This window comes from Candoia aspera, chromosome 3, assembly GCF_035149785.1.
Source record: "Candoia aspera isolate rCanAsp1 chromosome 3, rCanAsp1.hap2, whole genome shotgun sequence".
NCBI lineage: Eukaryota > Metazoa > Chordata > Lepidosauria > Squamata > Boidae > Candoia > Candoia aspera.
The window spans coordinates 84,004,928-84,116,104 of NC_086155.1; the positions used below are offsets into that span (position 1 = coordinate 84,004,928).

Sequence of the window (111,177 nt, forward strand, 5' to 3'; positions counted from 1 at the left end):
GGTTGGAAAGAGCCTTGTGTTTAATTTTCCCTTAATCACACAGCCCATTGGACCACTGTGGGCCAATCACTGTCTCTCACCCCAAACCACCTTACAGGGAACTTGGGGACGTGTATATTAAACATGGATGTTATCTTTTCAGGGAAAAGGTAGATTACAGTGCAACACAATTGGTCCACAGTGCTTGGAAATTCTTGGCCTGGTTGCAATTGTCGTGCTCCAGGCAGTGATACAGGCAAATAAAGCTCTGGATTATTCATTTAGGTTTAATCTACATGAGAACTGTAGTAGAGAACTTTTCATCATCTGTCACTAGATCTAACTGAAAATGTCAAGATCTAAACCTGTCAGTTTCTATATGCCAAATATATGCCACACTATAAGCTATGGTTCCACTCCATCGGTCTTTTTTTACTGTTTGTGCTATTCATCCATCCATCCTTGAGGCAGCATAAAACTATACCAGTGTGACATTTCCAATCTCCTATTGACCTATCATTAAGTCACCTTTCAAGTGATGTGACTTAAGAGTGTCATACTTCATGTCATAATTGCATCATTTGGGCAATGATGGTTATAATATACATATCATTTTGAAGACACTGTGACTTGTAATACACTCTTGCGCTCTGTTCCCAGGCCCTCTGATTTCCCTCTAAAGGAACCCTAACAAATTTGACATACCTTCAGGCCATCCTCATATGTTGACAACATAAGAGGGAAAATATTGATTTAATATCACTACAGAACTATGGAGTTTGTCTGACATGGGCTGGGGATGAGACGAAGGGGACATTGCAGAAAAAAAGAGGTTGCAAGGGCATGTTCCTGCCACAAATATGCCAAGGGAGGATCAAAAGATTAATCCTTCACCATTGGCCATGCCAGGAAACCTCTGACTTGCAGGATTTATGATAATCACTGTAGATGTTAAAAGCATTAGAGCCCTGCCCCCAGAAGATAGCAGAGCCCAAGCAAATTTTTCACACTAATATTTGCTACTTCTAATTTTACTCTTTTGGGGATTATAGGGAGTGACAATAGGAAAGACTTGCCCACCAGGTGCCTTCCAGATGTATTAGAATACAACTCCCATCACCCCCCAAATCATGCTGATGGGGCAGCCACGTCAAACAAGGGCTGATCGGAATTGTAATTTGCCACATCTGGAAGGCACCAGGATTGGAAGAACCTGCAGTGGGATATAATAAATATTTTTGTTAAGGTATTCCATGTCATAGCTCACCCCATATGAAGCAGGAGTGAGTACCTCCCTATGGATTGTTGGTTGAGAATTAAGAACATTTGCTTCTTTCTAAAAATACTTTAGGGGCAGGATGCTAAAATAGGGTAGAAAATGTAGTGGTGAGCATCAGTGTGTCCACAGAGTCTTCCCTTGGTGCCCACTCAGCTCCCTGACCCATCTGATTTTTTTTAAAAAAAACAGCACCCTTTTAAATAAAGGAAATTAAATGAAAAGCAGAGTTCTCAGAAAACAAAAATGGTGAGTTGCCACAGGCTACTGTTTTGATTGGAAGTGTTGACTCTTGTCCGTAAAAGAAAAACACAAATGTAAACCTGGGTTTGAGATAATTTCCTGGAGGACAAGTGATGAGTGTCAGGAAGCAACAGGCAATCTCTCCAGTGGCAGCTATTTTCATTTTAAATTCTAAATGTGCCCACCAGCTCAAAAAGACTGCTTACCTTATTTTTCAAAAGTTGATAGAGAAATTACTCTGAATGAACTGTAAGAAAAAAGTATGTCACATATAATCCTATATGCTAAAATTTAGGAGTCAGAGGAGCAGCTTATAACTTAGCAAATCAAGGACATATTTTATATACAAAAAAAAAAGTAAAAACTCTTTGGGGTTCTCTATACCCCTGCTAACCATGGCTTGGAGATGCTTCACTTTTTTAAGAGGACAGGTCCTCATGACATAATCTTTGCCTCATCCCCAGCTCACTGTAGGGGTAGCTGAAGTTCATTTAGTTTTTAAATTGTGGGTTTTGTCTTCTCCTGACACAAGTCTTGATGTACAAATTATCTGGGACACCTCATTCCCAATCTTGGTGATTACACAGTCTGGGTGGCATCTGCTGAGCTTCTATTGGCTGGGTTGAGGCTGCTGCAGATACGCCTTTTCTCCTGGACACCAGTCATTGTCCTGCATGGCCTAGTTTCCACAGAACCATCTGCCTATGTAATACCAGACCTGTGCTTTGCAAAGTGCCATTCAGGAATCACGTGAGCTCCTTTATACACCGGTACACTGGCTTTCTGGAAGACCACTCTACCTGTTATTAAACAAGCATTCACTGATCTTTCAGAAGATCAGCAGAGCTATCTACATAAAGAAAGAAGGAGGCAACTGGTTATTTTACATTAGAATAGAAATGTACTGTATTGTTGGTTCTGTCCCAAATGAGTGCCTTAAAGATTTTTTGCAAAAATTCTTGATTAGGGATACTTGGGAGCTGGGCTGAAATTGAGAAGAGTTCTGCCATTTTTTTTTTCTAGCCCAAGTGAGAGGAAGACAGTAGACCTGTCTAGTAATCTTCTGGAAGACTGGCAAACCTCTTCTAAAAGTAGTCCAGCTGACCTTTTTGTGGGGGAGGACAACCCTCTCTTCTCCCTATCAACTTGTTAGATGAGATATTCTTAGACACAGGTTTACTGGTTTTCCAGAAGAAGTTGCCCTAGTGGCAGGTCACCAGTGCAGAACATCTAGCAACCTGTTACTTGGGCAACTTGAAGGGTGCTAAAACCTTCATCCTAGGTATCCCCCTGCATTTGCCCAAGCCCATTTTGCTTTATTTTAAGGAGAGCAATTGGGGGTGATTTTTCTCTCTGGATGCTAATGTTGGGTAGGAGAGGAAACATACAGTAGTTAGGGAAATTTACCAATCACTGTCCTTAAATTGTCCCACATTAAAGTTGTAAGAAGAACAATCACAAATATAATTACTAAGGCAGATTAAAATTCAGCTGTTGGAGCAGTCCAATTTATGCTGGCATACTTCTTTTTCTGATTCAAGGACTAGAGGAATGCACATTAAGGGAGCTATGAGGAAGGGCCCTTACACTCAATCTTTAATCTAGTCTTATAGAAGATTCTTGCCTGAGAACATGGAGAGGTACTGCTAGTCAAAGTGGCCATTACTGAATGTGACCAGATTTTCCCCAGTCCTGTCCAGCTGTATTGGGGCTTCAACTGTCAAAATTTCCTGCTAAGAAACATAGCTAAAAGATAGTAGTCTAGAGCAGTGTTTCTCAACCTTGGCAGCTTGAAGATGTGTGGACTTCAACTCCCAGAAGTCCCTAGCCAGCATGCTATGAGTTGATTTCAGTGAGCTGAAGTCCACACATTGTAAAGTTTCACTGCTTTCAGTTGAAAGTAGGGCTTCTGAGCATGCCAGATCTTGCTCAAAAGAGGTATTTTGGAACATGTGAGAGCACAATTGCAGCCTTTGTCTGTGATTTATTAAACCAGCTGCATCTGTTTCCAGGATTGTTCGGCTACACTGGATGTCTCCCTGCAGTAGCTACCCAATCCTTGGTATTTTAATGAGTTTCAGAGAGTGGCTGCGTTGTTGTCCCATATATTCTGAAGCATTTCCTCCAGAGCAAATCTGAAGCATTACACATCTCTGCCATATATCATCTCCCTTATTTGAGGTGGTACAGTATTCGTCTCAGTACCAACTGCTGGGGAACATGAGCAGTGTTTGTTCACTTATGTCCTGCTTGTAGGTTTCACAGAGGCATCTGGTTGTCCTCTGTGGAAACAGAAGGCTGGACCAAACTGACCTTTCTCTGATCCAGTGTGACTGTGTTTTTCATATTTGGTTATATATCACTTAAAATGGCTATGTATTGCTTAAACAAGCCATCTAATTTGAAACAAGGAATGTGTATGTTGTGTGTATGCATGCATGTGAAGAAATCATGCAGCAACTTTCCTAGTGCATTTATAGTTTTAACAAACCAAATAAAATCATGTACACAACCAAAACTAAAACTGTTATCAGAATTATAGAAATATCTGAGTCATTGTCCATTCAAAGGGAATAATGTCATCTCTTCAAATCAGTGAGTTAAAGCCAATCCTGAATATTATTGTAGATTGTTCAAGGATCCATCATTCTCAGAATGTTATTGGGGGAACTGAACAACACATAGAAACTTCCAGCTTGCCTTGCTAGTGAACCTTAGTAAAACCCAGTTCTTGTATGGCAGTGTACTGCCCTTTTGGCAATTTGATACAGCCTGCTTTGTGATCCTATCTAGATAGTGAAGTGGATGGTCTATGTGGATGAGCAGTTGACAGTGTAGATTGGTTAATGAATAGTCAATAGCATGATTTCCTGCCTTCCCTCCTTAAAATAGAGGCATCTCCCATATATCAGTATGACTTAGGTGGATGAATTTACCAGTGACAGTAGAAGCAGATAGGGATGTGAATATGCCTGTCCAACAAAGGGGAGGGGAAAGACGCACTAAAACTGTAGTGCTCTGGTGGTTTGAGAAAGCCTAGTGGGGTAAGGCCGCTTAAATCAGAAGAAGCCAGTCTTTTTTTTACCTGGGGGCTGCACTTTGGTGGGGGGGTGCCCTGCCTGGAAATTCATAGTAGAGTGACTACTGATGTCATGGAAGTAATAACTGCCAGAATATCCTTAAATCAAATGCCTTTTCATAGGATTGTGTGATAGTTGTGTGGCACAAATCATCCAGTAAAACAGACATAATCTTTTAGGGATTGTCAAGGGGTGCAATATGTGTACCCACACACCTTTTGTCCTTTGAATTTGGATCTCTGCACAGTCCTAGCAGTGAGTAGCTTCCTCTTGTTACTTTACTACCTCTGGATTCTTCTCTGAGAAGATCTGGGTTATAACTTAGTTGCTGCTAAATTCATGGGACAGTTTTAGACTAAAATAAGGGCACCCTGGACAGAGGTAAAATGGTTTGGCTTATACAAACGTATCAGTCAACAAATCAGTGGTTTAAAAACCTAAGTACCTTCCCAGGCCCTTGCATTTTTGCTGAGACCGATCTGGGATTTCTGCTTGTGGAGTCAGTTTGTTGAAGACAGAACAAGGCCATAATCTAGAGTTCTAAGAATAGGCAGAAACCCATGAGTTTATTGTGACAATGCTAGAAATAAGAGTGTTTGTGGATACAAAGAATTCTAGAACAATTAGATGTCAGAGAGAGAGGACTAAATGTTATTAGAAGGACTTAGAATAGCAGCTAGACATCACGTCTTTGGATAATGTTTATAGCCAATTACAAACCTAGTAGTATCCATGAGCCTCTGCTTCCCCCCGCCCCCCAATGCTGCTGTACTACAGTCCACAGCAGCCCCAGCCATTTGCAGTCAATAATGAAGACTGGTAGATGTTCTTCAGAAACACTCAAGAGTATATTTTAGGCCTATGACTTTTCAACTCTGCAATACGATGACTAGAATTTTGAAGAATGGATCACCTACCTTTACTGAAATCATGTGTCTGTTCAGTTCACCTTTCTTGGGAATAGTGCCCCCATTATGGAAGGTCTTTTCCAAGGGTTTACTTGACCCCAGTCTGGATGAATGCAAATTGTAACACTGAATTTTTCTGTAATATTTTCTTTGTGTTCTGTTCTGTGATTATTACAATTTTTTGGTAGTTTATTTGGTGAGACATTAAGAACATAGTTATGGACAGTCTAAAAATGTTACTAGGAAACATTCATAGTTTCTTTCACCAGAAGCTTACAAGCGGGGATGATAGATGGTCATTTTCCATTTATCTGGTCCCCAGAGGTAGACAGTTTCTGGACCTGTAGGTTTCATCTAAACTTTATCCCCAAGACCAACACACAGATTAGATATTTTTCTAATAGCATGTGACAGCTATGTGAATACAAACTCTAGGGATATTATTTGACAGTGCCTGTGTGTGTGCCTTTGAGTCAGTGTTGACTTCTGGCGACTGCTTGGACAAGTCCCTGCAGTCTTCTTGGCAAGATTTTCAGAAGTGGTTTGCCAGTGCCTGCTTCTTCCTAGGGCTGAGGGAGAGTGACTGGCCCAAGATCACCCAGCTGGCTTTGTGCCTAAGGCAGAATTAGAACTTGTGGTCTCCCAGTTTCTAGCTTGATGCCTTTCATCTCCCTTGGATTCAATAGTAATTAGTATACTGTATAAGAGTGCAAATTTAATAACTTCTTTTGACATATTCTCATATTATTTATTTAAGGTACTTTTATAAATACATTAACCAAAGTTCTCTGGTTATTAAAACACTCAAATCAAATCAAATCAAATCAATGTTCCTACCCTTTCTTTTAGATTCTTTTAGATTCTCCCTTTGTATATATAGTTTTAGTTTTTAATTTATATTTCTTTTATATCTTCTAGCTTTTTATTATTTTTTAGATTTTTATTTTTACTCTTGGTGTATCCTCTGTTTTTAATGACTCTACTCAATCCTCCATATGTTGTTCTATGATTGTAATAAAGATTTGATTTGATATTAAAACAATATTTCAAAAAACAAACAACTTAGTACATTTTTTCTAAAAGCATAAAAAACAAAAAGCAATAAAAATGAAAACAATAAACTGCAATTAATAGATCGATAATTATGAAAGATATAAAGAAATCCACTATTCCAGTGGACAGCAGGCATTTACAATCAAACTCAGTAATACTGAATTATTAATCTAGATAGTAGATTAATAGTAAGGTAATTAGGTATCTAGTAAGATACCTAATTCTGTGGAATATAATTCATGATTGGTTTGTCTTCCTAGTGAGTTTATTTTCATCCAGTAACAAACATAGTGGAAAAAAATATTACTTGTGTCAGATGTTTAACAGAATTGGCAACTTACAGAAGGACAGTCATTGAAAATTAAGTCTCTGTTATTTATACTTTGGGATGAACTGAATAATTCAGCTAATCGTTTGATTAGTGACTATCATAATCATTATCTGGCTGAATACCAAGTCAGAGATGTAAACTATATATGAATTTAATTAACAGTTTTGTTTTGCATCTTTTGGAACTTGTTCAGGGCAGAAAGCTACCTGCTAGAAATCTTTACAGATACATACATACAGGATTTGTAAGAGTTTCAGTGTGACTATATTATTCAAGGACTATAAAAAATAGGAAGGTAAGAGTAGCAAATGCTTTAATTTGCAGCTTAATTTCAGATATAGCACAGATTTCTAACACACACACATGCAAATACACACACACACACTAATCTAAAATTGTAATTCAAATCTAAGCATTTGTGTAACGCTTCAGCTTGCCTCGAATCTGATTTCATGTTACAAGGAACATGTTTGTCTTGGTAAGAGGAATATGCCAATACATTTGTGAAGCTTTGACCTATTCATACTGGCTTCTTAGCAAATCATAGAATGAAGTGGATGTATCATATGGTCGTTACTGAAGGAGTCACTGGAATAGGTACTTCTTCTGCTCTTTACTTCCACAAAATTGAACAGGTAAGAACAGCATTAGTGACAGAGAAACAAGGTACACTGTAATACGGTACACTAAAGTTACAGAGTGTAAGAACACATGCCCCTTTAATACGGATGCTTTTCTGTTCACACAGCATATAGCTACTCTGCTGGTTATTAAGAATCAAACCCTTACCTATCAGCTTGCAACTTAGGGCACAGTAATACATTGTGAAATAGATGGGGCTATATCAGAGAATAGCAGCTGTATCGTCCCTTCTCTTCTTCTATTCCAGCATGTGTGGTACGGTTGAACCAGAATTTTAACACTGGTCTCCACCTGCATTTCTGTGCCTGACATGGTTGGTGACCACTGGCGGTGGGATTATTGTGTTTGATATTGTGGTGTGGGAAGGAGCATCTCATACCAGACTGCTGTTCTTGGAGGCAGCCCTAGGCTTTGATCTGTACTAGCATCTGCTGGTTTTTATTTGCATGTGGTGCTGGACATACCTCCATCAGTTGCATGCTGCTGGCTGCAAACAAGTGCTGGTACACTGACAAGATCAAAACATTTCTGGCTGCCCTGCAAGAAAAGAAATAGTAAGCTAAAGAAATTAGGTCATGAGATACAGGAAAGGAGGAGGAGTAAAATAGTTAAATCTAGTTTCACCAGTTGGCCCATAGATATTGAAATCTGCCATCCAGCATGGCTTTAGTCAATCAAGCTTTCTTATGTTTTTTAGTAAGATAGAGAAGTATAGACTAGATATTAACAGTTGGACATACTGATCAGTTTGGGCATATGTGGGTCAGCATGTTAGAAGCACAGCTGAAGCCAAGTTCTGCCCTAGGTTTACCCTGGAATGGACCCAGTTCTATACAAGTTGGGAATTTTGGTATGGAAGCCACCTTGCAAGCCAACATACTGGGGACTGGAATACTTACCATATTCATTCCTGTCCTGATAGTCCTTTATTTCAGCAAAGATGCAACACATGAGACTCAGTCACAGGAATGTCATTGCTTCTTCCCTACAATTGTTTATTACAAAATGTGATTGTGGGAAATTTAGAGTAGAATTTTAGAGTAGAAAAGTTCAAGGTGAGCAAGCACTTAACTTCCCATGAACCCTTTCCCCTCTTGCCCACTGGTGCCTTTTGCTGAACAGAAAAACATGCAGTCTTTCCTCTGGTGGATGAAAAATAACGGGAGAGTGCCAAAAAGGAGAAGGAGAAGTGATTGGAGAAAATGGTTCAAAGAGAGAGTTATGCAGTTTCTCACACTTTGGTTAACTTCTGCTCCAGATTGTAACTTAAAACTGAAGCCAGATAGGATCATGTATAGTGTGACCCTGACTGGTTCATGCAGAGAAAACAACTTCAGCTTCCCACTCAAAGCACCTGGGCAATATGTCAGTTGCTGCAAGATCATTACACTTCACTGTTCAATGTGTTTTATGGCCAACTTTCAACCGAATTTCTCATGCCACTGACTGAAGAGCTTTGCTTGTGCAAAAACCTGCAGCTGGTACTACTAACGACAGACATACAGATCCTTTCTAGAGAAGCTCAGCTGCCCAAGCCCAGGTGCCGAGAGTCACAGCTGCCTATAGTTGGATTCCCACCGGGGGAGATAAAGCAGATGCAATCTACAAAGAAAAGTGAGCGATAGGGTGTGTTTGTGTGTAAATATACATGCATATGGCTCCGGTTTTACAAACTGCATTTTACTTTTGAAGACTGAGTACAATGTTCATTTCACAGTCCAGGGAAACGTCTTTTGTTGGAGAAGTGTAACTTAGATTCCTGTAGGCTGCTAAAAATAGTGTGCCAAGGAAAAACTGAAAGCTAGAAAAGCTCAAAAGGTTGTTTAAGAATTTCCTGGAGACCATCTATTTATGTGGACAAGGCTTCCAGACAAATCTATTTCTTCTCCTGCAATTTTCAGCTAACAAGGTTTCATTGTTTAGTAGACCAAAATACTGTTTAGTAGACTAAGTGTTTTGGCTTTTTAAACTGAAGCAATCAAAAGGTGCAGTTAAAAAAGATGAGTTGACATGCAGTGCAAGGCTCTGCATTTTTACTTATGGCTTGCTGAATTTAGTGAGGCTTATTGCAAAGAATCATATAATTTTAGATATTTACTTAGATTTTTTTAAATGACATAACTCTTAAGCTACAGGCCACTTGAAGCTTTTATGCAGCTTCCAGTTCCCTTACAACCTGCCTGAATGTGTGGGGCTAAAATTCTCAGATCCTGTTTGTTTGTAAAGGCAAAATGGGTGATTTAAGACAATTCAAGGCGTAAAGTACTATTTGCCCTTAAAACCTTGCAGAGCCTTATTTAAAAACCTGAAAAACATCATCCCCACCCACTCTGGTGATATCATATTACTGGCTGCCATTTGTGACTATCAGGCAGAGCAAAAGGATGTTATGCAAATCACAGAATGAAAAAAAGTATTTCTTCACAAATTGGCGATAATGCTGCTCAATACAGGGACCAGTGCTCCGTATCAAATCAAATCTTCATTATGGTCATAGACCGGCGTAAGGATGGTGGAGCACAGTAATAAAAAAAAACATAAAGCATACATAAAAAGGACACCTAGCTGGCTTCATACCTAAGGTGGGACTAGAACTCTCAGTCTCCCAGTTTCTAGCTTGGTGCCTGTAACCACTACACCAAAGGGGAGCATAAAAAAGGTTAATATATGGAAGACTATATCAAGTTACACAGCACTTCAATGTGGTGAACTAGGTGCTCATTAAACCTAATTTATAGTATAGGTTATCATCCAAATATTTTGAGCACTGCTGCAGGGCTCCATAAGATTTGTTCAAGTTCCACCTTGCTTGATCACCATATCCACTTGTTGTTTAGTTCAAGGGACAGAACATTTTGGGGGCTGATGGATACATTTGGAGTACTGTAACATGGATGAGTGCTCCCACCAGATGGCTGTCACAAGGGAGAAACTACCTGTTTCCAACATAGCTGCTATGGACATGGCTAATTAAAAGAACATAATTCACCATCAAGCAGAGCTGATGTTGCTTTCAACCGCCTTCTCTAGCACCCCAGGATGTTCTCTACTACCCCTTCAATTACTAGTGGGTTTTTTGCCATAGATATACTTTTGGGCCTTATGGGAAAGCTCTGCGGAAAGCTGGAGCTATTTAATTACATACAAATGGGACAGAAACCTCGAGAGGCACCAGAGGTGGTATCCCTAGGTGCATATTGTTTCCACCGGCCTTAATAACTAACAATTCAGTATTTCCAGAATCAGGAGAAGTTATTCAATTACATAGGAGACACAGTCTATGAATAATCAAAACTAAAAAGTTTCACCATTGTAGATAACCCTTCAGTGTTTGCAAGAAGCTACAATTGTTAAAGAGCAAGTAGGAAGACTTGTAGAAGTGTGGTTTCTTATTTTGTGCTAATTCCGTGCTGTGGAATCTTCTCCCCCCTGAAGTGAGGTTGGGCTTGTCACTGTTGCACTTCCGAAGGTCCCTCAAGACTTGGTTATGCCAGCAGGCCTGGGGACCCCAGGGGACGGGTGAATCAGTGAGGTGGCTCCATTATTTTTAACATCCTTTTATTTTTTGTTTTAGTTTGGTATTTTTTTTTATTTTTTAAATGTATTTATTGTTTTCAACTCTGATGTACACTGCCCAGAGTCGCTTGTTGTCATATGGATGGCTGTATAAATTGGCTAAATAAATTGGCTAAATCAATAAATAAATAGAGTTCAGCTGGGAAAGATTGTTCAGTGAAGCTTGTTCCCAGGTGAGCATGCAGAGTTTCAACCTTAATTTTAGAACTCATACCACAGAACTCAAGCATATAATTATAGACACAGCCTGAATTCCTCTAATGAATTGCTTTGTCAGTGTATGTAGGAAAGATCATTTCTGAAAGAGGAAACAAAGAGAGGAAGTTAATGAAGTAGCAACTGGGAAATCTGCATTGTTCCCCTTGGAATGAGCCTCTTAAATATCTTCTCCTGATCCTGGTGGGAGCAGCCTTTCTCAACCTGGTTGGGAGATGATGTAAGGTGACCAAGACATTTGGAGAGCTTCAGGTTAAGGCAAACTGACAATCAATCAGTGACTTTAGTCATTTACTCAGTGATTTAGTGTCTTCAGGGATATAAACCTAGTCCCCATTACTGTTACTTTGGCACAGTGATGATACTGAATGACTGGTAGACTGTGAATTGCTAGTGGGCCAATGACTTGTGTGGCACCAGTTACCATTTCTTCTATTGCCATACTATGGAGATTCTCTCAAATCTCTATTTTTCCTGGGATATTCTTTTCGTTACATGATCGTCACACTTTGCCTCGCTGTTCCAAGGCTAATCATCTTATCTTTCTCCTGTAATTGTATTTCTTGCATTAAGATTTTGGCTTTCCTCCAGGAGCTCAAGGTGTATACTATACTTCCTTTCCAGTTTTATTCTCACAACCACGTTGTGAGGCAGGGTGGGCTAGCTCAAAGTCTCCCAGTGAAATTTACGGGACTGGATCTGAACCTGGGTTTCACAATCCTAAATATAATCAACCTTAATAGTTTATATTATTATGAGAGCCTCGTGTGGCACAGAGTGGTAGGCGGCAGTATTGCGACCGAAAACTCTCCCCACGACCCGAGTTCAATGCCAGTGGAAGCTGGATTCTCTCTCAGGTAGCCGGCTCAGGTCGACTCAGCCTTCCCTTCTTCCGAGGTCGGTAAAATGAGCACCCGGCTTGCTGGGGAAGGTGACGACTGGGGAAGGCAATGGCAAACCACCCCGCTCTGTAGTCTGCCAAGAAAATGTCGCGAAAGCGGCATCCCCCCAAAGGGTCAGACATGACTTGGTGCTTGCACAGGGGACCTTTCACCTTTCACAATAGTTTATAACATCATCCAGTCTTGTGGTGGCAATACAACAGTAGTAATTGCTAAGTGGTATATCAATTCTATGACTTCTTTTTCTTTTGGTAATTTCTGATAAGCTTTCTTCTTTCTTTTTCCTCCACTAAGTCTTACTTTCATCAGTTGCTTTCTTTTTGCCTTGACCACATTTGTATTGGATTAGTATTGTTTCTTCATATACTAATAACTTTCCAGTTTAAGAGAATGGATTTTTTTTTAAACAGAAAATTGATTATTTTAAAGAAGAATTTTACTATATATTCTACCATATTCCACACTTATACTTGTCTTCTGGTTTCTTTCTTTCAAGTTTGTTCTTGTTATTCTTGTGCAACATTAGTTCACACATGTAAAGTACTTTATTCTGTATCCTTTCTTATTAAAATATTCTTTTTAACATCCGTACTTCCAGTTCTCTCCTTTCTAATTTGGTCAACCAAATTAGTCATTTGTCATTGTCATATTTTTACAAGCTTTTTGCAGCTATGAATTTATATTTTGCAATACTACTTTCAGAACTTTAACCATTGATACAAATTAGATATAAATTTATTTAGAGTTCTCTTGGTTTCTTCAAATAATCTTGATATGCTTTCAATTACATAATTCTTTTAGAGTATTTTTTTAATGGCTCAGCATTTTCATCTTTTTCCTTTCTGTGAGTTTCTCAGGTATGTTATTGTAGTCTTCCTCTTCTGTAGCAAATTCATTTGCATATTTGCTGAACTATTTTCAGAGTTTCGTTCCTTGAACGAGTGATCTGTTTGGTTAAAATTACTTTACTAAGGCTGGATTTTCCTCCCCTCTAGAATTTAACATTTTCATTCTTTTTTCCCATTTTTTTTTTTAAAAAAACCTCTATGTGCAAGCAATATTTAAAGAAAAATGATAATCCAGAATTTTATTAATTTACCCAAACTGCTTCATTCTATTGTTTTCTGCAGTTTTATCATCTTCCTTGTCAATGAGTCCTTAAAGCTTGTGTTTGGATATATTTCCTGCTTGCTTTTTCAGTTATATAATTCCTTTGTATTTGTCAGCCTCATTTATTCTCTTCACTAAGTTTTCTTTATTCAAGTGCCCCAATTCTCTTGTTTTATTTACGTGCTTCCTCCCATTAACTTTCTCTTGTACAACCTTGTCATCATCGTTATTCCTTTTCTGTATCCTATTTTTCTATCACTGAATCACCCTTTCACCACACATATGATTTTCTTCTGCCAGTGGCTGATCCGGGCGTGTTATATTTTAATTTTTGCTCATAATATTATAATCATGATTCTCTTCATATTCAGCTGCTAGTATATCTCATATTAAGATACAAATATTTTAATTGGGTAATTGAGAATAAAATCTGCTCATAATTCAAGGACTTTTCTGAGTGGTTTACAGGAGGCATGTATTGCACAATCCACCTTACCTCATCTGAAGATTTGTTTAAGGAGCCGAGGTATCTAGAAACTATTGTCTTGATCAGTCTTTGGTTTTGTACCACTGCTTCTTTCTGCTTAACACAGAAAACTGATTATAGAAGAAAAGCTAGAATAGCTACACAATGTTGCTGACAAATGGACAATATTTTGACCATTTTGACCAAGGTCATAGGCAGGGATTTCAAATAAGCCAATTACGAGGAGGAGGTGAAATAACTAGGGCAAATAATGCAGTTGAAAGGATCAAGATTAATTTATACTATTAATGGAATGCATTATTTATTATAGTTTCTCTTAATGATTTGGACAATGTTAACTAAGTTTAAAGCTTAATACAGATATATAGATTTGGACTAGAAAATGAAATATCTCTTAACAAGTTTCTAATGATGCATTGAAATACATTATTTTTATGATATTTCAGATTTGTTTATCCACCCATCTTTTGGTAACTATGCCTGATCTTCTTTGTGTCACTTATTTTTCAAAATATATAATAAAGAAATGGGAAAAAGGGCTCAATGTATAAGAAGCATGGCCAAGGGAAAACAATGGACATCAAAGCCAGCTGAGAAGTTGTATCCAACACTCTCCCATCTGCAATTATTATGTGTCAATACATAATAGACATCTATTGGTTGTATTTTTTGGTAGACATCTCACTGGTTCTATATTTTATATTTTTAATTTCCTATAAAAAGTTCTTTACCACAGAGCAAGCTTATTATGAATGACATTTTTAAGGAAGAGTTAAATATAACTGTTTAGCACTTGTTAAATCATGAAAAAAGTTTTATTATATAGTTACATATACACAAAGTTAAAATTTCAGTGAATAGCTTCATTTCAAACATAATTCAATGGGACATGAACCTGCAGATCATCTGATACACAGAAGTCTGAGAACTAGAATTAGTGTTTTTCTTATTTTTCCCATACATAGTTCCCAATTTTACTTCTGACACATAATTTCATTTTTCTTTTAAAATGCTAAGACATTCATGTAACATTTACACATCCCATACAAAATTCAATATACATTTTATGTAGTAGAGTTATATAAATATATACAAAATAGATATTATTTGTAGTTAACATATTTGATCAGATTCATTAGCAACATGTCAAACAAATGCACATAAATGTTGACAAAAGTTTTCATCCTCTAGAATGAAGTGTGACCATTAATTATATAAAATAGCACAAATAGAGGCTTTAGATTGGAAACTGTTAGTCTCCAGTACTTAAAAGTTATCTTAATTAAAAATAAGACACTCAAAATAATCAGATATTCCATATCTGATATTTCTAGCTTGCACACATCCATCTTGATTGCAAATTGTTTATGGAACGTATTTGTTCATAGAGCATTAAACTATTGCACAAGAACAGTTCCTCCTGAAGAGTAAAGATTTTCCATATTTATGAACAGCAGCTATGGTTCTTGAGAAGGCAACAATCATGAATGCATATCTTCTACCATGAGAAATGTACAAATAGTAATTAATACTGTAGAGTTGTCATCCATCCAATCCTTTCCCAGTCTACTTTATGGCAATAATGTCAGAGAAAAAGATTTGGCAAATGCAGACAGAGAGAGGTCGTGGCATCAGATAAGATGCAAGTGCCAGTCAATTTGAGTGCTTAATGCTAACTCACTTGATTATGGAATAAGCTCTTAGAGAATGAAAGCCAAAACTTTTCACAGTGATCACACCATAGTAGAATAAGACTCCATTCTTTTTTTATTTTTTTCCTTCTGAGTAATTGTGCTCAAGGGTTCAGTGTTTTCAGTATCACTGTCACTACTGTCTACCACTGTTGGATTCAGGTCCATTTGACCAGTTCTCTTGTGCAAATGAAAATGGATCCCAGGTTGTTGAATGTGATTAGATATAAAATCTTCATCTGAAGAATGCAGTGACTCATCATCTCCTATCAAATGGTTCACAATATGAATCCCATCAAAAGTGTTTGTGCCTGGGAAGGTTCTCTTGCTTTTTAGGCATCTGACCTGTTAAAAGAAAAAAGACATTTAAAAGAATTAGAGAACAGGTCCTTTATGCTCTTGAAATGAGAACACTTCCATTTGTGGACCAATCACTTCTCTTTTGAACTATGGCTGCAATTGCAAGATCAGGAGTAGAGTTTCAGTGTACTCAAGTCATTGCTCATCCAGTTTTAGAAGAAGTTGAAACAAATGAAAATATTATATGTATACAAACTGTCCTGAATTACTTTTGCCTAATGATAGGTTTCCCTTGACGTAAAGTCCAGTCAAATCCGACTCTAGGGGGCGGTGCTCATCTCCGTTTCTAAGCCTTGGAGCCGGTGTTGTCATAGACACTTCCGGGTCATGTGGCCAGCATGACGACTCGGAACGCTGTTACCTTCCCGCCGAAGCGGTACCTATTGATCTACTCACATTTGCATGTTTTCGAACTGCTAGGTGAGCAGGAGCTGGGATTAACAACGGGAGCTCACCCCGCCGCGCGGTTTCGAACCGCCGACCTTCCGATTGACAGCTCAGTGGTTTAACCCGCAGCGCCACCGCGTCCCTTTGCCTAATGATAGCTTTGAACAAAATATTCCAATTAAACATCTTTAATTAGACTTTTGGGGCATTGATCTTTCTGAAATTGTTTATTACTGAAGTTAATTTCAGTCTCATCATTCAAGTCACATGTGAATCATTTACAATATTAGGAAATATGAAAATCAGATTTGAGCTATACAGAAGAACTACAGAAAAGAGCACAAAGTTTTGTAGACCTAGGGTTGCATTTTGTCTTTGGTGCATCACAGGCTGATTCCCAAAAGCATCTGGTGGGTTCAGGACAAAAACCAATTGTGATTTCATTTATATTTAAATTAATTAAAAATGAATTAGTTACACTAAAGATTACCATTTAACAATAATTTTGGTGGCCTCTGTGGACCTCAGATTGTGTTCTACTTTGCACTGTTCTGCACATGATTCCCCCTCACACCTTTACCTAACTAAAACCTATTATTTATATTTCTTGAACAGCTGAGAACATGACAACATTCACTTAAAATTGATGTTAGAATATTGTAAGAACTTCTGTTGACATTTAGAATAAAAAATGTACTTTGTCTTTTCCAGTATGTAAAATTAAACTCTGCTTTTGAAAAATACCATTAAACGTCCAGACATGTCATTTAATGTAAAACTATTATTTAAGAAGCAGGTATAAAATATTTACAGCTTGCTGGTACTGAAGCTAATATTCCAAACAAAGTGCCTGATGATGACAAGAATAAGCTGTGTTCTACAGATTTCTAAGCCCATTTTGCTAGCTTGATTCTAACAAGTGTTTCAGTGCAAGTGTCCAGATACACTTTTCCTAAAGAACTACGCCAACACAACCACTAACTACATCTAAAATGAAAAGGATACATGCGCAATCCCTCATGTACAATGCCTTAAATAAGATGTTGAACCATAAATGTCGAGGAACCACTGAAAACATGCTTCAGATGTTAAGACCATAACATAAATCACAACGGTCTTTGTATGTACAAGTTAGAATCGCAGGATGCTCAGAATACAACATTTAGCAACATGTACCATTTTAAGATTTTTTGCCAAGTAACATAAATAGTAGGATGCCCCATTATAGTTAAAAATGTTTTTTTGCAAAAGCCAGGAGCCTCGCCCAAATTAGATACTCTACAAGCAAGACTGCAGCATTTTCAAATTCTCATTCTGCATATCAAAAGTTGGTAGAAGCAGCCAGAATTTAGGAACTGCAGTCTTCTAGACACTATAGGACTCAAATTTCATCAGCTCCAGAACCAATGGGAAGTTGCAATTCAGTAAGATCTGAAAAGCCATGTGTTACCTATCTCTACTTTAAGCACTGTCAAACTGGCTTGGAAACTAATTCCAAAAACATATTGTGATGCTTTTTAAAACATTAAAATGGAAATCATCCTTAGGTCATCCTTAGGTGACCTACAAATTATCTCAAGGTCATGCAATATTGAAAGGGAATTGAAAATAGTTTAAGAAAGGTTGTGACTTTTCCTTCTACAGATATTCTTCCTAAAGCCAAATTAAGCTGCATCTACAATATTTAGGCAGAGTAAATACTGATCATTCTGCATTCAACATATAGAACAGTAGTGAAGCTGAAAGGAACAGCAGTATCAGCCACACCTGACTTCGTTTCAGTTACTGCACTGCAGACTAGAAATTATCCTGAAACAAGAAATAAAGCAGGAAGTGTGTGACAGATTCTCAAGCTGACTGGATGCTGGGTGTTAACATGTCTTTAAGAAGTCCTACTGCTTTAGATCTTTTAAATGTTAACTGTGGCTTAACAGATGGACATGGAAGTCATCCTTTCCAGAATGGTACAGCACACTAGGAGTTCACCTTAAGGTAACAACGGGCAAGAAAAGAGATCCCAAAGTGGAATTGTTTTCTTTACCCACAGCTAAACAAACATACTTCATAGCTTTGCTTTCAGAAGGAGAAAAAGACAGAGAACCGGAACTAAGGAAGAACATTCTGATCCTTTCAGAAAGCTACTATTGGAAATAACGCTTGCTTTTGCAATGCTAGCATAAATCTGAGTTGGACTGCTAGCATAAATCTGAATTACCCATCTAAACTGATGGGTAGCTAGATTATAAGTGTAATGGAACATACACTTCTGTACGTTCGGAATAAAAGGAATGTTCCAGACTGTGTGAATAAGGAGCAGAAAGATTAGTCTAGTATCCTAGTTGAGCTTAATTCTGGGTGACTTCATAAACATGTCCATGTAGTTTTCCTGGCAACAGGATGGAACGGGTATGGACTGCTTCTACAATATATATATATATATTTAACTTCCCAATCTAGCCTCCAGCACTGGGATTCTGTGATGGTCTCCAATCTACATAGTAACCAGGTCTGATCCTACTTAGCTTTTTAGATCACCCAAAGTTCGCTAGATGCTGCCACCTAGCTGGACTGAGTATCCTGAAATTAAGTATCAGAAAGGTAGACCACTAAAACCACAGGATATTACTCCAACTACCTTTAGTTTAAACAACTGATTTCCCTACCGATATCTCCAGACACCTTGGAAAAGGTAGAATTAAAACGTGAACCAAAGGACCCACACTTAGATGCTCCTGCCACACTGAATCTGGGTATCTTCTTGAGAACACAACATAGCCATGTTTCAAAATACAGAAACTCATACTACTTGAACTTTTTCACAACATGCTCTTACCTGTGGTTGACTGTCACACCCAAACATAAGCAAGAAGAAAAAGACAGCAGAGAAAAAATTAGAAGTATTAAACCATTTTAATTTAAATTTTAAATGCAGCAAATGAAGTCAACCCTTTAAAACTCAAATGTTCTAAAAATTTTTGTTATGAAAGGCAGATGCTTTATTTTGTGGAAAAAATGCAGGGTAATTGGCAAAATTCACTGGTTCAAAGTTCTCTCTCATTTAAACAACACTATAAAGAATAATTGCCATATAGAAATTTCCAAGAATATATGCCGAAGAACTGTTACCTCTATTATTGGAACTGTACCTCAGTGATGGTGCTAAGAATTGTCACAGATCTGTAATTCTGTAGGTTTAGAATTTAACCCACTGTCTGAGATGTTTCCACAATTTAAACCATTCCTCTCCACCAGCTTCTCTTAGGTCCAAAACCAGAAAATATATACCTCTGGAATTATTTACAGCTTCCTTCAGAAAATGTTGCTCTAGGCAGATTGGCTACTTTTAAGCTAAAATTTAGTCAGCACAAATTCCAGTTACAGATCTATTGAACCATATATCTTTTGGTTCTCCCTTTGTGAAATATCAATACTTCTCTTCCATTGTTTCAAAGGGTTGAGGACAAATGATATAACTCAAAACATACTTTTATTCAGCTGCACTGTGAAAACTATGCAATATACAAGTTGTGTGTGTAATCTTTCTCTTTACCCACAATTTGCATGTGAAGCTTACTTACAGTTTGTTTCTTTTGGTAGCAATACAGTTATGAAGTGTACTATTATTACCAAGAGATAAGGCAGTAGCCCTACCTCAGTCTGCCTCAGAAGATATTATAAAATAAAAAATAAAAATAATCTGTTTATTTTGAAAATGAGGAGGAGCCTGTTAGCACCTTTTCAGACTAACGAACTTTATTAAAAGGCATAAGCTTTTGTGAACTGCAACTCACCTCATCAGATACTTCTGGCTTTTAATAAAAGTTGTTAATCTGAAAATGTGCTCCTTCTGATTTTTGGCTACCATAATTAGCCTAGCACACTCTCTTCCTATAATATCTACTCTGATTATTTCAGTAATCCTTGTCCAGGTGTCTATCAAAACAACCAAAATGTTGAAATGGGCCTAAAGCAAGCTGGACCAAATAGAACCATAAGTATAGTATCTTATGGTGAACCCTCTTTCTGTTGGTCCAGTGAGGTGGCAGATAACTAGGTTGAGATACCGTTGGTCCTCACTTACTGACTGCAATTGGGACCAGCAACTCTATCGCTAATTGAGATGGTCTTAAAGTGAAACAACATGTGACTGTGCCTGACTTACGTCAGTTCTGGCTGCGGTCATTAAGTGAATCGCCTGTGGTCATTAAGCATGTCATGTGGCCGTGACTTGCGACTTGCTGCCAGCTTCCCCATTGACTTTGCTTGTTGGAAGCCGACTGTGAAGGTTGCAAATGGTGATCATGTGACCACAGGATGCTGCAACTGTCGTAAATGTGCACCAATTGCCAAGTGCACAAATCGCAATCACGTGACTGCGGGGGTGCTGCAATGGCTGCAACTTCAAGGACTGGTAGTTAAAAGTCTCATTATTCAGTGCTGTCATAACTTTGAAAGGTTGCTGAACAAGCAGTCAGTAAGCAAGGACTACCTGTACCTTCCAATGCTGTGCATGTTTGGTTGAGAAAGGTTATATTATTAAAATTGCCCCAGCATATGGCACTATGCTATTTTGTTAAGAAAGTTTTCATGTGCAGGCAAAATGGCTGGAGAATGGCTTGTGTAACGGTCAATTTAATTTCTATTAGCCCTCTCCATATCTAGAAAGGAAAACCATTATACCCCATTACTTAAGAAGAACTAAGAAATATGTCCCGTATTGATGAATTCTCGCGGCATATGTCATACAAATGAGACCAGAAACAATTCACACATATATTTTAGGCAAAAGTTGCTATTAATAACTATGCAACCCTTCATAATTAGTATTATTTACCTGAAATAAAGAGTATGTTTCTTCCCAAATAATTCATCTTTAAAAGAGAATACTCAATTTAGATTTCCTGACAACAGGATAATATATGTAAGATGAGGGTAGGGGTGGATGGGATGGAGCATTCCATTAATTTTCTGGGGAGTGGAAATTGCATTCCTTTCAGCTAAGTGCTACAAACATCAAACCTGAATATCTGAAAAAGGTTCAAATGTCCACATATTGTTATGATGCAGTTTTGGTGCAGCTAAGCAAGTTATGGCATTTCATTTTTACAGAAATACAGAAGTAATCAGATTGAAAATTAAAGTTATGCATATCTTAATTTTGAGTATAGAGTTATATTCTAAACATCTGAATAATATTTCCTTTCTAAAAAGCCATGGGAGTAGGTTTTGCAGCTTTATCACTTATCTGGAGCTAAACAGCAAACCGGAAAAAAAGATTTTAACACTAAGATGCTGTATTGCTAACTTGACAAAGATTAAAACTTGTGACACATTGAGACCAAAAGATTTCAAGTAAGTCAGAACAGGAAACCAATAACTCGATCAGGCAGGGTCATGACTTTTTGATCACTGTGCTATTACCATATAATCAAAAGTTTTGAAATCATAATAGAAAGTATGTGATTGAAACAATAGCATGCAGTCAGAAGAACATGCTTTCAAACTCAGTTCTGTATGCCACTTTGCTTATTGCAGAATAGATCCCAGCCCCATGTTATTAAGCAGGTTTAAAAGACTTGTGCTGCTACTCATTTGTAGGATTCAAATGAGTCAGAAGTTAACTCCAACATAGGATTATAATCCTCAGAAGCCATCATTAATTTTTAAAGAGAATAAAGATAGATTGAGAAATAGCCTAAGTAAAGAGCTGTAAAATGAAAGATTGCTTAAGATGATCAATTACAGCTTCATTAAATTGGCTAGAAAAAGGAAATTATGTTCATATAGGATCTTGGAACATTCACTCTACTTGGGCTGAATTACAAAATCCCCTTTCATCTATTATTTCTAATCAGTGTTATTTTCTCTACCAAATCTGTTAAAATGTATATGTTGACATAATACATGTTTCATGAACTCATTCCTCTTCTCCTTACCTCAATTGTGCTCCAAGAAAAGTAGCTATCTGCATTTTACATTGCGTAACAACAACAACAACAACAAGATACATTTATTTAAATTCAATTTGTATGACCTCCGACTTGCCATGGAACTGGGGTGGATAATCGTCAGTTAAAACTACCACAAAATTACAAACAAAAATGAAAACGTATCACACTCTACTTGAAATAGCTTCCATTAGGTTAAGGCAACAGTTTCTGTTGTAACGCTGTGTATCATGATTGTGTCAGAGAGTGGGAAAGGGAAAGGAACTTATCCAGATGGATCTGAATTAAATTTTTAAAAAAGAATTTCTAAAGTTTTGCCAGTTAGCTTAAACACAGAGTAGTAAAATCTACAACATGTAAATATTAAATTCGTATGCTGCAGCTTTCAGCACTGTGTGCTTAAGGCAATTTGGAGGTAAATTAGAAAACAACATGGTTTTGGATTCAATTTCAGAGAAGTGCTTCAGAATGCACAAGACCACAAACTCAGTTCCTGTCTGTGATTTATTAAAGGAGCTACATGTTTCTAGGATCATGCTGTTACAAGAGAAGTCTCCCTGTAGCAGCCATGAAATCCTTAAAAAAAAAAAGATGTGGCTGTTATGAGTTGCAGACGGTGCTGTGCTCTCATTCCCTTGTGTCCTGAAATGTGTCTTCCAAACTGAATCTGAAGGCCTATACAGTAGCACAGGAAGTGAGACACTTTCACAAAAGGTGCTATTGAGACCCTCAGCGTCAATAGCTATCTGGCATGAACAACCCTGTTTTTCAAGCATACATACACCATTCAACATATCAGAGATACTATAGTTATTTTAAAACTGAGGGTCCATAAAGCTGCTATGTTAGATTGGGTATTTGCTAACCACATGACCTCACAAATGCTATCTTATCACATCACAGTTTCCTCAGACTGACCACAATCACTGAAAATCTAGACTCCACCGGCATAGATGCTCAGAATCTGTCACGTAATAGCAAAAACAGCAACTTTTAGCTGTCCAAAAACTTTGCTGTCCTGTGGGAGGACAAATCTGGTGGTGTGGTTTTGTCTTACTGCATTTGCAAGATACCGTACAAGGAAAGCACATGATTTATTGTTCTGAAAGTTTTTGCCACAAGTTGAAACACTCACATTTTAAATCTGAAAACATATTTCTCTTTGGTGTCAGAAGATCATGAAGCAGAAGAACTTTATGCAGTACTGTGTTTTATCATCGCTACAACTGTACGCATATATTTTAAAAGTTTTTATTTATGTGACCACCTATCTCAACCTCTGGTGGTAAACAGCCATTAAAAACTCAAAATAACAATATCACAATAAATACAAGTCAGCAGCCAGGTAAAAACCATCCCAACTATCAACACAATCATCCCACAGGCTTTGTCTCATATTTTGTCCCCCATGCCCAGTGGCATAACCAAGTCTTCAAAGATGTCTGAAAAGCCACCAGATTGGGGCTAATCTAATCTTCCATAGGCTGATGTTCCAAAGAGCAGGCACCACAAAAGAAAAGGATCTCTTTCTGGGTCCTGCCAGATGGCACTCTTTAACAGATGGGACCCATAACATGACTCTCCTGCTGGATTTGATGCGATGGGTAGGCATAATTATGGAGCAACAGGCCCTCAAATAACCCATCTCCATATTCTGAATTCATTTATCCATTCTTTCCTTCATTTTTAAAGGGGCAATCCAATTCATCTTTAGAGTTTAGGCACAAAGCTTTAATATGTTTTTCTTAGATTGTCAGTGTAGATGCACTTCGGTGTATTAAGAAAGCTATACTGTACTCATGAAAGCCTGATAATCATCATCACTCTGGTTCTGTGAAGAGGTAAGTCCAAGGGCATGCAAGTCTGAAAACATCTAGTGTTATAATGTATCTGATGAAAACTGATGAAATTGTATTATGGACCACAGCTTTTGATTTCAGGCCACAGTTTTCTTCTGGGCCATGTAGCTGAATTAATACTTTGAGGTCTTACATTTGAAAGTTTCACACTTACTAGTCTAAGAAGTTCCACAGGTGTTAATAGCAAATACTATTAATTCCCAAGTTTAATTTCATCTCCACTACTCTAATATCAGTATCAAGAATGGGCAACCCTTCAGTTTCATGTGGCCCTTGAGTCTCTGTTTTGCAATCCTTGGAGCATCTGAGTACAGTTCTAAATTCATTAGCAAACCAGGTTCTAAAATCATGATTTCTCAATGATTTCTTGCAAAGAAAGGCAAATAAATTTACATGCTTTAAAAAAAGAAAAGAAAAAACAAACCAATTAACACACCAAAGTGGAGGGGACCCCCACTCCAAATCCAGACTTATTTCTTCATTGTGACTGTATTGCATCATGGCCTCACTAAATGTGGTTCTTGGACATCAAAAACCACACAGAAATAATTCAAGAAGTATAGTTCCTAGCTGCTAACAACTTGCTCGGTTCTGGTCTGCAAGATGCTGCTCAGAGAATTTGTCAAGAAAAGTTAAGAGGTGTCATCACCTCTTTGATATGCACTTCTCTCTTTTGTTTAAATTAAATGAGTTTGTGAACTGCAGCTAACCCTTGGGTAGTGGTTCTTCCACTTTGAATAGGACTGCATTTCTGTGAATTCTGAAGTGCACAGCAAGATACATTTTTGCAACCTCGGATGAAAACATGAGGGCTGGAAATTCTAGGATTATAGTTCAACACACGTAGAAGGAATATTTATTTATTTATTATCCCGCCTTTATTATTTTTATAAATAACTGAAGGCAGCGAACATACCAAATACTCCTTCCTCCTCCTATTTTCCCCACAACAGCAACCCTGTGAGGTGAGTTGGGCTGAGAGGGAGTGACTGGCCCAAGGTCACCCAGCCGGCTTTCATGCCTAAGACGGGACTAGAACTCTCAGACTCCTGGTTTCTAGCGTGTTGCCTTAACCACTAGACCAAACTGCTAATATGATGTCTGAAGGAGTTGCGTAGAGAAGAGATTAACGTTTACAGGCCAGACTGCCAAGTATCCTAAAGAAAATGCTAACCTATTATCTTCCAAACAGAGAAATGCACCAGGCTCTATATCTGCACCCCCACTTTGTGGTGTTGTTTCCTTAAGTTTACCCCTCAAGAACGTCTACTTCATATAATAGACCATGTACCTTCTCCTCAAGGTAAATTTCCCTCAGAGAGATGTTTAGAGCCTGGGTCTGTGCAGTCACATGTACCAAGAATATGTCTGGGAATGCAAGTACACAAGTAGACTTCTGAGGAGGTTCTTAGAAAACAGGCAAGCTCAAACACAAAATCATATTAACAGCCAGGCTCTAAACCATTTCTTCAAAGATTACCAGTACTTTGGACTGAGTCTAAATAAAGGATGGAAGCTAATGGTGCAGCTGGTGCAATAACCGAGTCACATGAATCTCCTATTAACAACCTGGTTATTATTTTTCTGGATCAACTATGGTTTCTGGTAGTCATATGCCAAGTATGTTATTCAGTTGTAATGGAACTAAAGCGCATATAAACACATCTGGTTTTTGCAGTTTTAAGGAAGCAAATTTCACATATTCCCACTATTTAGCCCTACCCAGGAATCCCCTTTTTCTTATTTAGTTTGAATTATTTATCTAAGAGTAATTACTTAGCATTTATAATTGTCTAAAAGCAGGGCATTTGCTCTCCCATTTATGTCGATCTTTATTAAGCCCATTTTGTTTCAACAGAAACATGATCTGAACAAGAGATAGCAGATCTATCAGAATCTTTTACCAATTGCATTAGGTTGTTAGGAGAGAAATATCAGATGAGTGATAGCATAAGGTGCATGGAGATAGGAAGGAAGAATTTTTAGCTCTCATGTTGAAAAAAGGAAGTGAGATGGTTTCAGAGAAGACATCCCCTATCTGAACAATCTCTGCAGGTATTTATGGTCTGATATGATTGAAAGCCTTCCATTAAAGATATTCTAGATATCAGTCAAATGTACTTCAGTTAAACATTTCCTTCTTATCAGAAGGATAAGCTGTAACTCAGCAATTCTGCTCAAGGCTTGTATTGTGGCAGCTGCCAGGTAGAAGAATAATTCAAGTTTGGGGATGATAAAATTGTGCTGTATTGCTTGCAGATCGACAATCAAAAGGATAGTTAAAGTCACAATAAATTAAGAACTGTTTTTTTAAAAGAAAAATCTAGGCCTTACTGCTTGCAGACGTGAAATATAAAACGGCCACAATAGCCTCTGTGAAGAAGAGTAGTTGAAGGGTAAGTGTAACATACCAACAGATATGAATTTACTTCAAAAATATGGTATTACATCAATTTCATTTTTCTTTATAGAAAAATACCCTTTTTAAAAAAGGAGCTAACTATGCTTCAAATTGAGGGAACATGTGAAACAGAAGGCATAGATGAATTATGCAAAAAATACTGCAGAAAAAAATGGCTGTTCCTAACAGAGGAGATTATTAGCATTATAAACCAGATACAGTATTGCCATTAGACTCACTGTATAAAAGCTAGCTATTATTACTATTTAGAGAAATATCACCAGATAATAACAAAGCAGAGGATCTAAAAACAGTTCACAATGCAACAATCACAAACACCCTGCAAATCCAGGGTTTTTCTTCATTCTATAACTGGAAACCACTATTCCTTCCTTCTGCTTCCCAAGAAACTTTGTGGTTTGCCAATGTAGCCTGTGGGCAGTCTTATCAATTCTAATCTTATATACCACTCCTCTAATCTATACAACACATTTGTTCCTTGGAGTATCCAACAGGAAGCCAAAAAAACTGTTCAGGAATGCAGAGCATATGCAAATGGCACCAACTCTTAACTAAGGCAGTTGATAAACTGATGAATAGTACAAGTGAGAGAATATTAGTAATAAATACCTTTCTTAGTTTGGATTCGATCTTTTCAAGACCCAGCTGAATCAATTTATCTTCCTGAAGAGACCTGTTTTTCTATCAGAGTAAAAGTGGCAAAGCTGCAGGCTCATGTTAACATTCACGATAGACGATAGCATATACTTCAGTCAAAAGAAGACTGTCCAGATGTGGATACAGGTCATTAAACCAATCTTTTTAGAAAGGTGCTTTACAAGGGGTGCCAACTAATGAGATGCAGGCACTGTAGTTTATGTTATATACATAGTCTTGACATAGTGTGGCATCTACCGAATGCTGGAAAAACAAGCAAGAAGTTTGTTTGGACAGTTTCACTGATATGTGTTTCAGCTCTGCCTACTATTGTCATGTAATGCAGTCCCGAAAATCCTTCTTGAGCGATTCTGACTTTAACAGCTGGAATTTATATTTTCCGAAATGGACAATATATAAGCATTTGCTTGTTTCTTCCCAGCAAGTTTTGGCACAGTCTTTATTACTACCAACATTACTTTGCATCTGCTAAGACCCAATCTGCTATCTTAGTTGCATAACAATGACTTTAAGGTTAACAATATGTTTCTACACTCCCTTTCTTTACTACCCCCAATCAACTTGCTTGTTAAAGGTTTCTTGAGACTAAAAAGCTTACATTGATTTTTAGACTAATTTTTTTCTCATTATCATCAACATGGCTACTGTGGCTTTTCCTGAGAGACTGTGGCCTTGAGGAATGAGCAATTTTTTCCCCTCTAACATGAACCTGCTACACAGGGGCATGCATGTGGCACTAATATTGCCATATTTTAAATACAAAATTAAAATGCTCTTACCCATTACTCAAACAGATAATAAATAATTCCACAAAGTTTTTATTTTATTATTCAACTGAGTAATACATTAAAATTAGGGACTCTGGTTTTAGTGGTTTGATTTCTGGTTTGATTTATTACATAGGTTACAAAGTGGCACCGTTTTATTCAATAGTGATCTTACTAAATAGTAGTGAAAAAAATGTTTATTTTTCCTGATTATATATGTTACAGCAGATATTATGAGGAAGGCAAGAAAACCATTCAAAAGTGAGGAATGCCATAAAAAGTCAATGTTCTGGAATAAATAGTATTAAATTCTAAATGCCCATATATAGTGTTTTACTATTAAGTTTTGAATTTTCCATTAGGCACGATCTTCACCAGAAATGTAATGTTGTAATTTGGCTGCATTTGGTTCTACAGATAGTCCTCACTTAACAACGGTAGTTGGGACCGGAATTTCTGTTGCTAAGTGATGTGGTAAAGCGCAATGTCATATGACTGCACCACTTAGCAACTGAATTTCTGACACTTCTCGTTGCTGTCGTTATGGGAGGACATCATGTGGTTGCCATTTGTGACCTCCTGCTGGCTTCCCCATTGACTGTGCTTGTAGGAAGCCAACAAAGAAGGTCGCAAATGGCGATCATGTGACTAAGGGACGCTGTGATGTAATTGCGAGCCAGGCATCCAGATCGCGATCATGTGACTGTGGGGATAAGTACAAAGACTGGTCATAAGTACCACTTGTTCAGCACCATTGTAAGTTTGAACAGTCACTGAATGTGGGGACCACCTCTATACTATTATAAAAGGTAAAGGCAAAGGTTTCCCTTGACATTAAGTCCAGTCGTGTCAGACTCTAGGGGGCGGTGCTCATCTCCGTTTCAAAGCCGAAGAGCCAGCGTTTGTCCGTAGACACTTCCGCGGTCATGTGGCCGGCATGACTGAACGGAACGCCGTTACCTGCCTGCCAAAGCGGTACCTATTAATCTACTCACATTGGCATGTTTTCAAACTGGTAGGTTGGCAGGAGCTATACTATACGCCTTTTAAAACTGATTACTATCCAGATAGGTTGGGAAAGGCTGTCCAATATATACATATACAAACACAAACACACACACATACATACAAACATATACACACTAGTTTAAATTCTAAACAACTTCACATTGTTTAAAATGCAACAAGAAGTACCACACAGAGATTTTTCTTTTACATTTGAAAGCTGCAGGTGCACACACACAGACATACACTAGAGTAGCTTCTATTTATTTTCCATACTATTATAGTATCATCTATGAATGCCAACATGATTCCCATATCTACAAAAAATTGTAGTCATCTTGTGTATCTTTAAAGGAAGATGACCTTAAATTACGCCATGGATGTTTGGAAAAGCACGGTCAAAGTTGGGGAAGGAAGGAAATAATTTTTTGCCTTGTATTTATTACTCAGAAACTTATAAGCCTCATTCTACAGACAAGACTTCTACACTGATGAAATCTCGTTTTCATACTCCATTCAGCAAACTGTAATGACTTGTTGCGATGTTTCAGGAACATTGGAATAGGAACCATGCCACAAACAAAATATATTTACTTAATTCATACTGAATCTTAAAATCTGGTTTTCACTGAACTAAAATTTTGTGAAAAAACTTGGGAGGTTTACTACTTGAGAAATTAAAGCCATATGAAAGAAACTGTTATGTCAACCTGAAAGCTTCCCTCATAATACGTCTTGTGATATTTTTCCCAACCCTTTTCTGGGTTTTGTAATTTCCAAAGACAATCTACACATTTGCATCTCTTCACAAAAGTTAGGGCTGCTACACTCACAATATGCTAAATGATAAATAACGTGTTTTATAACATATACTTTTAAAACTTAAATTGTGCTATTCTAGATGCAACAGAAGGGGAAAAATGATTTCCAGATCGAATTGTTAGACCCACGCTATCATCCTGCCAAGCACTCGGAGGAGGAGAGGTAGGTCACAAACTGGATAAAAACAATACTTTTTGCCCAAATGTAACTTTCACAAACTATCCCATAGGATAGCATCTCATTATTACTGAATATCACAGAAGCAGAACTTTAATTGGAAAAATGGATGATTAATGCTGAAATCTAGGCATACATGCCAAACAGTAAGCTCTCCTAAACAGTGGAATTATTTCCAAGAACAAAGATACAGGACTAGTAAATTATTCAAATGTTTTCAAGCATAAATAACCAAAACAGACTGATATTAAAACAACAACCAAGACTAGCCCCTCTTTTATTTTGGAACTCTCTGTAAAGTCTCCAAAAGAAAACTAATAAAAGGTTTATGAGATATGTTCCAATATTCAGTCATTCTTAGAAATAATTCCTATTAAGAACCAAGTAGATGTAAAACTAAAGTCATTGTTCTAATCCCAAACTCATATAATAATGTGCCAGGACAAATGCTGCAGTGCATATTCCATTCAAAGTAAGGACATGTAAAGATATTGCAGATGTAGATTTATTTATTTATCAGATTTATTCCCTGCCCATCTCTCTCAGAGTGCGACTCTGGGCAGTTTACAAAAAATAGGAATTAAAACATTAATTAAAATACAATAAAACAGTAAAACAATAAAACAGTACAATAAAAACAATCTTCTTAATACATAAATAATATGTTCCAAGAGATGGCTGGTAAAAAGTTCTTAATTTAATTTCCAGGGAGTGTCTTTAGGGTGCCAACCACCCCCAGGGTTGGCTACCCTTCTTCACCCCCATGCAAGATGGCAGAGCCAGGTCTTTACTCCTGCCATGTTCACTGTTTCAATGTAGAGTATACATCGTAACGTTTCACATGCCATGGCGCTGACGCGCGTTTCTGTTTGGGAGGAAGCTGCTGTGAAACGTTGCACCAAGCTCTGTATCTGTATTCATTACAATGGAATGTGTTTGGGTTACGTTCTCTGCTCAAGGACTTTTCCCGCAGACCATCAGAAACCGTTAGGAGCACCTGGGATTGTGAACTTGGGAAGATTCTACGGGGGGAGGGATCTAATTTGCACCGAGGGATTTTAGTTTGTATTTGGTGCGCTTTTATCATTCTCAGCTTTCTTTGTGATCCTGCACACTATTCTTTAATAAATCGGATATCTTTGAATTCCTGCTCATGAGTCTGATAGTATTTTAGAATAGGCATTCATTACATAAAGCTGAGAATCACCAAAGTTGTACCGTTAGCTCCTACCAAGATTAGTTTCTTGCGAGGGAAAATAGTTAACGATGGCTGAATCCAAGCTCACAACCGGGGGACTTGAGGAGACGGCTAGCTTGATGCCCAAGTCGACGGTCAAGAACGGAGAACTGAGCCTCACACCAGAACCTTCAGATTTCCGGGATGAATCGAGTTCCAGTCCTGAGGTGGAGGAATCTGACGATGGGAGAGAACCAGAGCAACTGGCACCCAGTGAATCGCTTGCAGAGTTGATCACCTCGGATGAAGTGGGAGAACCCCAGCCAGGGATGTCCCAGGCGTCCTGGAAGTATCAGTTCCCGCTAACCCCAGACAAAGAATCTACTACGGTGTCCACAGAGAGAAAGCCGAACACGCGAGGGAGGGAGGACTCTCAAACCCCTGAGAGACTAAGAGTGGTGGAAGCCAAAATAGAATCAATAGAGTACATGTTAAGAAACCTGTCTCTATCACTGGAGGAGCAGGGGAGACGCGGAGGAGATCCCAGCTTCCCACAACCATCCCCCATCTGGGCTGCCGGCAGAGCGGGGCCGGAGATGGCTCCGGGACGAATCTCCACCCCACAGGGCTCGATCACCAGTGTCCCCACCCCAAAGTGGGAAAGCTAGTGTAACCTGGGGCCCAACCACTCAAGTAGCTGCCGATTCCGCTCCAACCGGAGTGGGGGTGAGAGACTTTTCTGTCAAGTTTGATGGGGATCCAACAAAGTTATCTTTCTTTTTAACTAATGTTAAAAGTTACATGAGGCAGTTTGGAGCATACTTCCCTTCCGAAGAGGCTAAGATAACTGCCATTGCCACTAAGTTGAAGGGTTGAGCAGCTGACTGGTATGTTCAATTAAGTGATGCTGACTCCCCTGGACTTATTTCGATGAATTCATGTGGGCATTAAAGCTGCATTTTGAGGATCCTCTGGCCAAGGCAAGAGCTAAGCAGGCGCTGAAGGATCTTACCCAGGCCCAAATGTCCGTAGCTGATTACGCCCTAGAGTTTAAGGCTCTAGCTGGGAAAATCCCTGACTGGTCTCAGCCAACCTTAATAGAACGGTTTAAAGAGGGACTCAACCAGGACGTCCTACGGTGGGCGTTGTGTAGAGACGACCCAGAGTCATTGTACGAATGGATCTGTCTGGCAGGCAAGGCAGAGCACGCTCAGCATACCTTCATGCACACTAGAAGATCTGAAAGACCGCCCGCCACGAGGGGACCCCAAAGGGCTGCAACTTCTGCCCGGCCAAGCTATAGAGCCTGGGATGAGGAGAGAGATAGGCGCTACGCGAGGGGTCAGTGTCTCCAATGCGGAAAGGAAGGGCATCGAGCAGCTGATTGCCCAAAAGCCAAGGCTGGAGATTGAGTGGGGAAGCCACCGGCCAAATCGCCCTCCCCCCTCGCGGCGGATGACAGAAGCCAAAGGTGCAGCCAACGCTGAGGAAGTATTCTACTTCTCTGGAGAGGCTGAAGACGACTCTAAGGGGCTGGCGGGAAACGCCAGCCACCTGCCATGAAGAGCGCCTGCGGGTAGGTGGAGGAGGATGGGCGCAAAGATGCTATGGTCAGTGCTGCTGTCCCACTTTAGCAGTAAAAGTGAAATTGGGCTCCCGCACAAAAACTGCAGAGGTCTGGGCTTTAGTTGACTCTGGGTGTTCCAGGTGTCTAATTCACCCTGATCTGGTTGCTGCTTTGGACCTGCCTAGCTTCCCCCTCCAGCAGCCTTTGATCTTCACTCAGTTGGATGGTTCAATGGCGGGGGGGTGGCGACAACCCATTTCACTGGAACTGTGGCAATGCAAATGGGCAGCCACCGTAAGACTTTGAAATTCGTTGTAGCACCTGTTGGCAATCCCTTGGTAATTCTGGGGATCCCCTGGTTGACCTATCGAAGCCCATATATAAACTGGGAACACAGAACTGTGACTTTTAAAGATGGGTTTTACCAGGCTCCTACAGTGGAGAGAGCTGCACGTGTGGGGGTTGGAAGGGCTGTGATCGCCACGCCGCACCCTAACTTGGCACCTTTAGAAGGCTTGCCCGATAGATACCAAGACTTTGCAGACGTATTTGGGGAAATGGAAGCAGATCAGCTACCCCCCCATCGGAAAACTGACTGTGCAATAGTGTTGGTTCCCAATGCTCAATTGCCCAAGCCAAAAATCTATCCAATGACTCAAAAGGAGCTTGAGACATTACAGGACTTTATTGACAAAAATCTGTCAAGGGGTTTTATTGAACCTGCTAATTCCCCTGTTGGGGCCCCTGTGCTATTCTGGGAAAAGAAAGATGGCACGCTTTGACTCTGTATGGACTATCGAGGGTTAAATTCCGTCTCAATTCTCAACAAGTACCCTCTTCCGCTCCTGAAGGATATGTTAGCTCATTTGTCAAAGGGCAAGATTTTCTCCAAGCTCGATCTTCGCGAAACCTATTTCCGCATCCGCATACGAGCTGGGGATGAGTGGAAAACTGCTTTTAATTGCCCACTGGGTTAGTTTCAGTACAAAGTCCTTCCTTTTGGGTTAGCAGGGGCACCCGGGGTCTTCATGCAGTTGATTAATGAAGTTTTACATGCTCATTTGTTTAAAGGGGTCCTGGTTTACTTAGATGTTCTCATTTACACTGAAACCGAGGAGGAACACCAACGCCTCCTCAAACAGGTGTTATGCAAGCTTAGAGATGCCAAACTCTATGCCAAACTTTCCAAATGTGAATTTCACAAGACCCAACTTGACTATCTGGGCTATTGGATGTCTGACAAGGGCATTGAAATGGACCCTGCAGAAATTCAGGCGATTTTAAGTTGGGAACGTCCCCGCACCCGGAGGCAATTGCAAAGTTTCCTAGGGTTCAGTAATTATTATCGCCAATTTATCCAGGGGTTCGCTGAGATTGCCTTGCCCCTCACTGATTTACTCCGTACCAAGGGCTTGGGGGAAACACGCAAGGTAAAACACCATGGAGCCGTGCTGAATTGGACGCCTGAATGCCAGGCAGCATTTGAAAAACTGAAATCCCTTTTCACTGCTGAGCCTATTCTACAGTACCCCGATCCCGAACGCCCCTTTGTGGTCGAAGTTGATGCCTCTAACTCCTCAGTTGGGGCTATTTTGTTACAGAGGGATTCTGAAAATCATTTAAAACCTTGCGCTTATCTGCCCAGGAAATTTTCTGAAACCAAACGCCATTGGCATGTTTGAGAAAAGGAGGCGTTTGCTGTAAAAGCCGCTTTCGAGGTTTGGACCGATCACAGGAATTTGGAGGCTCTCCGAACCCCCCGGCATCTCAGTCCTAAACAAATTCGCCGGACTCAGTTTTTCAGTGGTTTCAATTTCCAGTTAAAATTTATCCCAGGAAAGAAAAGCTTTCTGGCAGATGCTTTGTCATGTTTACCTCAGGACTTTGACCAGGGGACAGATGTGGTTGGGACTGTTCTTACTGAGCTACAACTAGGCTTGGTTGCTGTTACTCGGAGCCAGACCCGTGCACAGGCAACCCTGCCCCCAGCTCAGTCTGAAAAGCAGAAAGTGCAAGTGCCTTCTCAGTTACAGAGGGACTTTATCCAGGCACTGAAATCTGACACTTGGTTGCTAGCTAATAGAGACAATGTTTCTTTTGAAAACAGTCTGGTGTGGGTGGCCCACCGCCTTTATGCGCCTGAAACCTTAAGAGCTGATGTTTTGCAGCGTTCCCATGATGATAAACTTGCTGGACACTTTGGTTTCGTAAAAACCCTACATTTGGTTCGCCAATTTTGGTGGCCAACATTGAGACGTGATGTAAAAGATTATGTTGCTTCCTGTCCTGTTTGCCCCATGTCAAAACGGAAAGGGGGGAAACCACAGGGGCTTTTACAGCCAGTGGCCAGTCCTACCCATCCTTGGGATGAGATTTCTATGGATTTTATTGTGGATCTTCCTCCCAGTCAGAAAAAAACTGTTATTTGGGTTGTACAAGACTTTTTCTCCAAGCAAGTGCATTTCATTCCCTGTGCCTCCATCTCGTCTGCCCCACAATTGGCACGCCTATTTCTCCTCCATATCTACTGCCTCCACGGTAGCCCCTCCCATTTGGTCAGTGACCGCGGGACACAGTTTACTTCCCAGTTTTGGAAATCATTTTTAAAATTGATTGGCACCAAACAAGCGCTGTCCACTTCTTCCCATCCTGAGACTGACGGTTCTACTGAGATTTTGAACTCCACCATTGAACAGTTTCTTAGAGCATACATCAACTACCATCAGGACGATTGGGTGGAGTTATTACCTTTTGCTGAAGTGGCTTACAACAATGCTGTCCATCAAAGTACTGGACAAACTGCTTTTTGTGTGGTTTCTGTTCACGACTTTGTTCCCATCCCTGAACTGCCACAGCCCCCTTCCCAAACATGTTCTGCATCTGACTGAGCTGTTAAGCTGTCTGATTCCTGGCCGGTGATTCAACAAGCTTTGGCTGATGCCCAGGCTGCTTACAAGTTCCAAGCCGATAAGCATCGTTCCTTACAACACAACTTCAAGGTTGGGGATCAGGTGTATCTATCTACCAAATTTATCAAGTCACCACAACCCTCTAAAAAACTTGCTCCCAAGTTCATTGGTCCTTTCCCTATTGTTGATCTTATCAATCCAGTTACTGTTAAATTGGACCTGCCTCACAATTTGAAACGCTTGGACCCTGTTTCCATTGCAGCTTGCTCAAGCCTATGCACCACTCCTCCCGCTGGCATCCTCAACCTCCTCCTCCTGCTCCAATCATGATTGACGGCCAACAGCACTTTGAGGTCAAGGAGGTCGTTGATTCTCGCAAGCTTCGAAACACCCTTCAGTATCTGGTCCGATGAAAACACTTTCCTCATCCTGAATGGGTGTCTGCTCGCCATGTTAATGCTCCTGGGTCAGTTTGCCGTTTCCACCTTGCTTACCCTTTGAAGCCTGCTGCTTAGTGTTTTCTTTCTTTTGGGGGGGCAGTATGTCATGTTCACTGTTTCAATGTAGAGTATACATCGTAACGTTTCACATGCCATGGCGCTGACGCGCGTTTCTGTTTGGGAGAGAGCTGCTGTGAAACCTTGCACCAAGCTCTGTATCTGTATCCATTACAATGGAATGTGTTTGGGTTATTTTCTCTGTTCAAGGAGTTTTCCCGCAGACCATCAGAAACCGTTAGGAGCACCTGGGATTGTGAACCTGAGAAGATTCTACGGGGGGAGGGATTTCATTTGCACCGAGGGTTTTTAGTTTGTATTTGGCGCGCTTTTATCATTCTCAGCTTTCTTTGTGATCCTGCACACTATTCTTTAATAAATCAGATATCTTTGAATTCCTGCTCATGAGTCTGATAGTATTTTAGAATAGGCAACCATTACAACTCCTTTCCGGAAGGCTGGGAGAGTGAGGGCTAGCCTCACCTCTGGGGGAAGAGTATTCCATAGGTCAGGGACAACAGGAGAGAAGGTTCTCTTCCTGGGACTTGCCAGATGACATTCTTTCAGTGACGGGACCCGCAACATGCCCTCTGCCTGACCGAGTGGGACAGGTTGATGTAACAGGGATGACACGGTCCCTCAGGTAACCTGGGCCCATGCCATGTAGGGCAATAAAGGTAATAACCAACACCTTGAATTGGATCTGGCAGCAGACTGGCACCCAATGCAGCTCCCACAGGAAAGGTGTTACATATGACACCCCTGGGGAAGCCAAAATTGCTCACGCAGCCACATTTTGAACCAGTTGTAGCTTCCGGATACTCTTCAAGGCTAGCCCCATGTGAAGCGCATTGCAAGTTCTTTTCAGACACGTATCTGAACCTACACCATCAACACTGTTTTCAGTTCAACAAATGATACATGTACTTGTAAGCTGTATCTCTGTGCAAATGGGGCCAGTATATTAGTTATGGGAGCTCCCATGTAGGTGAATATTCATTGTGTATGATTGGAGATTTTCATGGGGGGGGCTCAACTTGGTTTTTTCGGTTTCTTTTGGGGATCTTACAGATTAAGCTTTTATGCTATTTTCTGCCCAAAGTTTTATTGAACAGAAGGACAGCCACATCATTTTGATTAATAAATAAATAATTTAAAAAATTGTAGCTGGACTAGAGATTAATATAAGTGGCTCCATACTGATTTCTCCTAAGTGAGCTTAGCAATCATTAAAAGAACCAGAATGATTATGGGTAATACCTCTGCTAAAGGCAAAATAAACTTCTCCACTGTCCTGCAATTTATAGAAGTTCTACTGTAGCCACCTCACATTCTTTATCTGATTTTTTTAAATGCACACCAGGAATATTACAGGTAAAAAGATGCGGCTTCAACAGAAATAGCTACAGCAATACATTTCACCACTCTTGTGTGTGTCGTGTATGACTGCATTCCAATCATATTAATTTTGGTCTCTTAACATTCACTATTTATTAAGAGTGAAGTTCAAATGTTTATACTTTTCAACAATTTATGGCTGCACTAGTTAAATACTTCCAACTGGCTAAAAGGATCCTATCAATTATTATCTTAAAGGCTTATATTTCTATAAACTTTGCTCTCAGAAAGAGGACAAACAATTTTAAAGTCAGTTTTAAACGTCAGCTGCTACAATATTATTGATGAAAAGCATTAAACCACTAAAGAGTCTATGCAGAATTCTTACAAATAACTGCAAGTTCAATCAAGTTAGGTTTAATCAAAAAGACACTTCCTCATATATTGCACAGCAAGATTATCCATGTTTAGTATTTCCTTCTGACTAAATGAAAAATGTAAAAATGCTGATAGAACAGTTACCTGGAATCAGAAACAAGAAGAAAACCAAAGTAGTGGTTCAAGCTATAGAAAAGGAACTTAAGTGAGCAAAAATGGTAACTTACCTCATGATTCAACTCTGCTATCTGATCTTTCAGTTCTCTAATATACTGAGTAGAGTCAGAATTATTAAGCTGCCCCTGAATTTTGCCTTCTTCTTTCTGTTCAGGAAAAGGTGAAAACGTATAATCACATTCAATCCAAAACTTTTATTGGTACGTTTAATTTAATAAAATATTTTCCAATCTGGATTCAGAGCTTTCCTCAAGTACATTACCGATATTTATAACAGTACTAATGATTAGTGCCTTACTTCATATTACATTTCAGCGGCTGATGAAATGTCAAAGGGAGTTGACCCCATGGAAGCAAGAGTTTTAATCATTACATATATGTGAAGATCTACTGTAACAAGACTCATAATAAACTTATTACCTAAATGAGACAAGTGTCAACCAAACTCTGTATGATTAGCCTTCCATAAAAATAGTCATGTGTAGCTATACACCCTTGCAATTTAGTTTTCCTAGCTACTGTTGCCATTTCATTGAGTCCATATGAAAGTACCCTAAAGAGATAGAATACAAGAATTGCCAATCTTTTTTTTTTAAATTACCCCTTCCACTGAGATAGACAAAAATTACAAGCTAGGCATACCCCACAAAATATGTCTTTCTATATGGATCTCACTCCTATGTAATAAGTATTTGCATTCCAAACTATATCTTATCAGATTTGCTAGAAACAATACTAAATGAGGGATTTAACAGTCAGAATAAGCAGAATCCAATTACATCCCACTGAATTAAGAAGAAAACAATGAGTAACTGTTAGGTTTACGAAGAAGTATGTTCTTAACAGGAACTGCAGGATTAAAATTACAGCATTATTACAGATAGCTTAAAGATAATAGTGCTTCAAAAGGTCATCTTCACCAGTCATGGAAGCCACAAGCCTAAAAACTAAAACAAGTTTTATCTCACATAAGAAGTGCTAGTTACAAAGATTTTAACAAACCATACATACTAGAATATGATATTCCAACAAGTATGTCTACCACTACTAGATGGCATTCAGCATACTGGCACTATTGGCTGGAAAGTCAATAGTAATATCTGGAAATGTTCCCAAATGCTGTTTATTAACTTAAAGTAGTTAAGGAGCTGAATCTAATACTTAGCTTTTTCAGAAAGACTGGCTATAATCCTGAAACTACCCGGCAGATCAACAGAGCAACAGATACATATATGCACACCCTCTTCTTCTGGAACAGTGGTTACAATAAAAATAGCAGAAGAAACTTACTTTTAATTAAAAATACAACAGGGATTAAAACCAATTATCTTTTAAAAAAAGGTGTGCAAATTCATTCATGATATTACTGATATTAGGCTAAAAATGAAATGACAGAATAAGATTCTAAGGGGTTAGTAAACAATTTTATCACAGAGAAACAATTCTGGCCTTTTCTAAAAACTCTGGAGTGCCTGGCAAAACCAAACATATATAATCCTATTATTAATTGTCATGTTTATTATGCAAAACATTAACAGACTAACATTTTAGTTCTAATTCTCTTTCCCTCATTTTTCATTGGTTTTTATTCTTGGCTTAACTTTTAAAACGGCGTTCCGAGTCGTCATGCTGGCCACATGACCCGGAAGTGTCCTATGGACAACGCCGGCTCCAAGGCTTTGAAACGGAGATGAGCACCGCCCCCTAGAGTCGGACACGACTGGACTTTACGTCAAGGGAAACCTTTACCCTTTACCTAACTTTTAAAAAAACTTTTAAAGATAGATAGATAGATAGATTCTCTCTCTTCAGTTGAATATCAGAGACCCCATGACTCCTGAAGAATAGCAGACTTTTCTTATACTGCATCCTATGTTATACTTACGTCATGTCTGGGTATGGAAAAAATTATTTGGAGAGGGGACAGAGACATATTTTGGATGTTTGAAATAGACTGCCCTAGCCCACACTGCCTCCTGAACTTTTACTACAGAGCAATGACATTTTGCACTTAACAACTAATTACGTTTATTCATCCAGGCAGTTGTGGGGGATTTGTGGCCTTTTTGTGACTATGATGATTCATTCTGTACTTTCAAAAAACACATCATGCTGCTAAAGAATGTTAAAAGTTTCCTGTAATAGTGAAAATGGAAATTCTCTTTTTAGGCGTCCAGGACATTTCAGATGTTTTTGTGGGACTTATAATATTAAATAAAGATGTTCCTCAGCATCTCTGGGGGGAGGACTAGGGGCAATTGACATGTGTGAGTATGTCATATGCAAATGTCATATGCATAAGCACAACATTAGTATGATGATGTCACTATGCACATGTTGTCATGATCCCATCATCACGGTTTGCTGCAGGTACCAAGGAAGATACCCTGGAATTTAAAGACTTAAATTTGAATTTATTTTCTAAAGTAACAGATTGTTAGGACAATATCTGGTCAAAACTGAATGAAAATTTTTGAAGTTATTAATGTTCCGTAACAAGCTCAAATTTCATAAAGCAGCAAAGTAGATCTCTCAGTTAAATATTAGTATTTTCTAATGTCAAGGGCAGGAATATCTTATGGCAAAATATGGGGAAAGCAAGTACTAATCATCAGCATTGACCATTAACATATAATCAACCTTCTGTTAAAAATATTTATGCAAAAAGATTAGACTGAGATCCTAACATAGGTTTACCTGCTCCCAGATGGGCTGAAGATCTATAAAGCAAAAGTAGAATGTTGAGAATTCTGGTGGAATTCATCAGAATAAATGAAAGGAATTCAAATGACTTAAATAAATGTGTCAACCAATGATAAGAACGCGTTATTTTGGAAAGGTGCTTTTATTTCCCTGACAGTGGCCCCAAACTGTGATTTAATCTAGGAACTAGCATGTCAAGTAATTTCAGTAATAATGTGGGTGTAGCAATAACCAAACATACCGTATAGTACATGTTTAAGGCCAATGTTTCTTACACATGCACCCAGGCATTTCACAGAAAACGATGAAAAAGCTTACTGCTTTGGCCCAGTTCTGACTTGAAAGTAAAACTCCTGAATTCTCAAATAATTAAGAGTTATCCTGAAGATGAAAAGTGCACCTGGTAAATTACTAATCCATCAGTATATTGATTAGCCTCAAGAAATGGACCTATGTAAAATGTACTCTGGTTTACTCTGAGCAATGGGCATACAGTGAATTTAATTAAGACCTTTTTAACATCCCCATCTTGGATTTTTTATTTACATTTGTATTTATATTGTTATCTAAGAATACCATTTTTACTGTATTTTAACCTGTATTTATTTTAGTTTTATTGTAAACCACTCAGTCTTTGAATGAGGTAGGTGGTAACAAAATACGAAATATATATATATATATATATATATATGTGTGTGTGTGTGTGTGTGTGTGTATATGTATATGTAAATATAAATATAAATATAAATACTTTAAACCAGTGTTTCTCGACTTTGACAACTTTAAAATGTGTGGACTGGCTGGGGAATTCTGGGAGTTGAAGTCCCACACATCTTAAAGTTGTCAAGGTTGAGAAGCACTGCTTTAAACACAATTCATGATTACTGCAAAGTATAAAATTTAAAGTATCTTTGGCCCAATCTGGTATCCCCCAGATATGATGAACTACAACACTCATGCTGTCGGAAAATTCTAGGACTTGCAGTCCAAAACTGGAAGGTACCAGACTGAAAAGACAAAGCATGTTGAAAGATTTGGGTCCCTTCAGTTTTGTTTACAGCTGCTGTTAAATTGACATATAGGAAGTACGATTATGATTTGATGAGGATTAGATTTAAATATAAAGCTCTGTGACTACCTCTCCCAGAAAGTTCATTTTTTCTGGTGTTATTTACTGCTATATTACTATTGTATCACTATCTTGTAATTAAATGCTTTGTTTGAGGGTTGGTTTCATAATTTCTTCAAGAAGCACGGACACAGCTCAGTAAATCAAGTCCATTTAGTGTAAACTGTCTATTTATAAATGCTTTAAACTGGACAGTTAGACTTCCTAATCCAGGAAGCTGTTGCAATGCATACCCACAGTTGTGCTTATCTCAGTGCCACAGGCTTGCACAAAGTCCAGCAAACAGTGATGTGCATTCCCATCTTGTACTGCAAAACACAACTAATGACTCAACACAAAAGCAGATTTAATTTTAAAAATAAATCTTCAGAGACCACTAAATAACCTTTGTATCAGTGCTCCAAAAGGTACAAACTTTTTTAAAATCAAGCGTTCTAGGGTAGAAGTAAGGTATAATCAGTATAAACCACAGCTATTGTGGGTGAAGTATAGTAATGATGTTCACACATGATGGGAAAAATAGGGCTAATGTATCTGAGCTGAAAAGGTGTGCACAACCACTAGATGACAGAAAAGAGATACACAACTATCCAGCTCTCTGCTGCCACCTAGTGATCATCCCACAATTTGCAGTCCTAGGGAAGAACTCTGGTGTCTGATCATACACAATGAGGAATGGGTAGGCTGTTTTCCAATCAAAACTGTATGGCTGGATAGCCACCAGCCAGGGACACTGTCACTGCTTTTGCAGAAGTTTAGTAGACTGTTTGCAATAAAGGTAAGGGATGTGGTGGCGCTGCGGGTTAAATCGCTGAGCTGCTGAGCTTGCCGATCGGAAGGTCAGCGGTTCAAATCCGCGTGACGGGGTGAGCTCCCGTTGCTAGTCCCAGCTCCTGCCAACCTAGCAGTTCGAAAACATGCCAATGTGAGTAGATTAATAGGTTCCGCTTCGGCGGGCAGGTAACAGCATTCTGTTTAGTCATGCCGGCCACATGACCACGGAAGTGTCTACGGACAAACGCCGGCTCTTCGGCTTTGAAATGGAGATGAGCACCGCCCCCTAGAGTCGGACACGACTGGACTTAATGTCAAGGGAAACCTTTACCTTTACCCTTGCAATAAAGTTCTTAATTTATAGTTCTATCAATTAATGTACTATGTTAAAGATTTTAAATGAAAACTGAAGGGAAGTCATAAAAGAGGAATTGTTTTCATTCTTACCTGGATTTCTAGTTCTGCAATATGTTGCTGGAGCTCTGCCACAGCTGCTATGCTGTCAGCCTCCCGGAGTCTTACAGCCATTACTTCTTCTTTATTCTAGGAAAAAGAAGTTGCAAGTGACAAGTTGAGTCACACTGCTGGAAAACTGATTTAGAAAACAAATGGATGGACTTTTATATCAAAGACATCCCACAGTTACTTTAAGCTACTGGACTACTATCAACATTCACTCTATAAAACTGATCAGCTATATTAACTTTAATTTTTCTCAGGATTTGTTTTCCTTTTTAAAAAAAAATAGATAGTAATGATTACTGTACAGTAATCAAGTACAGCTGTTTGTTTATAAAAGCAAACAAAGCAGTATAATGAAGGGTCAAGTTAATGCAGTGATTGCCAGACGGACTGAACTTGTAAAATATTTCCTTTAAATCAAAGTTGGGTGACAAACAAGTGGCATTTAAGCCTTCATTTAAAACTAAAACACCCAACACCATATAGATTCTTACCCCCCTGAAAAAGCAGACCCTGCCAACTTCAGTGGTACCACTGCCCTGTCCTCTATAGCCCTTGACCATGTCACCAATTTAAAAAATCTGTAGTTTTTGGCTGCGGTAAAGCTGGTTGCCTTTGTAGTAACCAATAGCCAGCACCAGAATACTGAGTTGAATCATGACTGTACCTTCCTTCCCACAATCTGTGCCCTTCTTCCCTGTTAGCCCAACTAGATAAACATTTATCACATATCTTACCACTAAGCTTTCTTCCCTCAGCAAATAATAAACAGGAAGAGATTCTGATGGGACCAAAGCAGGAATAAGAGGTTAACACACACAGACCACCACCTAGACACAATTCTTAACAGGATCAGTCTCATCAATTCTACTTATTTAGGGGGAAAAAAACAGATGCATAGATATTTCTATTTTGACCCAAATATTTTTCTATATACGCCTATCCACAATTTGAAAGCAATATCCACTACAGAATTCCTACAAGTCCTTTGACTATCTAAACGTGAGAATAAAATGTTTATTCATGAAAACACTGCTAAGCAGGGAAGCACCTTTCATCTAGCCCCTCCATTTCTGAAATGCATGTCTATCAACGGGAGTTTTATCTCCTCTCCTACCAATCCTTTAATGTTTTTCTCATGTGCATGCTAACACACAAGAAGCACAATAAAAACACAAATCCAAACAACTGACATAGTCAGACGATTTGTTGAGCATTTGGTCAGTTCTAACAACACAGCAGTGCGTCACCTACAGGTACGCAAATATATGAGATACACACACAAACAAATGTCACAATGCTCTCTATTTAATCATAACATGATAATGTGCATGGTGCAGAAAAGTTGCAAAACTTTCCCAAAGCCCTGCGGAGTAAAATGTCTGATCTTCTTTATGGCATAAACTCAACACTCTATCTTCAAGTTAGTACTCTAATCATTGAAAACACATCTAGGAGGTTGCAGTAGAGTATCTTGGTATGTTCACTATACAGCTATGTAATGTATAAAAGTATGGTAAGATACATGCTTTTTTTAAAAATAAAATCAGGCTTGCATATTATATCTAACGTATAAATGGTATCCTATTTGACAACTTAAGTAAATGCAACCCAATGTTAATGGTAATTTGTCATGAAATCTACCATTCTTTCTGAAAAGGTGTCAGGTAATATTAATGCAATTAGCGTAGGTTATTTTTTTAAGTTTCTAAAGACAATATTCAATACAACACAATATTTATCCATTGTACATACCTTGCATTCAATCTCTGCTTGCTTTCGTTTCGATTCAGTTAACTGTGCCAGAAGCCCTTTGTTTTGTGCAGACAAATACTGGACCTTTCCTTGCAGGTTTGTGATCTCTTGCTCAGCCCTCCGTAAATGGTTGCTATTTATCTGGTTCTGATGAAGAATGAAGCAGATGAGTATTAGTTGTCATCCAGCCAATATAATTTGGAACTGAGCATAAACTAGTACAGATGATGGAGCCTGAAGGTAACAGTGATCAAGGCTCAAAAATAATGTTTGTAAGATCTACAGGCAATCCTGAATTATCTTAAAAATATCTTCAATAAACCCTCCTTCTAAACACAATTAAAATTGCCTGCCAACAAGCAGGATATTTTTCCAATACTAACATTCTAGAGGGATCTAAGCACCTGCAGGTACAAAACCCAGCCTATTATTTTTTCCACATGAAGCTCCTCATAGGATAGCAGCTGATCAAACTTCCAAATCTTAGTATCTGCAATATTGTACCTGTGGGCAAAGTGATGGTATAAACTTGAATACTTGGCAAAAGAGCTGCAGAAAATCAAACTGAACCAATTTGCAGTAAAACCAGGTTTTAAATGGTCAGAAATGATGTAATTTCTCTTAGGTTCTTGCTGCCACCAACAAAAAGGATGAACTAGAAGTTCTTATACTAATGTCATCTTTTTTCTTAAGATGTTATCTTGTAATGTTGTATTTTGGTGTGGAACCTTTATTCTCTCATTTAAGCAAAGGAACAGTTGTTTATCAACAATGCAAACTTTGTTTAATTATAATAACGTAACGACAAATAACAGAGGGTAAGTTGCTCCTACGAGATAACATGGGATATTGTTTCATCCTTATTTACCGAATCATAATTTACTTTGTCACATGGACAAGAATCTTTCAATATATACTGTCTCCTTTCCCTACCTTTATTACCAGTCTCCCTATTTTCATAGCTTTCTGCCTACCTTCTTATCAGAACATTCCCAGTAAACCTTTTACTTATTTTAGTAGAATGCAAATTTTATTACAAGGCATAAGCTTTCATAGCTGCAGCTCACTTCATCAGATGATAGAATTTTATGTCTTTTAATAAAATGTGTTAGTTGGAATTAGTACTGTAAGATTCCTTCTGATTTTTTGCCACCATTTTCTAACATGGCTCTCCTTCTACAATTTTTATCTGAATATAGTCATTTATCATTCTATTACATATATCCCCTGAGCCTCATGTGGCGCAGAATGGTAGGCAGCAGTATTGCAACCAAAAACTCTCCCCATGACCCGAGTTCGATCCCAGGGGAAGATGGATTCTCTCTCGGGTAGCCGGCTCAGGTCGACTCAGCCTTCCCTCCTTCCGAGGTCAGTAAAATGAGCACCCAGCTTGCTGGGGAAGGTGACGACTGCGGAAGGCAATGGCAAACCACCCCGCTATAGTCTGCCAAGAAAACGTCACAAAAGCGGAGTCCCCCCAAAGGGTCAGACATGACTCGGTGCTTGCACAGGGGACCTTTCACCTTTCACCTTCAAGCTTAGCACTGCTAAACTTCCAAGACGCTGTGTGTATGTGAAAGATTTTTTTCTGCTCTAAAATATTAAATATGTTCTATATATTCCCTATTTCGATGAAGCACTAGCAATCACATTTTTGTTTTCAAATATGTATTTTCTTTCATTGCTGCTTCTTTTTGCTTTTTCTCCCTTTATTTCCTCTATGCCATCTCAATTTCTGTTAAGCGCAACATTACTATCAATAGCTGGTTCTGGTTTAGCGTTCATTTCTTTGTCTCCCTGTTGAACATTTTATGGTTTATTCTATTTTTCCTAACAAGGTGGGAAATGTCTGCAGCTTCATAGACTCTTTGCTCAACTGTGCCTGCTGAAGTTATAGCACTTCCAAGTTTTTTTAGAGAAAAGCTAAAAGATCCACCACCAAGAATTGTTCTCAGAGCCAGTTCAGCCAACCTTGCATTATTTTGAGGCTTGAGTCTTCTATCATCTCATCCTTTTCAACCTTAATAGCAACTCCAGCTTTTTCTTCAGTTTTTCTTCATGCAATTCTGGAACGGAAGATAACGCTTCTCTTGACCCTAAGAGTTCTTTCCATTGTTCCTTATTTTTCAAATTTGCCATCTCTTGCTTTGTAGTAGTTTTCACTTTCTCAACAACTGTGTCTGACCGTTCTGCTTTTTTTGTCTGGCATTCTAGTTTCTTAACAACAGTCACCAATTATTTCCAGCTACTGCTTCACCTTACGTTTTTACTAATGCCTCTATTATGAAATTTTCTATTGTTGTATCTACAGCAATTCAAATTACAAACTCTTCTGTTTTGCCTTTCATTTTCTCTAGAGTACGTACAGTAGTCTTTTTAGCATTCTTGCTTCTTCTACAACTCAGTTTTGTACAGTGCCTTCCTACCTGCTTCTGCAGCTTCTCTTTTTTCATTAGCTTCCCCAGTGGCCTATCTACAACCAATGCTTTCTTAACAGCAATATTTTCTTCAGGTTTTTGTGTTATCACTGGCTTTTTTTCTCCAACTATCTCATTTCCATAATATACCCTTACAGTCCCTGCTTCTGAGTAAGCATCACAGATATAATCCTTTTTCTCTTCCACACTCTACTGGGATTCTTGTTACTGATAAGGTAAAAAGATGTTTACTTCCTATCCTTTATAACAATACATTTCTATTAGGGATTGTTCCCCTGTCCTCCAGTTCTGAACTTTTAACAAAGAAACATTCCCAAAATATTTTGCTTCCCAAACCTGCTTTGTTGTAATTATCACAGCTGGTAATAAGAACTGTATGGTGGTGCACTACTTTTTTAGTTTTATGTTTTTGTAGCACCTCACTTTGTTGTTTGGATTGCCTGTCAACCACTCACATCCTGAAATAACAGTCAGCCATCTCATGCCCCTTTTTGATACAATTACATTACTTCAACTCCTTTCCTCTGAAAATTCTGTGGACTTGCTAGTTTTTAGAATAAGAGGTTTCCCTTTTTGTCTACAGGTCTTTCAAACTGGACCAAAAGTAACGTATTTTATTTACCTCAGAATTGCCAAATCTGAAAAGTGAGTCCTCTTTACTCAATGCCAACTGATTACACATCTCAGCTGCTTTTAATACTGAATTTTATCCTTATGTTTGATTTTAATATTTAATTCATAGGGCAAATGAAAATAAATTTGATCCAAACCTATTAATTCTATAATTTTCTATAGATTTTCTACCATGTCTTTGGGCAACTTCAACATGTGCACCAGTTGCGTCCGTTCCTGAATTGGGAGGCTCTACTCTCAGTCACTCATGCCATGGTCACCTCCAGCATGGATTACTGTAATGCACTCTACATGGGGCTATGCCAATAGGTTGGGGCTTATCTCACCTGAGAGGGAATGATGTTCCAAAGGGCAAGTGCCGCAGCAGGAAAGGCCTGCTTCCTGGGTCCCACCAGATGGAACCCTTTAGCAGATGTGTCCAGTAACATGTCCCTCCTGCCGGACCTGATAGGATGGGTAGATGTAACTGGGGAGCTGCGGTCCCTCAAATACCCTGGTCTCATGTCATGAAGGGCTTTGAAGGTCAAAACCAGCACCTTGAATTGAACCCAGAAGTAAACTGGCAACCAATGCAGCTCGCAGCAAAGGATGTTTTCACCCAGCAGTTTCATGTATTTACAATCTGTACTATGACCCAAAATCCACATAAGATTTCCCTGCTTTTGTGTTCAAAGAGCTAAACCTTTTCCTTAAAATATTACTCAGTTTAAAACCCTTTGTATATTGTTTAAAGACAGTATATTAAGCAGCTTCTCTAGCTACTGAAATAACTAAATCTCTAAAGCTGCCTTGTCCTTCAGATCTATTCCCTTCCTTTTTTTTCATAGCTATCTTCCTTCTTTTCTGCTGTTCCTAACTAGGTTGGTTAAGAACCTGTTCTTATCTTCACCCACTTTTTTAAAAAAACCTTTTTGGATGCTTTGGTTTGTTTTAGTTATCCAGAATCTTCTCTTTTCTTTTGTTTAAGATTTATCAAATGAATTGTTCTCACTCAATTCCTTCTTTTTTTTGTCACAAATAATCCATTTCAATCAGGGTTTCATGTAGCCATTCTAATGAGTTGGCATGGTTTAAGTTGTCATTGATCTACTGCTGGCTAAGGCAAATCACCAATCATCAGTATTGGTGCTGCTGGATTTATCAGCAGCATTTGACACCCTTAGTCACAAAATCTTATTATCTTCTCTGAGTTTATTAGGCATTGACAATAAATTTCTCACTGGCTTCGTCTTCTATTTCCCACTGCACATTTTCAGTTAAGTAGAACGGTCTTTGCTCTCAGCCCTTCTGTTTAGCTGAGAATGTTTTTCAGGGCTCAGCCCTAGACCTACTCATTGTCTTTGTACACTCTGATGACAGATTTCTTCTTTTCAGTTTAACTATCGTATCTATGCTGATAACATCCATATTTCTTCTGCTGCTTCAGTCTTGGATGATGCAGTGTGGTCTTCCCTCTCCAACTCCGATTTCGACTTGGATGAGTGGACTACTGTAGTAGTTGTTGGCAGTCTTTCCTGATTCTGCTTTCCACTCTCTGTTTCAGGTCCAGAATACTGCAGTTTGTCTGGTTTTAGATCTCTCTCAATTCATACCTAGCTTTTTTTCTCCAATCCCTATATTGGTTAGGTCTTCAAGAGTCTTATCAGTTTAAACTGATGGATCGAACTTCCAGGCCATACAGGAACCCCCAGTGTCTTGAATATCCTGATTACAGTTCCCATTTCTGTACACTTGGCTCCATCTTGCAATCAAAGTTGATTAGTTTTTCTTTGTGTTAAAATTTAGGGCTTTTCCTCACCTACACTCTGGCATCACCTCCCTCTTTAATTACATCTGAAGACCAATCTCTTGAAGTTTAGCAACTCTCTCAAAAGTTGACAAAAAAGTGTGGAGATCTTCTGCAGTCACATATAAGATAAAATTTTTCATTTAAATTAAATGAACTGCAACATTTCCTTTTCATGACACTATGCCTTTTTATCAATCAACTCCATCTGAATTGTACCCCTTTTCTTTCATCTCCAATTTCTTCAGCCTATGTTGTTTTCTTAACATCTCTAAATATTTAATACCTGGCTGATTTGACATTCTGTGGCTGTTTTATTTTTTGTGTGTTTAAAACAAAATTGGAAATCTGTAGTTTCCTATTTTCCCAGTGATTCCCTCATACTGAATACTGAATGCATATAAAGCTTGCATAAGTGGGTGATTTATTTCTTATGCTTCTGCAAAAAACAAAAATCTTATTTAAAAATATATGGAAAATATGGTTAAATAATGTTTACTGGTCACTGTGGATATCTTAGAAGAACTTTTGAAATTAAGAGATATTGGTGTTTATTCACTTGATGAAAAATAGGAATGCTCTTATTCCAGATAGTTTTCCAACAGAATGGTATAAATTTCTTATAGATTTATTGGCTCCAATATTGCTTATAATGAATCATGTAAATCTAGTAAACTATTGATATCTTTTTATGAAGTTTATATAAGACTGAGTTTAAAACCAGGTAAAGATCTTCAATCCAGTGCGAGCTATAGACCCTTCTTGTCAATTAATGTAGATATCTGTTGGCTCAGTGATTGCAGTCTTACCATCATTCACCCACTTCAGTCTGGATTTATCAAAGATAAGTATCAGACAATTCACTTTAATGACTATATGTTTTGGATATAGATCAAGAGAAAATTGGATTTTGCTGAATTAATATATTAGGATGCTGAAAAAAGCTTTTGACATGATTGAGATTAATTTTATAGAGCAAATCATATCTAGGTATAGTTTCCTGTTTTCTTTTATTAAATAGATTGTAATGTATTAGTCGCAACCTATAGTAAATCATTTTATTTCTCAATCAGTTAAGTTACAGTATAGTACCAATCAAGTTGTTTACTTTCTCCACTACTATTTGACAATTCTTGAACCATTAGCAATCACTGTTAGGTAGTCTCATGATATCACTGGCAGATATTCTGGCAATGGCAGATTCAGGGTAAAAAATTTTTTTTTATATGCTGATAATGTTCTGGCAATTCTGGATAATTTTTCTACATCTTTGCCTATTTTGATAAAGGTGGTTCAACAATTTGGAAAATGTTCAGGGTAAAAGATTAATTGGGAAAAATCTAATTTCCTTCCTTTGGGATCTGATATATCAATAGATCAGCGTAAGAAGACAGGCCACTAAGGACTATCTCTTGAAGAAAAAGTTCATAATTTAGCAGAATTCCAGAATTATCATTGGACATGTATTTTATCATCTGTATTTATGTGGAATGACAAGGTAACTTGGTATCATCCTCTATGGGCTTTACTGGAAAGTTATTATGACTCACCATTTAAATCTTGGCAATTACATGGGTCAACATAGGCCAAAAAAAGACTTTCATTTCCAAGCTTATGTTCAGCTATTTGAGTCCTATTAGGATGTAGATCTGGTTGTGGTATTAAGTCTTATGAATATTTAACTCTGTAGAAAAACTACTTTTAAAGTAGGTGGTAAAATGTTTATTGGAATGTATGGGCAGAATCTGGAATAATTATTTTAAATGAATTACTTTGTAATGGCTATTTTAAGGATGCTCAACCACTACAGATAGGATTCTCCTTGCTTAATATACATCAACTACAATATAATCAATTTAAGCATTTAATTTCTCAAAAAGGATCAGAAGCCTTGGCTGCCTCAAACAAGCTGAGATGCTTATCATTTTGACTCTGTTTCTGAAATCAAACAGACCTAAAAATTATACCAGAAATTGAAAAATATATTTAAAGCTAAAATTACTGATATTATGATTGATCTGTTACTGATATTATTTATATAGTGTCAGAATAACCAATAATGGAACATCAATGGATCCAATTAAAAAAATGTTAAGTTTGCTTCTTTGGACTTGAAGTTGAAATTAATCCAAAATATGATATGGCCATACCCAATTTGCACAACTTTTATTACAAGTCTATTGAACTATTCAATGAATGTATCAGAAAGGATGGACTGTAGATTTTCTCTCGTGGCAATGTAAGGAATTTGAGGATACACTAACTCATATGATTTGGTCATGTCCAATTTTGGTTTCTTTTTGGAAGAATATTTTAACATATAAGTAGAAGCATGGGTAAATGTTTTCAAGATAAAACACATCAGTTATTTTGAACTATATTCCAAAATCATAGAATCTGACTGTAGAATAGGCTTCACATAATTAAAAATAAAGACCGCCCCCAACTGGGAAAATGGAAAAGCCCAACCCATCCACATATGATATGGCCACACCTCATCTGCATAACTAGCCTGATCATTGTGACCTCACCCATTGGCCGTAAGGTTGGCTGCTGATGATTAAAGGTATACCTGTCTGAATAAAGTATTTCTCATAAGAGTATTTCTCATAAACAAGGAACAAACCAAAGTGAAAGAGTAAATTAACTGAAGTCAGATATGTTATATTTGTTAGGTTTCGCTGTTTTGGGTTATATGTCTATACATGACAACTCCTAACAGCACCAGCCAGCATAATCAGTGGTGAATGACACCAAGAATTGTAGTTCATGAATCTCTGAAGAACTACAAAATCTCCACAACTTGTCTACCCAGTTTACAAACACACTTTTGTGTGTGTGTTTGTGTGTGCGTGGGTGCACTGCTCATATATGATCAAAAAGAACAACTGTACCCCCTACTGGCTGAAAAAATTAGAAAAACCAATTGCTGTTTAGTGCATATGACAAGGAAGCATGATGAAAGTCATGAATGGACTTAAACTTGTACTGAACTGGTTTTTAACATGCTATACTATTTTTCACTGTTGGAAAAGAACCCAATTGCTTCATAAAATTGTTCAGTGTCGTTCTTTTTTTAGATTCTGCATCTTCAATAATTGCTTTTATGTTATAACATACTGGACCCTATTAGACAAAACTATAAACAATCTAACAATTCAACAAAAAGCTAAATGTTTTAATTTATAACATTTTTGGCCAGAAAATATATTGCCAATACTTGTTTTCTGGATCTAAGTATTCATATAGATAAAACATATCATTTAAAGGTCTATTTGTAAATATCTAACAGTAAACCTTTGAAAATAAAAAACAAAATCACCATACTGGTTGGGAGGAAAACATAATCTTCTAAGGCAATACCAATATTATCCCAACTGAGGTTTTAAAAGGTGGTGTGTAAGCTTTTGAGTTTTCAAGAACCCTTCATCAAACAAGGTAATAACAGAACAAATATAGTCTATGTTCAAGCTGTATCTGCACTTTAAATTCTTAATGTGTAGATGACAGAAAAATGGGTTCTATTAAGGTATTAGACTGCACCAAGAACTCTTCAAAAGAAAAAGGAAGCAAAGAATTATTGATACCTGTCAGATTTGATATGTCCAGAAATGAGGACCAACGATTATTGTTTTCATCCTCCTATCCAACCTTAAGAAAGTTCTATTTTGTGGGGAAAAAAACTGGGCTGGAAAAGGCAGATAGTCCAGAATAACCCAATGAGTTTCAGAGGTGAATGATACTTTAAAGTTATATGATTATGATCTCTCTTGCCCCCAAACACACTACTAATTTCACCCATGCTCAAATGTTGTGTTCTCATGGATATACTATGCAACACTAGATATTTAATATTTTTTGAGTTACTGTGTTTCTTACCTGAGTTTCCATTTCCATCATTCTTTGCTTCATTTCTTTTAGCTCTGCTTGAGTTTCTGCTTCTCGGAGTCTGACTGTCATTAGCTCATCTTGCAGTTCATTTACAGTATTTTTTTTAGCTGGGTCTTTCCATCTTCCAGAAGTGCGAATTAGATGACGCTAAAAACATTGCTATGTCTGAATATACTTGCATTGATTTTGTTATGGTTTAAGAATTTATCCCACAATGTAAACATCTAGTTTCCCCATATCTGCTGTTTTACTCAATTTTACTTTTCAGTGATAGAATAATATAAGCTAATATAAGGCTTCAATCTCATTTACAGTTGCTCCCACTGAACTATATTCAATAGCAGTTCCTTCTGACAACAGATGTTTCTGAGTAGGCTGCAAGACACTCTGCCTTTCACCTGGAAGGTTTCAAACCGTATCAGCTTCAAGAAAGAAACATAAATTGTTTGCTAAAAGCCAGAGCTCAAAATGAGTAACAGGCTCTCCCAATCCTGACATAAGGGTTCATTTACTCACTCATGTACTCCTCTGCACGGACCCCACCAATCTGCACAATTTATTGCCAAATCAACTTAGGAATATTTGACCTAGTGTTTATTTGCATAGAATTACCTGCCAGTGTTCCTCCAAATCTTTAACTTGTTGCCGAAGTTCTTTTAGACCCATTAGAGCTTCTGCTTCTCTTAGTTTAACTGCAATCAATTCTTCTTGAAGCCTAGCAATATTATTCTCATCAGGCAAACAGCTATTCCTCTGCAGAAAAAGACAAAAGAGGCATGATATTGGTATAACATCTAGCCCAAAAAGCTCTTGCAACTAAATGATAACTTATTAGAGGATAATCCAGAGTATAAAAAGTCACCCTTATTCCTCAAATAGGAAAACCATTTTTCTGGAAGGAGAATATTATTTATTCCTTCATAAAGAACCCACATCAAGTGGTCAAAATACTGTAATGACAACAACACAAAAGTTCTAAAGGAGATGGTATCTCCTGGCTGACCTTATCTGGGCTCGGAAGTATTTGAGTGGGAGACCTCCAGAAAATATCAAGGCTGTACGCTAGATTGGGAAGTTTGAAAGACATCCCAGAAGAAAGTAATGGCAAACCATTCCCACATTGAGTCATTGTGGTGAGGTAGTCACAGTGTTGGATCAGGAGACCTAGATCCTGGTGGAGACTTAGATGAGTCTACCCTCAGCCCCAAAAGCTGTCTGAGTGACTTGAGCCAGTCAACTTCTCATCTCAGCACAATGTATTTCACAGAATTGTTGCTCTGGAGGAAAATAGGAGAGAGCATTATGTATACTGCTTTGAGCTCCTAAATGAAAGATGGAATATGAATCTCATAAATAAATAAAGCTGCCAATAAAACTACATGGACCTTCCCATGAAGTCACCAGTAATGAAGGGTTGACCTTCACTTGAAGGAGTCTTTTCTTTTTTTTACTGTACTTTCAACTATTATTCTCCTGCATTCACAACAATTATGTCTGAACACACCTCTGTAGGAAGATGGCAGTTAACCAAAACTCAAACAAGATCATCACATCCAGTTCAGGATACAATAAAAACAACCTAAATTAGAATACATTTTAGGTATTCGATTCAAAGTTAACTTGAATGTATTTTTGTGTCTTTTTATACAAAAGAATTTTAAAAAGACACATCCTCAGCCTATATTAATAATTTATAGTGAGGGTCAAAGTTCTCTACAAAGGAATCTCTACAATTTGGATGCTCCAGTAGAAGACTCATGCCATCTCCCAACAGTGCTATTGGAAGTAACTGAATACCCAGCAGTCTACCCAATGCTAAACATACTACAGAGATGGAAATGTACGGATGGAGATGGTCCTTCAATATACTCAGCTAAAGCTGCTTATGGACATCCAATCATTTCATGAACAAACATTTAATTGTAAAGTAATAATTAAAACTCACCCATATTTACCATGTACCTTAGATTATATGGAAAGTGATGTAATGGTCAGAGGATTTGGGAAACTTTGATTCTACAGAGCTTTCTTAGTTTGACTTGCCTTTTCCATCTCAAGAATCTTATCCTGCATTTCCTTCAGGGCACTGTGCGATTCTGCTTCATTTAGTTTTGCTTCTATCAACTCTCTTTGCAACTGCAGCACGAAGTCGTCACTGTGGTGGGAACTGCTCTTATGCTACAGAGCAAGTAAATCCAATATTGGTGTTAACAGAAGGAAAGTAGATAACTTGAAATGTAATATCATGCACACACACAAAAAAAAAAACCCAGACAAAAATACTTTTAAAAAAGCTGTAATATTTGGGTCGGTAAAGCTTCTTTCCTTAAAACATTTCTCTTCAGACCTACAGCACCACAACAAAGACAATGCTACTGCTTTCCAAAGATCATTACCATGTGCACCTTAATTTTCTTTCAACTGTGATTTTTCCTCCAAACCCAAACATGTAATTAAGATTAATTTGTTTCTAAACACTGTGGAAATACAGATCCAGTTTTCTTAAGGTCTAATAAAATCACTCAATTACTCAGTATTATTAGCATTTTCTGGTAGTGCTAAAGTTTTGTTCCAGTCAACTGACAAACCACCCAGTCCTGAAGATATGGTAGAAATATTTTTAAGACTAAAAGGTATTTTTACTTCTCCAACTAGCCACTAAGTCACTGTGTTTTTCCAATTACAGACCATCTGAGTCAGCCAGTGCAGCAATGACTAACAGAGAAGCCAATCTTGCATTTTCACACTGTTTACTATTTGTAAAGCAGCTAGAACCATTTGTTTCATTGCAGAAAGTTAAGGCAGCAGGTAAACAGATCCACCCACAGTGATCAAGAGTTGGTTAACAGATTTGTATCTGTGCCATTATCAAATGTCACTGAGAATCTATAAAGGATATATGTAGTAGTTGCCAAACAACACTGTGCCCCATTGCCACCACTGCATTCAGGATTTCACCTTTGAGTAGAACTGCTGCCAACAAGCCACAGTAGCATCAAATGAACTCTCACATCCTGTTTGTCTTTACCTAAATATTAACAATATGTAATAAACTGGCTTAACTGGCTGCAACTATGCATCCACACAATGAATAATCCACCCTCTTTCCAATAAGACTTTGTCATGGTTATTTACTGCAAATGTCACCCCCAAAGACTCTGAGCAGCTTACATCTTATAATACAGAACATGATCCACTAAAACAACCACCACCACATACCACTTAAAAATCAGATAGACTTTTAAAATCTTACAACTAAATTAACTTAAATTGAAATTACCGGTAGCCCAGTAGAAAACGTGCTATGCTTCAAATGCATGCAAAAAAGGAAGATCTTGGCTGACTACTGCCTTCCTAAAACAAGCTTTGTGCAGGCTATCCCAGCCTTGAGAAGGACAAGGTCTTCCACGGAGTTCTGGCTGCCATCAAGACAATATGCTTCTGGTTTTACTCCTTTAATCTTCTGAAGGGGAGGCATCCAAAGCATTCCCTCAGGGAAAGCAAAACCCATCCAAAGTTATCATAGGAGCCCAAATCACTTCTTGACAAACAACAATCCCATGTTTTGCTAGGATTCAGACTGAGCTGAGTTCATTTCTTATAGAGTCTCATGGCCGTCAAACACCAGATGAGAACACAGTGCAGGGTGTAGATATACAGCTGGGTATCACCTGCACATTGATGACTGCCATATAAGGCAAAACTGTTTAAATACAAGTGTAACATCAAAAGTTGCTGTAAATTTTAAATGCTCCATATTTATCATGCAGGAGTCTTTGGAGGAGAGGGATAAAGATAAAACACAATGTATGCTCTTTGATGATTTAGTGTCATACTCTACGTCAGAAACATAGCACACCAAAGTAGGTATTTTACAGCAATAGACGATCAGCCTATCTAGTTCAATACTGTCTACACTGATTGACTGGCAACTCCCAGCTAAATGTGAGATTTGAGGATGCAAAGCAAATGTTCTTGCTCTGAGCTACAGCCCTTCTTGTCTTAAAAACACCAATGAATTCTAGGTAGTACTGGAGCTCGTGGGATTGTCTTTTGCATTAGGGAAGGGAGAAAACAAATATAATTGAATGAGTTTGAAAGCTCACTTTATTTTTCTACTCTTAACCTGCCACTTTTTTTTCATTACCTAGCACAATTTGTCAGTCAGGGTTCCATGGAACCCTAGGGTTCTGCGGGAGGTCACTAGGAGTTCCTCGGGAGATCACAATATATTTTAAAAATTATTTCAAATTCGGGCAACTTCACACTAAAGAGGTATGTTTCATCCTTTATTTTTAGTTTAGGAACACTATAAATGCATATATACAGGCCTATACATGAAACGAATATAAGAATTTTGTAACTTGTGGCCTATATCTGAGACTGAATGTGCAGGGTTTCCCTGAGGCCTGAAAAATATTTCAAGGGTTCCTCCAGGGTCAAAAGGTTGAGAAAGGCTCACCTAGCATAATCAATCTTATGCATTACTTGAATTTGAACTGCACAAATGCTTCTGGAACTTCTGTTTGTTTCTGGAATTTGCACATTTAAGTTTAAAAATATCTGAAGACATCTCTTATTTGCAGAGCCACCTTCTCTCCATTGTCTTTGTTCAACCCACCAGACCTAGCAAAGAGAGCATGTTCTGGGTCCCTTCTATAAAACGATGTCACCTTGCTGGACACTTGCCCTATAGAACAGCATTCCCCCAGAGATTCGGTTGGCCCTGAAACTTTTAGCCTTTCGTAAGGCACCGAAGACCTGGCTGTTTCTGCAGACATTTGGGTCAGGAGGTTAGATGAGCTCTGCTGCCGTCTGCATGGGTTTTTTTATTTTATCCTTGTGTGCCAGGGGTATGTTGTAGTTTTCATGCTTTTAATCTTTGTACAATACTCAGAGTCAACTGTGTGAGATGGGCAACCATATAAATCATTGAAATAAATCATTAAATACATTAATATTTCTGACATGACAGTCTGGGCATCAGATCTATCAAGAGAAAGATATCTAATCTCAAAAAACATGTATCCTAAACCAATTCCTTCTTTTTCAATGGGCAAACCTGTGGCTAAAAGCCTAAATTAAGGATTGAAATACAAGTTATCTGATACCGGGAATGGACCAGACGAGGGAAAACAGAATCATGCTTAATTTGGAGGCTACTTCTGATCAATCAAAAGGCTGATTAAAGAAAGGAAATTCAACCTATGTCAAACAGATGGGAACTATGCTTGGATAACCCTGCGGTCCAGCTCCATATGCTTATGTGTTTTCTAGACCATAGGTTTACCAACTCAGAAACAAGGAATACTCTTGCATAGAAATATTTCGAGGTCAGGGCTATCCATCTTGACAGATCTAGTGCTTGCTACTATTCAGTTATCAGAACCACTAGAAATAAGTCTGTGCCCTGACTGTACCCATTCCTTTAAATGCCTCATCTGTCTAATACACAAGACTACCTAAGAACACCTGACTACAGGTAGTCCTCACTTAACAACCCTAATTGGGTCCAGAATTTCTGTCGCCAAGTGAAGCTGTCGTTAAGCGAAACATCATGTGACTGTGCTGCTTAGCAATGGCAGTTCAGGTCATCTTGGTTGCAGTTGTTAGGTGAGGATCGTGCCATCATTAGGTGAGGACCTCACGCTTCTCCTGGCCCATGTGAACTGCTGGCTCTGTCCCGCTGCCTCCTCCCCGGGTGAGCTTTGCGAGCTCCGTTCAGCAAAAAGGCTCTGCCGCCCTGCCATGCTCACTGCATGCATGATGGGGCCGTGCCCTTGCCCAGTGCCTGAATCTCAGGCCAGAAGCAGGAGGAAGAAGACAGTAAAGGTGAGCTGGGGACAGTGGGGGCGGCAGAGTATAGGGCAGCCAAAAGGACAGAGATGGAGGGGAAGACAGGTGGATGGGGGGAGTTGAAGTGCACACTGTGGTCGTAAATGCGGCCCCAAATTTTGATCATGTGACCGGGGGAGTGGGGGACTACCTGCATTCTGCAACATTCTAGCATTAACGTTCTGAAAACACATTTTAGATATACATGGAGCAGGGCTTCTTAATTTATGGTCTAATGATCCCAAAGGACTTTCGGGGAGTCTGTGAAACTCTACAATTTCAATTTCTTACTCAAGCCAAAAAACAATGAACAGTTTCTCACTGCTATGCTGGTCTTTGACTGTAATAAAGATTTGATTTGACTCACTGAAATTTACTTTGATCACAAACTTTACTTTTTATTTGTGCAATTTGAATTTATTTCAATGTTTTAAGGAACTGGCCATTAATTTTTGCATGAAAAAATGAGAGGGTAGAAAGATTGTAACGATTCTTTTTTATATTCTGTTTAGGTGAAGGAAATCAATTTCCAGTGCTATAAAATTAATCATATAACATGTTTTGTGTATTTATGCATATTTTTCTGCAGAGGAGGACCCTAGCTTTTAAAAGATTCTCAAAGATTAAGAACCATTTGTATAGGATATACATTTTAAAAATATTAATGTTACAAATACTCAATTTAAATGAGGCTCAAGTTAACTGTTTCTGAGAGCAACTTATTTAAATTCAGTTTAATCATATGAAAGTTATCTCTAGTTATTTTCAGCTGATATTACTTACTTGGGGCACTATCAAAACTGTTAATAAAATGATTGACAAAACAGTGTCCTCCAAAGGCATCTGATTTAAAGCAACTAATATTATACCCAGAAAGGACTTTAAAAATGCCATCAATTAATTTGATTAAATTCAGTATGGAAGATTTTTTAAAAATCCACAATTCATTATAGTACATAAAGCATATAAAATACTTGCAGGGCATCCACCATTATTTTTATAATATCTTAGCCTTTTTTGGGCAGCAGTACAACATGTAACATTTAAATACACTTAGCTAGAACATTACTGATATGAAATTCTAAATGAAGGCAAGGAACCAATCTAAAATCTAAGAGACTGAGAAAACAATCTTGCTTTTAAAGCAATACATAGTGTTGAAATGACAGTAGACAGACTCTCAAAACTGGATTGTTTTTTTCATCATACCAGTTTTTACTGAAAGGAAATTTCAGGTCACAGTACTTGAACTGAGTATGTAGAGGGAGCATCTGATTTAAAAATAGGGAATGCTTTATATAGCAAACAGTTCCTTCCTGTGGCATCTATCCATTATTTATCACCACATTCTTCATGGCTACCAAGTCAGTGCCAAAACCTTTCTGTACCTTTTTTTAATCACCTCAACTGAGAAGTATTAGTAATCCCCTTATCTACCCAATCGTTCTAAGAGGCAACAACTTGTCCAAGGCTATCCAATTTGATGATTCATAACTGATGACTGTATCAGACAATTCCTAGAGCCTACATACATACAAAGCAATTCAGAATTCTTTTAAGGTAATACAAATCAACTGGAATTAGAATGTAGCACAAAGTACAAATGTATCTGGGAAATATCACAACTACCAACAGCAGACACCATGTAATAAGCAGCCTCCTCATGGCAATGATACAGATTATTCAAATTAACTGCATTTCCTCCTGATACAGGATCAGTCACAGTAATTGACATTTTATTTGCATAGCTGTAGAAAAGATTTAGTTCCAACTCTCACTTCAGCTATATATTTAACATCATGGCATACTGGTTTCTCTCTTAAAGTGACATTACTGCTAAGCTTATATTTATGACAAAATTGTCTTTTTTCCTCATCAGTTCATATCAAATGAGGTACGACATCTTCTACATAAAATTGACATTTTGTTCAGCTATCCAGTACCTGAGAGCCAGTTTGGTCTAGTGGTTAAGGCACTGGGCTAGAAACCAGGAGACCGTGAGTTCTAGTCCCCGCTTAGGTATGAAAGCCGGTTAGGTGACTTTGGGCCAGTCACTCTCTCTCAGCCCTAGGGAGGAGGCAATGGCAAACCACCTCTGAAATCCTGCCAAGAAAACTGCAGGGACTAGTCCAGGCAGTTGCCAAAGATTGGACACCACTGAACAGCCCCCCCAAAAAAAAAATCCAGTACCTGCACTTAGTGCTGCAAGATACATATGAAAAATATCGGGGCCATAGACATAATTTTACCTGTGAAAAAGCTTATATTATGGATAATTTGTTTAAAAGTAGCCAATAAAATAAATAGGGGGGAAGAGGCTTTCAAAATATTGCTATAGTGTATCAACTTAGTTCTGAAGAATCAGGTTTTTCTCCTGGAATTTAAAAACAAATTTGATCTTCCTCAGAAGACTTCTTGGCAGTTCATCCAACATAACATACATTCACATGTTGATAATGTTGATTCTGAAGTTCCGAATCTGTTACACGTTTTGGAGAAATTAGTTAAGGTTCCTATGCAAGTAACCCATTTTTATAAGACGCTGGAGGAACCTGATGGAATTTGTTATTAGTTATTTAAGCCACTTTTGAATAATATGCTGGAGCAACCTGTTCTTGCAAATCAGTGGAAGATTGCTTTAAAAGAATGTGGAAGTAGTCTGTTCTGATCATACATGTATGATTAAATTCAAAAGAAAATTTTGTTTTGTGTATATTAGACACCTCAAAGAATTGGAATACCATTTCACAAGATCTAGATTTGGTTTTTTATTGCTACAGTTTGGGCTGAATGACCAGGATTGTTAATATAAGCTTGGACTAATCCCTGTGTCTTCAGCAAAGGATCGTTACCTTGTCGTGGTGCTGGAGCTTGAGCACCTCAATGATGCCATGAGCTGAACCGTGAAGGGCCACCCAAGACGGGAAGGTCATGACAGAGAGGTCAGACTAAATGCGATCCCTGGGGAAGGTAATGGCAACCCACCCCAGTATTCTTGCCGTGAAAACTAAATGGATCAGTACAGCCAGAGATATGTCGGTATACCATCGGAAGATGAGACCCCCAGGTCGGAAGATGGTCAAAATGCTACTGGGGAGGAACAGAGGATGAGTTCAACTAGCCCCAGACGTGATGACGCAGCTAGCTCAAAGCCGAAAGGACGGCTAGCGGCCGACGGTGCTGGTGGTGAATGGCGAATCCGATGTTCTAAGGATCAACACACCAGTGGAACCTGGAATGTAAGATCTATGAGCCAGGGCAAATTGGATGTGGTTATTGGTGAGATGTCAAGATTAAAGATAGACATTTTGGGCGTCAGTGAACTGAAATGGACTGGAATGGGCCACTTCACATCAAATGACCACCAGATCTACTACTGTGGACAAGAGGACCACAGAAGAAATGGAGTAGCCTTCATAATTAATAGTCAAGTGGCGAAAGCAGTGCTTGGATACAATCCAAAAAACGACAGAATGATCTCAATTCGAATTCAGGGCAAGCCATCTAACATCACAGTGATCCAAATATACGCCCCAACCACAGATGCTGAAGAAGCTGAAGTAGAGCAGTTTTATGAGGATCTGCAGCACCTACTGGACGACATGCCTAAAAGAGATGTTAGCATTCCAGTCTCCTGTGATGAAAGTAAGGTGGGCAGTCAGTTGACACCTGGAATTACAGGTAAGCATGGCCTGGGAGAACAAAACAAAGCAGGACACAGGCTGATAGAATTTTGCCAAGACAACTCACTCTGCATAACAAACACTCTCTTCCAACCACCTAAGAGACGGCTTTATACATGGACTTCACCAGATGGACAACACCGAAATCAGATTGACTACATCCTTTGCAGCCAAAGGTGGCAGACATCTATACAGTTGGTAGAAACAAGACCTGAAGCTGACTGTAGGTCCTATAACGAACTTCTTATTGCACAATTTAGGATCAGACTAAAGAGATTAGGGAAGACCCACAGATCAGCTAGATATGAGCTCACTAATATTCCTAAGGAATATGCAGTGGAGGTAAAGAATAGATTTAAGGGACTGGACTTAGTAGACAGGGCCCCGGAAGAACTATGGACAGAAGATCACAACACTGTTCAGGAGGCGGCAACAAAATACATCCCAAAGAAAGAGAAAACCAAGAAGGCAAAATGGCTGTCTGCTGAGATACTAGAAGTAGACCAAGAAAGAAGGAAAGCAAAAGGCAACAGTGATAGGGGGAGATATGCCCAATTAAATGCAAAATTCCAGAGGTTAGCCAGAAGAGATAAGGAATTATTTTTAAACAAGCAATGCGTGGAAGTGGAAGAAGACAATAGAATAGAAAGGACAAGAGACCCCTTCCAGAAAATTAGAAACATCGGAGGTAAATTACAGGCAAAAATGGGTATGATCAAAAACAAAGATGGCAAGGACCTAACAGAAGAAGAAGAGATCAAGAAAAGGTGGCAAGAATATACAGAAGACCTGTATAGGAAGGATAACAATATCGGGGATAGCTTTGACGGTGTGGTTAGTGAGCTAGAGCCAGACATCCTGAAGAGTGAGGTTGAATGGGCCTTAAGAAGAATTGCTAATAACAAGGCAGCAGGAGACGACGGCATCCCAGCTGAACTGTTCAAAATCTTGCAAGATGATGCTGTCAAGGTAATGCATGCTATATGCCAGCAAATTTGGAAAACACAAGAATGGCCATCAGACTGGAAAAAATCAACTTATATCCCCATACCAAAAAAGGGGAACACTAAGCAATGTTCAAACTATCGAACAGTGGCACTCATTTCACATGCCAGTAAGGTAATGCTCAAGATCCTGCAAGGCAGACTTCAGCAATTCATGGAGCAAGAATTGCCAGATGTACAAGCTGGGTTTAGAAAAGGCAGAGGAACTAGGGACCAAATTGCCAATATCCGATGGATAATGGAAAAAGCCAGGGAGTTTCAGAAAAACATCTATTTCTGTTTTATTGACTATTGTAAAGCCTTCAACTGTGTGGACCATAACAAATTGTGGCAAGTTCTTAGTGGTATGGGGATACCAAGTCATCTTGCCTGCCTCCTGAGGAATCTGTATAACGACCAAGTAGCAACAGTAAGAACAGACTACGGAACAACGGACTGGTATAAGATTGGGAAGAGAGTACGGCAGGGCTGTATCCTCTCACCCTACCTGTTCAACTTGTACGCAGAACACATCATGCGACATGCTGGGCTTGAGGAATCCAAGGCCGGAGTTAAAATCGCTGGAAGAAACATTAACAATCTCAGATATGCAGATGATACCACTTTGATGGCTGAAAGCGAAGAGGAACTGAGGAGCCTTATGATGAAGGTGAAAGAAGAAAGTGCAAAAGCTGGTTTGCAGCTAAACCTCAAAAAAACCAAGATTATGGCAACCAGCTTGATCGATAACTGGCAAATAGAGGGAGAAAATGTAGAAGCAGTGAAAGACATTGTATTTCTAGGTGCGAAGATTACTGCAGATGCTGATTGCAGTCAGGAAATCAGAAGACGCTTAATCCTTGGGAGAAGAGCAATGACCAATCTCGATAAAATAGTTAAGAGCAGAGACATCACACTGACAACAAAGGTCCACGTAGTTAAAGCAATGGTGTTCCCCGTAGTAACATATGGCTGCGAGAGCTGGACCATAAGGAAGGGTGAGCGAAGGAAGATAGATGCTTTGGAACTGTGGTGTTGGCGGAAAATTCTGAGAGTGCCTTGGACTGCAAGAAGATCAAACCAATCCATCCTCCAGGAAATAAAGCCAGACTGCTCACTTGAGAGAATGATATTAAAGGCCAAACTGAAATACTTGGGCCACATAATGAGAAGACAGGACACCCTGCAGAAGATGCTGATGCTAGGGAGAGTGGAGGGCAAAAGGAAGAGGGGCCGACCAAGGGCAAGGTGGATGGATGATATTCTAGAGGTGACGGACTCGTCCCTGGGGGAGCTGGGGGTGTTGACGACTGACAGGAAGCTCTGGCGTGGGCTGGTCCATGAAGTCATGAAGGGTTGGAAGTGACTAAACGAATAAACAACAACAATCCCTGTGTATCAATGATGTGTATGTTCTTCTTGGCTATATTTGCAGAATTTAGAATTTATCAGTGCATTAAGAACTGAGGACTTTCAGCTCACGGAAGAAGAACCGAGATGATAAATCCATGCCTAATTGCAAAATGGACTGATAATGTATCCTGTCAACACTTAAATTAGCATTTTTTTCAATGAAGGGACAAAGAAAATACCTTTTGAACAACTTATTCAAATTTTGTGGAGTTGTTCTGTTTATGATTTAATTTCCCCTTTTAATTTTAATGTTTTATTACACTGTTAATTGTTATATGTATATTATATGCATATAATTTTTAAAAAGTAACTTCCAAAGAGAATATTTATATATCATAATTCCTTATGTTTCACTCCTATGGCCCATATTCTACAAATTGTCTGTTGATAAAAATAAGATTAAGAAAATATTCAGGAAATGGCCATATGAAATTAAGCTGAATAAAGTTTTACCAGAAGAACAATTATACTGAAAACTGTAGGCATCTATTTTTTAACAGAACTTCTAAATTACTGGTTGTGCAGGGTAATGTTTAAACTATTTATGCCAGAAGTCATTCACTCTGGATTGAACAGGTCAGAAGGTTATATAACAAAGATTGAAAATTAAAATATCTTTTAAAAATATACTAAGATGCTTGAAATTTTTTAAACAGTTTCTAATGCAGCTATTGATATTGTTTATCAAGATGTAATTCTTATTTTAAAAATAAAGCACCTTTACTAAATAATAGACTGAATCACTGATTTTGTAATGCAAAGTATCATAGTAGCAGGAATAATGTTTAACCACAACAGATTCTACAGTATAAGAATTTCAAAAGTGCTTATAAAGAAAACATTATTATTATTGGAAATAACTTCTGAAAAGCCTTCTTCTATATATGCGTAACTATAATTGTTTGCAGGAAACTGTATTCTCTTTGTGAGTCCTGTCACATCATAACCCTCTGGGTTTGCAAGCTGCTGCCAACAGACAGTACCCATAGCTTTACTGATGCTACATACCATCCTCACCTGCTGCAATTTGCAACCCACAGGTTGGGAGGCATGAACCATGGCAGAGAGCTAGACTCCATAATCATAAACCAAAAAACAACAGTCCCTTTCTTTCACACATGAGCTAATCACCCATGTGTTCCACAGAGTCCCTAAGATTCCAAAAGCCTTATACTTCTGCTGTCTTTATCATTAGTTCCACTACAACCTAACTGTCATAAAGACATCCTTGCCTTATGAAGATGTTGTTTTCCTTCTACCTTCATAGGTAAAGGTAAAGGTTTCCCTTGACGTAAAGTCCAGTCGAATCCGACTCTAGGGGGCGGCGCTCATCTCCGTTTCTAAGCCTTGGAGCCGGCGTTGTCATAGACACTTCCGGGTCATGTGGCCAGCATGACGACTCGGAACGCCGTTACCTTCCTGCCGAAGCGGTACCTATTGATCTACTCACATTTGCATGTTTTCGAACTGCTAGGTGGGCAGGAGCTGGGATTAACAACGGGAGCTCACCCCGCCGCGCGGTTTCGAACCGCCGACCTTCCGATCGACAGCTCAGTGGTTTAACCCGCAGCGCCACCGCGTCCCTTCATAACCCCACACTATTCTTCTTCTTCACAACCTTATCAACAGAAGTAACAGACTATCAGATCCTTCTTGGTATCAGTTAAGCTTATTTGATAATGAACAAATAAAATGGGTTTAGTAGGGTTTCAATGTTATTTTCTATGTAGTAAAGCTGAAACCAATTCTAGTTTGGAAAATCATCTATCAATGTTTTTGAAAGAATACAGACACAGTAAAGTTAGCCTCTATATATTCAAGATACAAAATAACAAAATTTTTGTTTTGGTGAAATTGATCCAGATTTGCATATGGAACATAACTGATACATTAAAAAAAAAAGCTTCTACATTTGAGGTTCTAACCTTACCCAAATTGGTGCCCTCCAGATGGTCAGACTCTCGAAGTTGCTACCTGGAATTCTGGAAATTGTAGTCCATCATATTTGGAGGGCAACAACTTGATAAAAGCTGATGTGAACTGTAGCACATTACACTGACAACTTAATGATGCATAGCAAACTGCTTTTATCATCCCTCCAAAGTGCTTTTTAAATTTCACAAAAATTTGTCCAATTTATATATCTACTCACATAACTCTGTGTGAGTAGTAGAGAGGAATGTAGGCATCCTGTAATTATACATTATAGACATTTGCCTGTATATGCCAGATGTGTTCATAAGCAAATGTATTAGGAGGCTGACTCTTTAAAATCAATAGGTTTTACTGTGGAGTAAATTAGATTCGCATGGGATTCTTCACTCATTTCAGTTTCCTTTTTTCAATGCAGATTCAACAATATGCAATGTATTTGGAAAAACAGAACAGAACAAAAACCATGCCATGATAGAAATAAGCACAAGTGAGGGAGGAAGGAAGGAAGGAAGGAAGGAAGGAAGGAGGAAGATAAGAGATCAAGGTACTATCAGCCTTACCCATTTCTGTTGTTTCTGGAGCTCCCTGATGGTATTCTCAGCTTGCTCTAGTTTAGTAATGGCCTCATCACTCTGTTGTTTGATGGTGGCCAACTCCCGTTTTGTAAGATAGTTTTCCTCAGCTTCCTGGGCCCTTGTCACTTGTCCCTTAGGACATAATTTTCTTTTTAAAGCAATTGGAAGATCGATCCAGGGAAGACCGAGTTTTACATATTTATTCTGCCATATGGTTAAGATCTTGCAAATCATCACAGAATTGTTACAGCCAACACATCAATTTAGTGAAATAAAGCAGTTTAGTACTGCACCACCTTAAAATGTTTAGTAACCTTAAGCAAGGTCAATTGCGCACTTGCATTCAGTTGAACTCTGTTCATGCATTTATTACTTCATTGTGCATGCACACATCTGTTACAAATTCATAGTGAACTATAGAATTAGTGGCAGAAGACGAGAGCCCACCAATGATTAAGAATCCTGGATGTCAGTAGAAGTAACATGCAGGCATGTGTTTAAATATTATTCTAACATGGAACAATTGCTCAATTAACTACAGTAAACATTTCATATGAAAATGCATGTAGTTATCCATGCACTAAAAACAGAAAGCTGGGGGCTTTTTTGGTAGCAAGAAAAATAATTAGTTTGAAATACTAAAGTAGTATACCTGTATCAATCTATCTGCCAAGGAAGCACTTTCCTACAAAAAGGAAAAAAATCCAGATAGAAATAAGAGAAAGGGGAAAACAAAGTAACAGAGTCAAAAACAGAGAATTATGCTCAAATTCTACCTACTTTCCAAATACAATAAAGTTAAAGGATACATCTTCCCAATAGTCAAACCTTTCAGCAGCATAGTTTGATTTTGAGAAAGAACATTCCATATTTTTATATTTTTGTTTAAAGGAAGAAAAGCTCAACAATTCCTTGCTTAGAGAATTCTGCAGTTTCACACAGAATTTATTTGATCAAAGTGTTACAAACTGAAAGGAGGCATAATCTGAGCATACTTAAAAAGTCTGGCTACCCAAGGAAGGCAGAGCTATTTGTGCTAAGCAGTATTTAAGGAATAAGAGTCCAGTAATGCAAAAGTCAAGCATTTAAGAGCTGAAGTATACAAATTAAATATGGCTAATTTTAGCCAAACTTTGCTAGTTTATCATTTACTCAGATTTAGCAATGGAAAAGAGCTTTCAGAACAATCCAATCATTCTGGCATTTTTCAGTCCAGAAATGTCCACCTTAACAACATTTCCATTTATAAATCCAGCAACTCAGGGTAAGATAAATCAGCAGATCCACATGCAAAATTTGCTTCAAGGAGCAAAGACGCAGCTACATGAAAATGTGTTTGTTCTAGCAGATTACAAAGTTTTTTTAAAGATACATAAACTTATTCATCTGTATGGATTAAGGAAAAACTATATTATATACAATATGTTCAAGAGGATTTGAGCTCTCAATCATTTTCTAAAGTGATATGATTTAAGAAAATAATTTCCATCTTTTCTGATTCTGTGAGATCAAAGAGAGAAACTTCTAATAAGAAGTAATATTTCCTCAGAACGTACTAAGAAAGGACCGGTCTCATATTATGGGGAATAGCCATATGCTAAGGAAGAAGAACAAAGGTTTTAGGTCAAGTGCTAAATTTTTGCTAGCTCTTTTATTTTTGAAAAACAACTTTAAGAAGAGCTGGGATTAAGTACCAGAAAAAAAAAGGGAGAATCCTATCTATTCCCAATGAATATCTATCAGAGAAGAAAGGATGGGTTATGTTTCATGTTATGAGTGGAAACAAACTTTCTACTGCTGAGAAGGAAGGATCTCAACAATGTCATACTGATAATAACCAAAATGCACCAAAAATATTCCAAGAAAGCTACTTCACTAATTGTTCAGAAACACTTCCTGAATCAAAGCACATCCTAGGAAGCCTCACTTACCTATATTTAAATCTAAGGATAGCATGATCTATCCTTGAAGATGGGCAGTCATTCTTATACTGACTAGGTACTCATTACTTTGCAAGCTTTCCTAAAATGAAGACTGGTCTCTAAAAGCTTGTAAGAATGTAGCATGATATGGTAACTTACACACCTGATGGATAAAAGAAGAATAGTCCTTAGATCCTTTGGGTTGATCTTTGTAAGAGCCAAGAGATTTTCCAAATCTGAGACCATTTAGAAACATGGCAGTTGAAACAGTTCAAGAACATTTCAAGATGAAAAACAGACATGCCTCTGATTATTCTACAAATGTTACCTGCTGCCACCATTTTTGAACATACCTTAAGAATTGGGGGCAAGAAGAGTTGATTGGACTGAAGTAGATATTTTCATCATACATATAATTTGAGAACATTTTTTTGGATATTACAGAAGATCTGAAGACTGGATGCGTGAAAACTACTTCACACTAATTTAAACAGTGCAAAAACCACAATAAAAAATATCCTCATCTTGTTTGGGCTAAAGGAGACAAATATCACAAGTCCACTGCTGGTAGGAAACCAGATTCCCTCTGCTTAGGCAGACAGCAGAAATTCAGGATGGATTTTCTAATTCTTGCAGCTACTCTTGTCTCCACTAAAAAGAACACAATAAAATCCCGGCAAAAAAATAAATGTTCCAATAGTGGCAATAGCATTATAAAAGCAGCAACACTGAGGAAAGAGAATACTTTTTACAATTTGCATGTGCCTCAGACTTGCTGCTTTTCTTATTATAAGACCAGACCATGAGCTGTTAATGATAGCTTTCCCCCCTGGGAAAAGGTCAGCCTGTTTCCACAATCCCAAGGAAAGCAGGATTTTTCAGATCGTCCTCCCACTGTTAAGTATTTCATAACACCAATATACTTGCAATACTTTCCACAGGTTAAAATAAGGGGATTGATATGGAACAAAAATCCAGCATGACACAGCCAACCATGTATATCTTAATTCATTTTTTCTTACAATGGTGCATCAAAAGAATTTAAATGATACATACACCACTTCATTTTTAAAAATAAAACTGTTATCCGTGCTACCTGCACTTCACTGAGTGTTACATAATTATGTCAGGGCCAGCTATTTCTGTTCAAATACGTGTTTCACCTTCACCATTCAACTGCCTGATGGTTTTTTCTTCATTTAAGGACTTGATTCTGACACTATTACTTCCACTCTTCTCCCCCCCTCTCTGAAAATTAGTGAAACATGCTGATTTTGGAACATACTTGATCTTCTAACTGTCAAGGGGAGAAAAAAGTATGGCTCATGTAAAAGGATCCAATTTTCTAAAATGATTGCATTTCATTCTTTATATATCTATGGTATATCTAGGAATTAAAGGATAGGACAAAATGGGAAGCAGTTACTTGAGCCTATTAGGAAATACTGATATTTGGACAAAGACATAATTAATTTGGAATTTGACAGAGACTCCATTCTTCATAGCTCTTCAATGAAAAAGGATAAAGATGGCTTTTCTGTTGTTAAAAACCTGGGAACGAACGTATTTGCAACAGTTTGTTGGGGAAATGAGGTTCCTCATCTGATCTAAGCATAACTCAAGCGCTTGACAAAGGCTGCAATTAAAAGTGGCACCTGTGTTGTAATTTCTGTGATATGTTCAATAAATAAGCTTGGAACTAAAACTAAAAATTTCTAAGGTAAGTCAAGTTTGAAAAACTGGACAACAGCTATGCAGAGTGCCTTATAATTTCAGATCTCCCCTTAATTTCTCAGTTAATCATAAGTACCAAAGAAATGGGAAATTAAGGTGGAAGAACTATTATAAAAATGCTAAGAAGTCTTTTCTTAATGCACAGTGGAAAATGACTTGGCTTCATTTCTGTATCTGTATCTGAGACTATCTGAAGACACCTACCTTTCTTTATAGTTTATCGTAAATATACTTTAATTTCCGTCTTGATGAATTCCATAATACTCACACTTACTGTACATTTTCATACCAAATAACAAATATATACTGTATGTATGTATGTGTGTGTGTGTGTGTGTGTGTATATATATATATATATATATATATAATTTAAAATATCAAAAGTCTTATTATGAAGGCCATCAATAAAAAAAACAGGAATATTGCCATATTATTAATCTTCATGCAGCTATTTTGTTATTAATAAAAAGCTTGGAACTAGCACAATTCAGGCTTCAGTTTCTTGGACACTTACTTTTTCTAGTGTTTCAATTCGCTGTTTTAAGAGTCTGTTTTCTGTTCTCAGTCTCTGAAAATCAAACAAAACTGTAAAGAACGTTATCTGAAATATTTATCATATAATTTCTATCTTCTGAAACTGAAGGAGGTTAATTTTTAAAAAAGAATATGGACTGTTCAGTAAACTGCAAGGATTATGACAACTGCCAGACCCAAAGCCAGATTCTTCTCAATATTTCCTTAAAGAATGTCAATGGGGAAAAGAGAGGCTTCTGATACCCCACTCCTTTCTAAGGGTGCAATCTTATATAAATATTATTTTCAATGATCATCAGGAAAATTACAACTTGATTCAGAATTGCTCACAGCCAGATTTTAAAGATGGTGCTTGAAACCAACATTGTGGATGCTGCTTGCTTTCTCATTAAAATATATTCAGATGTGCATGTATTAAATTTAATTTTTGAAATGCTAAACTTACTGGTACATTAAACTCAGGTATATAGGAGAAAGATAACAGAGTATTCCACTTTTGCCAGAGTCCTTGTTTATTCATTTGTGGCAACTGCATTCACCTTTATTCCAAAGGGCTTAAAGCAATGGATTCTTGGTCTTTCCTTTCACATCATGCCACATACAATACTAGTCTCAGTGATCATCCTGGTAGAAGGGAATTTGAACTAGTCCCTCAAAATGCAATCCAATATTCCAACCATTATAAAACAGTGACTCTCAAAACCAGTGTCTTCTGAATTAGCATAATTCTAAATGCTAAACAGCATGTGTATATTAAAAAAACAAAAAATAAAATACTCAACAGAATATATACTTTACATATCTTTTGTAATAATAATCCTATTAACTTAAATCTTAAATCAAACTTAAAACTTAAATCTTCCTGCCCAATCTGATTCTATATTACACAAGTGAATTGAAATTCTATCTTGCTCATAAGATAATTATCTACTTACCTTAATTTCAACTTGTTCTTCCATTTCCTTTGTTTTTATAGTTGTATATTCTTTTTCTAGCCTGAAGAATATTGAAAGCCATGATAATCTCTTAATATTGCATAACTGTACTTAATCAAATAGACAGTATGCCAAATTACTGTTCATATGAATTTTAATTGCCTGTCTAGAAGATTGCCACAATTTTTTTGCATTTGTTTATGTAGATGTGCCTTTTCTCATCCTGAAACAAAAAATGCTTTGACTTGATCCATAGCTCCCTTGAGTTTTGGACAGCAAAATGTTCCATCCATACAAACCATTCTGTGCACAGAACAGCTGGTTTTAATGGTCTATGCTTGAACTGAAACATGCATCTTTTAGATGTTTCAGTTTACACACAGAGTGAAACAGGCCTGAAGTGGTGCTGTTTTGTTCTGTTCAGAAGTGGTTTTGAGGGTGAAAGACAAGGGGAAAAGTATTGGACATCATACTTTTTTACAGTGGCTATGGGGAGGCAGGGGAGAGAGAGAAGAAGATGGGGCAATGGGCAGGCCAGAAGAATTATAGGGCATTAGTAGCAGTGGCTATGACAGAGGAGAGGAAATGGAGGTGCTGGGAAGATTGGCGGATGGATGGGATGGTGGGATATGCCCTGCTGGGATCTGTTGAGGGGAGAGAGAGTTGATGCACACAAGCCTTGCCCAATTTGCCCCATCCAGATTTTGTTTCATGTGAAACCTGAAGCTAGAGATCTTATAACAGCCTACATTTTCTATTTAGGGATGATAATAAACTCCTGGTAATATGACTGCCATATAAATTGATTTTCTAGAAACACGTATTTAAGAAAATTCACATAATTATGAAGGAAGTAAATGTCATAATTAATTCAACGATTCACCTCTTTGTCATAATAGCACAGAGGCATTTTTCAAGAAAAGAAATACCTACTTTTTCATCTTTTTTGCGTTATATTTGACTTGGTAAGCCATTTGGATTAACTTGTCTGGTCCACCATCAAACTGATGTGGAACGACCTTTTGAAAGTGCTAGAAAGAAAATTAGAGCATAGTCAGAAGTGAGAAATACAGATTTATACCCCACATGTCAAGTAATACAATACATTGGCATAACATTTAGCTTACCTGTAACATCCCTTCCATGTCAAGTTGGATTAATTCTGCTTGATTCATCTGAAGCAGTGCTACTCCAACCCGAAACACGATTTCTAAACCCTGTGAATAATGTAATTATGTTATTCTAGATAAATATTTGTAATATTTACTATTCAAAGATTTTTTAAAGTAGCTTTACATTGATATATTCATTGGAAAATGACACTAAACTTAAACATAACAGCTAGATTCCATTATAAATGGGGATCTGAATTCAACTTCGTCAGAAACACAAAATGTTAACCAAACAGCCGTCAATCTAATCTGAAAGTCACAATAGCTTACCTCAGACATAAATATATCAAATATTCTTGTTGCAATTGGTAATGGGAAAGATGTAAGAAAAATAGTTAAGAACCATGAGGATGCATACATAGAGGTATGGAAGCTCTGGGCCTGGAAATGCATATAAAGCTCTGGAAGTTGCTCCTGAAAGAACAAAAAAAATCAAACAGCTGTTTTCAAGTAACCTTTTTGAAATACATCTTTTAAGATATTTTACATTTTTAGTGATTGGAATTTGAAGTCCAACCCATCTGGAAGACATCATAACCTGGCATAAGTCATTAAGGACTATTTAAGAGAACATTACACCATTTTGATAACTAGAAGTGAAGCACTGTTATCTTATTAAGACACTTTATATGGGAACATTTCCAACATACCAAAGACAATGTTTTCAAAAATCGAATAGGATAGTACCACTGCTTTCTACATTCTATGCTTTGGGCATTTCTTTGCAACTATTGAATCCTTTTTGCTGTCAATTAATGCTTATTCACCTAGCTTTTCTAATCTACTGCTTAAAAATACCCCAGATTAACTACACCATGGGCAAGAGACAACAGATCTTCGATGTACCTGTATCATGGATTCAAACTGATACATACAAAGGCCCAGCTCAGCCATACTTGGTTTGAAGAGTTCTCGGAGTCGATAGTCTTGCATTAATTTAACAAACACACAAAATGCTTCCTCCTCTGGCATCTATTTTGAAGGAGATTACAGTCACAGCTTAAAAAAATTCTTAGTTACAAGTACTTCAAAAGTTCACAAGAAGTTTTCAACACCACTTAATTACAGGTGTAATTCAAGAGATGATCAGGAAAAATTACACCTGCCAAGCCTTTAGCAAGATGCATTAAACCGCAGCACTAAGTATTTATTGCAGTATCTAAAGAAGTGGAGAAAGAGAACTGTTGGCACTCTCAAATCCTCAGTGCCTCCCTATGTACAGGAAGCAAATGGCATTGCAGATGCTCAAAAGTCTCCTCTTTGTTCTCTCAATTCGGGTAAATATGTTCTGCGATCAACATATGATCCTGGGTCTTTCTACATTAGACTCTTAACACTAATAATTTCTGGGCAATAAAAAACATTGAAACAAGTTTCTCTACTATTACCTAACATAGTGCTCACGTGGTGTGATCTATGACCTCATCTCAAGGAAAGAAACCCCTTGGTTTGCAAACCACAATTGATTATTTCATGTACTGTATCTTGCTAAACTCAAATGCCAAACTACATGACGGTTTAGTATTTTTGTGAATGAGACTATCCATGCCTTGCTGGAAGGCATTACAATTTTCTAGAAATCTTCTCTCATAGAAGAGCTATTTCTGTATTTTAGAACAAACCTGTACAAGAAAAAAAGTCAGGTGTAACTGGGATTTCTCCCCTTTAGCGAGCAAGAGGTCAATATATAGTTACCTACATTTACAGTCTATCTCCAGAAGAGAAATGAATAAGACCCTCAAACATTGGCTCACCAACAACTTAAGAGTGTGGTTTGAAAAACACATACATCTGTGATAAATTATGACATCCCACAATATGAGGGAGTTCTAATTTGTAAATATTGCACCTGCGTTTATTATTACTGTCATACTTTAAATGAAGTAGTAGAATTTCAAGGTAACTTTTGCAGTAGAGTGCCCTTCCTACCTGCATAAGGAGCAGTCCAACAATAAAAGCACTTCCTTGGCAGTAACCAACCTCACGATCCACTAAAGAATATGCCTAGAAAACATTAATAAGAGGGTAGCATTTAGAAAGAGAACCAGTCTGGTGTAGTGGTTAAGGCACTGGGCTAGAAACCAGGAGACTGTGAGTTCTAGTCCCATCTTAGGCACAAAGCCAGCTGGGTGACCTTGGGCCAGTCCCGTTCTCTCAGCCCTAGGAAGAAGGCAATGGCAAACCACTTCTAAAAATCATTGCCAAGAAAACTGCAGGGACTTGTCCAGGCAGCCTCCAAGAATCAGACACAATTGAAAGGATTAAAAAAAAACATTTAGAAAAAACTAGACAAACCTGTGACCTGTTGGGTGATTCTTTGATGAATACCCACATTGGCTTTCCCAAATAACTTTAATACTTTCTATATCCAGGGGTGAAGGTGCAAATGCCACCAAGACACAGAAAATGGAAACAGTCACATTCGGCTATCTATGCATGCCAGATTTCCTTCTTTTAAAAGCATATTTCCAATTCTTATTGAGACACACACACACACAGTGTGTGTGCTCCGTGGCAGCTGACATTTGAAAGCCAACAACACAGCTGAATAAATTTTTCAATCAGTAAAGGGTTTTAATGTCTTTACCAGTTATGGTCAATAAATGCAGACTTAAGAAGTAATGGAAATTGTTTGGTGCTAATATCTATCGCCATGGAACCCAGTTTTCTGAGCTATGGAATTTAATGTAAACCAATTAACTTGCCTATATGAACACACTGCGATGTGTACCAGCTACTGAAAGCTGTTCCTTTCTTATGACTGGCTGTAAGACAAAAATATCCTAACGACCTGACAGTACTACAGAAAGAATAGTTGCATAGAACTGCTAAAAGAGAAATGGACTAAAACTTTATTGGGTAACAGAAAAATTCAAGATCATGTCAACCAGGGAAAGTGTGCAAAGCAACGGAAGAAGCTAAGGAAATGACCGAAACTTCCAAAGGGGACCTGGCAGAAACAGGTGGCTATAAAGGCTGGAAGAGGTAGCATGCGAGGAAAGAGAAAACAAGTCAGTGGCAGAAGAGCCTGGGAATCTGCCTGATTCGGCCAATGGAGTATGAAATAAGGACAACAGAAGGAGCCATGTGCAGTTTGTATGACAGGACAGAAGAAAGAGAGAAGACAAGGCTTGTGGCTCTTGCTGTTCTTAAAATACGCCTCAATATATACTTAATGATGGAAAATAATAGAGAGCAGAAATACGCAGCCTATGATCCCCAAGGTTGCTTGTAGCCTCTGAAAAAGCCTTGGATATAGCCCCCAACCTCTGCATAAATTGGTGGGAAAATGCAATTTTTAATCTGACAGAAAAGACAAACTACAGGAACATGGCAAGAATAGCCATATTAATTACTTTCAACTTTCATGCAATTTCAGCGTTAGTAAAATAGGTTTCTGTCCTGGTTCCATTCACTTGGAGTGTACTTTCTGGCATCTACTTCAAAAGCTAAATAAGGCCCTAATCCTCAAAAGGTTCAGCACTCCAGTATAGTGTAATGAAGAGGATTTGATTAACTTCCATTTAGCCTAGCAAAAAACCTGAGCTCCAGTTGGAGCTTTCAAATATTCACTAACAATTTCAGGCCCCTGTTAAAATGGTTTTTGATCTTGGATGAGTATGAGTAGTAGTTGAACAAGTGGATTTTTTAACAGGGAAGGAGATATAGATTTTTTTTAAAAAAAATATTAAATTAAAATACAGCTGCTCATTTGCTCAATAAAGAAAAAGAATCCGTGAGCTAGGCTGCAGTCATATGACCACTTACTGAGGAGTCAGTCCAACGGATCTCAATGACCTGACTTCTGAGCAAAATTGTACAGGGTTGCATTACCTATCAATCAGGATGGAATTCAACTCAAGAGGGCTGCTTTTAAAAGTTCAATTATTTGCTGTCACATCCAAACCTGGCAATCCACATTTTTTGATATTTCCTACTGCCCTTGTCCAAGCTGAAAACAACCTCCATTAAAGACTAAGCTCATTCAGAATTAACATGAGGTTTACACAGCCTGTACAGCAGAACATAAAAAAGATCATCTGCGGTTTACAGGCAATATTCTCAAGTAAAGTACTTTAAATGTCCTAAGTCCTTCAACACCAGGATTAAACTTTACAAATTCTCTCTGGGTTACTATTAATAACTCTCTGGAATACTGCCTTCCATCAACACATTTGCATGTTTCATATTTTTGTGTTACTACTCTTAAAAAAAAACTATCAACTGATGATTTGTTGACAGAGAACCCATCTTCAATTCATACAAAAAATATAATGCATGATCAACTCATATACAAACTTGGGAGTTTTCAAAGAAAGCTTCAAATACTGTAATCACAATTGCAAAACTATCAAGTTTTAACGAACTGCGTGTTTTCACTGAGAATGTTAGCATTGCAGCAAAATTATTCAGTTGAAAACTTCCCATGAAATAAACTCATGATAAAAATAGAGTATTTTAGAACTTTTTAAAGTAAATGAACATGATTTCCAGTTTAATAGATGCAGTTAACCCAATTATATAAAAGTATTATTTCCGTTCAATGTTCTGGTCTCATGATTCATGTACCTTAAGCAATTAATTTGATTACTACTATGAATGTCTGTAATTTATATAGTCTACATAATCACTGGCTTGTCACATAATATTACACCAAAATGAAATAAACCACATTATAACCTAGTATGATGTGAATAACCAATTATAGTTTTATGTAGATAATGGATAATATAATAGTAAATTACTCTACAATATGTTTTGAAGAATGTTTATACAATGAAGTTCATTTTAATAACTTTCAAAATTTATTTAATAAAATTCAGTAATAATTAAAGTTCCATGACAAGCACCTTAACTAATTAGAAGCCCAAGCATCATTATACCGAATATATCAGAAAAAAGACAACAGTATAGAACATGGCTTGCTTGCACGTGACTATAAGGTCACTGTCATTCAATGCAGGTTTAATACTAAGTTAGTTTGATCAGCAGTCTGACTACATGACAGCTACCTACACTGCAGTCATTATCATTTGAGAGTTATAATCCAATTTATTTTCTCTAAAACAAATGGGTTTCTCCTTTAGTTTTATATTAGCCAGCAGATGCAATGTAAAAAAGGGAAGTATTTCAATTATAATTATGATTCCAAAACTTCCAATTTTCTACCTAAGACATCCTGCTAATATACTATTCAAAATGAAAGAGCAGTCAGCAATAAATGTTTCAATGCAATTATATAGAATAAAGTAAATGGCAGTTTACTGCCTTGTCTTAGCTATCTACACCAGATGTGCCTACATTGCCTCCACTGGGATTGGCATGACATTTGGGGGTCTTCTTGAACAACAGCTCCTAATCGAGTAGCAGGTGGCAAGCATGGCCAGGAAGATTTTAGCAGAGAATCATTTAGCTTACCAATTGGACCCATATCTGGACCAGGAGACCCTTAAGGTAGTCACTCTTGCTTTGGTCATCTCATATTTGGACTACTGCAATACACTTTACACAAGGCTGCCCTTGAAGACCACTGGAAGTTGTGGCTAGTCCAGAATGCAGTGGCATGTGCAGTTGAGGTGTGCCTCAATATGCTCATGTAACACCTCTGTTCTAGGGCATGCGCTGGTTACTACTAGTCTCCTAGATGCAAATCAACATGCTGGTTATCACCTATAAAACTCTTTACACAAGGCATATAGTCTAGTTACTTGAGAGATCACCTGTCTTCCATAGTTGCTGCCCATCCTATATGATCCATCAGTGTCAGTATGCTCCAGCTTCCATCAATTAAGCAGTGCCATCTGATGGGACCCAGGAAGTGAGCCTTTTCTGTCACAGAGCCTGCCCCCTGGAATGACATCTACCTAGATATTTGTACATCCTGCACCCTGACTTTATTTAGATGAGCCCTTAAGACCTGCCTCTTTTTCCAGGTCTTGGGCTAGAGTGGATCACAGGCCATTTGTGGGTTGTCTCTCTGTGAGATGGTGGTTGTTTTCTCTGGATGTTCTTTTTCTAGTGTGTATTGTGTGGATTGTTTTGTTTTAAATTTTGTATATCATACACCATCAAAAGTTATAATGGAGTTGGACAGCTTATACATTTAATAACAAATAATTAAGAATTAAGAAAGCCATTTTGCCCCTTAAACTACTCCAAACTTCAAAAAATACAAAAAGGGAACCAAAAGTGTGGCCCAACTTGGTATGGAAGAGACCTGGCAATGTAAACGGGATATTCATGAGCCACATGACACTCCAGGCCACCCTTTTTGCACTCCTGATCTAAAACAAGTACTAGCTCATTTTTAGTGAAGTTTAAGGAAGTCCTATAACTTAATGTCCCATAAATACTTTCATTAGCTATCACCCACATTGTACAGCAAAGCAAGGCAAATCACTGTGCTGTATTAAATATATACACTAAAACAAGAATCCTGAGTAAGACCCATAGACTTTAACATACCACATCAGCAAGGACTGGGCATTAGATGGACATAGTTTTTTTCCCACCTCCAGCATCTAGTATTCAGAAGTAAATGAGAATAACAATAGTATTTGTGTGGCTGAAGTAAACCTATTTTATTATCCATTAAGAGATCTGGATTGCTAACTTACCTTCATTACGTTAAATAAAACCTCCTGCCCAAGGCTATCTTTTTCTTTAAAAAAGTCATGTTCAGGATACGTTCTAGCAATGTCTCTTCTTATCAGCTTTTCACAAGGTGAAGTCATTTTCAAGAGTTCTGAATATTGATCCTTAATTGGCATATTTTGAGCTGTGCACAAAAGCTGCCAAACTATTGCTCGGAAGTGATGTGGTATCCCTTTTCGAACAAGTTCCTAAAGCAGCAAAAAAAAAAAAAAAAAAAAAGGTAAAAATCCTGATGAACTTTATTTTTACAGCTGAATTAACCTAAAGTAGACAATACAGCAAACAGACTTCAAAGTTATGGACACAGTTCTTTACAAGGTTGTAAGAATAGAAATCTACATGGTAATCTAAGAATACAAAAGAAAATTCACTGGCCAAATACAAACTGGATGACTTACTTACAGCTAAAATCCTTCTATTATTGTTGTCTTAATATATCAACTGTATAATGAAGAACAAGGAAGATTTTATGAAATAGGGGTGAACAACCTGAAGGTCCAGAACTAGATACGGTCCCTAATTCCCCTCCAAAAGTTGCCATTTATATGTAAATTTTAACGCTACAGAAAGGGAGAATTTTTACATATATAGGGTATAATAATTTAACCATATTGTTTAATTAATTATAAGTTTTAATTATTATTTTTTTCAAATTTAGTTCTTGTCTGGATCCTATCCCATTTCTTTGTCCTGATTCCATTCATTTTTCAGATGAAGCTTCTGTCATACCATTCAAAAGCTAAATTTAGCCTATACCTAAGAAATTTCTGTATCTGTGGAACAGTGAAATCTCAGCAACAATCAAGAGTTGTATCTATAGTCCAACACTTCCTGCATATATCAAAAATTATGAAATCAAAACTATAATCCTACACATGGACCATTTAAATTCCTCAGCAGCTGGAGAATTTTTCTGCTGTGCAGAAATAAAAATAGGGCAGCTACTCTAATAGCTGCAATTAATTAATCAACTCCTCAAAAAAAGCTACTCATTCAGAAACAAGGAACTGCTTTAATGAACAGCACAGAAGTGTTATGTTTGCAGGAGGTCCAAAGCACTTCTTCCAGATTATTTTCAAAGGGAGTTCTACCCTAATAAACAGACCACCTTCTTCCACAGCTTGTCTGACTACTACATTTACTGAAGGAGAGATCTTCTTTGAAGATTTCTCCCCTTAAGTAAGGCAGACATTACACATGAGCACTCTTAATGTTTCTTTGTCTGAAATGGCCTAACCATGTAGGCTTGATACCTAGTGAATTTAAACCAGTTTCTCAAACTTGGCAACATTAAGATGTGTGGACTTCAACTCCCAGAATTCCCTAGCCAGCATGGGTCCACACATCTTAAATTTGCCAAGTTTGAAAAATACTGATTTAAACTATTTTTTTTAAAGAACAGGGCAAAGCCTAGTGTATTTAGCCAGGTTTTAATAATTCAATTTCAGAAACATCTTTATTCTATTTCAGTCTATTTTTTCTGGTAATTTGCAGCTAAAATGGCATTTCATAAATAAATCCTAGAACTTTTGTTTTAAATTATACATAAAATAGTGATATGAAACAAAATACTCCATGTTTAGAAATACACCAAGTCAAGAAATAAACATGGTTCAGTTTTCAGAATTCCATGAACATAATAAAAACAAAGGATCAGAAGTAGAAACTGCTATTAATGATACTACTGTACATTTAAGAAATGAAACTGATCAGATGTTTTATTGGGGGGGCTTGGTTCTTCTCATTTCCCCCCCTGAAATTATTGTTTTCTATGTCTATTTGTCAATATTTCTGGGTTTTTTCCCTGGAAAACAAACCCCACCCCCCATTGCTTCAAACTTTTCAGAAATGATACAACTCCATTTGGAGCAATGCAGTAGCATCATGTTGTCCTTACAGTTGTGCTATAAATCTCACTCACACAGTATGGACTACTGTCTTAACATTTAGCCATCCTCTGCTTTTGTATCACCTTGACTGATGAAAAAAGTTCTGGAGAAACTGAAAGCTTGCACATTCTTTTGCATGGTGTCAGGGTCAGCACAAAAACAGTGTCAAGTCAGTATATTCCAAACTCCAGTTCTTTATTGCTTTTACGGTGCAGACAGAATTCTGCCAGACTAAAGCTACTCTAACTAACCTAAGGGTAAATAATCTGTGAGACTCTAGGGTGGAGCAACCTTGTCCCTCTTTAACTTTCCCAGCAACAGACTCTGGCCTGTGAATTCTCTTATCTGCCTGGAACGTGCTCCCTCCTTCCTAGAAATCAGCGGCGGTGCCGAATTCCACCACAGATGGTTATTAATTTGGTTGATTCTAGTGAATGTATAAGTCAACTATGGATTTCTCTCCCCCACTCCCATCCATAGGGATCAATGTGGTAAACCTTATTTTTTTAATAGCCAAATCCAGTAGCTCACATACATATTACCTCTTATCATTATTATAATCCCTGAGGAAATCTTTTGTCAGTTCCATAGATGGATAATTCAGAAGTAAACATTTTAAAATAGGGCACATTGGCTACATTTCATATATTACTTCTGAAACCTGAAGTATTTAGTAGCTACGAAACTATTTAACTGCAGCATGTAGCCTTACATTTTATATTATATATATAATTTTTAAAAAAAACTGTGATATTGCTCTTCCCCAAACAGATTGCCCTCAGATATGTTGGAATACATCTCCCATAATTCACACTCTTAATGACTAATGGCCACCCCGGCTGGCAGATTACTGAAGGTGAAGTCCAATGTATCAAAAGAAGCCAGTTGGAAAGGGATACTATTTCCCATCATCTACAGTCATGCTTCATATAATCTGTTTTCATTGAGTTCAGCGCAGTCTACACCAAAAGACTTCCTGAACTGCCAGACTGAGAGGCGTAATATTTCTAAAACTAATAAATAGTGAATTAACAAACCTTAATCTGTTTCTCTTTCTTTTTGCGTACATCTTCCCAGTCATTTACTATTCTCCCCCAGAGGATCCAGGAATCTTCTTCAAGATGGCTAAGATTGCTAGACGCTGATGAACTAGACACAAGTGAGGACCCACTGTTTCTTCTTGATCCATTTACTGATCTCAATGATTTGCTGTCAGTCTCCAGCAATCTGTAGGAAAAACACAAACTGGATTTCTCTGCCTATCAAAATATCCAACAGACTGTTGTTTTCACTCATACAGAATATTACTGTAAGTCAAATTTTATTTTCTTGTATAGATCTCCTTTATTATACTCTGACTATATACAGCAGAATTTAATCTCTGTGCAAAGTGTTTACTTAAACCACAATCATATTCATTTGAAGTTTTAAAAAAATGAAACTTTTTTTTTGCCTTTGATTAAACAGAACAAAAAAAAAAATAGAAAAAGAAAAACATTATATATGGACTTCTCATGCAGGTATTACATATACATGCATGAGAAACACGTATATATTATAATATATATCATAAATTCTACATAGAAATCTCAATAAAATATGATTATATTTAATTGTAATCATCATCTATACATAATCTATGTCTGTAAGCAACTTGTTCATAAGTCACAAGCAACCTCAGGTCTTCAATCCACCGAGTAATCAGTATCTTTCCAATGCTGAATTCTCTTGCAATAAGAATGGCATGGAGAATCTATTTCCATTGTCCAGCTATCAATTTCCATATAATAGGTAAATAGTTCAAAAGAATATGGTCATGCAAGTCAAATTAACATATATTTCTTCCCAGAATTTAACACATTAACATGATTTCACAGCATCTAACCATTTTAGGGCACTGCAAAAATTTATGTTTTAATGAGCTGCCCAGAATTGTTTGGACTGGGGCAGCATTCAAATCAGATAGATAGATAGATAGACAGAATGATTCTCACTGCTTTTGCAACAACACAGTGATTTTTCTTTTCATATAAGCATACATAATGGAATCCAATAAATCCAAAATATCATTTTCTGTCAAATAAGCTATAGTCTAAGAACTACCCAAATTTTTGATACTGATATTAAGGTGGTTTCCCACCCTTTAGACAAAATGGGGAGCTCCAATTCCTTGTTCTATTCAGTATATAAAATCTCCACATCAAATGTACTGATAGCAAGTATTTCTAAAGACTAATTGTGGGCTTTTCTCTCTAAAAGGATTCAGTGATTACTTCTAATAATTTAGCTGCATCTGTAACTGAAAATGCCACCAGTCTAAATTGAAATATCAACAGATGTTGTAGTAGGCAGCCACAGACAAACTGCATTTAACACAGGAAATGATAAAAAAAATCATCATCCAATAATTGAGCTAATGTAAAATTTCCAGCATCTATTCAACTCTTCCACCTCACCCTTGGGAGCCAACATGGGGGGTGGGGAAGGGGGGGTTCTGTCAGGTTTTGGGCAGGAAGAAGTTTGAGTTTTTGCAGGGGGCTGGAGTCCTGGATGAGGAGGGTTACCTCACGCAAGGCTGGAAAATGAGTTTATTGTAGGTTAGAATTCTTAGGGGGGATTTTATGTTATCTCTTTTTATACTATGTGTTGAGTGTGTAGAACCTTATCCTCCTTTCTCACTTTTAATAAAGTTATTTTTTTCTTTAAATCCTGTAGTTGACTGGTTGCCTTCTAGCACCTGCCTCAGCTTGGCTGAGCTATACATGCCCAAAAGTTCTGTTTGATTTTTCCTTCCTGTGGTTGAAGGAACTTCCTCACTCACCTAGGGTGGGTGAGGATTTCCTCTTCAATTCTCCCCTGGCTTCCCCAGAGGGCTGGTGTGGAACTGAGAAACTGGACTATAATTAAGGGGTGATGGCAGGAAGGGAACCTACTTTTTCAGTTGCTGTTCACCCCCACATGTGAGTTACCTCTAAACCCGCGTGTGGGGATGGGTTGGTTCAGCCCCTGTGCACCCTATTACAGTATGCCTTTTTAGTGTTTGTTCTGTTTAGTTGCAAGATCTGCTGGCCCGCACTATGCTTGCCTAGTTCACATGGTGAAGCTCTCAGTGCATGATGTGACAATGGGTTTGTCTTTCAGCCAGCTTCTCATAGAGCCTAATGCTATTTTTGAATGGAGAGAGAGAGGCCCAAAGTGACCCAGCTGGCTTTCATGCCTAAGGGAGGACTAGAACCAGGGTCTCACTGCTGCTCATCTTGTACTTTAACCACTACATCACACTGGCTCTTAGATATGCATATTGATATAATTCAAGATGCAGGGAAATCAAAGCCCTCAACTTAAACAGAAAACAGCACCTTTTTCAAAATATTTTGGGACTGAAGAACCCCATAAAAATTTATGGAACCACATACTGATTTTTTAAAAATGTTTTCCAGATATGTATTTGGGTATTCTACAAAAACTAAATAATACTGTGGAATGACATAACATTGCAAATTTTTTAAAAACAAAAATTTATCTCTTCAGGAGAACTACAGATCTTATAATTCCCAGTTAGAAACTTTGGGGGCCTGGGAAGAGTATAAAAGGAGCATAGGCACACCATACATTTCAACGCATTTCTCAAGAGATTAAATGGACTATGGCTTGCATATTTTAGCCTTTCTCCCCAGGCACTGTGAGACCTCTTACCATCATGGCCATCTACCAAGGAAATTGATCAGGAACAGAAAAAATTAAACATCTCCCTTGCCACTGATTCCATCATGTTATTGTCTCTCCAGCCCTGTATTTGTATTATTAACAGCCTTCCCCCAACCCCATTTTAAGAAAAAAAGTTTACTAATCATATGTGTAGTTCTACTTCTGCAATGTTCTTTCCCTCAATTTTCAAATGGCTTAATAGATACTATGCTACTTCTTTGATTTTAATAATACAGGTATGAAATTGAAATCAAAAATTCATCTACTTTTAGTTAACACGGCAAAATTGCAAGGCCCTATTCCAAGAAAATTCATTACAAGCTTCTCAACAAACAAGTCCAAACTCCAGACAAGCTTAGAAAATGCAATGTATATTCTAAAAGCAAACAATACTTTTAGCTCTAATCTTATAAAACTGCAATGTAGAAAATATTCATATTGCAAAATATTGATCATTATTCTACGATGTAAATCTTACCTTGGTAAGTTCATAGCTTTTTAAATTCACAGCACTGAGTTTAATGCCATAAACACAAAGGAAGCCACTTCATTTCCATCAATGATTTACCTTTTATTAATAAGATTAGTTATTCACTAGGGCTGAATCAACTATTGTGGAGTGAAACTTAACCCATTCTTTAACCTGATATCTCTATAAAAAGTATATACTTCCTATTACTTGTCCAGAGAAATTATCTGTGTTTCCTCGGTTTTATATATACTTTTTTCTGTAAACTCTTCTATATGTACTCAGATCAAAGAGTTCCCCTTTGATTATTACACAGTAATAATTTTAGAACTCCACTCACACATTTATCAAATGTAGACAGGTAATTCCTCAAGTTTCCAAGGAAATGAGTTTATATTTTTAAGTGAGGACAGCAGCCAATTCATCCAACTTGTTACACTACAGTATCGCTTTGATCGCTACACTAAACAAATGATTAAGTTTTAAAAAATAAATCTGAAGCAACTTATAAAATGTGTATCACAATCTGAGAAATTTTCCAGAGAACAAGTTATTACCCAAGTGCTGAAAGAGGGTAAATCCCAAAACACGCTGGGTGGGGAAAAAGTAGGCTGAACGCATGAAACACACTATTTTCTGGAAGAGAAAGTGAAACCAACCAGCTGACATTGGTCAAAACAAGGACAAGAAGAACTGTATTTTAACAAAGGAAATGAGGACAACCTATAAAGAACTAAGTCAAGCATAACAAGTCAGCTTACAAGATAGGAGACTGCCTACGTAGCCTTTGCTGTCATTTATCATTCACTGATGGGCTAGATCAGATCTGGATATATAGACAGACAAGAAACAATTCCCTTCTCAGTTATTTAACAAAAATAGTAGCAATCCTTAACTATATGCTGGATTAAAGAAAGCTCGGACCACCACATAAAGATTTGTCAGACACAGCATCATTTCTTCTAAGTTTATTTTGGAGATAAAAATATATGTACTTTAAAATCATGCTGCCAACACCCCATTAAGATACTTAAGAGTTATTATACTGAGCTCTCTTAACAACTGTTTTCCTGGTAGCTTAGTCGGGGCCGAAGGGAGTTGTTATATTCTCTCACTGATTCAGAGGATCAGGAGTGTACAAAAAATTAAAACTCTATTTAATCATAACATTATAGGAACAGATAATACAGATATAAATTGTTTTTGTTTGGAGGTACAGAATTCCATACTTTCATACAGAATGAGAATTCACTCTTTCCCAAGGGCCACCAATCTTTCTTTTCCATTCACATAAACTGCCTCTTTTTCTTTTCTTTCTTCTTTTCCTTTCCCCCTTTTTCCTTTAACTGTCCATTGCATTTCTGTATGGCTTTCTGCCAGTCATTCTCTCTTAGGCCAGCCTACCTCACAAGTTGTTCTTGTGGAGAGGACAAAGCACTATATATGACACCTTGAGCTCCTATAGAAAAAGTGGGACCTAAATCTAATACATAAATATAAATAATGCCTCCTGTATTTGAATTATTAGAGCCCTTCAAAAAAAAATTAATGAAAACATTTAAGTGGCCAAACTATATTATACAGTCAATGTTTTTTAAAGTATATCAAAGAAATTATTCTTCCAACAACAAAATGTCCAAATACTGGGCCTGTACAAACAGGCAAAAAATAAATGCTGTTTTGTATAAAATAACTAAAGTCAACAAGTGGTTCCTTCTAATGTAGGAATAATTCCTTTGAAAAATAATTGGTTAGCTGAAGAGATATTTTGATTCACTGTATTCATACTGTGAAGGATTTCACAGACCCATAAGTAGTGCTTAAAATAGTTTCTATTGTAATTCCCGCACAACACAGAATACCAATTTACTTAGTTCAGGATTAAAAGAAACTACCCTTTTGTAATAATAATCCAATGCATTATTGTATAGGACAGAAGCCCAGCTAGGTGGCAGTATCTAGCCAACTTTGTCTGGTCTGAAAAAGCTAAGCAGGGTAAGACCTGACTCAGATGGGAGACTTCCAGGAACCCCCAGCGCTTAGGCTAGATTAAAAAGACAAACATCCCATTAGAAGGCAAACCATTTCCATGCTGATGCCAAGAAAATTCCATGGAAGTATTCCTGAAGCCACTAGGAAAGGGAGTTTATCTACCTTACCTACAAGACAGGAGGCCATCTTCTCCATTCATTAAAGGAACATAAATTTAAGAGATATCTAAATCAGTGTTTTCCAAACTTGGCAACTTTAAGATGTGTGGACTTCAACTCCCAGAATTGGGAATTCTGGGAGCTGGTCACTCATCTTAAAGTTGCCAAGTTTGAAAAACACTGATGTAAATGAGCTTATACAAATGCGTTTTGAGCATACTTGCTTAAACTGTTGTTCTTTATTGTTTTACATTAACATCCATACAAAAACTTAAATATCCAGGCAATTAAGTATGAAGTGAAGTTTGTGACATGTCAAATGCATAGGTGTTAAATGTTATTAGTCTTTACCAAGGCCTTATTTAAATAATCCAAAAAAGTAATTGTTCAAAGCAAATTTTTAGAACATTAGTATGTGTCTTCTATCCTTAAAATTGTTAATGAATATACAGAAATGGAGAGCTTCTGCTTTTAGGATCAACTAAAGGAATCAGCAGTCAAGAAATATACTACAGAATAACAACAACAACAACAATTTTTTAAAACTTGTATGCCACCTGACTTTCACTCTCAAGGACTCTGGGCAGCTACTTAGTACAGTAGCAATGAAGGCTTTGGAAAAAATATTCAAATGCCATGGCGTCTCTATATCTACAAAGATCAGAATCATGCAACCAATACTTTCCCTGTGATACTATATGGAAACAAAAATTGGCCCTGAAGAAGCAGGATATAAAGAATATTAATGCTTTTAAACTTTGGTTTTAAAGAAGATTCTTGAGAATAGCATGGATAGCCAAGAAAATAAGCAAATGGATCATAGGACTCATCAATCCAGATTTCTGACTTGAGACACAAAATGACCAAGCTCAAATTATCATATTTTGGATACATTATGCAAAGATCTAGACTTCTCAGGAGATCTCTAATTCTGGGAAAGAGAAGGACGATGAAAAAGAGGACTGCCAGCAACAAGATGGACTCAAATTACAGCAGCAATGGGCGCACCGCTGGAAGACCTGAAGAACCAAGTTAGGGATAAATCATCCTGTAGAAGATCTACTGTATCTATGTGGTCACTAAGAGTCAACACCGACCTGATCAATCACATTCAAAAAGCAATTCAAAGATTTTGAAATAAAGTTGAAATAAATTAGAAGCAACTTAAGAAAATGTTACATTTCACAATCTTGAAAACAGCTGCAGTGGCTCAGATTTCAACAAAGCACAAAGGTTTTCAAAAAACAACAACCAAAATAATGTACTTGTCATATACTTGCAGAAACATACATGTCATCTATGATTTATACTAATTCATTTGGAAACACAAGTATGTTGTTGCTAGTCTCTCTGAGCCATGTGTTGAGTAAGGCCACTATATAAATTGATTGAATAAAAAGCTGCAAAACTGAACAAATGATGGTGGGACAAAATAAATGACACTTCTGACAGGACTTGAATCCAGTCACTTTATTTTATATATCTGGAGCATTCTGAAGCATCTCAAAGAAGCTTCATCTTAAAGTATACCAAATTACCTTGTGATGCCTTTCCACTACAATGTAAATGTCAAAGTGATTATCACTTACCTGTTTTGTTCTTCTAATTTAGCCAGTAACTCTATGTCATCAGGACTCAGCTCTGCTGGTGATGATGGAGACAATGCTGGAGTGGAGTGTGTGGTAGAGGAGGATGTAGTGTGTAATGAAACAGATGGACTTGCCACCTGACTGGCCATTTGACTGACAGTGTTCTTCACCCATGAGAGAGTAGAACTGAACCTCCCTGCAACCTTGTCTGTCGCCACCTGTAGAGGGGGAAAAACATTATACAATTGGCATTAATAATTTTCTCCCCATCTTTGTCTTCTTCCCTGTCTTTCCTTAATACTCCTGCAAAAATTCACACAAGTACAAGTTTGGATTATGCAACTGATGAACCAAAAGGAGCAGAAATTACCTCTCTTACATATTACCCCCACAAAAGCCATTTCAAAGTATTCCCTCAGATTTTATGATGCTCTAGTATGTGTGAAACAAGTAAAAGCAGAAAAAGAAAAGCATGTTTTGTAAGAAAAGCATGTGCCTGCAAGGTCTGGAAAGCAACATTTTAAATCAGAAGGTATGGCAACACTACATGGAGAAAATCTATGTGGGTTAATTATCTCCACTACCTGCTCACATGTAGAAGCAGTGAAAGACATTGTATTTCTAGGTGCGAAGATTACTGCAGATGCTGACTGCAGTCAGGAAATCAGAAGACGTTTAATCCTTGGGAGAAGAGCAATGACAAATCTCGATAAAATAGTTAAGAGCAGAGACATCACACTGACAACAAAGGTCCGCATAGTTAAAGCAATGGTGTTCCCCGTAGTAACATACGGCTGCGAGAGCTGGACCATAAGGAAGGCTGAGAGAAGGAAGATCGATGCTTTTGAACTGTGGTGTTGGAGGAATATTCTGGGAGTGCCTTGGACTGCAAGAAGATCAAACCAGTCCATACTCCAGGAAATAAAGCCAGACTGCTCACTTGAGGGAATATTAAAGGCAAAACTGAAATACTCTGGCCACATAATGAGAAGACAGGACACCCTGGAGAAGATGCTGATGCTAGGGAGAGTGGAAGGCAAAAGGAAGAGGGGCCGACCAAGGGCAAGATGGATAGATGATACTCTAGAGGTGATGGACTCGTCCCTGGGGGAGCTGGGGGTGTTGATGACCGGCAAGAAGCTCTGGCGTGGGCTGGTCCATGAAGTCACGAAGAGTCGGAAGCGACTGAATGAATAAACAACCTGCTCACATGCTCTAACTATACCTTTGCAGAGAACCAGTCCTACCTCATATTCACAGTAGCTTCTTTTCATATTCTCCTGGAGGTATATTACCTGACAGAAAAGAACCTGCTTGTATCTATTTACACAACTGAGACATGACACAATTTCAACAGTACTGACAGGTTCTATTGCAACTGGTGGGGTTGAGCAAGGAAGAGTCAATGAGGCACAGCAAAGCAAAGGATGGGGGATATTATAGGAGGCTATGATGGAAAGCCACGACAGTAAAAGGACATACCTCATTTGTTGAAACACTGAAAATTTGCATTCCACACTTCAGTAATTTATTGAAGAGTTTACTTCTCTAAGCCTAAACAGGCAGCAACAACTAGCTGATCCTGATGGATCTTAAAAACCTAAGCAAGGTCTCTACTTGAACAGGAAACATCAGGGAATTCCATGGCTGCAGGTTAGACTGGGAAATCAGGAAAATATCCTGGAAGAAGCCAATGTCAAACCACTTTCACACTGTTGCCAAGACACTGATATGGATATCTTCAGGGACAGAAGACATCAGGGGTCACACTACGTCAAAGGAATGTTTACCTTTTTGTATGTCTATGAGACTAAAAATAATTACAGAAATGCCTGTATAAGAAAACTATTTCTCATAAAAGTCAATTTCCAAGGACAAGTTACTTTTTAGAGATCATGATGGCAAGAAAAAGTACCAGCAGTCCTTGGCTAACAATCATTTGCTCAACAAATGTTTAAAGTTATGATGGGGCTGAATGAGGAGACCTACGACTGGTCCTTGAAGTTGCGACCATAGCAGCATCCTCACAGTCACACAACTGAGATTCAGGTGCTTGGCAACCGGCTCGCAATTACGATGGCTGCGACATCCCAGTCACATGATCATCATTTGCAACCTTCACTGCCGGCTTCTGACAAGCAGAGCCAATGGGAAAGACGGCAGGAGGTTGCAAATGGTGATCATAGGATGTCGCACTTAATGACTGTGTGGGATTCACTTAATGACCAAAACTGGAACTGCTGGAACTGCCATCGTAAGTTGGCACAGTCACGTGATGTCGCGCTGTATGAACATGTTGCTTAGTGACGGAGTTCCCAGTCCCAATTATCATAGTTAACCAAGGACTACCTGCATAGAACATAATCCTTTCAGTCCCATTTGTGACCTCAACCACAGTAATCCATAGCATACACAGGATAAAGGCAAATTAAAAATCAGAAATAAAAGGTGAAAGAAAGCCCCCCCCAATATTCTATCCTATAGCACCTCCATTTCTAAGCTTTGCTATAAAACCAATAAGTATGCAAGCAAAGTGAGCATACAGACAATTCTGCTTGTGATCTCACACTTCTGCAAATCTGACTTCAGAAGAGAACAGTATCAACTCCAAAGTTTCATGTTTGCAATGAAGAGCAAAGCAGACACTGGTTGTGACCAAGGCCAAATAAGTACTTACTTTGAGAAGCTTTCCTCCATCCAATGACAGAGGAATTTGACACTACCACAAGTTTAATAGCCACTGCCCTAATCTGAAAGGAGAAGTAAACACTTATAATTTTAGTGTGACAAAACCTAGAGCTGAAGGCTTTTAAAGAAATAGGGAAGCTGGTACCTTCTCTTCCTAGCAAGTTTCCAGGAACTTGAAAAACTTAAATACGTTTTAAACATCTGTAGAATTGTAAAATACTTCACTAGATACTTGGAAAGATCAGTATTGGGCAGCACTTCTGTTTCTCGTGTATCATATCCCTACATTTGGTCAGAGTAGGAAACTGCATTATCAAGGAAAATCTGGCTTTTCTAGTCTGCCTCAAATGCTGAGCACATATATATCCAAATGTTAAGCCATAACGTTATAGCAATTCCTTTTGTTCTCTGTAAATTTAATTTAAGGACTAAACTAGACAGATTTTGAAGCAACCACACTGGATTACTTATAAAGTTGTTGAACGCTATAAAGCAGGATAATTTTTACAATAAAAAGGACACACAGATCTAAAACCTCTGTTGCCTTAAGGACATAAGCATCCTTTTTCCCAATCTTGCTCATTCTTCACCGCTGAGTTAACTGACTTTACTGTTTCCTGCAATAGAATATACTGAGACTTATATCCTTGTTACATGAAGAGGGTCACACACAAACTAATTTTAGCTGTCCCAGCATGTCCCTGATTGTACAACCAGAATTCAAATTAGAAAGCTGCAAGTTAATTGTAGCATACTATTATCACCCACCCAAGAAAATATAGTCAGTCTGTAGATAAGTGAGAATAGGAAGTACAATATGGCTTAGAGCTGGTTCTTAAATCCTAGCCTAACTGGAAGCCACTAGCCAAACTTTCCTAGAAAGATTGTAACAAAGCTTTCTTGGTTATGCTTACTCTAAAAAAGGTGTCAGGCAGGAAAAGGAGAACAGGTATGTAAAATTCACATATAAACAATCTATCAAAAGTCAGGTCCCAATCCCAATGTTTTATTATTTTTTTCAGAGAAAAGGTAATTAGGAAAATTCAAAAGTAATGCATCCAAAAGAGTAAGGAAGTTAGGCAGCACATTAAATAAATAAATAAGAAAATGTAAATCTGTTTGAACGTTTAATGTAATTTATATAATGAATTGTTTATGGGGCCTGACTTCTGGTATGCCCTGTATATCCATTTCTTAAACCCAGAATTTTATAATCTGCCATCATCTACTTTACATATTATTTTATCTTCTCATTTTCATGTATTTATTACAAGGATAAATTTATGAAAGTTTTAAACTACAATCTTAAAGAGAAGTTTGTTGATTTTAGAATATATTCTATGGACTCAAGACTTTTCTGATTAAGCTACCTAAATATGAAATGCTATGTTTGCTCACAGATATCACAAGATATTATTTTTGAAACATAGATTTGTGTTAAAATGTTCTTCAGCAGTTATATTTTATCGATATAGTCCCATGATCCTTTAGCTAGTTGAAGAAGCCAGAAGACTTAATGGAGCTCTGCGCAACTGACAAGTTATCCAGAACAGCTAATATACGAGACTTTCCGTGCAATGTTACAGCCGCACTGCCTCGTTAACTGTAGGGCACTGTGTTATCTCAAGATCATGATGTATTTCAAGGAATATCCAGCATAATTATTTACATTATTTAGATCTCTTTAATTAAATAACAGGTACATTAAGTTTCAGAGCTTATAGACCATATATACTACTGGAGATCATTAAAGTACTAGATTCAGGTTTACAGAGGTATTTAGCTAAGATTACGGATAATCTTGGATTTCCCCCCCCAAAAATTATACTTCACAGATCTTATTAACACAAAGTTTTTATAACAATAAGATATAAGCATGATTTATTGGAGAATATACTTACTCACAATTTTCCCAAGAAGTACCAACAGGAAAGAACTGCCTATGGGTTTCTTTTAAGGAAATGCTGCCTGCAGGATGCTTCTGGTAATACTATTCAGAGAGCCTTGCTATGGCTTTTTAATCCTGATTAGTAAAGCTGGAGGTACTCTACATATTGACAGCAATAATTGAATAACTTTATTGATTAGTCAAATGACCATATCAGAAAGTTGGGCATCAGCCACTAAAAATATAAAATGTGATACCATAAAACAGCTAAAAACAGTAAAATTAACTAGAATATACTATGTTGAGATAAAATATGATAAAATATGGTAAGATAAAATAGAGATAAAATTGTAAGATAAAAATGCAGGATGTGATAAAACAAGTGATAAAATACAGAAACAATGTGAGTTTAAATGAATTCGTCACCTTTACATGCCACCCCAATGCGTTCTCAGTTGGACAGCCCTAGCTATAAACTTAACAGTTCTATTGACCACATACATATTTGTGCCCTGGAGGAAGTAACATAGTCTTTTGTTACGATCCCAGTATGTGGTTCTGTCAATTAGTGTCTGACGGTACTGAGCCCTTGCTGGGGCATATAGTTGGCAGTTAAATAGGACATGTGCAATGTCTTCTAGTTCGGGTGCTCCACAAACACATGTCCGCTCAAGGTAAGGCACTTGGTGAAATTGTCCATATTTGACCATAGAATCTAACTGCTCAAATCTTGCTCTAGTAAGAGCTATCCAATGGTACTGAGTCAGACCCATTGTCAGGTACTTTTCTATTTGAAAGGACAGTTTATTCTTGGCCAGCCATTTCAATGACCTATTGTGTGCAAGTGACTCAATGTCTGTTTGAGCATTAACATCCAAGACTCTTTGTTTGAATACTGCCTTGGCCTGGTCTCTGGCTGAAAGTAAGTATTGTGATGAAAAGCCAAGGAATGCGATAGTTTGGAGGAGTTGGTTGATCCATGTGGAGGGTTGAGGTGTGCCCATCTGTTCTTCAAAGCACACTTTTGGTAGTCTATCATGTTCCATTGGGAGAATCCTCCACTAGTAGTTGAAGACTTTGGTTACTGACAGACTGTAAATGGAATGGGTGCCTGTTTCAGCTCTTACTGCTGCTGCAGGTGTATTCCTGTCGGTTCCCAGAATAGTTCTTAAGAAGCGTACTTGATTTTGTTCAAGTAAGGAGGCCTTTGATAGGCCCCACAATTCGGCACCATATGTTAGCACGAGTACAACTTTTGCCTTATGGACCTTCAGAATGGAGAGCAGAGAGCAAGGGTGGTTGTAGCTGAGTAGTTTAATTAGTGTTTTAGAACTTGCTGTGGCCTTTGCAGAACTTTGCTTGTAATGATTAGTCCAAGGCCCTGTATCTGTAAAAACCACCCCTAGATATGAAAAAGAATCTATTTGTTTTATAGGCTCCCCATCCAAGTGCCAATTGTATTTGGCCTGTCTTTTCCCAAAAACCACCACTTTGGATTTGGACTTGTTAATGTTTAAGAAGTTTGCAGTGCAGTAAGCACCAAATTTCCCCATCAATCTTCTCAGGCCTACTTGGGAATGTGCCATCAAAACCATGTCATCTGCATACAAGAGGATATTGATGAGGATCTTTGGCATGTGGACATCTGTAGAACGGAGAAATCCTGTACTCTACATATAATGCAGTAAGCCTAAAATAAACCATAAACTAGTATTTCTTAGCCCCACTAGCACAGATAAACTCTATCTTATCTTGTAATCCAAATATAGTTACACTCTTCAGAATACTCTTAATACTGAGGAACAGAAGAATAAATCTAATAAAATGCCTTCAATAAGCAATCTAGTGCCCTTGAATTCCAATGTGCCCATCAGTGCTGCTAAAATCTTTTCCTTTTGCTTTACTATAACATTCAAAGCTATGATAGGCCTTCACACACTAAATGAGATTAACAGAATATGTAGATCAAAAGTGAAGAGATCAGATCTTAGAGGAGGCAGCTTAACTAAATGAAAGGTAGAAAAAGAAAAGATGGTACACACAATGTCCAGGATGTAAAGGAAAGCAGCAAAATAATGCTAAAGAGGTACTTCAAAGATTAACAAGGTAATGTTTTCTGCAGATTCCTTTCAGAGTATTCAGGAAGCCTCTCACAAGCAAGCAGAATACCCACCCAAATATTAGGCAATATTTAGAATGTTGCCTAATGCCATTCTAAATATAATAGAATCATAGAATGTTAATGGGGGGGGGCATTTTGGAGATCATTTAATCCAACTCCGTGCCCGGTGCAGGAATCTGCTACTGCAGCATCCCTGGCAGATGGCCATCCACAGCCTCTGTTTAAACACCTTGAGAGAGAGAGAGAGAGAGGGAGAGAGGGAGACCATCATCTCCCAGGGTAGTTTCGTCTACTACTGAACAACTCTATTAGTTGTCCAACAAAATTGTTTTTTTTGTAATTTAAAAATGGAATAAATCTACGCTGCTTCTACATGTCAGTAGCCCTTCAGATACTGAAGACTGCTATCACATGTCATGCACAGAGCTGTATCCAAATACTAAAACTAGCAAAGATTTGAAAATGACATACAAACACAGACATACCCATAGTTTCTAGTAGAGGAGGTAATGGTCTTAACAAGGCACTCTATGAAATGTATCTTAATGTAACTACTTTGCATAAAACTAGTCCCACTCAATTTCTACCCTCTTGTGCATAATTAATACCATTTCTCAGCTGGAACACTGAAAAATCTTTTGAGACCAAGATACAACATCAAACTATTTGTAAAAACTTGAAGACTCATTACTGAATGGGAAAGAACATGTCCTCAAACAGAACTAGTCTTGATTAATTTATACTTGGTTAATGCCCATACATGCTATAAAACTTACTAATACTTTACTGTACTGTACTGTACTTTAATTTTTAAAACAAATACACATACATATATACCCCAAGATATTTTTATTCTGAAAGAAGATTAAGATAATATATTAATTAGGATTAAGGTATGTCCAGAAACAAGTAGTTCTCAAGCAATAAACATGAGGAGTGTTAATTTGTAGAAATAAATTAGACAAAAGGCAGATAAACTTTTTAGGTGACAATATTACAATATAGGCCATGAAGACATAAACCCTCTAGCGCTCTGATTAACAACAGCTTGAAAATGGGTTATTTTTCTACTGTCCAGGTTGTGGTGGAAATACTGACATGCATTAAAAACCATATTCTAGCTAAGGAAAACCATATTCAAAACATAATTCAAAAACAAGCTAAAATGTTCAGAGTTTGACATTGGAAGTTACAGGAATACAAGATATTCTAAACAACTCTGTTAATTTGTAAAAGCAAAGACGTATTTCATGTTTGTCCTAAAGGGATTACAGTAACTCCTTTAAATTTGCCACCACATCTATATGCCTTAGGAAGCACCAGCAGGCATTTTTGGATCCCTAAGTGATATACACGTATTTCACATGCATTTATATGATGTATTTTACAATTTCCACAAGCATCTATACAAAATCTCATATAAAGGAAAAAGCCTTTAAAAGATAAGAAAATGTATACAGACTTATCTGGAAATAGGTTTACAAACTTATCTGGAAATAGGTTTACTGTGTTTTTATTTTTTTCTCCCCAAATTCTTAAAAATAATAAAGAGTCCCTCAAGCTGAGCTAAACTCCTCATGACTTCATGGATCCATCCATGTAATTTTCTTGGCAACAGTACAGAAGTTATTTTCATTGATTTCTGGATTTCTTTTAGTTCCAGTCTATCACCAGTCTTGAGATTTCCTGGTGACCTCCTACCCAAGTACAATCCCAGTCTAACCCTGTTTATTTTTTGAGATTATCCAATGTCGGCTAGGTACTGCAGTCTAGCTAGTTCCCAAGTTCTTAACTATGCTTTATTTTTTGGCTAATGGCAAATCAATTTCGCTACTCTGAAAAGGGAAATACTGAGGGCTAAATGCTAATCCACCGTGTTAAAATTAAGCAGTATTCTTGTCCTAATATTTCAGTCTTTACAAAGGTGACATTTCCATTTCATTCTACAAAAGCCTACTGTTTATACCCAACTGCCTAAAGCATATAGTAAACATATATAAAAGTGAAAACTTAGGACAAGCTACTCAAATCTTCTTCCAAACATAAAAAGAACACGTTTAAAATAATTTTAAAACATTAAAAAGTGGGGGGAAATCCAATATAATTATTTGCAAATTCATAACTCACATTCTTTCTAATCATGTGTCTCTTTGAAGGTCTGTTCTTTGTTCCCTCAACTGTCATTTGTAGCAAACCTAATTTCTAACTGTAAAAACAATATAAACCTATTAAATATGTGCAGAAGACATAACAATTTAGTCTTTAAGATATATATAGTACAGTATACCAACTTTTATGTCAATACTTGGATCTCATTTTCACTCACAAATATTCCTAGGACCTTCTCTACCCTGGCTTAAACTCCAGAAATTAAGATAACTAAAAACAAAGCCAAAATTAGGAGATCCTTAATTAAAGGAGATCCTTAATTAAAACAGACTCTTTAAAAAAAACTCTTGTATTTTTCTGCTGTGGTAAGGAAATAAACATCGATACAGCCAAGCTACATCTTATGCTGAGAAATCTGTGATTCCATCTTCTAATGTTTGGGCTTGTCTGCATACACTTTAGAAGATTTATATTTGAACATTTATTTACAGGCCTATATATCAACTCCATAGCAGTTGCTCGAGAACAACAATGGCAAATGGGAATACAAGAGAGAAATAAGCCTACTCTTAATCAAATTAACTCCCCCCTTTTCAACTCTAAATTAAAATTGAAAAAAAAGTAGGATTTTAGTTACAAATCTCTTAATGCTATTAAGTCTGTCTACCCTTGATCTATTACCTTATTCAAGGTCATCTTTTCTTCCTGAGCATTTCTTCACAATAGGCCTGACCAAAATAAAGCCGCAGCCTCTTCCTGCTCCGTTGATACTTTATGGGGGGATTCCAAGTACCCAAGGTTTGCAGTTCTTTGGACATCTTTTGGGAACAACTCCAAAGAAACCCCATCCATGCCCATTAAGAGAAGGAATGTGGTGAGAAAATGCCTATATCACACTACCCATTTGGTCTTCTTCCCCAGTGGAATCCATTTTCAACTATGGCTCAGCATGGAATCTGAATCAGTTTTCAGCTAGGTTTGCAAGGAATACTGTATAAGAAATGGGCAGAGGAGAGATGGAACAAGGCACAACAGATCCAAAAGAGTGATTTCAAGCAGAAGAAAGGAACTAATATTGAACTGCTAGAGCAGAAAGGAATGGAGATTAAAAAGAAAACGGCATGAAGTAACATAGGAAAAAAGGGAAACAAATAGGGATTGAGGATAAAAAAGAATGTATCTTCATGTGCAGAAAAATAATTGATTTAAAGAAAAGCTTTTAAAGTTACAAAAGTGTTCATACAATATTAACAAAATACTAAATACTGTAAAATTACTATAATTAGATCAGAATAATGTGAGCTTGCATCTCTGCTTTTAGAGTATCAAATGTACTTTCAGCTCATTTATTTTGAGATGTCACATATGTTTTTCTGAAATAAATTTTCAGGAAGCATTTAGTCCCTCCACAAGCAAACTAAACTTCCTGGAAAGCTGTCCTTGGATAACTTACTTCATGCTAAATATAAGAACAGCTGACTTGACTATTTTTTTCTTGACAGAGAATATGTTTTATAGAAAGGAAGCTTAATCTTTAATTCATCTTTTTCTTCTGCAGCTTCAGCAAGCATTGTGGCAAATAAATCTTTCCAAACAGAATACTAGCAGATATAAGTCTGACATCTAAAACTATTTTAATAGAAAAGAATGCCTGATTAAAACTACAGACTATAGATTCAAATCACTACTCAGCTATGAAAATTCATTAAATGTCTTTGGGCCAGCTACTGTTCCTCAGTCTAACCTACCAGGTTATTAAGAGGATAAGGGTGGGTGGGGAAGAATGTTTACACTACCTTGAGGTTTTTGGGGAGAAAGGCAAGGGATAAATATAATTAATGATAGATATTTATAAATGTTTGTAATGGCTTTGACTAGGGAGGAGGATCTTTTTCTCAAAACTGCCTCAGTAAAACATTCAGAACCTTATGAAGGACCTCCTTAATAAGCAGAGATTGGCATCAGTTACAATCTCTCAGGCAGCAATTTGCATTTCAATTTAAAAGACACCATAGCCCACTGAAACCAACAATTTTAGGTCAGTACAAGATCTCTCGCTTGCTCTCTTTCTGGGACAATTCAAACTGAAATAAATGATTTGCTTAAATAATTCTTTCAGGCAAGATTTGTACCTATTAACAGGCTTTTCTAAAGCTATTCAGCTCACAGGCTTTATATAGTTGGGTTAGTAATCTTCAATATTGTGGATTTTTTAAAATTAAAAACCCAATACTGTACATTCACCAGGTTGCAGATTTAGGATTTTGCTCTTACCATTGTTAAACAACTGGGATTCAGGAATCTTCTGTAACTATAATCATTCAGAGACATAGGAAAGTACTGTATGTTGTATGATGGGTAGAAAGGGGATCCCCATCTACTTTCTACCAATCTCACAATTGTATGACAGAACGAAGCAAGGTCAAAAGGACCAGCATTTTTTTCCCACAACAGCAACTCACTCTTCTTTAACTCCCCATCAGAGCAATACCATCACTATCCAGGTGTCTTCCTCCTCTCTATCCTAACTATCTGTTCTAATGGAGAGAACTGAGAGATCATAGTATGTATGCTGCAGTCAAGTATGCTGTGTGAGTCACACGCAGCACAGATAGAAGCGCTAATCAAGAAGACCTCCAATGGAAACCTCAGAAGTATGCACAGAAGACATATGGGGAAGTATTTGGGGGAGCAAAGCAATGGGATGGTCCCACTAAAAGAAGAAATCATTCATAAAAGCAAAGTGAAGATTAATAAAAACCATTCACTTCTTAGGGAGAAGGGGACAGGGGCCATCAATCTCAACCTAGTCTAGGGAGCCACTTCTTCCTGTAAAATCTGGTAGCACAGACACAGCAATTACGAAATGGACTCTGTAGAAACTCAGAGGCACTCTTGCTATACAACTTCCAGTAAAGGCTGAACCTTGATAGAAAAAAACTTTCGACAGAAAAATCCACTCGGGCTTCTGCACTGAGTCTCTTACCCAAGCTTTTATTAGTACTCGCTATGGGAACAAAGGGACGCATTCACGAAGAACAAAACCCCACAAACACGACCCAACGGCACCCGCAGTCCCTCCACTACCACAGAGAGGAAATCCGGTGGGTAATGGGTAATATGTAATAGGTAGAGGAGGAAGCCGATGAAATAATTTAGGAGAGTGACGAGAGCTAAACCTATACGCAGAACTCTTCCAAGGTTTATACGCCACAATTCATTCGTGTCTGGCCGATACCACATTTACGCCCAGGGAGGAGAACGCCAGGCAGTTTTTCCAGGCCATAAACAGGCCCGAATAGAGAATTGGGAAACGGCTGGGTGCCCTTCCCTATAAGAGGGTCCGATGGGACCCTCGGTGGGACGGAGGCGGGCAGCCGCCCCCTCCTTCGCCACAAAGGCTGGGTCGGAGTGGAAGAGTGGAGTGAAATATGCCGGCGGAACGCAGAAAAGGCAGCTCCGCCACCGCGCTCACCTTGGAAGCCTTTGCCGGGGAGGCGAAGTGTTGCGTGCATCGGGTTCCCCTGCAGCCCGGCCCGGAGCCGCCGCGGCTGCAGCTGCTGTTTGGTCAGAGCTCCCCGCCCGGACGGCGTCCCGCCTTTCGACTCTTCCCTTCTTCCTTTCCCGCCCCCTCCCTTTCCTAGGGCCCGCGAGCCGTTCCACTCTCAGGAAACTGGGCCATGTCCCTCGGCGGAGAGTGTATCACTCGCGCGCGCAGGCCCGTCTGCCGTCGGGGGAACCCCTCAGATCTTCACCGAAGACGGCTGACAAAATAAAGCATAATGATGAAGGGGGCTGCGGGGGGGGGCGAGAGAGCCGTGGAGACGCAGACACAGGCATAACAGAGAGGGAGCAGGTTCGGGCATGCGTGCCTGAATTGCATACATGCGTACTCAAGGGTCAGCCCGTTGGATACGGCGGGGGCTCGCTTCCTGAAGAACCCTTTGCTTCTCGCGAGTTGCCGCACGTCTCTTTGGCTGCGTTAAAGACTCCGGCTCCAGCTAGAGAAGATAAGGCCAGAATAAGGAAAGGGGTCTTTTTTATAGCTAGAGTTACACAAGTGCTAATCCAAAAGGCGTTGGCTTTAATTGAGGTTTAGAGTGTTGTGTGAACCCAGCGATTGTGATTTGTATCTTAACGGCTGGTGTCAACCCACTCTGTTCGTGGGCTCTTCCAGCAAAAAATTAAACCAGCACGGATTTCACTGTTCCCATTGTCATTATCAGTCCCATTTGCCTCCATTGTGTTCTAGCTTGTAGCAGGAGGTCAGTAGCCTCATTTCCCATGCCAAGAAAACTGCCTGTGCCTTCCCTTCACGTCACCAGCCAGCAGGAAAAACGTCTGCCAATCACATCACTGCTATGACAGGTAATGATGGTTAGATCTGCGGGTTGAGCCATCTGTCAGAATTGCCCTCTCTCAGGCTGGGTATTAGCTGCTGGGGCTAGGAGAGAGGGCAGGGAAAGAGAAAATGGGAGCTAGAAGACTGCAGTCAACCCAAACAAGAGCCTACAGGCGTGTGGTGTTGTGCAAACCTGCTGTTAGCCTCTTCAGAACAGCACTACTGTAAACCCATATTCAAAGGCAATCCCAGCAATAGCTGACAGGCATGCGGAAGATTGCACAAGCCAGCTTTCTTTCTCCGCCACTCCATTGTACAACCACCCCCACTTATCAACTGCTGATCCTGATGCTTTGAGATATAGGGCTCTTCTGGAAGAGCAGCAAAACCCTATTTCAAAAGCAGCCCCAGCTAGCGCTGACAGGTATGGTAGGAGGGCCTGCAAGGAAAAAGAAAAACGTTTCCCTCTTTCTATAATGCTTCAAGGTGCAGTCCTTGCCCTCTATCACTGCTGGCCAGCTGTTCTTCGGGCTCATCCAGGTCTCCAAGTCAGGGAATGGCCTGGAGAACTGGTACCTACCAGGAGAGAATCTGGCTTGAAAGAAACAGACTCTTCCATTGCTGAAAGCACAGTGGCTCTAAAGGGCAGCAGGAGGGGGGAGGCAGTGTGTCTGCACCAGCTTAAAGTTGCCAATGGGTGTTGAGCTGCCTAGGAGTCGCCTGACAGAGCCACCAACAAAATGGTTTGCAAAGCACATCAGGTGGCACCAAAACCACTAAAGGGAATTGGCTCCTTGAGGAGGAAAACACTACTTTATCCCTGGAACAGCAAAGTACTTTAAATTCCCGCAGCTATGAGTTGGGGACAAGAAGAACGCAACACAGAGTCATGGAACATGTTGCTGCTGATAAGAGGGGAAAGTCCCTATGAGGGGCAGGAACTGAGTGGCTACTTCGTACTACGAAAGCTAACATTACCTGTATTTTTCTTCTTCACCTACCTTTTTGTCCCAAAGATCTCTTCCACCATGGTGGGAGTAGAGTTAGCATTCTCCTGGAAGTTGCTTATAAACCCGAGCAACTATGCCTGCTGTAGTTGAACTATTTTTACTATAGCCTGTTCTTTAGTCTCACCGGACAAGTGTTCTATACTAGCAGTGGTAAGAGTTGTATTACAGGTAGTCCTTGTTTAGCATCCACAATTGGGACCAGCAACTTGGTTGTTAAGCAAGGTGGTTGCTAAGTGAAACCGTGACTGTGCTTTTGATCTTACTTCAGCTTTCCTTTGCTTTATAGATGTGCAAAGGTCATAAATGCGAGGATTGTTTGCACAGTTACTTTTTATTGTAAAACCCTTACCCACTTCAAAACAAACCAAAGAATTTACATATCTCCACAATACACACAGAGCTTTTTTCATAGAGATCAAACAGCCCAACTGCCCCCCTTAAAAACTGACTTCAGAAAACCTTCCATACCTAATAACCCCTTCTTTTCCATGGCATTCCATCAAAAAGTCAAATTCACTTATAGTTTGCAGTTCGATCCCTTAGTTTAATTTCTTCAACTCAACTAACTGATCTTCATCCAGCATTTCAACAGAAGCCCTGATCTCACTATTAAAAGAGACATTTCTATCACTTTTAAGCTCTTCAATTTCTCCCACAACATCCCCAGCCAGATGACACATTTTTAAACCTCACGTTTTCCACAATGTCCTGAATACCTTGCATAAAAGCTTGGCAGGAGTCAGAAAGCATCTGTTTAAATTCTCAGTGAAAGTCGGAAACAGTCTGATTGAAATCCTCCATGTCTCAGGCCGTAGATTATGGCGCCCCCTAGGTACTTAACCAGCAAAAGTGGAGATAATAGAAGAATTTCCGGAATGTGTTTACACAAGTGAAAGTAAGCTAACAAGCAGTTCCCCAGGGAAAGTAGCAGCAGGAAGCTGAAAGTTCAAAGCAGCAGATTCAACGTGTAGGAAAATGCTAAAATCTTCAATTTAGTACAAAAATAATAACAGGGACACAATTACATAGTCTCAACCCTCCTTAATATTTGGATGGAAAGCAAAATCCAAAGCTTAAAAAGCTTCTTTTTAAAAAGAATGAATCACACAAATAACAATAAGCACCAAGAGAGCCATTTCTCCTTGCTGTAGAAAGCCTCTCTTAGAGTACACATCCTTAAAATAAAAATAAATTGGGTGATTTAGAAATGGGGTGGCTGGTCTTAATGTCCCTTAAAGGCTACAGTGCGGCTTGGAAATGGTGATGCCCCAGCCTCCTGGCAGCTCTTACCAGTCGAGTGTGAATGCTGTTTACGATCTCCTGGCTGCAAGCTGCTGTCCTAGAGGACAAATGGGGTAATTCCAAGCATTTTCCTTTCCCAGTAAAATACTCTTGGGCTTCAGGAAAAACCTGCCTTAGCACAAAAATTGCCACATTGTCAGTTCTGCCCGCGAGCACAGCTGTTCAGTCTGCCATGTCCCCACTGGAAGACACATAGTTACTTTTTAACCATGGTCGTAACTGTGAATGGTTGCTAAACAAGGCAATTGCTAAATGAGGACTACCTGTATAGGGACCAGTATTTCAGCTATCTTCAATCCCAGCACAACAAAAGGAAGGTTCATCCAACTGAATGGAATATAGAGGGGCAACATATACATATTCCTCAAAATTACCTACTAGTGTACCTAATAGGATTGCTCTGTTCAGTATGCATAACACACAATCTTAAATTCAGAATGTACATGCATAGGATCAAGTTTTGCAAAAGTAATTTTATCATGATGAGGTGGGGGGGACATTAATAGAGAGTTTTACTTCATGGGAAATGTGCACCCATTTAGATTAAATGTGGACACTTTTACACATACAAATGAACCATTTGATTAAGAAATTGAAGCCATTAATAGACAGCTAGGATCACTGAATGGAGCAGAGCTTAACACAGTGAAGGATGTGCACAGAAAAAGAATATTATCTAAAATAGCATTAATGAGCATGTTAGAGAGAGATAAGTTATTGATCTTACACACTTAGCCCACCCAAGCATAAAGAATTATGCACTTAGACAAGGTAGGTTCAAAAATAAGCAAAAATAATATCTTACTCATTTATTTGGTCCAGTTACATCATTCAAGAAAAGATTATTCTTGTTCTTCTTCTGTCCTTAAACTGAATTAACCCTTAGCCCTCATTGCTGCTAAAGGCTGCATGGAGAATGGGGGAACCTCCTCACTCTAGGGCCAGGCATGGTTCCCAGAGATGGAAAGAGCTGCAAGCCAGGATGCTTCCTTCCAGGATGGTGAAGAAGAAGGAAGTGAGTTAGGAATGTGGGAGGGACAACAAACAGCTTCCTCCAGAAGCACATAGAGAATTTGCATCCTTGAGTAAACTCATCAACATGCTAATGAGGCATGCTGATTTGCTGGGACCTCCAACAGAAATAAGGTGGAAAACTATTGAAAAATAAGCAATACCTTTTGGAGAGTATATAGAAAAGACTGAGGAATGCCCCCATTTGAAAAGGTCTAGACTGTATTATGGAACAAAGCATAAACCTGGAAAAAATATATGGAGAAAAAATAACTTTTCCCAACAATATCAAAACTTCCAGAAAGGATAATTTCACATACTGCCTGGATTCACAGTATCACAGTATACTATCATATCCACAGTTTAAGTTGTGGTGTGATAACTGAAACACTCAAGCATTCACTCAATTACAACTCATAAGTTTTTGCTTATAAATCTATTTAATGAAGCGAAGCGTTCAGTACAAAGAAAAAGTAGCGAATGGAATTTCCCACACGTTTCTACATTTTAAAATCACAATAACTTGAAATTCCCCCCCACTGCCCTCTTAGGTATGTGCCCCTTCTTCTCATGGCAGCACCTGGCTGTAATGGTTCTTCCTAGATGACCTTGGTGCAAAGAGCAGCTAGCCCAAACAAGATGATTCCCACTCCGATCATGCTCCCCCTCCCTGCTGGTTGACCCGCACGTTGACACGGGTTGCTGGAAGATGGATGCGAGTCCGGTAAGATGTTCCGTGAACATTTGATTGGGGAGCCTGACATGTGGTTTGCTTTAACCATGGTTTGAACAGCCAAAACTGGCTGAATTCACACAGAATTCTAAACCATAAACCACAATTTGCAAACTTTAGTGCCTGGCTATATACTTCATACTAAGCCACAATATGATTTGGTTCTGGCTCAATTGAATGAGTGAAGCAGCTGTTTACTATAAAACATTACATTATCAATCTGAAGATACTTCTAGAATCAAAAGCATCCTTCAATTGAGAGATCAATAACTGGCATCCCTTGGCTATTAAATGTTGGTCAACTACATTTTAGCCTTGCATGTTATACAAACTCAAGAAATTTGGTTAATTGGTTAAATCATGGTTAAATTAACCATAGCTAAGGATGTCAAACAAAGACAGCTTACCTGATTCTTCAGTGTATCCACCCAGGAACAAAATTGTTTGCATGGAGGAAATAATGTCTGTGGCCCCAGAATGTGTTTGTAAGCATTTTTCTGGGAGTGAAATTTAAGTTCACCAGCTACCCATTTCCTTCTTCAAGACAAGCATCTAGCAAAATTATTTGCTGACCATGGCACTAGATACAAAGGCAGGCAGACTTGCAGCAGAATAAAGAGGAAGTAGGCATCTTGAAAGAGGCAACTGGATAAACAAATATTAGAAAGAGTATAAATTGCCTGCTTTAACTGGGATTGTAGAACTCAGTTTTCACACAATGCTGGAATTCATTCCATTCTGACAACACTGCTAAGCTTTCCTTTTAATAATGGTTGGCATATGTACCTTTCATTTTGTTAGAGCAACCACATTTGCTTATGGAGAATTAAGCCTATAAAATATTTGTTTACAATGTTCATAGACATGACTTTATATGTAAAAGCTGTAATTTTCATTGTATTAAGGCAATTACAGGTGTATTTTAATCCAATTACTTCTGCAGTAGTTCTCAGTAATATGTCTAAATAATAACTACACAGCCTTGCTAACTGGTCTTCAGTAAGTTGGATATCCCAATTAATTGGATAATATTTCTTGATCTGTAATTCATTGTAAGTACAACTCTTTCCCCAAACACCACCTTCATCATGCATCCAAACAGCAGATAATAACTATAGTTTAATATAGGAACTAGTGAGAGAAAACAGAAAAGAGCAGTAAATTATGGCAAAGCCAATTTAGGTTCATTTTAGTAACCAATGTTGTTACGTAAAGCAATTTACAAAGAAATGCTTTCCATAAAAAAAATAATATATTTTCTCTAGGATAAGCTATTAAGGGCAAAGTGCAAATAAATAACTTTAGCTAATAAAACCTACACTATAATAAATGTAATGGCTTAAGTTTGAAGGTGCCAAAGCTCTTTGTTATTTAAATTAGAGTATAGAGTATAGAGTATATCTAAGTCCAGCATAACCACTTGCCCCCAGCAAATCAGCTGTATTTGTTTAGATTAAGTTCAATTGTAATGAGAACAGACATTAAATAGAGGATCATCAAATGTCAAGAAATAATAATTTGGTCTATCTGTGTATCTTTAACAGCACTTTGACCTACAAAAATAATTTAAAATACTTTTTACAGATACTAATATTTGTATATGGATAGTGTTTACACAAGACATATCCCCATGGTTTACTGAATTCATTCAGTTTTCTGAATTAACACACTGTACTATAAACTAACCACACTGGGTGAATTTACATTATATGCTCCATACCTGCCACACTATTTCCTTTTGGGATAAGCATCACTAAGCAAAGCACAGAAAAGAATCAAGAAACAATCAGCAAAAATAGAAAAACATAGATAAAACTAATTTACATCACTCAATATCCCTCTGCATATCTTTCTGTCCTTGCAATTCATCCTTCATGTTGCCATACCCGTACATCAATACACACATTGATTTTTCTTCATTAAACTTCTCTTTTTTCAGGATCTCATCAACTCCCTCTTTCATGGTCATTTTTTTTCTCTCAACCCATTCATTCCTCTTCATTTTTTAAAATTCAGTCCTCATTGATTCCCTTTGGATGACCAACATCACGATATTCTTCTTTCATAGTGGTGAACTCACATTTGTATTAAATCCGTGTTCATTCATTGTATTATTCATTCCTGACCCTTTGTCTTATTTTACTATATAAGCTTCTTATGTACCCCATTCTCATCCAACACATTTGTTTTACAACTGGATCTATTAGATCAACTCATATAATATCTTAATATAATGGCCTGTTTATATACTAAGACATAATGTGGTTTGTTTGGTCTTGACTTGGCAATTTTGGTTTGTAAACTATGGCTTATTGGTTAGCATGTTGTAAAAATATAACCATACTTTAGTCTTAATCTTAGGCTACACTCACACATAATTTTAAATCAAAACCGAACAAACAATAATGGCCTGATCTGTAAGTATCACTAAACCACATTATTGCTTAGGGTAATCTATAAACTGACCCTTTGTCAATTACTTTCTCTAAAGACAAATGAGTAACCTAGTAGCATTTCTGATGTTGTTGACAGCCATACTATAATTATGGTGTATATTACTCTACTGCAAAGCTGTTTTAATCATTTTTATGGATTGCTATTTAACCTAACTGAAAATCAAGAAAATTTCAGACTGAGATACTGTGTAACAAATTAAAGTTACTACAATGCACAAGACACACAGCAGCAGTATACTGTACTGTAGACTTACTGTATATCCCTTATTGTACTCCTACTGAAGCCAAAGTTGTTTTTATTATTTAAGAAGCTCTAATTTCTATTTCATCACCAGACAACTGGCTGATGTATAAATGATTAGTGACAGCTTGAATACCAGAAACAGTAAGGAGGAAGAGGAAGATATACAGTAAATGCTTTTATTACCTGTAAAGCAATACGTAGTGTGATAACAAAACTACCATCTACATTTATAGCTTCCTACCTCCACAGTTCTTTTGCTAACAGGTATTTGGCATGCAACATTTGTTGGAATTATCAGGGATCAACTCAGCATTGTCTCATAAGCATAAGGGGGTCGCTCTAGCAAATCCCATCTCTATTGTGTTTGTGGGATGTCACATGGGTCACCTGATTTCCACTTCTTCCTCCTTCTTGGGCTTGGGGATTAACAGTCTCCATTACCCTTCTGGCAGACATGCAAGCAGGAGGTGCTGCAAGAATGCAGCCCTCCCCCAACCATTCTCTGCTACAAAGAACCAGTGATGATTAAGTGCTTTCTACTATGAACCTACCTGTGTCCAGATCTACTGAATAAGAATAA

General features: G+C 38.0%; 1 protein-coding gene across 3 annotated transcripts; it reads right to left on the bottom strand.

Annotated features, from left to right (window-relative positions):
• Positions 1–14,588: 14,588 nt before the first annotated feature.
• On the bottom strand, positions 14,589–103,221 carry EVI5 (ecotropic viral integration site 5). Of its 3 annotated transcripts, XM_063298259.1 has the most exons (20): positions 102,975–103,221; positions 90,693–90,910; positions 83,814–84,003; positions 80,851–81,075; positions 76,163–76,237; positions 75,080–75,205; positions 74,504–74,647; positions 74,189–74,278; positions 73,995–74,092; positions 73,062–73,122; positions 72,107–72,160; positions 68,589–68,621; positions 67,922–68,068; positions 55,556–55,690; positions 54,125–54,265; positions 53,501–53,659; positions 44,765–44,911; positions 42,995–43,090; positions 37,992–38,087; positions 14,589–15,839 (listed from the first exon to the last, which is right to left on the bottom strand). In XM_063298259.1, the coding sequence occupies exons 2-20, from the start codon at positions 90,839–90,841 to the stop codon at positions 15,537–15,539; spliced, it is 2,469 nt and encodes an 822-aa protein (XP_063154329.1). In that variant the 5' UTR covers positions 90,842–90,910; positions 102,975–103,221; the 3' UTR covers positions 14,589–15,536. The 3 variants fall into 3 exon arrangements, with proteins under 3 accessions (XP_063154329.1, XP_063154330.1, XP_063154331.1); XM_063298260.1 differs by lacking the exons at positions 90,693–90,910; positions 102,975–103,221 and adding an exon at positions 86,963–87,032; XM_063298261.1 differs by lacking the exons at positions 67,922–68,068; positions 68,589–68,621 and having other exon boundaries at positions 102,975–103,218.
• Positions 103,222–111,177: the final 7,956 nt, after the last annotated feature.

Excerpts from the sequence above, each read along its gene's own strand:
- EVI5 (XM_063298259.1), bottom strand. The coding sequence starts at position 90,841 with ATGGCCAGTCAGGTGGCAAGTCCATCTGTTTCATTACACACTACATCC. Across the intron at positions 68,069-68,588 it reads TGGCAGATAGATTGATACAG|GGACAAGTGACAAGGGCCCA; the intron begins GTATACTACTTT and ends TTATGTCCTAAG. Across the intron at positions 55,691-67,921 it reads TCCAGAAACAACAGAAATGG|CATAAGAGCAGTTCCCACCA; the intron begins GTAAGGCTGATA and ends CTTGCTCTGTAG.